The sequence below is a fragment of the Lissotriton helveticus genome, chromosome 9 (assembly GCF_964261635.1).
Source record: "Lissotriton helveticus chromosome 9, aLisHel1.1, whole genome shotgun sequence".
NCBI lineage: Eukaryota > Metazoa > Chordata > Amphibia > Caudata > Salamandridae > Lissotriton > Lissotriton helveticus.
Window position 1 is genome coordinate 975431405 of NC_136070.1, and position 144179 is coordinate 975575583.

General features: G+C 46.7%; 1 protein-coding gene across 4 annotated transcripts; it reads right to left on the reverse strand.

Annotated features, from left to right (window-relative positions):
- Window positions 1–9480: 9480 nt before the first annotated feature.
- LOC144782102 (hyaluronidase-2-like) lies at window positions 9481–91524 on the reverse strand. Of its 4 annotated transcripts, none has more exons than XR_013601105.1 (5): window positions 91323–91510; window positions 53591–54595; window positions 14513–14602; window positions 10877–12987; window positions 9481–10148 (listed from the first exon to the last, which is right to left on the reverse strand). XR_013601105.1 is itself a non-coding variant. In XM_078661268.1 (4 exons), the coding sequence occupies exons 2-4, from the start codon at window positions 54515–54517 to the stop codon at window positions 12595–12597; spliced, it is 1410 nt and encodes a 469-aa protein (XP_078517394.1). In that variant the 5' UTR covers window positions 54518–54595; window positions 91323–91524; the 3' UTR covers window positions 9481–12594. The 4 variants fall into 4 exon arrangements, 2 of the variants coding, with proteins under 2 accessions (XP_078517394.1, XP_078517393.1); XR_013601104.1 differs by lacking the exon at window positions 91323–91510 and adding an exon at window positions 65341–65774; XM_078661268.1 differs by having other exon boundaries at window positions 9481–12987; window positions 91323–91524.
- Between the last annotated feature and the right edge of the window lie 52655 nt (window positions 91525–144179).

Here is a 144179-nt window from a genome sequence, read left to right on the forward strand (position 1 = left end):
TGGGTGTTCGGGTAGGTCAGCCTACAAATGAACCACCACATAAATTATGGGTATTTATTTACCCCTTGGAGTTAGTTGTCCACCCTCAAACACACATAAATAAGCTCCTGTCAAATGCAGGGATAGGTGTAGTTTCAGTGAGGTAATGAGGAGAGAACACAGTGGGGGCAAGGCAGTTGCAGGGTTCTCCACATGGAGAAATATTTTTGTAAAGAATATTAAAAAAAGAAGGAAAATGTACACGTGTACAATTTTCCATACGTGGTGATTTTGTATTCATATCTATGCCCAAGTCAGGCATTTAGGGCTTCATTTTAAATTGAACCGGCAGACCCCATCAGCCTGCCAATGCAAAGCCTCTTACCTCACTTGGCTGGTGGAAGGCTGCCTGTTCAATCAAAAGAACCTAGCCATCTTGGCAGAGATAGTTTCGGCAAAATTATTCTAATGACATGGCATTTTTTACGATTCAGATACAAATCCCAAAAGTGAGGTGTTGTTTCTAAAAAAAAAACAGCTAAATTTAAAAAGCCTTGATGCACAAGGAGTTTTTTAGGTCTTGCCTAGGCAGCACATGAGCTGTCTCGAAGAGACAGGTTCTGTTCTATCTGTGGGCTTTAAAAGCTGCCCATCTCCTATCATTGGTGAACTTCAGTGTCACACTCATTTTCTTTGATGCCATTCATCATGGCATGCGGGCGTCATGCCCTCTTCTAGTGCCTGGCCATCACAGGTGGAAGGCTCCTGTGCAGGCCAGAGATCATGTGCAAGATGATCGTTGCATGCTGTGTGTTGCACAAGATATGCGTACGCAGCAATGCCCCATGGATACAGGTGCCAGATACACCGGATGATGATTTTGATGAGGCAGGTGGACCACATCCCACTGCAGCCGCAGCTGGAACAGCCCGCAAAAATACCATCATTGACAATTTCTTCTCATGTAAACGTCACATTGTGACAGTCCTTAGCAATCATGGGACAGTACGATGAATGACCGCAGGCACAGCCTGTGCAAATAAATGCATTCCAAGACACATTCCCTGCGTGTATGTCATTTAACTGTACAGCCACATCACTCAGACAAGCCTGAGTGCGACATGTTGTACTAGCAATTGTGAAATTTGTTAATGGATGGTGGGTGTGTCACCTCTGTGCAGAGAGGCTGTTTAGGGTATCACGTATTCGAACTGCCAGTTCTGTGTGTGACAGTTAGTACAATATCCCACTCTTCGGCGTTTCACATGTGTCCCAAATCATTCCATTTTGGCTGTCATTTGGGGCCTACAAGTGACAACAGGGATTCTTTTGGGCTCAGATATGTACCGCCATGATGCAGGGATGCACCCTGTGACTCAAGTCCCACGACATGGGCAACATGTACGTAAGGGGGAGTCACTGCCCCTACATTCGTCCATGCTTTCATAATTGTTTGATCATGGACATGGCACGTCTGTGTGCAGGTATTGATTGTCCCTCTACAATGTGAAGGGGTGATGCGATTTCACCGTGTTTCCGCATTGGCGCAGTTTACATACCGAATGCATGTCAATGTACATTGTGACTGTTTGTGAGGAGATGCGTATCTGATGCGGGAAATTGGTCATTTGTTCTACGTCACGGCTGTGGGGTTGTGCTCGTATATGGTCACCTCACTGTTTTTGTACTCTGCTTTTATGGAGCATTTTCCCGCATGACGCGTGGGAATTGCAGGCCTGTCGCTGGTTATCGCTGATGTTTGTATCGTGATTGGCCTCATCGCAACTTTTTTTGCGTTCGTGTTTTGCATTTTTGCAGCATCACGTTGACTTTATCGCGGACATTTGACGTGTTATCTTGGGCCTATCGCATGGTACCGCCGTGATGAAAATAAAACGTTAACCCTGCGCTATTTTCCCCCGATAGACTGCGATGTGAAGAGTTGTGTTAAGCTAATTTTACGATGTTTATCAGAAGTTCTTGAGAATATCCCCCTATGTCGATGGTTTGCCTCTACACAGCTGTGTAAAACAAACACAAATGACTACTTGGCTTAATTTTTGACCCTTTGATCCTAGGTGGGCACCCTAGTTTACAAACTAATCTTGCATCTATAGTAAGAATAAAAAGACACTTGTAAAAATTATTACTGTTGACCCTTCCATTCAAATAATGTATATGTCCAAAATACAGGTAATATGTCACTGCACACACACACAGTGCAGTTTAATCATTGTGAAATCAAGCCTTAACGCAAACCATGTACAACAATGTTTTTTCTTGTGGTCGCACATCATGCGGTTACCATCTTACTCTTGGGGTCCAATGAAATTCCTATACTCCTGGGCCTGAATAGGAACCAACTATGGCAGAGTAAATGAATTTACATTATTAAAATCAAAACATAAAATCAGCTTTCTGCAATTACTGTCACAACCATGCCGTATATTAACTGAAAGGTGCCTTCTCACCTAATAAATAGTTTGTATAAACATGAGCTGTTATTCTTATCTTTCTGTTGAGTCAATTTATTTCGACCTTGAAACCCGTCCCAGAATGCTTGTTTTCGAGTCCAGGGAGGACAAGGCCTGCCAGTTCGAGCTGGACTGTTCCCATGAGCAACAGGGTGAAGACTGATTTGCATATGGCTGGATCCATAGTTCTTGAAAACATGAATTTTTCTTACTGAGACGTTGTTTATAATTTTTTTTTCCTTTTAATGCCTACTACAGAATGACTCCTCTTTAGGAGCAGAGACACGAATAATAGCTCTGATAGCTGTTTTTAGGCCTACCAGTAGGTCCAACTCCTTTTTTGGGTCGAGCTTCTAGTAGCGTGCACGCGCTGTGTAGGAAATCGACCTCTTGGAATCACTTCAGCTTCAGTTAAAGCTTTTGCCTGTGGTCCTCACATGCGATTAGCCTTTGAGTCTGGCTTTAGTACACAATTGGCCAAAGGCGTGTGGAGGTCCCAGCTTCTTCTGAAATGTTCACTCCCAGAGAGTTTTGCTCTCGGGAGCCTGCAGCGGCGCGCAGGGGCCATGTTTTTTTAATTAGCGTGCCTGTGCTTGTCTCCCAGCAGTGTCTCTTCCCCCTCGTGCAGGCCGTGGTTCTCGGACTTTCACTTTCCCAGAAGTTCGTGTCTGGGGTCCCGGTCAGAAAGTTGGAGTTGTTGGGAAATAGGCTGACTTTGTAGTGGAAGCAATCGGTGATGACCTGGGTACTTTAGGTAAGTACTCGGAACAAATTTGTTTCGATGCATCTCGCCAAACTAAGTGTCAGCAAAAGCATGTGTCTTCAGTACCCAGTGTGCTTAACAATTATGACTCCTACCACCGACTGCAGCACTGACCTTTGTGCTCAAGAAGCCCCTTTCCAGCACCCCTGCCCCCTTTCGGATGCTGTAAACCTGCGAAGTGAATGCTGTATGGCTCAGTAAGATATTCAATTCATTATACAAAAACAATTGCAGCAACAAGAGCGCTAGAACAACATAACTAGCCGCAAGCACTTGTTACTTTACTGGCTGAGGAAACTCTCTGAAGCAACACCTACTGAGGCCTGGGTATTGTATCCATTTAAGATCATTAATTCATACTTTGAAATTATACATATACGTTTTTAAACCAATGTTACCCCAGCATGACTCAAACATGCATATCATCATTTTTTTACATCGACCTTTAATTGTGTTGCAGACATACTTTTGTATACTTTCTAAGAAACATCTAGCTTTAACCCCTTCCATGCTCATGATGAGCTGAGCTCGTCATGAGTTGCGACGCTCGCATGCTCATGAAGAGCTAGCTCGTCATGTAGCGCGGTATTTCAAAAAAAGCCGCACAGCGCAAAAATTACAGCCGCACGCATGCGGTTTAACACAATAAACTGGATTTGCATCTATTTATTGTGCTTCAAGCACGACAGTCCAGCAAGGACTCCGGCATGTAAAACCTCGGGCTCCAGAGCCTACGTGCACTGCACCGCTTGTGTTTTTTAGGTCTTGCCTGCGTTGCAGCGCATGCGCTGCTCGCTTGTGAGATCTATAGTCGTTGGTTTTCTGTCCGGTTTCTTTGGAATTGGGGTTGGTGACCTCCCTGTCTCCCTTAGGCTCCGCCGCTTAGGTCTCACCTGCGTTGAAGCGCATGCGCTGCTAACTTTTCTGTGCACCTTCTCCGTTTGCAACCTTGACAGGTTACTTTCAGAGTATTTTATGTTTAAGGCTTCCCTTCATCTTTTCTTCTGCTCACGGCTCCGTTTGTTTTGCACAGCTGGCAATTTCATTGGTGATACTACTGTGTGATTCATTGTCCCTCAGCTGCTGCGTGAGGAGCCTGGCCCTGGTCACTCAGTCCTGTCTCGGGGGTGCATGAGTTCCTTGTTATAGGCAGGCTTTCAGAAACAAAGCACTCAAAATGATGTTCTTTAATAAACAACTTAATCCAAAGTGCAAATTAATGAAACAACAACTACACCGTCCTCATTATTACCCAATGAAAGAAAACAACATCTATTGGGGAACCCCGGGCACCCAATCTTATAATAAATAAAGAGGGAGTGAAGCCTCAAGTGTACACTCACTAGAAGAGTGACGTCATCCAGCCGCTGTTTATTGGTCACAGCTCCTTTGGATGGGGTGGGTACCTAAGCCAGGGTTCTGCTGTCGAGGCACTTACGCACAGGTTCTGTTGTTGAGGCACTTAGGCCAGGTTTGTGTTGTCGAGAAACTTAGGCCAGGGTTCTGCTGTTAATGAGCTTAGGGCCGGGTTCTCCTGTCGAGACACTTAGGCCAGGGTTCTGCTGTTCAGAAACTTAGGGCCGGGTTCTGCTATTCAGGCACTTGGGGCCGGGTTCTGTTTTAAGGCACTTAGGGCCAGGTTCTGCTGTTGAGGCACTTAGGGCGGCCATCACGTCAGATGCAACCAAGCCGCGTCCTACAACCATGTAGCAAAGACCACCCAAATAACATGCACTATATGTTTTTGAAAACATACGCAAGTAGCTGACAAGTTTTTTCCCCATTGTGCGACTTTGCAATTTTTTCACTGTACTTAGGTGTGACATTTCAGTGCCTTTTTCGTGACACACTCGGGGAAACATCTTATTGCTGTAAAATGCAGCAGAATCAAAGTTATTACTACAGCCATTTGAATTACCACCGTTCGTGACACTTGTGAAGTGGAAAGACCCTAAAACAGCCCTTCCCTTGACATGCATCCCATTTCAAACATGGTTCTGTATAATTTTGTGGAATAACAACAAAGAAAGCATCTAAAAGCAGCATTTAAATGTGTCCTGAATCACTCATGCTATAACCCTTACCTGCAAATGTTGCTTTTCGCGCCGCTCAGAAAGGCTTTGGAGGGCTGGCCGGGCCCCACGGCGGCAGCCCGCTCTTCACAGCCTGGGTAAATACAACTCTGGGCACCGAATGTGGTCTTTTGACCACGGCTGTAGGACTCACCACTCAGGGGCAGAGGCCAGGCTGAGAAGCGCTGCCTTTGGGCATGGGGAGGTGAGAATTACATTTTTGGTACCTTTGTGTGTGCGTTTGTGTGGTGGCCCGAGGGAAAGAGAGAGCCAGTGTGTGTGCAGGTTTTTTTGATTTGTGTTATCTTTTTTATAGGACTGTTCTCAAATTTAAATCGTACAACCAATCGAAACATATACACAAGCATTTGCAATGCAATAGGTCTCGCATTTACACGAGTTTGAGCTAGTGGCATTGTAAATGACAATACCTTTTATTTATGTTTTTGTTTTTAAAACATAAATAAAAGGCATTGTCATTTACAATGCCAATAGCTCAAAGCTTGTGTAAATGCGAGACCTGTTGTATTGGCAAATGCTTGTTTCCTTCCCCCGTAATTAGCGTCTTTGATGTTTCCTGTCCTCAGCTTACTTCATCCCGCAACCCTGCCCAGCACCGCTCTGTCAGGCTAATAGGGCACATAAGATCACGGATGTTATGTGTTTAGAAATATCCATGGTTAAAGAGCTGCTGTCTGAGTTGGGAAGTTAATGGGTGGAAATAACACACTGATATATCTCCTCCGAATTCTAAAAACTGCATAGGTGCAGGTATTGATGAAAAACGTTCTGAAACTTGCCTAAGCATTTTGTTTCGCATTTTTAATTTGAGGCAGAGGTGCTAAAAGTAAGATACTCTGCAAAAGACATGCCCATGTATACTTAAACACAGACATGCATGGGAGAAGCATCGTGCCAGCTATATGAGCCCTGTATCTGTGCTCTCCTTAAGTAAAACTTTGAATACAGTGTGTGGGCTCCCAATAAAAACTGCAAACGCCATTTTATTGCATTTTTTAAAAACATATCACCTTTTTCTATTGTGAAAGGTTGAGACAGAATGAAAATGAGAAGTGAATGGTTTCAGAGTTATGACGTGTGGTGCGAACACTGGCATCTTTGCTGTTTTAGTTACTTAAAAGTGCGTTCCTTCAGAGGAGTGCCGGTCTCCTCACCCTTCGTTGCTTGGTATTGGATGCCTCGCCACTTTCCTCCTCCTCGAGGGCCTGGAATAGAACTGTGTGGGCTTGTGTACTGGGCCAACTCTAGGCGCTTCGTGGAGGGGTGATGCGCAAGGCTGCCTGGGTTGTGGTCTTAGGACAGAGGGTTTGAGTGTTTGCTGTTTTTTTCACTAATTTATTTACTTAGGAACCGTCAAGATGGATGCATTCTTTAAGGTAAAGCCCTACTGCTGTTTCTTACACACACTCACCCAGCACCATTTTCATGCACAAAAACTATTCACTCTTTCTTTCACACCCAGTGTGTAGTAATTGTATAGCTCTTCAATACCTGGTGGCACAGCACCCAGGTTAACGTGGTGCACGGCTAAACTCTTGTTAGGTCCCAAAAGCGAGACCTATTGGATATACCAATGCTTGTTTTTAGTTGTTACACATTTATATCTTACTTACGAATGTGGAGAACTCTCCCTTATGGCGGACTGTCCATCGTTATGTATTTTAGGATTATGGCAAGAAGCGGTGTGTTCCAAGAGAATGCGCATTTGCAAAAAGTGATCAATATCCACAAACATCTGAGTTTATGGGCATTCACAAGTTTTTGGAGCTGCTACCTACCCTGGACTAAAACCTCCTGTTAAGAGACGATATCTAGAGTGAGAAAGACCACTGTACAATCCCTTGCCGTAACCAAGAATGTTAAGTTTTGCAATGAAAATGAATTTGTCTATGTGATGCGAACGAGGAAGCTCCTGGCAGCAAATTCAAAGTTTGTGACAAGAATTATTTCCTCTGGTAAAAGCATGCAAATGACCTGTTATGGAAACTGTTCCCATGTAGACTTCAGGTGGCACCACAACAACCTTTCGTATGGTTTCAGATTTGCCCACCTTGCCTTCTACGGGCAAGAGGGATCCCATATTCCTCTACGGTCTTGCAGAAAAACAAGATCAACCCAATATGCCTTTCAGGCACCTGGGTAAACATGTATATGCAAAACAAACATTCACTACGGACTCATTTAGCAAAGGTATCACCTTCACCCGGGACTGGTGAAAGCTTTCTATGACAAAGATGGAATAATTGTCTGGCACCTTCGCCTTCCATCCTGGGACTGACGTTACCCAAATACAGCAGTGTTGAGGCAACATCCCAGGGCCCTTTGTTTATCATCGAGAGAGACATTCCCTTAGAATGTACAAAATTGGCTCTACATGAACCATTTGAATTTCGTATCCTCCAGTTTGGCCAGTAAATTGTGTTGAACACGGGATACTCTAAATCTTATTGAGTATCCATTTGGTACTAAGGCCACACATATGGCTTTGAAAAGTTCTTCCAGATTTGTTACTTTTGCTGCCTGCTTATCAAAATGGAGTGGCGCCAATACTTTGTAAGGAACATGCCTTCAGACGAAGAAGTGTTAGACAGAAAAGGTAAGACAGCAGATCTATTCTATCTATGCACCCAGAATCTCAACATCCCTGTATTCAGTAGGACCACCACAACACTAATCCAATGTAGGTAAAGGTTGAAGACTCACCTTTTTAAAGAGCACTGCACCAGAATTTATTAACCATACTCAACCCAGCCCTATCTCCTCTTACTCGTTGACTTTATGCTTGTCTTTGATCTTTTGGCTAGGTTTGTGCTGTAGAAATACCATATACATACAATCAAATTTTCACCAAGGCAAATTAACTACACGTGTAATTTCTACCTGGTGACCTACAGCCTCCTTCAACATACAACATAAATAAATATAAATGACGGCATCACCGAGTGATATATAAACTTCTTGATACATCTCTTATGAAGTTCCTCATGAGCATCTTATATCGATATTATTAAAATATAGGAGGGGCGGGGTTGGTAGAAGGATGGAGGGGTTACTGAAGGTGTGCAAATCAATTGACCCAATATTCAGCAATAACAGTGCCAGGAAAGGTATGACCACCTCACAATTTCAGAATCCTGAAGTCAACCTCTGCATTTTCCCAGGTGACCTATTATTTCTCCCACTTATTTTGAAACCATTGCTACACAAATTTAGGAAAGAGACAACTAAACTTTAGATCCTCAATGATAATGAAGATTGACATGGTATAGGTGCACACAATAGAAATGGGTTAAAAGGGAAATCATAAAGGAAGACACCGAACCATACCCACTCCCACTTATTCAGGGTGTAATCAAGCAGGCAAGGACTAGTGGTGGAGCAGAAGTCAGGTGATCAAACAAAGAACTAGGACTGTAGCAATTGTTAATGCAAAGTGGTCATACCCAGATCAATCAAGAAGATACACTTTTATACATCGAGGTTCCTCTTTTCACTTATATGAAGTCTGCTCCCATCTTGGATTCAGTTATTGCGACAACTCAAATTCATTCAAGTAGGTTATTGATGTGCACAGTGGCCATCTTGGATTGGGATCAGGAAAGAAGTGATTGGTCATGATCAGTTTGTATACACCGTCTGGTAGGCCATGTATTTGTAGAGTGGTCACAAATTCAAAGGTCTCCTGGAATGAACCTCATGAGATGAGTCCATGCTGTGCAGACATGCCCGCCATCATGGCCATTAGATCTGTCCACTTCTGTATCAGCAAAGAGACTGCCGCTATGGGAGTTGTGAATGTTGTAACTGTGAAAACTGAAAATTTGGGGGCCATGGTGAAAACGCATCAATCAAACATCCTACTGTGACATGTCATGTTCTTGGAGTGAGTTGCCACATGCATATTGAGGTACGATTGAGTAGTCTGTAAGCACTGCAACCACATAAACAATGAATAAACTTATTTTCCCCTCAGTGCTTAAGACAAATAAAAGTGGTTTCATTGTTTTTTACTACTATATGCTGTAAAAGACAGTACAGATCATGTAACCAGCAGGAATTCAGTAATGCTTCATTTTTTTTCCATATTTCAGTCATGTGTGGATTTTCAGAAGTTTACACATCAGCCTCTCTCCACACCTCAGAATTCAAGTAATCAAACGGAGGCAACAGATGTTATTAAGAAACTGTGATGCTTGTTGTTGTTTTAATTCAAATTGCTTTACAAAACGGAAAATTCAATACAATTCGTAAAAGCGCACCACCCACTAGAACTACACTGCACACCAGAACTAGGAAACGTGGAATGAGGTTTGGCGGTATAAATAAAGAATATTCACGGGTCATTCCTGTTTCTTCAGGTGGGGTCTCCATGGGCACGGAGGAGTTGTGGTTATGAGGGGTACCGATGGACTCCTACAAGTGGTTAATAACAAACTTTACTCCTCATCCCTAATCGTTATCCTGAGACCACCCCCTTGCTACCCTATGACCAGTTCTTTGTGCTTCTAACAATAACATTAAACCACAAAGCAAGATCCCCTCCAAGTCAATTCCCTTTTAAAAGTAATCCAAACATATGTCAATTCCTTTCTATTCATCCCAGCACTTCCAGCTGGGGTGGGATCACTCCATTTTCTTTTCACCCAGTTTACTCATGGAAAATAGAATCTATGAACTTTGATCAATGATGGCTCTTCTTCTTCCTAAAACAGAAGAACGTTGAACCACACCTATGGACTTCTCCAGTGCAGGCCAGTCTCCTCAATGCAGAATAAAAGCTTTCATACCACCTTTGTCTAATGAGAAGCAACCATGCCGACACCTGCAGGACAAACAGCCCTAATCCCAGTACGCGCAGGACAGCCCCCATTTCACTGCCGGCTAGAAAAAAAACACATTCCAATTTCGACAAGGTGCAATCCCCTATACCAATTCCTGCATGACAAAATCCACCATTGTCACATCTGCTGGACAAAAGTCCCCAATTGCATGAAAAAGCCACAAACCCAGCCTCAAGAATTATCTTGTTCACTCACATTCTGCTATCCCCACTTGCAATACGAGGAGAAATGTATTACTCCAGAGATGCAGAACAGGGATGTTGCCATGTTTCAACCCAAGACTCAAATTGGAATTTCCTTTGCAGCATCTCAGGGAAAAAGACACGATTTTTCAAGTCTGCCCATATAACAGTCCTCATTCATCTTCTAGTTTTTAATTGACTGAAGTTTGTGCGTGGAGGGGAGGCAAAGTCAGCTCCGGAGTAGCAACATGACCTACCTGATTTGACTTTCTAGCCAGCCTATGGATATTTAAAAATAAATACCCCCTACAGTATTCCTACAAAATCACACATGGCACTGTGACTGAATTCAGATGTTTGATGCTGATAGTCCCAAAATCCCCTTTGTAGCCAACAACTGTGGTGCATACAACTTCAATGTCAAATCAAACCTTAACCAGTCGGTACAAAGGTCAGCATCCTCCCCAAAAGTGGTCACATGCCCTCAGATCTTAATGGGAGACATACTGCAAAAACGTTCAGTGATGCACTGAAGGACAAACACCTATAATCCCAGATTTACAGAGGGAAAAATCACAATCCCTCTCTTCCATAAATGTGACACCATTCCAGCTTTCATTTGAAGGAAATGGGGCCAGGTCTCAGTCTTCACTGTAGGATAAGGGCTATACATCTTTCTGCCTTTCACCACAGGGTAAGGTGCAGGGATATTTGATTTATCTGTAGGGTATGACAGATGTATCCCCCAGCCTTATCCTGAAGGGAGAGGCACATGTATCCGGCAGACTTCCACTGGGCATTAATGTCCATGCTTCCTTCTGCTCTTGCCAGTAAGATGAAGTACACAAGATCCTCCTACCTTTCACACAACGGTAAAGGGCGCTGGCCCATGCACACTTCACTTGAGGGGCATTTTACTATTCGAGGCAAGGCAAACTGAAGATTGAGCTCATCGCTAGATTAGCACACTAGCAAACTCTAGATAACTGTACTCATTTGTAATTGTTATTCATCGTTCATAAAGTCTTAGCAGGAAACAGCTACAGATACATCTACACTTGTTCTGCTTTCTATGTATGTGGCCGCCTACTACGCTCTAGTCATTCTGATGAGTCTAGAGTGCGCTTCTATTCTACAGTGGGCAGCAGATTTTCTATTTAGGAAACATTCTCTGGAATATGATTCATTTGGACCTGCAATCCATACAAAATATACACTGTTTGTGGGAGGGAAAAAAACACAAAAAAAACCTTTCTGCTAATATTCGAGTCTCCGCTTCTGCCCCAGTTCCGAATTGACTCAGTGCCTGGATGCTAGCAAGGTCGTGGCACTATAGCAAAGTGTCACTCATTCATTAATTCATTCTACTATCAAGTTCTCAAGTTACAGGCCTGAGATTAAATGGCTTGCCACTCCACTAAGCTGTCCAATCCTTGATCTTAGGTACTCTATCTCAGGACCGCCACCTTAGAGACACCTTAGAGACATTCAGTAATAGACACTTCTAAAAGATCATGATATTGCTATGAAAATAAGGTTTCCTTTCTACTGCATTTCATAGTGGCTATTATTGCCTCCACCCCCACCATTTGATGTAGAAACAAGAACACTGAAATGGTTTGGTGTTCGCATTAGAGCTGAATCAGGCCCTGTGATACACAGCAGTTTTTTTACCCTTCTAGACAAATGGTGGCAGACTATCACAGACTCAAACCTCAGAGCTGTAAGTCTTAGAGGAATGAGGCTCTGTACTCTTCTGCCAATCGACTTAGCCAGCTAGACCTAGCAGCGGAAGACGCTGTGCCTCAGTGCCTACTCCGGCGCAGCCTGGCCCTAGAATTAGAAAGCTCTGTATACCTGTAGTGGAGATGAAGTCCAATGACCTCATGCCTAACTCGACTGACCAACTACCAGACTGTCCTAGAGGAGAGGGTCTCTGTAACCCTGTGCCCATCCAGGGGCATATTCATCGTCCCACATTCTTCAGCCACTATCAACCTTTGGAAACAGGAACAAGAAGGGAGGGCTTTGGCACAGAGAGGGTCCTGGCAGTGCTGATTGTGGAAGGTTCAGGACCACAGACTGAACATTTGGCTCCTTGGGGATAAAGTGAAACACACGGTTTCTTTACTAGGAGGATCTTGTCATCTCCACTTCCCCTGGGAATGCTGCCACTTGAATGCTTATTCCAAAGCCATGTTGACATCCTAGCAGCATTTGCCTGAACCAGGCGTCAAGTGCCCTCTTCCAGTTCCACTAGGGCTAGCAAAGGAATACCAAAAAAGTAATTGTCAACAGTGATATGACATTCAAAGTGCCCAATGTTACAGCTCCACCCTTAGCCCCAATCTTATTTTTACAGCTTTCTCCATGCCACCCAACGTAACACTGGCACTGAAACTGGGTCCAAAACTGATTAACATCAGCTGGCGAGGGCTCTCCCACAGCCTCCAGCTGTGCGCTCGCCCCTTGGCGCTCAATGCGGAAACTGGCGCTGTTGAGGTGAAGGTAGGCATTGGAGTGATTATTCTGGCGCAGGCAACGCCCATTGCCATTGCAGCGGACAGTACTACAGAGCTGTGCAGCCTTTGTGACGTTTACGATGTAGTGGCCCAGGTCTTGGTCCAGGTAATCTTTGAGGAGTCCACAGGTCTCCTAGAGTGGAAACAAAGAAGCAAAAAAATGAGCACCCAAGTAGCACACTGCCATACCAGAAATATATACAATTACAAATTTAGTGCAGTTGTCACTAGTAACATCCTGGATGCCAAATAATCATGTTTCTCAATGGTCTACTGAACTAGTACAACCCACAATGGGCATGCTTCACCTACACTCACTGATAAAATGTACTACATATCCACTTGAGAAAGCATACTAGCACTTATGCATGACCGCAGGGAAAGTTTCTACTGTATAATTTAAAAGAAGGCCAATAGATCTGGCGTTTATTGCCAGCCTTAGTGCTTTGTCAATGCTAGTTTTGTCATGGTTTTTGTAAAACTTTATTTTTGGGGAGCTCCTTGGTCCTGGCCTATATTCATTAAATAAAACTGCTAAAAGCAAAAATATATTTTGGATGTTAAAAAGCTCACATTACCATAGTAGTCTCTGCCACTAAAGGGAACTACTTTGTGGATGTGCTCCTTGTGAAAGAGCCTAACGCCATCACCAGTCACTCACAGTAAGATTCAATGGATGCAAGGAGCTAACCTACGGCCCCCTGATGAAGGGGGCAGAAGAAAAATGTGAATGACAACAATTAAACCAAAGGATGAAAAGAGCTAGCTGAAAGTCCCTACAAGTATATAATATATTTTTAGTAAAATCAAAAAGCCTTACCTAAAGCCAGATCTAAACAAGCACAGGCAAAGCTAATAGATTTCGCTTTTGGTTTGGCCAGTAACTTTTAGCCATGCTGTGCAGCATTACTAAATAAGAACAAAAAGCCTATTGTGTTATTTTGCAGGCATGTGTATAAGGCATGCACGCGCCTATAAAATGACGTGAACTTTTTCTTTGTTTTCTTTTTATTTGTTGGTCCAGCTTGGATCAGCAAATAAGATGGAAAAAAGTGTGAAAGTGTTTTTATGGTAAGTGGATGGGGAAGCAACCCGCAGGGGCACAGAAACAACATGGGGCAAAGCAGGTTGGGGAAGCAACTTGGGTGGGGTGCAAAATGGCGGGCATGGGGAGCAAATAGGTGAGAGGAAAAGTTAAGCAGGGCACGGAGCATGGGAAAAGGCAAACCTGTGTGTGAGAGAGAGAGGGGGCAGCATGGAGGAAGGAGATGAAGCACGAGGACAAGAAAGCAACGTGGGCAGGGGAGAACATAAATGTGAGCACATCACAGATGTGTCCAGTCAAGAACCACATGGGTGAGAGAGCAGCGCAGTGAGGGGAAGAGAAGCTCACTAAGGAAACAGCTAGAAAACACATGTACTCTCATGGAGTGCTTAAACAGAAGTAATTTTGCACCCCCAAAGTTACCGAGGCCCCTTGTTTCAGTTGCTCCAAAGGGTAAAAAAAAAATCTTTATTTCCCTTTACAATTACTGGGTAATTACATTCACTGTTAAATTTGCACGTTCAGTTCATGCCACAGAAAACCAATGTAAGAAAAAGACAACCTAGAGACCATTGCTAGGAGGCACATGTCCAGCTCTGTCTGTAGTACCCACCTTGCTCCGGGTGTAGTTTGCATCACCCCAAAAAATGGTGCCGGCGGCTCCCAGGGCTGCACTCTCCCCAATGGTGTAGATGAGGTCTTTCTGCAATAGATGAGAGTGACATGGTTTTGATCAGCAGTGTTTGAAGTTGCTGAAGTTCAGTACAAAACTATTTCTAGATTAACATTGAATAAACCAACTTGACACACAGCATTACCTCTACGTCCCTCGTCCACGACCCAGTCATAACTATATGAGGTAGTATCCAATCACAGATAGGAAACAAAACAGGAAACGCTTACGGACCGCACCCACTGTCCTACTAAGGCCTATAATAATCTAGCCTTACTTTAGCGCTACATTGCGGGTGCCATCACATCGTGGGGGCATTTACAACTCAGGGACGGTGGGACACGGCGAGGAACAGGTACGGTGAACTTTAGTGGAGGGGAGGGTTTTAGGGTTAGGGCTTAGGGTTAGGAGTGGAATATGAAGGGGGGTGTTTTAGGCTTTAGGGCTAGGGCTTAGGGTTAGGGGTCGAATATGGGGGTGTTTTAGACTTTAAGGTTAGAGGAAAGGGTTAATGTTACTATATGGGACTGTTTTGCCATTACCGTTTACAATTTAGGGTTGCAAGTGTATGGTACATTTTACTGTGTTTTGCGGGGCCGTAAGGGAGATTTTTGCAGTGTGCTTGAATGCGTGGTCGTAATATGCGATCAAAAAGTCATTTGCATGCGTGTGAATGCAGAGTCCGATGTAATGATTTGTGTGGTGAATCCGTGCGATGTAATGGTGTGTGCGATGTGAGGAATGCGATGTAATGGTGTGTGTTGTGCTTGTTTGCGTTGAATCGTCATACATCCCACAGATGACTGATAGGCTTTCATTTGTTGCAAGCATTTACCTCTGCTGGGCTTTGGGGCACCTGCAACCATCATGGGAGCCACAGGAGTCAGGCACATTATGGCCACCTTAGACTTAAGGTATGTGGAAAATAATTCTTGGGAATATGTTTTTTCATGCTCTTGGGCCATCGGGAGATCTACCTTCTGGTCTCGCATTGGTTCCGGTGTGGTATGTATAATTATTTTAGAAGCTTCACTCCGCTTTGTTTCTGTCGGCAAGCGTGTTTTATGAGCGTGGCGTGTAAGCTGCGCGAGCAGTGTACAGCAAGCTCCGGCTCAGCGGGTAATCAATAACCCCCACGAGGGGGCTATCCAAGAGGCTCAATGAGCACGGAGTGTAAGCAACGTGGGCAGTGTAAAACTAAAGGGAGTGAAAGCGGTATGAAAGCAGTGCGCGGAAGTGAACCTGAAAAGCAGCATGTGAAGGAACACGGCGTTGAAAGCCGCATATTCCAGGTACGGCTGCATTCAGCGCAGAAGCAGCGCGTACACTGAGTAAACAATGTGTAGTGTCCTGCTAGGACACAGTCTAGTTGTTATAGATGTAACCCTACACTAAACACCCACCCACCACAGACGTCACTGGGTCAGGTGACGCTGCCAATAAAAGAGCCAGAGCGCACGTGCTCGTGGCCAGATCTGCTATCCCCTAACTGGTGTCCGTGTGTCTCATTCCTCCACTATGTGGGCCTAAGGCCCAACACTACATTGGCGACGAGGCCGGTAGTGAGGCCACGCGTGCCACTGCCAAAACATCCTGAGAAAAGGGGGAGAGAGCTGCCCGCCTGCAGGGCACCCCCCCCCCGTAGCAGGGCGCAGCAGCGCCGAGAAGCCGGTGGGCACGTCGGAGCCCCGCAGCCTGCAGCGACCGTGAGGCCCACCGCACCTGCCTTCAAGGACGAGCCGACCGGAGCCCACCCGCGTCGGCCGCCACCATCCAGCGCCACCAGGAAACAGCGGACCGCCCAGAGCCCACCTGCGACGGCCGCGAGCCTGAAGACCCCACCGGAGAGGTGCACCGGCCGGACGGAGCCCACCCGCCACGACCGCAGCCCAGGACCTGGCCCGTCGGCCGAAGGTGAGCCGGGAGCGGGAGGTGATTCCCCCCGGAAGACTGTGCACCAAAGCGGAGCCCACCCGCATGGCCTGCGTGCAACGCGGCCGAAAATAAACTCAAAACACGGCAAGACTCGCGGAGCCCACCCGCGGCCTGCCTGCAGCGCCCCCCTCCCCGCCGCGTGTGTGAAGTGCGGCGGAGGGGTGAAAGACTGTGCCGAAGAGCGCCTAGACGGGCACAATGCTGCCGTAAATAAACTGACACTAAAGCAGAGCCAGCGGAGCCCACCCGCGGCCTGCCTGGGATGCCTCCTGCCCCCCGCTGCGAGGGTGAATGAGCATAATTCATGCAGGACTCGCGGAGCCCACCCGCGGCCTGCCTGTGGCATCCCCACGGAAGAAAGACTGCAGCGCCAGCGGAGCCCACCCGCGGCCTGCCTGTGGTGCCTCCTGTCCGCCGTTGCGAGGATGAATGAACATTAATCAAGCAGGACTCGCGGAGCCCACCCGCGGCCTGCCTGCAGCGCCCCCCTCCCCCGCCGCGTGTGTGAAGCTGCGGCGGCGGGGAGCGCGTGGAGAGCTGCCGAGTTTAAAAAAATACAAAAGCGGAGCCCACCCGCAGCTGCTGCACACAAACTGTCCCCCGCAGCCTATGAACTGGAGCTGCGGCAGCGGGGAGAGGACACAGCTTGCAGCCGTTCAAAAGCGGCAAGCACTCACTGAAGTCGGCTTTTCCTCCGCCCAGCGCAGCGTGTGAGCTGAGGCGCTGCGGCGGCAGGGCGGGGGTGAGCATGGAGACTACTACAGTGCAGGGAGGCACGTAGTCCAACGCCAGCTACAGTTGAACCCCCCAGCCATTTCCCCCCCCCCCACCGCGCAGCGAGTGAATGAAAGGCTGCTGCGGGCGGGGGCAACGAGGAGAGCCACAAGAGACTGCCTGCAGCCATCAGAGCACCCCCCCCTTCCTCAGCCCGCGACCTGAAGGGGCTTGCAGAGAGGGAAGGGGACAAGGGAAAGACTGCATGCGGCCAGCGCTGCCCAAAGAGTGTGGTGCCAAGCCCCCCTTTTCCCACCCAGCCCTGCCAAGTGTAGAGCCTACCTGCCATCCAGCCTGCAGCTCCATCGGGTCGTCCGCTGTCCTCCAGCATGCCAGTGGAGCCGGAGTGGCTACAGCACCAACTGCACCCACGGAGCCCAACACTGGCAGCTCAGCTCCACTTGTGAACACCGAGGAAAGCTCCACAAAAGCCCACAAAGAGGTGAACTGCTATCCAATCTATCCAGCACTGCCATCTAGTGGCCGGCTGTAAGAAGAGCACAGGAGGGAGCAGCAAACAAGCCTTGGGCCAACCACCTACAGACTGCAACCTAGAACAAGCCCGCAGCAACCCAGTGCCCACAGAGTGCAGTTCCATAAGCCGAAGGACTCCCGGCGAGACCGAAACAAGCATTGGTCAAAGCAAGTGCCATGTCAACAGGTGGCGCAAAACCACATCCACGTCTGTCAGTGGTGCTGCCGCCACCCCGAGATCGGAAGGAACTCCACACAACAGCACAGCACTGCGCAGCAACACGCAAGGAGTGAAGGAACTCCACGCACCAGATAGCACCGGCGCAAGCCTGCAACGACACAATGTGAGACTGAACTAACCGTGTGCAGGAACACTGCCATGCCCAAAGGACGCCACGCCAATACGCAACCTCCTGAAGACAAAAGGGAGACCGCGCAGAAACAAGCCAGCAACGCAGTAACACGCCACGAGGCGCAGGAACGCGCCAGAAACACAAAACTGGTACAGACCAAAGGACTCCTGGGGGCCCAGTGCAATCAGTGAATCTGCAAGCCACCTACTTACTGGGTCGGACCCCCACACTACAGGGTCACACGTCCCAGTGCCGGCATTTTCAATCAGCAGAGCCCTGCAGATCCTGGAAGACTGCCGAGGAGCCCCCCCCTGCTATTGGGTGGCCATCCAGCACCATCACACCTACACACACCAAAGGAACAAGCATTGCACAAACCCACGACGGGTCAGTAGCAGCAAGGGGCAAGGAACTGAGTAACGCCCCAAGGAACCAAGCAGCAAGTAAATGCGCAACGCAACACAACGCAACCACAACTGGAATCTACTACCACGCAGCAAGTAAGTGCGCAACCACGCAGAAGACACCCACACACACCAGCAAAGGGTCTGCAGATGCCACTTCCAGCGCGACGTGGAAAGAGGCACGAACGCCTCACCAAGCACTCAAGCACTAACAGAACGTCTGGAGGAAACGACTGCCAAGCACTGGAAGAACGTCCAGGGAAAACGAGTGCCGAGATCAAACGACGGAGAGAGCAGCGACGCCTTGTGGCCACAGGTGTTCACCGCAGCATCAACCACTCCCGCCAACGGTCCAAAGCAGCAAGTCCCTGACACCAGCCAAAGCAGCAAGTACCCAACGACTCGCAACAAGCGTCCAAGAATTCCACGCCCGCACGCCAGGACTGCGCAGCACTGCGCCGGAACGTGCCAGGAATCAAGGGCGCCAAAGTGACGCTACACAGCGACACGCCAATGCCACGGGACAGCACACAAAGGTCCCCAACAGAGACAGCCATGTCTTGCAGCAACCGGAGCGCCATCGTCAGCACGCATGGCAGCATGCACCAGAGTTGCACCAGGAGCGGTGACGCAACCCTCCTCCGCACAGACAAAGCGCGCCAACGCCAAAACACCGTGACGGTGAATAGCGACCACGAAGAAAATAGCACAGCATGACAACTCATGCCCAAGATGAAAACCGACCACCCAGTCTGGTCACCAAGGAAAGAAAAGCAACAACAGAGAAGATACGACGACAGGTCTAGTCACCAAGCCAAGTGAAGACAGTGTCCTACCACATGGACAAGACCACGGAGACGACATGTAGAGGGCCCGCTACATGGAGAATCCTGGTTAGCATGAGAAAGCAAGAAAGAAGACCGGACCGCGTCGAGGAAGTGAACGAAGAGGAAAAATGGAGAATCACATCACTCCACAGAGGAGGAGAGAGAACTACAGCACACAGGAACATCGGTGCTGTCCAAGGAGCATCGTAACAATCAGCACACAGGAACATCGGTGCTGTCCAAGGAACATCGCAACATCCGTGTGGATCCCGGTAATCCCTACAACCTGCATTCGAAGAGACCAACCACTGATGAACTGCATGGGTGCCCCGTGAACCTGAAGCTTACCGAAGCAGAGCATACCCGAGCACTAGACAATCCACCCTTGTGGACTACACAAGACTCGACTGTGGCCATGTCCGAAGTTCGGCAGCGACCCGTACAGCCCACGCGATCAAGTGGCGGTCCAGGGGACAAGGGCCTCGGCCGCATATCCTGTGAGAGAGGAATCCGGATGGGAGAGGTGCAGCAGCGGCAGCTCCACGACAGGCGACAGGAAGCATGAAGGCCCCAGGTAATCACCTGGCACCGAGAAACGGTCTGTTGAAGACACTGAACCCATGTCCTAACGGCAAGACCATCCTGGCGGATGACATCAACAACCCCGAGGACATCATGAGAGACTTGGCGGTGAGTCCGTTGGCAGTTCGGCAGCGACGCCTTTGCGCGGCTCATGCGAAGCCCGCACGGCCCACCCGGTCCCGTCGTGTCCTGCAAGAGGGTCCTCCCAGCGTCTCTAGTGAGAGAAGAGTCCAAGCAGGAGAGGCCAGTCTTCAAGGCTCCCGTGAGAGAGGAGTCCAGCAAGAAAGGCAAGTCGGAAGTTACCTGGCCGGACGGAGATGTGAAGGCATCAAGATCATCAAATCCAAAGAAAGACCTCTCGTGCCATGATCGTCTCCTACAACCAACAAGCGTGGTCATCCACTGGACTAGGAACACCTGCGAGACCCCTCAAGGGTCACACCCTTTCTGCTCCCAAAGTGAGAACACTGTACATAAGCGTCAATACAGCAAGACAAGGATGATCTGAAGTACACCGCCGAGGTGAAGCTCATCTGACTGACTTTGTAGTCCTGGAACTTTCAACATTCTCCCAGCTGATCGCCTGAAGAAGATCTGTTGAGGCTATCAACTGTTATTGTTCTGTTTTCTTACAGGTTGGACATTCGCTTTTCATTTCATTAAAGTTGGGGAGGAATGTAGTGTCCTGCTAGGACACAGTCTAGTTGTTATAGATGTAACCCTACACTAAACACCCACCCACCACAGACGTCACTGGGTCAGGTGACGCTGCCAATAAAAGAGCCAGAGCGCACGTGCTCGTGGCCAGATCTGCTATCCCCTAACTGGTGTCCGTGTGTCTCATTCCTCCACTATGTGGGCCTAAGGCCCAACACTACACAATGGGAGTGGAGACGGGTTGGAATAGGGTGCGCAGGCACGTTCCAGAGCCGGTCTCCACTTTTGCATACTGACCATGTGATGATTGACAGCATTCTTATGGTAATGCGCTGTCAATCACACGTGTTCAAGTAAAATGCAGTTTGAACTTTCTATGGGTATATATATATATATATGTATATATATATATATATATATATATATATATATATATATGGAGAATCCTTTGCAAGAAAAGATCAGAGGCCACAAGGGGGGTTTCGAGCAGAACACAACTTTATTCCATCAGACCCCAGCGGCGGCGGATGCATTTCGGCGTGGTAGCCTTCTTCAGCGCCCTTCGCTGTAAAGAACACACCCCATATTAACTCCTCTTGTGTTAAATACTCGTTTGCACCTGGGTCTCCTCCCCCTCCTGTGGTCAGCACACCAACTGTAGTTCGTGAAAGGATGAAACGAACTACGAATCCCAGCAGGCACTATGTTGGCAGCGTCGGGTTGGTGGTGTGGGGGAGTGAGTAACATCATTGGATGGGCGCAAATTGCAAATATATATATATATATATAAAAAAAACGTCAGCTTCTTCACAAGACACCGAAAGGACACAGCGGGGATTCAATGGAAGATCGTGTTTAATGTAAGTATGTTGGCATGATGCATTTCGACTCTGTCTTCTTCAGATGCCATCAACAGTCAGATTTGGGTTTCGCCCTTTCTTTAACCTCATTAGCTCCTCCCACTAGACAGAGTACAGCTGGCTCCCATTTGACACCTATAATGTCTTTCATTTTGTAGTCTGATGTAAGGGACTACCATTCCCAGAAGTCCACATGTTCGTTACCGACTTCGGTGGGGCCCTTGTTCCATAGTAGTACTGTTCTTGCCTTTGGGGGTTTGTGTTGGTAACCCACTTTTTCCGATACGATGTTGGAACAGGTCTCCCTCAGGTCCCCAAACACTCTGCCTCTTCACTGCTCCCAGCAGGGTCTTGGAACAGCAGAACAGTGCCAGTGTTCCCCCGTCAGATCCGGGTTGCTCCTGGCAAAAACCACAAGCTGGGTTGGTTTCCTGAGGCGGTCCGAGGTAACAACAGCCCTTCAGCAAACCACAACTTCGCCAGAAATTCCTCGGACTCCTGAGAGTGGGTCCTTTCGCACGCTCACTGGCTTATATATAGTTGTTTAGTCTGTTTGACATTCAGTTAGAATTATGGCGGACGGTGGATATACCTGTTGACTGCAATATGGGAAAACATGGTGGGAAGAGGAGGGATTGTTCCCCAAATTCATCATCCTCAATGAAAAGTCCTGTGCCAATGCTTCCACCTAAGAAAAAGAAGTTGAGGGAGGAGGAGAGGCTTAAGAGGCTGATTTTGGACACTTTATCTGCTTTAAACAAAAAGAAAGCAGGATCACAGTCTGGAGGTGGGCAGGAAATATATTCAGACATTTCCAGTTCTGATTCATCGGATGAGTCGTCTATGGGTTCAATGGAGCATAAGACGAAATATGTTTCTAAAGAAATGTTACCGGACATTCTAGCCCATTTTAGTGAAAACATGGGATTTCCGGATGAGGAAGTAGCCAGCACGTCTAAAGACAGCAAACAAAGCTAAAGAAAGCAGACAACTAAGGCCCTGCACATTCATCATTTCATGATGGACGTTCTTTAAAATGAGTGGAAGGATCCAGAACGTATTCTTATGCCTTGCTTCATGTCCAAGCTTTATCCATTGACAGACATGGAGGATAAGCTCCCATGTGGATTCTAATGTGACCAGTCGGTGGGGCGCCAGTTAATGGCAGAAGTCAATATTCTAAAAGAGGGGGGGCAGACAAAAAGATTGACTCCTCACTAAAAAATGCTTACGAGGGTTCTCATTTAGCCATTCAGACTGGTATATATGGGGTATATGTTGCGCAATCGTTATCAGACTTTAAAACTTTGTTCACCACGATGCAAGGGGGGGCGGTTCCAGAATTATAGGAATCCATAGAAAGACAGACTGAATTTCTTTCAGATATTGCTTTTGTTTCAGTAAGAGAATCTGCTCTGACTTGAGGAGCATTTAGTGCATACGTTTCATAATGTTTTCAAGGAGCTGAAACATTTGTTTTCCTTTTGAAAACAGCAACAAACAATCCTTCTTTTCCTTGGCGAAGTCATTTCATCAGCCTTCCCCTAGGAAAAGGAATACATTTAAAGATCAGAAATGTCAGCAGAAAGGTTTTCAAGGCAAGTTCTAGAAGAAACCTCACCAGGATCCAGGGATTTCTAATCAGCATTCCTGACTATGCCTCCACAGTGGTTCCAGTTGGCAGGATACCAGATGTCGGTTGGCGGCTTCATAATTTCCTGGAAAATTGGAGTTGCACGACTTCAAACAAGTGAATTCTGAGTTTTCTGGAAGGAGGTTACCAGATCGAGTTAGTGTCCTTTCCCCCCCATCATCAGGAACGGTTCAGATGCCTCTTCCAAGAGATCCACTCAGAAGGAATGCATTGATGGAAGGGATTTGATTCCCTCTCCTAAAGGAAGAAATTGTTGCAGTCCCAAAGTCAGAGAGGGGGCAAGGCACTTATTTGATTGTGTTCCTAATCCCGTAGAAAAAAGCTCGGGTTACAGGATCATGATAAACCTTAAGTCCATGAACAAATATGTTCGGAAAATCCCATTTAAAATTAAGACCCTGCAATGATCATTCCATTGATTCAGGCAGGTTTTGTGATGTCTACGCTGGCTTTCATGGATGCCTATCTCCATGTTTCTATGGCATGGAGGTTCCATCAGTTTCTGCGATTCTCTCTGAAGGGTCATCATTGACAGTATTGTGTACTACTGTTCAGTCTACGGTCCTCCCCCAGATTCTTCACCAAGGTGGGGGTGGCACCCCTGGTGGCTCACTTTCATCTTCAAGGAAGATCAGTGTTTCCCTACTTGGACGACTGGTTACTCCAGGGACCATCTGTTCAGGTGATGCAGCAACACCTGGACTTGACCACACTTACACTAAAGAGCCATGGTTTTCTCTTGAAGGTTCTGAAATGCAAGCTCCAGCCCTCAACAAGGAGAACATTCATAGGGCCAAAATTCGACTCAGCTCTGCGCAAAGTGTTCCTGCCACAGTCCAGGATCCACTGTCTACAATACCTGTTACCATCTCTGTTGTCTCAGATGCCTGCCACTTTGTTTCAGTGGATGGAAGTGCAAGGTCACATGGCGGCCTCTGTCTAGACAGTACTGTGGGCTAGGTTGCACCTACGGGCAACACTGTGGCACCCTCACCATTTTGTGAACTTTCCCATGCAGGATATGACCATGGAGGTTCCGGTGTCTCTAGACATTGTTCACAGCTTGCAGTGGCGGCTGGACTCGTCGAATCTCCCCAAGGGAATAAGGATGCATCTTTCTCGTCCAAAAGTGGTGACAACAGACACCAGTGCCCTGGGTTGGGGGGACAACATTGGTGCAGTGGTCCGCTCAGGCGCGATGGACAGATCGGACGCCATGCGATCATCCAATTTAAAAGGAACTGTCCGTGGTGGAGAGCGCACTCTGGTATTTCAAGCCACTCCTGTCCAACTGCAATGTCCTGGTTCAATCAGACAATATGGTGACTGTGGCATATGTCAACCATCAGGGCAGCACACACAACCAGTCACTTAATCAGGTTGCATGTGCTGTGGCGAGTTGGGCAGGACTTCATCTCCAAGTCATTTCTGCTCAATACTTCAGGAATATGAGCAATGTGGTAGCAGATGCTCTGAGCCATAAGTTTTCATCCTCTCAGGATCTGCATCTGTCCACCAGGGTGTGCCACCTGGTCTGCCGGAGGTTTGGATGTGCAGAGGTGGATCTTTTTGCTTCCAGAACTAATGCACTCCTACCAAACTTCTTCTACAGGGCACCGGAAGTGGGGACCTGGGGAGCGGATGCCTTGTTGATTCCAAGGTCTCCAATGATGCTGTATGCTTTTCCTCCCTTTACCCTCAATCAGGCTTTTCTTCTGAAGGTCCAGCTGGAAACAGCATTGGTGGCGACAAAATTGCCGTATTGGCAACGGACATCGTGGTTCCTGTTGTTGAAGAGTTTGGCCATGAGTCCTCCTTGAATCTTGCCACAAAGACTATTTCCTCTGAAGTCTCCCAGTACACCCCCCCGTTTCCCCTAACTATAGCGGTTTGGAGGTTCAACAGCGAACTCTAGCGAGGCAAGCTTTGCCAGCCCACATTATTTTGGTGGTCCAGGGTTCTCGTAGGCATTCTACTCTGTATTTAACATTGGACGGCTTTTGACACATGGTGCTCTCTTCATGATCTTTCTCCTACATCTTGTTCTAATTTTATTGTCCTATTCTTTTTGGATGAGTTTCAAAAAGGGTATGCATAATCTACTTTGAAAGGTCAGTGGAAAGCTATCCGGACATTCAGGGATTCCGTTTCCTTTTCCTTGAATGCTGCCCCTGTGGTTACCAGGTTGTTTCGTATTTTTTACCCTCACTTCAACTGCTGTCAAATCTTCTGTTCCATTGTGGGATCTTGCTCTGGTTCTTCATACTCTTCAAACCACTCCTTTTGAGGTTTTTGTGGATTTGAAGTTCCTTTCCTTTAAAGTGGCCTTCAAGTCAGCCAGGTGATTAGGTTAGCGTTCTGCTGTGAGATATTCTCCTCCATATTTGCGGTTGATGGAGGATGCTGTGCTGTTGAGATTGGATTCTGGGTTTCTCCCAAAAGTCCATTCTAAGTTTCCCACTTCTAAGGTACTGCTGTTACCTTCTCTTTGTCCTTCTGCTTCTTCTCCTACAGAACAGGTGTTGCACACTCTGGATGTAAAACATCCATTATCTGTTTATGTTGACGGATCTGCTGCATTTCGGACTTCTGACAGTCTTTTTGTGACTTTTGGTCCTGAAGGGCGCAGACAAGCAGCATCCAAGATGACCCTGATTCGTTGGAATAATGACACCATCTCCTTAGCTTATCAGGGCTCCGACTTGCCTTGTCCTTCCAATAGTCAGGAGACATCCACTAGTAGTATCAGCTTTGAGGAGTGGCCTTGGATGAGATATGTCAGGCAGGGTCTTAGGCCTCTGAGCACCCGTTTTTAGACATTATCGTTTGAACTGTGCACAACCCAATGGCTTGAATGTTGGCAGTGGTGTATTACAGGCTGTGGATCCTCCTGGTCCTGTTTAATTGGTTTTGGATATGGCATTAAATTTACTTGGGCGTGCCTTATATCTTGTGTTGTACTGTATTTCAGATGTCGGTATTACAAAAGCTTTCATTGTGTGGGGTATATACTTTGGTATACGTCATGTTGTTATGACTGGGTCGAAGATGATGGACGTAGAGGTAATGCCCCGATTACTTACTGGTAATCCTCATTACTCTCAGTCCTAATTGTCCTTGACCCAGTCATACTTCCCACCTACCCCTCCCAATGTTAGGCCTTTGTGTTTGATGCCTGCTATTTCAGGAAGTGCAGTGGTATGGCTAGATTGTTATAGCCGTTAACAGGAGGGTGGGTGGGGTCAGTAAGCGTTTCCTGTCTGCGATTGGATACTACATCTTGCTGTTATGTTATTTGCATATGGGTGGTTTCTGTCTGAAGTGGCACAATGAGTCTACTGCAGGAGGGCCATTTTACCATTTATTTAAATTTGATATAGATCTCAACTGAGGTCAACAAATATACAGACATAATTTTAAAACATTTATCATAGTGCCCGTAGCATCAGCTTTAAGCATTTATAATGCAAACACATTGTCATCATAGCTTTTAAATCAGCTTTGAGAAAAAACTTGTTTAAGAAATATACAGATAATAACAGATACATTCATCCAATGGTGATTTTTTCAGAGCTTACTTAGATCTTATAAAAAATGGCATTGTATCTGAGCTTTAAGTGTTTATAATTTTAAAACATTATCATCATAGACCTTAAAACAACTTTTAAAAACTTTTGAAAAATGTATACAGTTGATAACAGGCAAATTCATCCTGTGGTGATTTACAAAGCTCAATTAGAATTTGGGTATATGAGGCATTATATCTAATACTAATAGGCCTTAAATACCTCTGCCGGGCTTCTACTAGGGTTGGATTAGGGCAGACAGATAATACATGAATTAGATCTTGTATTCCTCCCTTACACACGTCATAGAGCCCTGTTGTGTTTTCAGAGTTATTCCACTTTGCTATGTAAACTTTCAAAGGGAGGATTTCCAACTTCATTAAAAGAATACAGTGCCATACCCTATGATCTAATGAAAAATAAGTGTATTTCTCAGGGGATTTATAGTATTTGGCTTTTGCATATTCTGTATAGTGTTTTAAATGGAGACAGCGCTCTAAGTCTAGGTTGAAGCTTAATCTTGGGGTCAGATTCTTTAAAAAGAGCTTTAAAAGTGCTGATGTCCAAGTTTGTAAAAGTGCTACTGTGCAGTGAGACAGGTTAAAAGCTGTATTAAGATGTATATTAAAAGTGTACCGCGACGACTCATCTCTGAAGGTTTCCAGTTTAAAAATGTTCCTTAAAGAACCAGAGTCAGCATGTAAAAGATGATATGCCCATCTTAATATATTCGAGCTAGTTCTTGCATATATACTAGCTAAGGAGAGTTTGATGGGTATTACTCGGGCCGGAACAGCTTGGTTTACTATTAGCAGTTTCCGTAGAGAATTCCCTTATCTCGTTTTTACAAATTGCCAAGTTTTTATGTGTATATACTCTAGACCATATGTTACAATGGGAGGGATTTTCAAACGATAGACCTCTAACAAAGGTTGGAAGAGTCTGTTTCAGGAGGAAGAGTATAGCCTCAACAGTGCTCCTACGTGGGCATCTGCCTTTCGACCTTTGTGATGTAGGTGGGAGGAGTTCTGTAAAGTTTGGGAAAAAATCTGACCTAAGTAAGTGTATTCTTTGATGGTCTCTAGTGGTCCCCCCCTTCCAATGCCGAATGAAAAGGTCGGAATCGATTTTTTCCCCCTGAAAGGTAACATTTTGGTTTTCTAGATGTTTGGGGCTAAAAAGTTGTCTTCTGTGTAGGCCAAGGGTTCCCATATATTTGCAGGACGACATCTGGGGGGGGGGGGGGGCATAAGATCCCAAAAAGCAAATAGTTGCGTTTGGCTCTGCACAGCATTCCCTCAGCGTTTAAGTTTCTTTGGAGTCCTATCGGTGTAAGATTTAATATCACAATGCCATCAGCGTACATTAAAATATGTATCTCAGTCAGCGCTAATTTCAGTGGAATTTTTTTTACTTGGGTGAAATACTCTGGTAGGTTGCTTAAATAAAGAGTATAACAAGGGGGCAAGGAGACAGCCTTGTTTTAGACCGTTGGTCTAGTTAAACCATTTTCTCCCCCCATTTGGGCTCTGCACAAGGTTTCTGTATGGAGGGATATAATTATTGTTAGCAGGTTTTGTGGATCCCTAGCCTCTCCAGTTTTTTCCAGAGCGTTGGCCTCTCCACCCTATCAAAAGCTGTGGTAAAATCAATAAAAGCACAGTATACTATTTGTAATTTTGACACAACATATTTGTCCAGTATTGTTTGTAAAATAGTGATCTTGTCTGTTACTGAGTGTTTTGGGCAGAATTCTGCCTGGGACATTGGAGTTGCTTCACTGGAAAAGGCCCACTGGAGGAGGGCCTCTTCTAGTCTCTCTCCTTGCCTGCGTCAGGCATGGCTGCTTTCAAGGCACTAGATCCGGAAATGGGAAGAAGCGCATATGGCGCAAGTTAGCGCGCTACCACAGAATACTTCAGCCTACAGGATCCGCAATCAGATAGCCGTCACCGGTAATGAGGTTCAAGTGCCTAGAAGTGATTCAGCTCCTAGCATAAGAAATTAATTTAAAAAAATCTTATTGCATTTGTATCTTTAGATTCTGTTAAACATAGTGACACCACTTGTTGGTGTTAGAGCTGAATTATATAAATATGAGTGCTAGAAAAACTCGCCCTGTAAAGTCCAGTCACATCGCACATGTGTACCACGCCCTAAAGCACCTGTGCCTTAGCAGAATACAAATTATACAATGCTTGCACACAATGTATTCTTATGATGATGCTACAGTGTTGTAATCATATGGTATTACTCGTGTTGAAATCGTACAACACAAACGTGAATTGGTACATTACAACATGTGTGCCCGTCATAACATAATTCTGGAATTGCGCACACGCTGCAGGTCAACTATCAAGCCCTCGATACCTACCCACATGCAGAATGTTTCAGGACACCACCCCTGCCGGAGGCAGTATGTGACTCTGGGGGCCGGGAAAAAAAGCGGCCTCGTGGTACACCCTGTGCGCGCGCCCTTTGTGCTCCAGTGCCTCGCGGTGAACAGGTGACCGCGCCCCAGAGCGGCCACACCCTGTGCGCGCGCCCTGGCTTTGCGCTCCAGTGCCTCGCGGTGAACAGGTGACCTCGCCCCAGAGCGGCCACACCCGGTGCACGCGCCCCTTGTGCTCTAGTGCGTCACCGGCCTCGTTCTGAGGAGGCCAAGATGAGCAGGTGACCGCGCCTCAGAGAGAGAACAGCTGCCTCGCCGCTCCCAGGGCAGGTGCAGGCTGCGGGTGCCTCGCCCCCGCTGGCCTGCAATCTGCGTCCACAGGCAGTGCCGGTCCTAGGCCTTCTGAGGCCCCGGGCGAAAGGGAAGATGTGAGGCCCCTCCAAGTGACATCACAGAAAGTGGCTTCGCAGGACTTTTGATCTTAGTTATTTGGCATCAGTGAAGCAAACTAATGTGGATATCAGTAACATGGAAATACCGAATCTTAACGATTCGGTAATTTTTACTGAATTATTAGCTACATAGCATTCTAATTTAAAATACCTGTAACCAACTGATAGTGCTTCGGATCAACAACTTAGTCTGCTTCAAAGTACTCATGTTTGGTGCACAGTGACCAATATGACGGTGTTCAGCCTCCACCCTCTATTTGAGGGATCGGACCACACCAACTGGAGTACCCCTCCCAATTCTGGATCAGACTTCCACCTGCCTGGCCAGTCAGCTAGTGGCACTTTACAAAGCACTTGAATGCATGATTGTTTATGTAGACACACATATTTCTAGGCTGTGTTACTTTCATGGTAGACCTGCAAAAGGTTGTGCCCAGAGGCAGAGGGCAGATCTCGTTTGTGCGGTTACTAGAGTGACCTCTCAGTTTCAAATACAGTCAAATACCGTCAACTCCGCGCATCGCCATTGATGGTCAAATTTTGACACAAGTAATCAGATTGAAAAATCAATGATGGGGAGAAAAACAGAAGTACCTGTAGCGGCCAAGGCACAGCCGAGGGAGACAAAGACATTCTGCATGGGGGAGCAAAAGGCTCACGTCAGGCCCCTGGACGCCCACCCCACCTCAAGACTCGGCACTTTGACCACGGGTTGCTTACTTCACTCCACGACTGCACATTTCACGACTGCACACTTTGGCCAAGGGTCAGCGAAGGACTGTGCACTTCATCCAGCAAGTGTTCACTGCGCCGTCTAAAGTGGGCACTTCAGTCCGGGAGTTGAGCTTAACCACACTCCAGTCAATGATTGTGCACCTCACCAGCCAGCTGCGCACTTCACCCCGTTACCGCATGCTTTACGACTGCTCTCTTCAGTCCACGCCTGCCTCCTTCATCCTACAGCTGCCCTGGACATCTTGTTCACTATAGGATTTATGACTTTAAGCAGTGGTGGAACTAGCTAGCATCAAAGGAGGAAAGGCCCAGTGCCCCATAAATCCACAGCCCGTCAGAGCTGCTCGATGCATGCCGGAGATTTACACATTGTTCTTCTCAGCATCGATCTTTAGACATTTTAACTTAAGTGTATAATAATATATAATACGATGGATTGAACTGAAGCAGGTCTCTTACCTTAACGTAGACTCAACACACAGACTCAACGAGGAGGAGGACGGGGCCCCGCGACGACGTCGTCCGACTCCTGCCTGCAGCCCTGCCTGGCCCCTGCCCACGCGGCCCGCCGCCCGATCCGAGTTAGTAAGTGACTGACTGCCAGTGCCAGGTCACGTATGGCGTGTGCGCATGCTGAGTGCGTCACACTGAGCGGGGGCCGGCCATAAAATCATGTCCAGGGCCGTCATTGGTAGCGCTTTCGCGCGCTACCAGATTGACGGCCCTGGGACCCACTGTCACCTGCATGAGGAAGATTCAAGGCCGGCAACGCCGGCGTCACGACACCACCAGGGCACGCACCACCACCATCAACCAAGCTAGGGGGTGGGGGGTGCGTGCAGGCGTCTTTGCGTGCGTGCGCAGACAGTGTTGTTCCCTGTATTGTGCAGGAGGTGCTGACTTAAAAGTAGCAGCAGGCTCTGCTCAAAGATGGGACGCAGAGACCCTAGGTGAAGTAAGAGAGAAGAGGGGGCCCAGGGGGCAGTGATGCCTAATGAATAATGGCTAAATGAATACAGAGCTCTTAGAAGTCTCCTCTCACACTTTCTTTGCAGCCAGCAGACACCACAGAAATGCCGATTGCAGGCACACCCGGGTCCCCCGGCCACGTGCAACAGAGTGTGGAGAATGAGGCCTGGTAACTGCAAAATAAACACACTCGATATTATTGGACGGAAGAATGCATTCATGTAGAAATAAATCTGAACCTTTGATACCAGAGCTGAAGCAGCCGGCCCTCTCTACCTTCAGCTCCAGCCATCGTTCATAAAGACTGGACTAGCCTGTCCTAGGGGCCTCGCATTCTATGCACCTATCTTTAATACCAGAGCTGGACACGCCTCCTAGCACCTCGGATCACTGTTCTCCGGTCCCACTGCCTTCATAACCAGAACATTGACTTCTCTCAGGGCTCCTTCCCTGCCTTAGTTAGTTACTGCCTGCGGGCCTGTGGCCCGGCCCCTGCGCGAGTGCTGTGCTCACTGCACTGGCAGCGCTTTTACCCATCATCATTTATTTATTCCCGCCACTGCGGGGCCGGCGGCGGGGCCCCCCTGAGCGCGAGGCCCTGGGCAGCTGCCCATACCGCCCATGGCTAGGACCGGCCCTGTCCACAGGGGATAGAAGCAAAGGCAGGCGACTTACTATTCTTCTGGATTTATCACCTGTACCAATGGTCAACAGGAACCTTAAGGCAGCATTTTGAAAAAGTAAATTGGTGCTGAGGTGCTGCTGAGTATTCATTACAAAGGTAAACATGAACGGAGCATGACAAGCACGTGAAGTGGGAAAAGGTAACGTCCGGGGTTCTTAGGCACCTGCGTTCATCTAGCGAAATCCGGAGAGCCCAGGGGGGAGGAACGCAGCAGAGAAGCGCTGAACTGGGGACGGAGGCCATCGGGCGGGGTGGTGCTGGGTGCCTAATGGCCGCCGCCGTCGTGTCGACGTTCCACCGCCAACTCGTATCACTGGCTTCAAGTTCACCTCGGAAAAGTGCTTTCAGTGAGCAGGTGCTCGTACGCCTGTACTTCTTTACTTTCCCAGATACATTTATTCTCAGGCAAGGAGTACCTACACTTTCTGCTGCCTCGGGTGTTACTCTAACAGTGAGCCTAGGCCTGTTGAAAAACGCCCTGTAGCTACCGGATGCACCTCGTCTATGAAGGCGAGGTAGGGCTGCTGGCGTAAGGTCATGCGTCATGTGACCCGTCGGTATGATGACTCACTTGTCCCTATAGACTGCCCTGAACGGGTTTTCAAAGAAGTCGGCCTGAAGGAATCTCGGCCTATCCTGTTTCTGGGTCCCGACCCAGAAACCGAGATGAAGGTCTTCTGTCCACACAGGTACACACACGCCCCCTCAAACTTGCTAGGTGAAATAAAAGAATCTCTCCACCAGTCAAATGGCAGAACGCAGCACAGTCACGACGCCATCAGATCCCATGGGCCCATGATACAGATATTTTGCCTCTGAGCAAAATAAGGCGGTGTTTTTTCTATTGTTGCTGCTCTACAAAACCAGCGGCATTGTGTCTTGATGGACGCACCTGATATTGGATATCAAATGACACACCTGTGGTTTAGCTGACGTATGTCTGTTTTTCCTGTTAAAGAGGTACAGGACACCCCGCCCGTTCTTATTCCATATTCTTCTTGCATATAATCTTTCATATTTCGAAGTCTAATCCAGTGAGTGTTACAGTGGCATCCTAATGGTAGAATGTGGGCAATAAAAATGCCAAATATCAACAATAACAAATGAAAGCACACAGAACCAGAAGACAGCATGAAAAGACTTCCTACAGATCCAAGACAAATGCATGATATGGTCCCAGGGGTTTCCAGGACAGTTCACCACACGCACGCACCACACTGCCAGCGATCCAAAGAATGTCATCAAATACCCATCTATACTCTGCATCTCTTTAGGATTAATGCGGGAGTGGCTTTAGGATTTGGTTCCCTTTGCTGTACCACCACCCGCCTACATGGGATACCACCGCCAAGCACTCTCCATAGCGCACTAACTAACATGGAAACATACATGTCAGTAAACTTTAATGTCTAGCATTTCTGTCACTAGACCCCAGGCCTTCTCAGATACCACTTTGGCAGCATGTGATTCCATCAAGCGAGGATGTATGCCAGACAACAAGTCAAAAACCCAGCGCAACTGTTCACTTTCCATCCGATGAGCATCCTCCCCCTAGTTCTTCATGTCAAGTTGGCTTGTGCACTTTTCATCTACAATTGAAAATGTGGTCCTGCCGAAACTAATGTGAACTCACACAACATACTGATACACTACCAGTATATTGTGATATAAACCCATAATTCAAATAAATCAATTAGCCGGTGTACACAATACCCCAATGCAGTCCATGCTTATCTGCACACCCACTCTGAAAATTAATGCCCTCAAAAAATTATAGTACTCATGCATACATTTTCACCTGGCAAACTGGTCCACAGTTTATCTGCCTTCTCAACATGCGAAGCAGATTCTTCACTGTGCCAGACTGATATTTACTCAGTTTGTACCTTTGATTGCCAGGACAACTTTAACTTTCCTTGAGAGCCTCCAAAGATTGGTCCAACAGTGCCCTTAACCCCTTCCCCGCTCATGACGAGCTGAGCTCGTCATGAGTTGTGCCGCTCGCACGCTCATGAGGAGCTGAGCTCGTCATGTAACGCAGCTTTTTAAAAAAAGCAGCGCAGTGCGAAAAAAGCAGCCGCACGCATGCGGTTAAACATCCCCTACCACAAGTGTCAAGCACTGCGTCGCTATGCCTTCAGTGACTGTCACCTGTCCCCATTGGCACTCATATCACAATCTGTTGCAGCATACGTTAAGTCAACTCTGCACAAACAATCACAGCACAGACATGCCCTGTAGTTAGCTGTCCACATTACTACAGCTTTCACTGCCCACCACCATATACCAGCTTTTACTGAGGCACAACCTTAACATACATCCAATACAGCCCCAATATGCAACAAGGCATCCAAAAGAACTTGGCACCACCAGCTGTGTAGAACACACTTGCAGGGCAGTAAGCACCCTTCAAGAAATCAGGAGCTACTTAAGCAATTTGGTTCAGTACTCCCATCGAACCTACTAAAAAATCCTATTAATCATTAAAACTGACATATTCAGCTTACTGACTGCACACCTCTACAAACCCAAATAGTACTCTGCAATGGGCATGATTGGAAAGCCATACCCTGGACAACCAGAAAACACTGCCAGGCCATACTAATGACCGATTACGTACTTATCAAGTGCTAATTACCAATAAAAAAATCAGACTCAATGGGAATACATGTGACAACTTCTAAGCCATCTCCTGCAACACACCCAACAGATGTGTGTCTTGGTGTGTCTGGGATCTTCATTTAACTGGTGAAAGTCTGAGCTTGTTAGCCAAAGCTGCCAGACTCTTTGGCTTTGCCATTGCTTGTTTTGCCATGGTCTCTGTAAAACTGTATTTTTTTGTAGGGGCTGGGGGCGGATTTGCAACATAAAAATAAACATTGGTAAAATCAAAAAATATTTTGGTCTAAAATTCAATCACTATCGCTGGCACTGAAGAGAACTACCTTGTTGTCGGTGGATGTGCTTGCTGCTTGTGAGCATAATACTGTTACAGTGATGTCAGCAAATGGATGAACTGGGCTGAGCCCCCCCCCCTGCTGTACTAGGTGGCAAAAAGTGAACTTTTTGGCACAGACTAACAGATGAAGAGGGCTCGCCAAAACCCCTTTAACAAGTGTATTGTTTATAGAATTTTAGTAAAAATCTAAAGGTCTTGTCTAACCCTAAAAATAGCATGCTGCCAAGATGCAACTTGACTTTTCTCGGTATCAGTTCAGTAGATATGCAAATACCTTTTTCCAGTATCAGTTCTTACTAGTTAACTGAAATTTCCACCAGACAAGGGTATACTGGTTTCTACAGCATTATAGAGGTGTAGTACTGGCGATAGGGATCTGATTGTTTGCTTGACAGCCTGCAGCCCATGTATCCGGATAAGGCCGGGTTAGACTGAAGATGGAGAGAAAGTGCCTTTATGAAGTTTAATGGGGTGTGCAGTGAGGTTGAGGTAGGGTTTGCGTGCTCCCGCGAAACTTCCTCCTGTTTGACTCACAGCATGCTCAGTCACAACAGAGTAATTCCATGGCACTGCTTCAGCGTGGATGTTGCTGTGTCAGAGGGAAGCCAGGGTTCTGTGATGAAGAGACAGCCTGTGTTGTGGGCCATGAAGTCATGGCTGGGTTGGATGCCAGATGCACCTCTGCCAGTGAATACAAGGGCGAGAGGACCTGGTGCCCGAGGTAACTCAGAGAGAATACAAAAGAGCGACTGTGCGAGGCACCGGTGCAGGCCAGCCACAAACACAAGTGGGGGTGCACTGCGTTCCACGGATACCTCTGTCACACAATGCAAAGCGTGCGTGGTCTCTGCGGAGATATGTGAGCTTTATATTAACTTGGCAAAGCTAAATATTTGCCTATTAATAATGAGTAAACTTTACAGCCATGTTATTGCAGCCCTACTTAAATAGGTTAGTATGGAAGCACAGAAGAAAGTGTTTTTAAAGAAAGTGTGCAAGAGGGATTTAAGCACATACATGCGTTATTTTGGTGTGGAAATACATGTTTTGAGAGACATTTTGATCTGACTGAGTGAGGGATTTGACAGCACGTCAGATGGGGACAGCACAGAATATAAAGCGACGCTGCAATGGTTACCAGGCAGAGCTCAGGTAGAGAACACAGAGCGACTTAGTACATCCACCAGAGGTGAGCACACCCCTCAATTCAATTCCACTTACCCTCCCTGCAGCACATACGGCTTGCCTACGGACCTACTGTGTTCTCTGCTGCATGTATGCCTGATACAGCCTTGCATAGCCTCCTCTGACAGATGTGTGCCCAATCAAGGTTTGCACTCTGCTTGTCCCTGACCCACCCTCCTCTGTCGCGGATGCTTTTACCATTTGTAATCTTTTCTAGAGGTGTGCTTATGTCAAGGAGTTTAGCTCAACCAGAGGAGCTCTACGCCCATCTCGTGAGAGGTGTGCTTAGTCCTACCGTACTTTGTGTTCTCCATCAGAGTATCAATCAAAGCAGTCACGTCTTGTGTTCTCTGTCACAGGTGCACTCAACACAATCATGCACTCTGTCAGAGGCACACCTGATTCAAACATGCTTCGTATTGTCCAGTGGTACACCTGCTGATACCAGCCCACTTTGTATTCTCCATCAGAGGATCACTTGATACAATTACGTCTAGTGTCAGAGGGCCTCTCTACACAATCATGCACTATCAGAGGTGCACTTGATACAATTCTGCTTTGTAGTCTCTGTTAATGGTGTACCTGATACACCTATGACAGAGCATACAAAACAGGATTCTATCAGGTACACCTCTGACAGAGACAACAAAGCATGATTGCATGAGGTACATCTCTGACAGAGAATAGAAAGCAGGATTGCATGAGGTACATCTCTGACAGAGAATAGAAAGCAGGATTGCATGAGGTACACCTCCGACAGAGTCTGCAAAGCATGATTGTATCAGGTACACCTCTGACAGAGAAAACAAAACAGGATTGTATCAGGTACACCTCTGACAGAGAAAACAAAACAGGATTGTATCAGGTACACCTCTGACAGAGAAAACAAAACAGGATTGTATCAGATACACCTCTGGCATAGACAACGCTTGATTGTATCAGATACACCTCTGACAAAGAACACAAAACAGGATTGTATCAGGTGCACCTCCGACAGAGACTGCAAAGCATGATTGTATTAGATACACCTCTGACGGATTGTATCAGATACACCTCTGGCATAGACAACGCATGATTGTATCAGATACACATCTGACAGCGAACACAAAACAGTATTGTATCAGATACACCTCTAACAGAAAACACAAAAGATTGTATCAGATACACCTCTGACAGAGAACACAAAACAGGATTGTATCAGATACACCTCTGACAGAAAACACAAAAGATTGTATCAGATACACCTCTGACAGAGAACACAAAACAGGATTGTATCTGATACAATCTTTTGTGTTTTCTGTCAGAGGTGTATCTGATACAATCCTGTTTTGTGTTCTCTGTCAGAGGTGTATCTGATACATTCTTTTGTGTTTTCTGTCAGAGGTGTATCTGATACAATCCTGTTTTGTGTTCGCTGTCAGAGGTGTATCTGATACAATCATGCGTTGTCTATGCCAGAGGTGTATCTGATACAATCCGTCAGAGGTGTATCTAATACAATCATGCTTTACAGTCTCTGTCGGAGGTGCACCTGATACAATCCTGTTTTGTGTTCTTTGTCAGAGGTGTATCTGATACAATCATGCGTTGTCTATGCCAGAGGTGTATCTGATACAATCCTGTTTTGTTTTCTCTGTCAGAGGTGTACCTGATACAATCCTGTTTTGTTTTCTCTGTCAGAGGTGTACCTGATACAATCCTGTTTTGTTTTCTCTGTCAGAGGTGTACCTGATACAATCATGCTTTGCAGACTCTGTCGGAGGTGTACCTCATGCAATCCTGCTTTCTATTCTCTGTCAGAGATGTACCTCATGCAATCATGCTTTGTTGTCTCTGTCAGAGGTGTACATGATAGAATCCTGTTTTGTATGCTCTGTCATAGGTGTATCTGATACAATCCTGTTTTGTGTTCTCTGTCAGAGGTGTATCTGATACAATCATGCGTTGTCTATGCCAGAGGTGTATCTGATACAATCCGTCAGAGGTGTATCTAATACAATCATGCTTTGCAGTCTCTGTCGGAGGTGCACCTGATAGAATCCTGTTTTGTATGCTCTGTCAAAGGAGTATCTGATACAATCATGTGATGACTTCTCTGCTTTCTTCAAACTAAAGACTGATATCATAAGGAGTGATCTTCGCAATGACGTAATCCTTTACTCCAACCCTCGCAACATAATACCCAATGAACCGAAAAACAAAGCTGCGTGGTCATCCTTTGACACCTACTCAGAAGAAACAATTCTAAAACTGCTCAACACATTAAAACCCTCTGATCATCTCACAGACCCTCTTCCTGCCAACGCTGTAAAAAACTTCATCCTACTACTCCTCCCACTCTGGACCAAAATTATTAACAGTTCACTTCAACAAGGACTCATCCCTGATTCACTCAAAATTGGACAAGTTACACCTATACTCAAGAAACCAACAGCGGACCCTACTGACCTAAACAATTACCGTCCTATTACCAATATTCCCACACTTTCAAAACTTTTGGAAAAATGCGTACAACTCCAATTAACAAATCACATTGATCAGTTTGACCTCCTCAACCCTCATCAATCAGGTTTCCAAGAAGGGCACAGTACTGAAACTGCTATGACACACATAATTGATGACGCACTCCAAATCCTAGATCAAAACAATACCTGCCTTCTCATCCTTCTTGATCTCTCCTCAGCATTTGACACTGACAAACACGAGAACTTACTCGAGCTGTTAAACACCAGAATAGGCCTATCTGGGACTGTTCTCAAATGGTTCACCTCCTTTCTACATAACAGGACTCAGAAATTCAAGAGCAACAACTTGATGTCCTCACCAGTGCCTGTAACTTTAGGCGTCCCACAAGGATCTTCTTTATCCCCTACATTGTTCAATCTGGTCATGGAACCTCTCACCACCTTGTTACAAGCATCTAATGTGCACTTTCACATGTACGCCGACGACACCCAACTTTATCTCAAATTACAATCCCCCAAAGACATCAAACTTCTTAACTCAACGCTCAGAAACACCCAATCATGGCTTGCCGATAATCACCTCAAACTCAATGCTCTGAAAACTGAGTTCCTTCTGATCTCACCTCTCGCGAAAATCTCCACCACCCAAACCTGGCTTAAACACCTATCTGCACTCAATGTCCAACCTACCATCGTGGACTCAGCGAAATCCTTAGGCATTACACTTGACACCAATCTCAACATGCAGCAGCATATCAGCAAAGCAACTAAGGGAGCTAATTTCCAAATTAATACCCTGAGGAAACTTAAACCCTTCCTCCCAGCCAAAGACTTCCAAACTGCTGTACAAGCCCTAGTAATTCCTCGCTTAAGACTACGGTAGCGTCGCCCTTCGCGGACTCCCTCTTTCTACAACTGCACCCATGAGAGCCTCTTTGAACACTGCAGCAAGACTCATCACTGGATCAAAAAAACACTCGCATATTTCCCCTGACTTAAAATCCCTGAACTGGCTGCCTTTTGAAGCCAGAATACATCTGAAAATTGCCTGCATGACGCACAGAGCTATACACCACAACTCACCCGGCTACCTCACTCAGAAACTGGCAATATCTGGTGGCTCAAGAACCACTAGAAGCACAAAGAATCTTCTCCTGAAACCTCGTAGATTCCGGAAGGAAAAAACATTTAAACGCTCTTTCTCAGGAATGGCACCCAGGATCTGGAACTCACTCCCGCCCGAAACCAGACTTATCTCCTCCTCTGCATTCTTTAAAAAAGAAGTAAAAGCTATCCTCATGACTAAATTCACTTGAACTCTTACTCTTGCTCTATTTGAAGTTATACACCTATCTGCACTATTGTTTGTTCGATTGTCGATGTGTATAATTGGTTTTAGTCAATTATTATGCTACCCCATGTACCCACCCTATTTTGCCTTTCATTTTTTACCTACAAGTATTGTATGCTCAAAAGACTGTTGATCTCTCCCATGTTTCTTGTTTCCTACCTATTTGTAAAGCGCTCTGATATCTGCAAAGATCTTGTTCGCGCTATATAAAACTTTCAAATAAAATAATAAAATAAATCATGCTTTGTAGTCTCTGTCAGAGGTGTATCTGATACAATCCTGTTTTGTGTTCTCTGTCAGATGTGTACCTGATACAATCCTGTTTTCTATTCTCTGTCAGAGGTGTATCTGATACAACCATGCTTTGTAGTCTCTGTCAGAGGTGTACCTGATACAATCCTGCTTTCTATTCTCTGTCAGAGGTGTACCTGATAGAATCCTGTTTTCTATTCTCTGTCAGAGGTGTATCTGATACAATCCTGTTTTGTGTTCTCTGTCAGGTGTATCTGATACAATCCTGTTTTATGTTCTCTGTCAGAGGTGTATCTGATACTATCCTGTTTTGTGTTCTCTGTCAGAGGTGTATCTGATACTATCCTGTTTTGTGTTCTCTGTCAGAGGTGTATCTGATACAATCATGTTTTATGTTCTCTGTCAGAGGTGTATCTGATACAATCCTGTTTTGTGTTCTCTGTCAGGTGTATCTGATACAGTCCTGTTTTGTGTTCTCTGTCAGAGGTGTATTTGATACAATCATGCTTTGTAGTCTCTGTCAGAGGTGTATCTGATACAATCATGCTTTGTAGTCTCTGTCAGAGGTGTATCTGATACAATCCTGTTTTGTGTTCTCTGTCGGAGGTGAACCTGATACACGCCTCTTTGTATTCTCTGTCAGGTGTGCCGCTGATACAATCATGCTTTGTGTTCTCTATCAGGAGCAAACTGGATACATCTTGTTTTGTAATCTCTGTCAGAAGTGCACCTGCTACCATCTAGCTTTGAAGTCTTTTTTAAGGTACTGTTACATTCTTCATTGCGAAGTCAGTTTGGCTATTTACAATCTTGCAGGGTATATATCCCGGCCATTCAAACTATATTCTTTGCGAACAAGAAATTACTATAATCCAAGCACATATTTTCTACTGGACGTCCATCCACAGCCCATTCAAAATGTTGCCGGATTTAGGCATCGGGAGCACACCAGGCGGACACATCAAATGTTTAATGGAATAGAAGGGGCTATAACTGAAGCAAGTAATAAAGGGTGTATTAGGAGAAGATCCATGTGTACTGGTCAGAGAGGAAAGAACTATGACTGCAGTGTGTGCTAGGCACACTCAAAGCAGGGAATAGACAACTGCATTGGGTGCCCGGAGGTCCTCCAGACAAAGGAGAATAGACCGGCTGAATGCATAGGGAAGAGGTAATCGGAGTGTCTATACAGAGAACCAGAGGCCTTTGAAGTGGTATAAAATGAAGTCTTCTAGTGTGGAATCTACACAATTCAGGCTTTTTTGGATGAGGATAAGAATTAAGTGAAAAGGAAGCGAAGGAACAAAATGCAAATTTAATCAACCGCCACCGCAGGTGATGACTTGTACATGATAGATAAGCTAAATGTCCAGGTAGGAGTCATTCACAACAACCACTTTATATTTATCAGTGTCACATGAGTGATCCCACAAATCAATAGAGTGACCCGAGGGTTTATATCAAAAATATATTCACTTTATTTTTGATTATGCAATTTAGATTTTTTTCCAAAAACTGGCAACAGACAGACTAACATAACATGTAAACTAAATGCTAGTCTACATACACCTACAGCAAAATGTGTGGCTACGTGCTCTAAACCACAACAAAGTAAGTAATTACACATAGAAATTCACAAATCAATTTGCACAGTGAATTATACAGTGTATTGCATGTCAGGTGTTAAGCGTCGACGTTTCGGTCCATGCTGGTCAAGTAGATCCGTCGGACCATCTTCAGGACAAAGACGTTGCACAGCAATGTCTAGTATAAACACAACAATAACAATAATAAACCCTGAGGCACATGGAGACCAATATCCAGCTTAGCACAGACCAACACAAAAAACCAACAAAGTGAAGCCCAATAGCATGTTAACTACTAAAAAACTACTAAAAACCACACCAACTAGAACATGCAGCCAGTGAGCATGCGGGTTCAGTACTACAAGAGGTGGTATAATTGTGTGACTAATATTCCACATCTCGCCAAATGCATGTAATCTTCAGTGAAAAACACACCAGGTGAAAGAATAAAAGGGGGTATCTATAACTGTAAACTAAATCACGGGCATCTTAGTATCCCGAGGTCTGAGTAATACTCACGAGAAATAAAACGCCACTCAGGTCGTTCTATATATGAATTAAAAACAAAATATAATATAAAACATTAATCCCAAATAGTGCCTGTAATAGCGTAATCAACTGCCACTGTAATCATGTACCAGTACGCCAAGTAACAGAAGTCAACTTACATGTCAAAATGTCGCCACGTAATCTATAAACAAATGACATGGGGAAGCGTTAGCGTGTGCGCCTGCATAATCAGGCATATCAAAATACGAAACACGGAACGGGCTCCAAAAACGGAGCAGACGTGTAAAACTTACTTAATCAGCAGCTATGCGCCGGCTCTTCGAAGTCCGTGCTCGTTCACCGGTAACTACTCGGGACGCCCAGACATCAGAACCATCACGTGGTTAAGTAAACTGGTGACGCCAACGCGGCCCGTTAAGGCGGCGGCCATCTTAGCCTAATCACAGGCCATGGGATAAAGTGTAGTTCTTAAACATATAACAACAGTAAAGTGCAGAACAACCGGCTATAGCCATCATCGTGTAACATTATATAAAAAATTACATAAAAAACGTGTACATATCGGAAAATTCAGAAAGATCAGCCAACACGGGCTAGTAATTCCTACACAGATGGATGGAGAGGAGGGCAGAAATATCCATGAGTGAGCAGTAAGGTATAAATAATCAGATAGCATTTACATCCATATAAACAATATAAACAGGCGCACAAGCAGTCAGGTCAAAGTGGCCAAATTGTGCCATTCAATAAAACTGTTAAGCCCATTTTCGACTGTGTCACACAACCAAATCAGTTTGTTTTCCCTTTGTGTCAGTAGTTTTTCGACATTGGGTCTTCTCCTTGTGCCTCTTACACATTCTATTACATACCATTTCATATCAGTAGGAGCATGCGACAGTTTAGTAAAGTGCTCAACTAGTGGTGCTGTCATAACTTTACATCTGATACGAGATTGATGCTGGGTAATCCGTTTTCTTATTTCCTGCGATGTTTTGCCTATGTAATAGAGGTCACACGGGCATTGAATGCAGTAAACCACATTTTTGGTCAGGCAGTTAGAATGATGTTTGAATACAAATGTTTTTTCGTTAATACAGCAACTTTTTTTGGCCTGAGTGGTGGCACAAGCAGTGCAGCTACCACAAGGGAAGTGTCCCACAATGGGGGCCAATCCCCAAATGTTTGGGAGGGTATTTGGTTTAGCCTCAGTGTAGGCTCTAACCAAGTGATCCCTTAGGTTTCTTCCCCTTTTGAACGCAAATCTTGGCATAGCCAATTGGGGTTCAACTTTTTTAATCAGATGCCAATTGCTTCTGATAATTTTGGTTATTGCTGTCGATTCTGTACCAAAAGTCAAGACACAAGTAGTTTGTTCAGTGTTGGAATCTGGAGTTCTTGACTGCTTTTTCTGCAGTAGGGCCTGTCGGTCATAAAACCAGGCACGCTTCATTGCGTGTTTTACCAGCCGATAGGGATATGCACGCATCACCAGTTTCTCTTGTAATACTTTGGCCTCCCGAAAGTAATCCTCCCTTCTGGTACAGTTCCTCCGGATCCGGAGAAACTGGCCAAAAGGGAGGTTATCTCGCAGACTGCGGGGATGGTGGCTGCTGTATTTTAAGAGGGTGTTTCGAGCCGTCGGTTTGGTGTATAAGCTGACGGCAAGAGTCCCATCCACATGCATGATAGTTAAATCCAGAAAACTGATGCTGTTAGCATCACTTTCTAGGGTGAACTGTAAGTTTTTGTCTTTAGTATTCAGCCAACGATGAAAATCTTTTAATTCAGATTGTGTGCCTTCCCAAATTATACAAACATCGTCGATGTACCTTAAATAGTTTGCCAGATGTATTAGGAAGGGGTTATTCTCAAAAACCACTCGTTCCTCAAAGTTTGCAACAAACAAATTCGCTATTGTGGGGGCAAAAACCGCCCCCATGGCCACGCCCTTCAGTTGTACAAAAAAATCATTGTTAAAAAGAAAATAATTTTCGTATAGTGCAATCCTAGCACACTCGGTAATGAACCAGGTAGGTACTTGGTGGGGACGTGTACGGGTCTCTAAGATGTTACGGATCATTTCTACTGCCTCTGCCTGTTGTATGTTGGTGTATAGACTCTCGATGTCCATTGTAGCCAGGATGTTAAGTTCTGGGCTATAATGGACACCTTCGAGTTTGACAATCACGTCCCTACTGTCTTGAGTAAATGATCTTGTATTAGGGACAAAAGGTTTCAAAAAATGGTCAACGTATTCTGCCAGCGGCTGCAACACCGACTGGCAGCCAGCCACTATAGGTCTTCCAGGTGGTTGTTGGCTGTTCTTGTGGATCTTAGGCAGCGTATAAAACGCTGGAATACTGAAATCATCTTTATTTAAGTATTCGAATTCCTTTTTGCTGATCCACAATCCCTCATAGCCCTTAGTTGTCAGGGTCAGAATAAGTTTTCTAATTCTGGTAGTAGGGTCACAGGAGAGCTTTTTATAATGTTCAGGGTTGGCAAGTTGTCTTAAAGCCTCTTGATCATATGAGATTTTATCTTGTAAAATGATCCCACCGCCCTTATCGGCCGGTTTGACCACAAGGTCATCTCGTTCCGCCAATGTTTTAATGGTAGACATATCATCTTTGGACAAATTGAACTTCACAAACTTTCTGTTTTGGAAGAGCTGCTCTATTTCTGTCAAGACCACATTCTCGAAAGTGATTATTTCTTTAGGAATCAAATTATTTGCCGGGAAGAATGTTGAAGGGCACTTCAAACCACTGATGTTTATAGGTGTAATAGTGGTATTATTATGAAAAAAGTTTTTTAATCTTAAGGTTCTGAAAAATCTATGTGTCTCAACCAAAATAGAAAAGAGATCATTACGATTCGTAGGTACAAAAGAAAGACCATGGCTCAACACTTCAACTTCTCTAGTACTTAATTGGTACGAGGACAAATTAAAAATGGGAACAATCTCCGTATTAGAGTGGTTTGTCATGATGGTATTTGTCATTGTATTGGATGTCGTGCTTACCACTCGTAATAATTGTTCCGGGTTTGTCTGAACCCTGGAGTATACTGGTTGCGAAACCAGCCTCGTCTGCGGTTCCGAGCCCGTCCCCTGTGTGGCGTCTGACCTCTTCCTAAAAAAGGAGTAGAATTATTGCCTCTATTTGACCTGAAAGAGGAGGTAGATCTGTTCAGATTATCCTCAGAATTAGAGGAGCCTGAATCCGAAAAGGTGGTGTGTTTAGGTCCTTGGTACCCTTGGTTGTTAGTATGCTGAAAAAAGTCTTTTTTTAGGTACGGATAAGTGCGTTCCCGACTATAATTTCTCAAATCTCTTTGTAATTTTTCAGTTTTCTTAAGGATATTGGTCCGTTGAAATTCAGCTATAGTGGTATCAAGTTTGCTCAAAAAATCATTCGTATCAGTAATTGCAGGGTCTTCGCGTATTTGTTTTTCCAAGTCAGCGATTTCGGTCTTAAGTTTCTCAATAAGTCGTGTGGCTGTCTCTATGCTCAGCACCATCCAACTTATGGAACATTTATTAGAAACAAAGCTGAAGCCGGTCTTGTATTCCTCGTCTTCTACAAAAATGCAAGGAATGTTCCTTACTTGTAGGCCTATAGGGATGATATTATTCGCAAGGCAGTCTCTTAGGAATTTGGCGTGCAATTCTGTGCGAATTAGTTTCTTGTGCAATCTTTCTAAGTTATTACGTAGTGTACTTTGTGCAGAGCTAGGGCCAACGGTATTAAGTTGAGGACCTAGAAGTGACGGTCCACCTGCAATAGTTTTGATGTAATCATCTGTGTAGGTGATGGTTTCAAGTTCCGACATTTAAATAATGACACCCCAATTTAGTGCATTAAACAAAACAATATGTATACTTTACAATACAACATGTAACAAACAATTATATGTAAGCTGACATATATACTCCAACATAAACAACAAACCACTTGACTTGTACATGAAGCACCATAACATTTAGAAGCATCATGCACCAACCATGTTGATTCTGCACATTTCCCGCTGGTAAATTTGTTTGAGAAGCTGGTCACTTTCGACTAGAGAATTAGGCCACAGCGATATGATCTGGGTTTTGACCAGCGTGCCTCCGGTATATCATCAGAATACAGAATAGGACATTTTGATGTGACTGAGCGAGGGATTTGACAGCACATCAGATGGGGACAGCACGGAATGCAAAGTGCAGCTGAAATGTTTACCAGACGTATCTCAGGCAGAGAACATATAGCAACTTAGTACATCCACCAGAGGTGAGCACACCTCTCAATTAAATTCCTCTTTGTGCTCTCTGCTGCACGTAAGACTAGCCGAAGGACTCACTGTGTTCTCTGCAGCACGTAATGCCAAATTGCAGGCCTCTGAGGTGGTACTTCTAAGCTGCAATAACATAATAGGAAGGTTAACGGAACAGTAACAAAGGCTGCCCACAGATCGAAGAGTGGTGGGAAATGTAACATGTTTGGCGAGCCACTTATTATCTCTGTGATCTTAAAAGGAGCCACAGTGAACATCACAGTCCGTGGTAGCCAAGATCAACCCAAAGGAGCTGGGGGTCTACTACATACTATAATAATGAGGAATCACTGGAAGAGGAGATACAACATGAGAATAATCAGACAAGTATGGATCAATGAAGGGCTTGTAGACTGATTCACTCATAGTCCCTTTGGCAGGGCCAGCTTTAGAACAGTACAACTGGTGCAAACACACCTGTGCTGAGCTCAAGGAGGGCGCAGTGTTTAGAAATAACTTATGGATTTATAAGCATCTGCTGCAGACTTCCTTGTGTGTCCAGCAGTTTTCAGGCAACAATAAAAACGCCGCGATAGCTCTGGCGATTAATGTTCCTGCTGGGGAGATATCTTTTGTCTAGTGGCAGTTTTGACTCATCATAAAGTAGTGCAGAGGGTTAATAGGCCTGCTGCAAAGAACATGTACCATGCAGATCAAAGAACTGTATTTTATATGAATAGCTCAGTGGGTTACTGCTTTTGTCACAAAGTTCATAAGATACAATCCTAATATAGCACAGTGACCGATGAACAGTCATCAATGAGCTGCATGCAAATGGCACGATATAGGTTAGAACGTTATATTTTTCCCCAGTCGTTCATTATTTAAGCCTTAACCACTTTTCACACCACCAAATGCAACTACCCCAATGAAAGTCTTAGGTGTGAGATTGAGCAATCACCTTTTTTTTCACACCAATCCTTTGAGGCGAAGATTTCAGATTTTGGCTTCAGTGGTTTAAGTATGGTGATGCATCCTTCCTGATGTAGACTTAATTTGCTGGATCTGTATCTTTAAACCCCAAATGGCACTACTTCAAATCCCGGGTGAGTAGATTGTTAACAGAGGTTAGATAGGTGATAAAGGCGGGTGATGATCCTGAATGCATTGTTTGCAGAGCCTTAGGAGTGGGGCACTGTTACTGGGGTAGATTGTCATGGGATGGAAGGCAGTGCCTCCACTAGGAGTCCTACTTTGACAGTTTAAAGAAGGTTTGTGAAGTCCTTTTACAATGAGCAATTTATAGTGGGGAGGGTTATTATATTAGGGGATTGGAAGACAGGGGGCATGAAATTCGACTACCAGCCAATATTACCAGTGTTGGTGAGTTGCTGAGGTATGTTTAGCACAATGGGTATGGATTGTATTTGTGATGGGTTCGGCTTAACCTTTTATCCCTTGAAAGTTGAAAACCTTGGATCCACCGAGCAGTGTAACATTAACATTAACTGTTTATAGTGCTGCAGCAAGCCCTGTATAAGAGTAGCGCAATAAAACAAATTAAATGCTTGCGAGAGAGGGGCTATAGAAAGATGAGGGACACTGCTGGAGGGTGGTAGTGAGGGGATTTCTGGAGGAGGTGGTAATTGGGGGCGGGAACACCAAACAAAGATTGTCGCACCAAGTGCCACCAGCGCTAAAGCCAGTCCTGTCCTTTGGAAGGTACAGGGGAGGCTTTTCAGCCAGAGCAGTTGTAAGTACAGGGCGAATAGAATTGCAGATTCTCACTTGCACCCTTATTTTGAAGGTGGCAGGTTTGTCCTATCACAGTTCTCATTCTCCTTGGTTTTTTTCGCTTTGCTTTCCTATTGTTCAGACACAAGATAGGATACTTAATCTGACATCAAAACACGATATATTGGTCGGTAATCTGGTGTGCTGAATTTTTTACCTGGTGAAGTTATTCATTAGAGTCATTTATTTAGAATTTTTTCCAAAGACTATGTTTAGTTTTTTGTTAATTCTCTCTTAAGTAAAGTGTGACCAATGGTTAGATTATATGGGGTAGAATGGTGCTCGCCATGAGAAAACCGGTTAAAAGGCTTCATGACATCATCGGAGCAGCCTAAAGCTGATCAAACTGGACATCCAAAGGAATGGAGGCCTAGGGGAAGCCTTTTTTCCAGGGTAAAATCAGGAGGTCAACTTTAAGCATTAGCGAAGGCCCTCCAAGAAGACGGAGCTTTATCTGCCCGCTCAAGCAAAATTGCCTTGAAAGTTCAAGAGGTGTTTCCACACATCTTTTGAGTTCTTCTGCAATTTTTGCCTTACAAAATGGGCAGGCGTTCTTTGTGTGACCAAAGCAAAACCAAAGGGGATGATGGACAGAGCGTTGAACATTGCAAACACTCACCCCCAGGCAACTGATCTGGGTTTAACCCATCATCTTTCTTTAGCTCACTCTGCCACCCCAGTTCAGACATGGCCATATGCAAATCAGTCTGACCCTGTGCCTCATGGAACAGTCCAGCTCGAACTGCCAAGCCATGTCTTTCCTGGACCGGAAACAAGCATCCTGGGACCGGTTTCTGGCTAATCAGCCATCATCAGCCAGGCTAGCTTGAATCCAGTGGCAAAGTGAGCAAGGGACCAACGTCTGGGCATACCCTGCCAATTTAGGGCAAACAAAGCAAAACCAAAGGGGATGATGGACGGGGTGTTGAACATTGCAAGCACTCACCCTCAGTCAACTGATATGGGTTTAATCCATCATCATTCTTTAGCTCACTCCGCCACCCCACTTCAGACATGGCCATATGCAAATCCGTCTGACCCTGTGCCTCATGGGAACAGTCCAGCCCGAATTGCCAAGACATGTCTCCCCTGGACCGGAAACAAGCATCCATTCTTTGTGTGACCTCTTCTGTACCATCAACTGAGAGTTTGCACATTCTTATCACTAATTCAATGGTTTGCAGGCATGGCTCCATACAAATGATGGATTCCTGTTAAAAGTGAGGAGATGTGTCATCAGGGAGGGGGGTGTAGTCACATATTACTCCCCAAATTAACAGGTCCTTGGCTAGCCAGGGATAAATAGTCTTATATAATGGTCCAAGGCATCCTCATCCCTAAGGGGGGCTGTGAAAACAAGTCAGACCCAGCAGCAGTGCTGTGCACTCACCTTATTTCAGGAAGGATTGCAGAGGGTAATAAAACATGGACTTACTTGGACAGAGTGAGTCAATCACTGCTCTAAAGAGAGAGCATGCATGTCTAAATAAGTGTGTTTTTTCTTGACTAAGCAAATCCGGTTGCAGGGGAGTGTCTTCTGATTTTGAAGATGCCTTTGCAGAACCCTTGACGTTGCACAGAACTTGCGCAAGTGGGAATCGGAGTAAGGTTGTTTCAGCAGTGGCAACCGAAATGTTACTATTTCCTTGTTTTGAGAGGCATCTTTAGAAGAGAAATAAAGGTGGTACAGAAAGTGCTACAGGCTCTTTCTAACAATGAGCAAGGTGCTGTTCTGGTCCCAATTAGAAGATTGCTTTCCATTTTGGTAAGCCTAAGAAAAAGCATATTAAAAATTTAACAAAAATTCAGAGGCAAGTCACTATATTAAAGGGATGGAAGAATTTAGTTCAGTAGTTTATTCAGTAGGAACGTGGTTCCTGTGATGAAGGAGTGGGGATTTGATTACCTCGTATAATAAAATTAAATAACTAATAACAAGACATTGCAAAGACAATGGAGATAAAGCAGGGTCCTCTGCTATGGTCAGTAAAAAAAAGCCTGATTGCTGTAACAGCAAAAATATTTTAACTGAGAAAAACCTATATAATATGAACTATAGCCTTGGTCTCCATCATTCACGGTGCTTGCGACAACGGCCAAAGTCTGCTCTCGCGGGTTTTGGCCTGGATGCTGACAAGTGTAAGTAAGCTGAACTCTGGAGACCCTGAGTTGGCTTTCATCTGTAGGAACCTAGCAAGATGTATTAATAGCGATTATTGTGGGCTAAACAATCTACCGATTTTGCTTACATACAGACCGGATTACAATTACGCAAGGAGATTGAAAAGGTCATCTTCATTTGCCAACACAGTGCTTGCAATCAGCCTGGTGCCACAGACCTTTAAGGATTTCCTAGAAGCAAAACAAGGAACTTCTGACCAAGCCGATTGAACAGGAAGTAGCTTTTCTATCCAGTGCAATGAGAACTTCTCTTATACAGGGCTTGCTGCAGCACTATAAACAGTTAATGTTAATGTTACACTGCTCGGTGGATCCAAGGTTTTCAACTTTCAAGGGATAAAAGGTTAAGCCGAACCCATCACAAATACAATCCATACCCATTGTGCTAAACATACCTCAGCAACTCACCAACACTGGTAATATTGGCTGGTAGTCGAATTTCATGCCCCCTGTCTTCCAATCCCCTAATATAATAACCCTCCCCACTATAAATTGCTCATTGTAAAAGGACTTCACAAACCTTCTTTAAACTGTCAAAGTAGGACTCCTAGTGGAGGCACTGCCTTCCATCCCATGACAATCTACCCCAGTAACAGTGCCCCACTCCTAAGGCTCTGCAAACAATGCATTCAGGATCATCACCCGCCTTTATCACCTATCTAACCTCTGTTAACAATCTACTCACCCGGGATTTGAAGTAGTGCCCTTTGGGGTTTAAAGATACAGATCCAGCAAATTAAGTCTACATCAGGAAGGATGCATCACCATACTTAAACCACTGAAGCCAAAATCTGAAATCTTCGCCTCAAAGGATTGGTGTGAAAAAAAAGGTGATTGCTCAATCTCACACCTAAGACTTTCATTGGGGTAGTTGCATTTGGTGGTGTGAAAAGTGGTTAAGGCTTAAATCATAAATTGCTTTAGGAAACTGTTTACTTCCTAAAACCGGACGCTCGCACTGCCCCTCCAGGAACACTCAACAAACCCTGCAATATAAAAGGTTATAAAGACACAAAATTTGACACCCTACCCAGATCTTGCTCGGATTATTAATGCGGTGCCCAATCTATCTGCTGGAAGGTTTATTTCAAAACCAACCACCTGAACACCCTCTCTCTCCTGTTCCTCTTCACAGGCCGCTGGACGGAGCATGAGGCTATCACCACAGCAACAGGTCTCAATCGAATACACAGCACTTTAACCATGCCACGCCATCACTTGACACACTCCAGTCTGAATTCAGTCCGATTCACTTCACCACAACTGTGCTCTCTCTTGTCTCCAACTGTATGACTACAGCCCATCAAAACTATCTTTAAGCCATGCCTACTTTTCTAGATCTATCAGTAGCCTTTGATACACTGGACAGCTTAATGGCTCCCAATCAATAACAGAAGGACTGTCACTAAAGCCCTTGTCACCAGCAGGCTGGACTATGGTAACACTCTTTACATAGGAATCACTGCATGTCTCCTGAAGAGACTACAGACAATACAAAGCGCAGCGGCAAGACTCATCCGTGACCTTTCCATAGGACTCACATCACCCAGCACTTCAAAAAGCTACACTGGCTCCCAATCCAGAAGAGATGCAAGTCAAATATGCTGACCCACGCATACAAAGCCCTGCATGAAGCAGTGCCAGCAGGCCTTCCACCAATCAAAGGAATGACCTTCCCCAACCAATCAGACTCCTGTGCGATCAGCCTCCCTTTTCAGCACAGACACCCCCTGGATCCACCAATCCAACAATGAAGGGCGAACTTTCTCTCACCTAGTGGCTACAGCCTAGAAAGACCTTCCACTGCGCCTCAGGAGCATTGCATCGCTCCAGGAATGTACAGTTTTGACTTGAACGTATTTACATTTTGTTGTGTGATACGAACCAATGACTTTATACAGCCTTTCCTTTCACACTTTATGTACCCCAACAAGATTGTCACATAATTCAGTTAACTTTTCTTTCTCTGAGAGCAAAGTGAGAGGAGTATTTAAAACACCAGTCTTCATGTTCAAAAACACATTAGCAGCAGAAGCCATAGGCTGACATTTGACCTCTGCCTTTGAAGCGCTGCAAATGTGACAAGATAAATAAGGCATTTAAAGGCATTTTTACTTATTGCTGTAACTATCGACCCACAAAAAAAAATCGGCTCGGTCGCAGAGTAGAGACTTGTCTTAACACATTCGAACTTCCTTCAGCTGGAAGTCACTCAGAGTTAGGAGCCTATGCCTTGTGCGCCGGATAAAGAACACCTTGAACTTGTACCTAATAAGTCTTCTGCTTACATGATGAAGTCTGGGGTCACTTAGAAACCATGCGGGACTGAGGAGGAGCCCCTCATATTCATTGGCTTAGGCTGAATTAAGGACCCTTGAAGGATGCCCCCACCCCATCCCCTTTTTAACTGTACCGGCTGCAATGGCATGGGTTACGCCCCTGCAGCATTACATTTAATCAAAGAGGTAAGGCTGAATTGTCCTTACAAGGATTCAATCACATGTTCTGTAAATTAAGACAGCTTTCAAATCTTCTATGAATTAGAGACATACAGAAAATCTACAGCCCCTTAGGTTACTTCCATACAACACTAAACACTCAACCACCAGATCTACACTGTTTGATTACAAACTTACAGCAGAGGTAAAAGGTCAAGGACTGCTCAGCAGAATTCCAAGATGCTAATTATTTTTTAAAAAACACACGGCCATTTGTCAAACCCACATTATCCAGACCAACAGCAGACATACAGCAGCACTCTGGTCAACACCCATAGATACCACACCTACAACAAACCACCAGCCCCAACAACATCACCCATTCAGCCCAAGCATACAGCAATCCGCCACCCCCCCAACTCCCAATCGACAACTACAGGAGAAAAACATAACCCGGTCCCACATCAATAAAAATCATGCAAGAAAAACAAACAAAGCCCTCGGCCTGCACCTACTGAATATGCAACGGTACAAACCACATACTACCAGCACCCAGTCACCTTTTAGTTTGTTTTCACATTATTTAAAGTATTTGTAGTGCTGTGTGCTGTTGTGCCTTGCCTTGATGTACACTGTAACAGAACATGCAAAGTCAAATGAGCACTACCAATGTCCTGCCATCGAATCCTAATCAAACCAGGGCCTTGTGCCTCCTTACCTCACTCAGCAGTTCTAGTTCACGGTTGTAGGTGGGACGCGTATACACAAACACAGGAAGGGAGTAGTCCTGGTGGTGCTTCTTGGCGATTCTCATGGCCTCATTTACACGGGCACGCACAAATTTGCGCCCATTCTCTGAGGAGGCCAAGCTTCGCTCAAGGTAGATGGAGGGGTAAAGGGCTGTGCTCTCCCTCCACAGCCAGGCTAGCTTGTCATTTCTACTCTCCTCCACGTCAGGGCATCGCCCCGTGTAGCTCTCAGCGTTATTACTGTAGTCGTGATTGTAACAGTCTGGAAAGAGGTAGTAGCCCCACAGTTGCCGAGGGCGGTAGTTTTTGGCCTTCCTCAGAGTATTTACCATGAATTCCTGAGCTGCTGTCTCAAATTCATATATGGCCTGCTTTTCCACCTGCTCATCTCTCCAGGAAGGGTTCCGCTCACGCACTAGCTGGCGTGAGGCCTTACGATATATATCTTTGGTCTGCCAGTTGCGTACCCAGTTGGGCCGCCAATCCTCCCAGTCGATGACGGCCAACCCTTCTTTGTCCAAGGAGCGGATGTACTGGTCAATGCCATTCTGGAGTTCGTCGAGGTGCTCCATGAGACTGCTGTTCTGAGGCACACCACCGTTAATGGGCTCCAGCTGCGCAGAGTAGTATGGGTAGCGGCCCAGCCGCTCCCGGTAGAAGATGGTGAGGTTCTGGTCCACAAAGCCCTCATTGGGGGAGGCCTGCAAGTCAAAAAGGCTAAAGTCCAGCTGCACCTTGAAACGTGGCCGACAGTCCTGGGTGGGGGCATTCCAAGCCACAATGAACGGCCGGCGGGTGAAAATTGGGCGGGCTGTAGGCTTCTCATCCTCCATCTGGCCACTGGCAAGAGCAAACAGGAGGAACCATGGTAGCACCAGAGTTGGCCCGCCGGGCATTCTCTGTCTCTCCAGTCTGAGCAGGTAAGTGCAGGTGTAGAGCAAGACAGACCTCAGGTCATTGATGGAGATCAGGAGCTGTGGGATAAAGGAAACCAAATGGTTACAAAATGACAATCAATGTAATTGCGTCCCCATCTTCTTCAGGTCTAGGCACAAGTCAGACGCACTGTCTAGATCGACACTGGTGGTATCGAACAAGAAAGACAAATGAACCATTCATCAACTTGACCCTTTTAATTGTATCCACAGGGTAGGCATCCTTCATTTCCCCCACTAGTCGTTCTACCTAACCATACATGCCTTCCCTTCCACTTATCGTAGGACTCAGCTCTCTTGTCAGACACTTCCCACTCTATTTCTCTTCAGGATGGTCAAACACCATCCCACCAACCACGTCTGCTAAGGGTTGCCTCACAGGTCAGATATCATTCCCTTCCAAGATCTATTTCTCAGAGTCATCTTACAGCTCATGTGTCACACCGTTCCATTTCAGTCTTAGCATTTCCTCACAGGTCTGGTGGTCTCACACTATCATAGGCACCATAGACCTCTCAGAGTTTCTCTATAATTGCCAAGTCTTAGGTCAGACTCCAATACATCTCCTTAAGTTTTCCTTCACCATATGCACACCTCCCTTGTCCACAACCCCTTAGGTTCTAAATTATATGACTCCAACTCAATGAGTGAAACTCTGTACCTGTTCACCAATAGCTTCAGTCTATATGGCTTCAAGAGTTGTTGGGGTGAGAAGGTTCAAATCCCTTACTCGCCAATGACATGAGCTTTAGGTTTCTTCTTGTGATCTTGCCCTAGACAGGGGGGTGCAACCCCTAACCCCCTAAAGTGAGTAAGAAGCAAATAGTTTTTGCTAGGGCAGGATGTATTTTTAATTGATATCTCCTGGAAAAAAATCCAATAATTCACATGAGGTGTTTAGGTATTTATTCGCACTCTGGTAATCAGAGTGAGTGAGATGAGTGAACAGCCAACACGTGTTTCACCCCTACATGGCCACCCGGCGTAATGCCCGGCTGGAAAATCCGTTCTTGTGTCTTCTCCGCGGAGAAGACACAAGAACGGATTTTCCAGCCGGGCATTACGCCGAGATTCTAGATTGAATTAGACACCCGATATCTAGACGACGCTGACGGAATTGCATTATTTTCCATAACGCCCTGAGGAAGCCCCAGGCCCGATGGCCATGTAGGGGTGAAACACGTGTTGGCTGGTCACTCATCTCACTCACTCTGATTACCAGAGTGCGAATAAATGTCTAAACACCTCATGTGAATTATTGGAATTTTTTCCAGGAGATATCAATTAAAAATACATCCTGCCCTATCAAAAACTATTAGCTTCAGTATATATGTTTGATGGTTGTCTTTAAGGTCAGGAACCAACAACTGACAGGTCAGAATCCACCAATCCCCCACAAACCTTTCTCGCAGTTCAGGTCCCCCAAATCAAACAGACATCCAAGATTTTAAACCCTCCTACCCCTCTAGAGGGCTGCCGATCTGATCAGACCCCTTGACTTTTCCATCTCAAGCCTTTTGCCATTTGTACACCCAACACTAACAGGCCTCCACATTTCTCTCATAGGTTCTTTCACCTTCCCGTTTGGAGGCTTATTCTCTTCTAGTGCTCAATGCTTCCCCTCACCTTCTGCTAGGGGGTAATTTAAATCTGCATGTAATGTGGAAGAACTGCTGGGTTTCCGCACATGGTTTCTGCTTCACAGCATTACACGAGTTACAAAAATTACTGGTGGGTGTGCAACTGTAATATTACGCAAATCCCAGTAACTTTGTTAAATGTCGCCATAAACTTTCTATTTCCAAAATAAAGGTGCATAAATGACTAGCAGTAATAAGTTTACCACCTGAGATGTATTTTTCCAAACAGTTTCCGAATATGGCAGTAAGGGCTACCAGTAATGCTACTTCCACTGCATCAAATTTTAACCTTCTTGGGGGCCCTCGTTGTGTAATTAGAATGACTTTTGTGGCTACATTCTATGCGTTTACATTTACTAGCCAACCTAGTTTCTCACAGTACTTTATAGTACCAACTAAGTATGGAACTACTGCAACTTCCTGTCTGTACACATCTCTTTTTTGGCCTGTGCTGATGAGACCACCACTTCCACACAAGGTGCAGAGTCCTACCTTTTAAAAGTTAGGTTTGCATCTTTGCTGTCTGCTTAAAACGTACAGCCCTTCTCAATGCTGGGCCGACTAACCGCCATATGTATCATCAAACTATTTTGCATTTCCTAAATAGCAAATTTTAAGGAATCGCTATTTAGGAAATGCAAAATGGTATGTATGTACAAAATCGCTTTTCAATAGCGATTCCTTAGCATTCCTAATTTGCGATTAGCAATTTGCTAATCGCAAATTGCCCATTCATTTCCATGGGCCAGGAGGCCCATAGGAATGAAAGTGCAATTTGCATTAGCAATTAGCTAATCGCAAATTAGGAATTTTTTCAATGGTGCAGGGGTGTCTCAAGAACACCCTGCTGCACCCCTGAAAAAGACATTTGGGGGCATATGGCGCACATACATGCCCTAAGGGCATGTATGGGCGTCATATGGCACCTGTGTTTTTTTGTAAAAAAGCTTTTTGAAAAGAATTCGCAAATTACCACCAACTAGAAGTTGGTGGTAATTTGAGAATCCTCAATGGCATTTTTTGCATATTTTTTGTTTGATACATTGCATTTAAGGAATCGCAAAATTTGCAATTCCTTAAGTGCAATCGCAAAATAAGGAATAGCAAATTTTGCTATTCCTTATTTTGCATCAAACTTGTTTGATACATACCATTTGTCTAATTAGCATTCGCAAAGGCCGAAATTCGCAGAATTTCGGCCTTTGCGAATGCTAATTAGCTTGATACATATGGCCCTTAATCCAGTAAGACAGCACTACCTCTTTTCCCTACTATTTGAGGACAGCCTCATAACATTGCCCCCAGTGCAGCATTGCTCAGTGGGTCGTGTTGAAAAGTGAAATCTCCAGTTGGGACAATTTCTGAATGTCCCTTAGACATCCATAGGAGGAATTCATGATTTTTAAAGAAACCCGTAAAAAAATAGAAAAGCTCCATTTAAAATAGGGCGAGTTGGGAAGTTTGCTTTGTCTTCCCTGCCTTTCGGACTGTGATGTACCTTTTTCAACTGCACAACAACTGCAAGACTGAAAGTTCAAACATTTTCCCTATTTGTGGCTACTCCATGGTGTACATGAATGACATGCTTTGCTGTCTTTCCCTGTGTGCCTTGGTATTACCATCAACCACAAATAAGGCTTTCTCAGAATCTATCTGGGCCTGCCAAGATCTTTAGATTCACTACACCTTTACCTCATACTTCAGTCTGTGGTTCTGTGGGTCTATCCTTTCTTTATGGTCTGCTTCTCTAGATCTACCATAGCTTTCCCTTTTCTCCTTATGCGTTTTGCCTGCATTTTGGTTTCTGTGCCATGGCTTTCCCTTGCTTTATTGAATGTGCCATGCTCGCCCCACCCGGATTCTGAGTGGGTGTCCTACGTCTTTCCATATTTTGATTTTGGTTTTGAAAGTCTTTGTCCATAAGTCTGGGTGTTCAACATATTTCCTATTTCTGTGGGTGTTGCATCTTTCGTCTTGTTTGTAGCTTTGCTCCCCTGTAGCTGCGCTGCATGTGAAACTGCTCTTAGATTTTTACAACTGACTATTGGATAATTATCACCAGTCCTTAATGTTTTCCCTACTGCAGAGTGAGAAAAGATTTGCGATAACTCCAATAATTTTGTCTAATGAGATGAAGATGCGGGATAAGCATGCTGCCTAAAATCTGGAACCAGTTACGATGAGCAATAGCATGAAAAAAAAATTACTTATTTTCAATTGGAAGATGAGTAGGCTGGTTTTGAATTCCCATCAACAGTATAAAGTAATATTCCCAAGAGGCACCCGCTGCAAACCCAAACCTTCTACACATTCCAAAAATCTGCTGCAACATCAAAGGAGAAGGAAATTTTGCAGTCCAGGACTTTCCACTGTGGGACACTCCTCCTTGTAACTTACAAGCAAAATACTGCCACCGGACTGTCATAAGGAAATTAAAAACACCTGTTCTAAGCCCTCCGCAAAGCCTTCTATCTAAACCAGGGAGCTCCTAGACGCTAATCACCTCATGGCGCTCTGTAGCTAGATGATCATCTCACTGAAACTGCCCACGTCTGCTGGACCGTGAAGCATGCCATCTGACCAGCTACCCATCTCCTGGATCCCGACTATAAACCATTCTAGAGTGGACACAAACTTGCAGAGGTTCCTCTATTATTTTCTCAAAGGCCTTTACATTTTGTGTAAATACCCGAACTTGCAGATAAACAGCAACCATAGCACAGTTTTTAAAGAAATGGTCTAGTGGTAAAAGTGACCATGGTACCAAGAAGCCTGGGATCCGATCCCAGCTTGACAATACCAATTGTGTGATTCTGGGCGTATTATACATCACCTTAGTGTCCCAAACTGTAAATATTTAATGTGTAGTGACCTCATTTCAAGTTAATCCATTTGTGCCCCACTGTGGCGTCCTAGTTTCTGCAAGGCGATCGGTCTCTCACACGTCATCATCCACCACACTGCTAAGCGCTGCGTCCCATAACAGGATAACAGCACCGTGGTGGTGGCATCTCCCACGGCATAGAAACACTTCCCACATAGGATCAAATCAAAGACAACGTCCTTCCAATCACACAATCCTACACAGTGTAGCATGCTACCCAGATAGGCAAGCGCTTCAGCGCCCCACATAGCGGTAGTAAGCGCTATATAAATGTTTCAATACAATACAACCTAGAACAGATCCCAGAAAAGACCATAAAGCTAAATGCAAATGGCTTCCGTGAAATACACCACTTCTAGCTTCTTAAAAGCCCACAAGTACAAAAAAATAAAAAATACAGGAGCGACTGAGGTCCGAAAGGTATTGGTTATGTTAGTTTTGTCATAAAACCCTGCCTGCCATGGCTTGCTTGAAAACATTAGCTGTAGGTCAGCTCGCTGGTGCTACATTTCGCTGGGCGCTGACAGCAACAGCTGTGAAAGACGAGAAGGCCTGGCGAGGGCCGCGGCGATAAAAGATCTACCTTGGTCACATTGCAGCCTACTGGAAACTAGGCTACTCTTGGGAGGGACCTGTTAATGCAATTTGAATGAAAAAATGCAATGTGTCAGCAGAAAACAGGGCAAACCGAATTCTCAATAGCGCGTGACCGTGAGAGGGTGAAAACAAGTCGAAATACCCCATCTGTAGCCTACTGGGATAGTGTGACACTGTACTTAGTAGTTATGTAATATAGTCAATGCTGCTGGAATTATGCGGCACGGAAGGGCCAAATTATGCGGCAGGGTTGACTAAATTTTACTGCAAGAAAAGGCAAATAATGCGACCTAATGCGGCACATTTTGTGATGGTATTACCTCATAATGTTGTCAATGTTTTCCTCATCTCAACAAGTGCGCAAATTTTTCACCTCATTAGTACCAGTTATGATACAAACACAGTAATAAGCAACTAAAAGATGATCAGTCAACCTTTGCATAGGGCGTTGCACTGCTCAGCAACTCCAGACTCCGCACTTTTCATACATTTTGATCCATTTGCGCTAGAACCAAAAAATGTTTTGTATAAATCTGACGAATACCGAGCAGACGATGATTTATGTGCCAAATGTGGCAAATCTATATATATGCGGAAAACATCGCAGCCACAGAGTTGTATAATTTCAGTGACCCTGAATATCGCCCTGGACTTTTATCCATCCACTGGGTGCTGGGACTTGTAGTCCCCTCACTGCATTTATTAAAAGTAAAATCACAAGTCACACAACCCAAAACATTGATGATTTTAAAATCCAGTCTTGACCTTTTAGTAGAGTTGGGAGAGCAGAACCAGAGTTCTGGCTTGGCTCTAAGAGCCAGGGCAGGAGCCGATACAGCAAAACCATTGTCACATTGCGACACGCCAGTGAGTGGTATAGTCCTTCTGTGAGAAGGAGGTGCGGGGGTGCAGCAGCTGATTAACCCATTGGTAGATATGAGCATGCTGTGACAGACTGGCACCCTTGATAGGCCACTGTGCAGCTAATCAGTGTCATCTTACAATATTGCATTGTGTCCAGCTCTAGTTGCATTTCATAGCAGCCTGTAGCAGTCTTACCCCTCTTCCATGGCATGGCTATAATCCCCCTGTCCTTTTCCTCCACCTTCCAATTTTAGTCCACTTTCTATCTCCTATTTTGTGTCCTTTCTCCCTCACGTGACCGTCACCCCCTCTGTCCTCCTCTTTCGAACCCTTATCCATCATCTGCTACTTTGTCTCACCTCTTTGCCGCTACATGTGCTTTGAAGTCAGTCACTGGCCCACTGTCCATATTTGGCACACAGCTTCTAGGGGACTCGAGTGGAGCCAGACAGAGCCAATCAGCAAGCTCGACCCTCCAGGGGCTTGCCCACACCTACGTTTTGGCCAACACCACTTTTTAATTTCATGTAACGCTCTTCCCAGGGGTCGAGTTGGCATCTAACCTCTCCAATTAGAGAAAATGCAAATACAACTTTAAAGCGGATATTAAAAAATATACAGACAACTCGACTGGGCAACCGATGGAGAGTGCAGCATCGCGATGTGCCGACGCCAACACTAAATTTACTGCAAATACCTCAACTCCCTACAGGAAGCCGTAGAAAGTATCACACTAGCTCAGGAGAAAAGTTTAACAGCCAAATGTGTTCCAGACCTCCAGCAAAAAATACACAGAAGGGGGCAAACGAGAAAACAGATCCAGGTTTGGAATTCATTAGTTTGTGGCTAAAATGCAGGGCTCTGGCAGAAGTCCTCTGCAGAGACCCACCGTGTCCTTTTGCTTTCATTAAGTATAAAGAGCCATCTGCAACGAAAATCAACCAAAAATAGATTTTCAGGCGGCATAAGCCCATTGGACGTTTGAGATGGAGGGAGCAGATACAAGTTACGAGGCATAAGTCCATAAGGTCGATTTAGGCAGCTTACAGTGGCTTCTGTAGAATGCCTTCTCTTCCATCCAGTTACCAGAAGAGGTGCCATGCACGAGGCATGGCTTACAAGTTCATAATAACAGAGCATAACAGCAGACCCTAGAAGTCAACTGACTTCAAGAGGGCACTGTGGTGTGTAACATTTAACTGTAGTTTGTATTTACTTATCAGAGTGAATCATTTTCTCCATTTGCTTTTACCCACCATACACTGAGAAGTATGTTAGAATACATTTCAATAGAGCACTACAGCCATAAGAGCAATTTCCTCTTGATACACTACATTCAGCTGTATGATGGTAATTCCTGTAGCAAGAATGTTACCCATATATGGCGCCTACCTCCCTCCAGTTCATTGCAGACACTGGTTTCAGGCCTGAACTGTCAAGTCCTAACTTAATGCATCCAGGATGTTGAGGCTACTTTTGCTTGCATTAAACTAACTGACAAAAATACAAGAAAAACATATTTGTAGATAAAAAAGTTAATGACAGAGATGGTGTCTATAATGGCCTGGGGGAGATGGTCAACCTACCCATATAAGAAAATCCTTCCACAGCTCGAGCATCTGTAGTACTCTTGTTATCCAACATCCTTTCAAGTCTTCTTATGTGAGCATCTCTACCAAGGCCCCCAGAGTCCACTCAAATCAAGTTATAAGACCTTGCTCAAGGGTGGTCATCCCTCCACAGCCTCCGTAACCACACAAGTCATGTTGTAAGACTACAGTCAAAGCACAAAGTGTCTCAGTGGTCTCAGGTTCCACAGAAATCCTATGATAATTCTTTCCAGAGCTGAAGTATATACAAAAGTCATACAATTGAATTTCCCTCTAAAGGGCTAACATCTTTCGAGTCATTTTATGAGACCACAGACAAGATATGAATATCCCTCTACAGCAGTGTCTGTTATGAGAAGACCTCTACAAAGCCATACTGCTTAAACAAGGCTTATAATTAGACGATCTCTCCATAGGTCCTTAATCTCTACAAGTCCTTTATAAGATCATAGATATTGTACAACATCTCTAATCTTTAGAAGACCTTTTTATAATTCTCTTCACAGCCCAAGAGGTTGCAGGAGTTCATCCATCTCCACATCTATGATCTAGATATTGCACAGCCCAAGAAGGCACATTACAAGAGCATAGCCAACATATTAACATCCCTAGAGATGATGTGTATGGAAGACTTTTTGTGGAACCATCTCTTACACTGCCAGAGTATATGGAAAACCTCTCATACAGACCTGGCAGGGTACGAACATCTCTTTAAAGTGTCTACAAATGACCTTTTACAAGGCCATAACCAAAGCTTCAGTAAACTCCTTTTTAGTCCAGAAAACCGAAATACCTTCTAAAAAAAGAGCGAGGAAGCCAAAGGCTTTCACAGATTAAATTGTACCTAAAACATAATTTTCAGATTTAACAACTCGCAACTATTCATAAACTGGCATATAAAAGTTGTTTTTAATGATTTCATATCTCTCCCGAGTTCTTCCTACCATTCCCAGGTTTTGACTCACAACTTCCAATTTCATAAAAATGTAGATCCTCATAACTTTGCCGGGCATATCTCCCACCTATGGATATCCATTTGGTTTTAGAGGTGGAATGCAGCAGGTTCAACGCCTTAGGCATGGAAGTATTTAGTGAACCAAAAAACGGAATGACTTCCAATATTTAAGTATGTCATTTCAAGACTTTCTTTTCAAGAAAAGTCAACAGAGAGTCTAACCATATACAAAGAACATCTCAACATAGCCCCAAGCACAGACTGTTTGATTGTTCTTACAAACTCAGTGCATTTAGATAATATCTTAATAAACAGACTCTGCTAATTTTAAGTACTTTACTGTATACTTAGTTTACCAAAAACTGGGCCCTGGCCCAAAGGCCTACTGACAGTCTCTATAAGTCCACATATACTCGCCGAAAAGACGATTCAACGCCTCGTCAGGGGTAGTAAGCGCTATATAAATGCAATTACAATACAATATATAGAATGCAAGATTCTACAACTCTGTTACACATATGGAAGGCCACTGGAATTCTGCAGCGTTTTCTACATAATTACGAATTTGCTACATTTGTCACATAATCCATCTCCTTTTGCATAATTTGCAGTTTTTAACCAAAAAACATTTTCTAGCTCAAACATATCAAAAATTAATGAAAAGGCTACCACACATTGGAGCCCAGTGACAGGCCTTTTGTCACACACATCACTTTTCACCTGCTGATTGCTGTATTTAGGTGTTACACTGATACTAATAAACTGGCACACTTGCCCATACAGGATTAGCCTGTACAACTACCAAAATAGTGAATAGTGCTTCAAAATTAGCTACATTATGCCGCCTAATTTGCGTTTTCTTGCAGCCCATTTTAGCAGCGTCAGAGCTGGTAGCGCCTGGTGCGCCAATCTTTTTTGGCACCGCCCAGTGACCTTTTCCTTCACAAACTCCCTCATTACCACCCTCCAACAGTGCCTCTCATCTCTCCATAGCCCCTCTCTGACATACATTTAACTTTTTATAGCGCTACTCATATTTCACTTACGGTTCTTTGATCTGCATGGTACACGTTCTTTATTTGGAGCAGGCACCTCAACCCTCTGCACTACTTTATGATGAATCAAAACTGCCACTAGACAAAAGATCTCTCCCCAGCAGGAACATTAACCACCAGAGTTATCCTGACATTTTTATTGATACCCGAAAACTGCTCTACACACAAAGAGCTCTGCAGAGCATCCTTTTAAACCCATAGGTTAATTTAAAAACAAATGCAACCCCCACTCAAGGAAGGCCAGTGCCAGGTGCGGCTGCACCGGTCGCACCGCCCGAAAGCCGGCTCCGACCAGTGGCCCTCTATCTAGCCAATTACCATGGTAGGACGTTTCATTTGGCAAGAACATATGTCCATGCCCCAGTGCATGCTGTCTTTTGGAATTCACTGGTTGAAGAAGAAGTGTGTACTCTTCTTTTGAATCATGCGAGCTGCGGGAAGTTTAGCGAGAAGAACACATTTCACAGCACTGAGCTCCTGCAGGCAAGTAAGTGAAGAAGGGAAGCACCACTACACGGCATGGCAAGGCCAAGGACACAGCCTGCTTCTGCCTGCTCTCCACTACGACAAAAACATGCCTTTTCATAACCAACATTCTTCCACTAGCAAAACAAATGGATTACAAAAGCAGCTTTGCCAGGAGATGTGCTGTTTAGTGTTGAGACCTAGCCTGGAAATCGCGCTGCTCAGCCCCTTTAGACCAACACGGACATTTAAGGAAACCCAGGAGGTCTAAGGACTTGGGGGGGGGGGGGGTTGGTTGGGGGCTGGTGGGGGCGGAGAACGAAACCAGGATTGAGGTACTGAGAGTTTGAGATGGTGTTTCACAAGCACTTGAGCCTCCTTGAACGTGGCTGAAATACCCACAAAGAGACCTGGAGCAAGGCTGGTGCTTCCTCGCTAAATTCATATGCATGGAATATTTCTCTGCCTGTCGACACATGCTAGGGAATAAGGGAGTGTTGTTTCCCAGCACTGCATCTTTCCAGGATTAATGCTGAGAATAATCTGCTGCCCGTGACCTGTTGAAGGAGAGTGCTTCGCTGCTCTCGTCCATACCAATGTACCTTTAACACTGCTCACCTCACACTCACTGCTCTCCTGTCTTAAAGGCTGACTGCCCTCGCCGGATGAACATTGCACAAGGTACGTAACTTACCCGACCTGCCTGGGACTCACCTGGCTTGGGGCTCATCCTCATACCCACGGTGCCCGGTGCGGGCAGCCAGCAGAGGCGCCAGGCTCCTCCAAGGGTGAAACACACGCTGCCAAGCCAGCTCCTGCCCGCCTGGCTGCTCCTTTAAAGCAAACTCCGCGGCTGGCTGGGCGCAGGCACCTGTGGAGAAGGGGGGGTGACGATCCTCTTTTGTCAGGGAAAACCCTATTCTTCACGAACCACTGAGGCCTCATCAGCTGCTTCCACTCCCAAGGGTTGCAGGCAGAGTGAGTCCTGAAATGTACGCGACAGCTCGGACGCAGAATGACGAGATTGAAGGCGGCAGAACGCCGCCTCCCCCCTACAAAGGACGTACTTGGTACAGCCCGCGGTGACTTTTAAGCAATCTCTGCCCGCGGTTTAAAGGGACACGCACTCTCCTCTGCGCGGACTGACGGGAGCAGCGGCGGGCAGTGTGTGAAATCAGGAAGAACAAAAGAAATCTGGGAGAGGGGGACAGGCGCTGGGAGGGAGAGCTGAGAGAGGAAGGGGCTGGGAGAATGGGGGAGGGAGAGCGGGAGCACGAGCTGAGGCTTGGCCTGGGAGTAAACCACTCGGCCCCTGCCCCTCCCACCCGCCTCTGTCTTGCATATGACTGTACAGACTGGTACGGGACCGGAGCCCGGCCCGGCTGGCTGTTCAGGGCCTTGCTTGGGAGAATTCTCATACACTAGAATTATAGACATCCAGACCGGAGAGGGTTGTGTTAGCCTGGCCTCCTGACCGGGCGCTTGCTTCAGCGTGGTGCACAAAGCCCCTAACTTTTGGAGGATGTTTTTAGTACTCACATTGTGGTGCATTAGTGCTTGGTCTAGTGAGATGCTAGTTTTGAGGAGGAGCGCCCCAGCACCATGTTTTCCTCTATCTGGCTCCATCTTTCCAGCCCCGTTGCCCCATCTGCACTGTGAGGCAACCTTAGCGTAAGAATTCATTTAAACTATAGGCCAAATGCAAAATCGAATCGACATGATCTCTCAGTATAGAAACTCAACTTTCATATACTTCAGTTGTGCATACAATTATATTCTCATGCGTTTTTAAGAATTAGCAATAGCCTATTAAAAGGCATGTTTTATCAACTTTGCGCCACTCTTGTTATACTCAATTTAAAATGCAGCAAAAAAACTTTCCATTGTACTCGTTACATGAAAGTCTGGTGGTTTTTAAACCGGGATTATTCTACTGTTCAAGCTTTGAGTCTGGGCATCCAGGTTGTTGGGACACGTAGAAAATAGCTGCATCAATTTTCAACCCGCTTCTGCGTGCTCTGGAGGCGCGCGCTCTTAGGATAGCTGAAGTTCCACTTCACTATATTGTTGGGTCCAATAGCAATTCAAATGTCTTGGGTACATGTTTTGCCGCAGTCTCAGGAGCTGAGTAGGTAGGTTAGCTGGTGCTTGTCCACCGTTAGGGCCAGGGGACACGACTCATGCTCAAAATGCTTACTCCCTTCTAACTACCAGGAATAGGTGGATTTTGGGGTCTTTCTAAGAGTGTACAACTTCGCCTCACATTGACCTTGTTTGCTCTTTCACTTCCTTCCTCCTTCATCAGATGTATTTGTACAGAAGTAGGAAGTATCCCGGCCTTTGAAAAAGAAGCTACTGCTCATGTCACCAGCACCCATTATTCCCCATTTCATTATTTTACTCATTGGACAGCTTCTCTGCCTTGCCCATATTGCCATTTGGATCACTGGGCCTCCTCTGATTTTCCACTTTTTTGAGGTGCACGCAGACACCACCACACCGCCTCTTGGGCAAGGCTGGATCTGTTTATGGTACCGGCCCATGTGTTTTTGTCCTAACTTTAATTATATTTGCCTCGTCTCTCTCTCATCTCCTCACTTACACGGTTAGGTGCACCCACCAACAAAATAGCACATCTTTTGGCACTCACACACCTCCTCGCCTCTTCATCCACAGGCTTATAAAAAAAACAACACTATGCCTTTCGAGACGCCCCCAACGATGGAGGGTGCTGGAGCTACCCACCCAAAAGTGTGGTCCATAACCCACATTCGGGTATGAAGCGCTGTATAAAAGCTGCAGCACAACTGGATGACATGCACATTTTTTTGTACATTTTGAGACAGCGAAAGGAATGGGAGAACAGGGCTTTAATTGGATGAAAAAACTGGGGGGTCTCTCAAAGGGGCATGGTTAATGTAATTAAGGGTGTGGCTTAAAACCACATAAGCTAAAAATCTGTGCTTAGCATAGTGTGCCGCCCGATTGGTATTTTGCTGTTTCTGTCATTGCATCCAGATATATTATACAACAAGTGACATCATACCTTTAATAAGTCAGGACTATTGGCATTGTCAATGGTTGTTAGTTGCATAAGATAAATAAGCAGCAAATGTGGCTTGTATATAATAATGAAAAAGCTTCCACTTAAATCCCTGGTGACAGCACCACAATGTTGCTGCTCCTGAGTTTCAAAAAGAGAAGGGAAATCCAGAGAGAAAATGACTCTATAAAGGATTTAAAGGAGACCCGGCCCACTTAAAGCCCTGTGTGAAAATATAGCCACCTGTATTTGGCTGTGGAAATCGCAGGCCAGATATGAGCGCCTGTCTTCAATGAAATTAGCCATTCAGGATATCTGCAAACTTCCCTTAAGGTGGTCGGTAGCAGGTCCTATGTTGGCGCGCGCGGCGGCTGGGCGCCAAGGCCCTGTCTGTTTTCATTCCCCCAGCTCCGAGTTAACAAGAGGCGGGGGCCCGGCTCTCAGTGCCCGTAGCCGTGGCAATGGCATTTTCTCAGGGCAGGAATGCAATCGCCTGCCGGGGTCGCTGACCTCGGCGCCCCTGCCAAGGCGTTCCCAAGCGGTGGCGCGCCGCAGCCACCCGCCGCCTGGCCGCCGTCCAGCCCTCAGAGAGGCCCGCTCATAAGAAAGCCATCGGCGCTCTGCGCCTTTCAGGGGACAAGTGTCTGCGTCTGGGGGCCTCTCAACTGAACGCGTCTGTGAATTTAAGAGTCCTGGGCAGGGCCGGATTGTCCTCTTCGTCAATCTGTCGTTTCCCCTGAAAGCTGCAGGTTGGGAGGCTTCTTTTAAAACAGGGTGGACTGTAACAGCAACCCCACGGTCCCATGGGCTGTAACAACAGCCACCCTACGGTCCCATGGGCTGTAACAGCCACCCCACGGTCCCATGGGCTGTAACAGCCACCCCACGGTCCCATGGCTGTAACAACAGCCACCCTACGGTCCCATGGGCTGTAACAGCCACCCCACGGAGCCACCCCACGGTCCCATGGCTGTAACAACAGCCACCAGCGGTCCCATGGGCTGTAACAGCCACCCCACGGTCCCATGGCTGTAACAACAGCCACCCTACGGTCCCATGGGATGTAACAGCCACCCCACGGTCCCATGGGCTGTAACAGCCACTCCACGGTCCCATGGCTGTAAAAACAGCCACCCCACGATCCCATGGCTGTAACAACAGCCACCTGCGGTCCCATGGGATGTAACAGCCACCCCACGGTCCCATGGGCTGTAACAGCCACTACACGGTCCCGTCGCTGTAACAGCCACCCCACGGTCCAATGGCTGTAACAACAGCCACCTGCGGTCCCATGGGCTGTAACAGCCACCCCACGGTCCCATGGCTGTAACAACAGCCACCCTACGGTCCCATGGGATGTAACAGCCACCCCACGGTCCCATGGGCTGTAACAGCCACTCCACGGTCCCATGGCTGTAACAACAGCCACCTGCGGTCCCATGGGCTGTAACAGCCACCCCACGATCCTATGGCTGTAACAACAGCCACCTGCGGTAACAGCCACCCCACGGTCCCATGGCTGTAACAACAGCCACCTGCGGTCCCATGGTATGTAACAGCCACCCCAAGGTCCCATGGGCTGTAACAAGTCACGGTCCCATGGGCTGCAACAAGCCATCCACGGTCCCATGGAATGTAATAGCCACCCCAAGGGCCGTAACAACAGCCACCCCACAGTCCCATGGGCTGTAACAGCCACCCCACGGTCCCATGGGCTGTAACAGCTACCCCACGGTCCCATGGGCTGTAACAGCCACCCCACGGTCCCATGGCTGTAACAACAGCCACCTGCGGTCCCATGGGCTGTAACAGCCACCCCACGGTCCCATGGCTGTAACAACAGCCACCCCACGGTCCCGTGAGATGTAACAGCCACCCCACGGTCCCATGGGCTGTAACAGCCACTCCACGTTCCCATGGCTGTAACAACAGCCACCTGCGGTCCCATGGGATGTAACAGCCACCCCACGGTCCCATGGGCTGTAACAGCCACTCCACGGTCCCATGGCTGTAACAACAGCCACCTGCGGTCCCATGGGCTGTAACAGCCACCCCACGGTCCCATGGCTGTAACAACAGCCACCTGCGGTCCCATGGGATGTAACAGCCACCCCAAGGTCCCATGGGCTGTAACAGCCACTCCACGTTCCCATGGCTGTAACAACAGCCACCTGCGGTCCCATGGGCTGTAACAGCCACCCCACCGTCCCATGGCTGTAACAACAGCCACCCCACGGTCCCGTGAGATGTAACAGCCACCCCACGGTCCCGTGGGCTGTAACAGCCACCCCACGGTCCCATGGGCTGTAACAGCCACCCCACGGTCCCATGTCTGTAACAGCCACCCCGCGGTCCCATGGGCCGTAACAACAGCCACCCCACGGTCCCATGAGCTGTAACATCCACCCGCCGTCCCATGAGCTGTACCAACAGCCACCCCACGGTCCCATGGGATGTTACAGCCACCCGCGGTCCCATGGGCTGTAACAGCCACCCGCGGTCCAAAGGGCCGTAACAACAGCCACCCCACAGTCCCATGGGCTGGAACAAGTCACGGTCCCATGGGCTGCAACAAGCCATCCACGGTCCCATGGAATGTAATAGCCACCCCAAGGGCCGTAACAACAGCCACCCCACGGTCCCGTGGGCTGTAACAGCCACCCCACGGTCCCATGGGCTGTAACAGCCACCCCACGGTCCCATGTCTGTAACAGCCACCCCGCGGTCCCATGGGCCGTAACAACAGCCACCCCACGGTCCCATGAGCTGTAACATCCACCCGCCGTCCCATGAGCTGTAACAACAGCCACCCCACGGTCCCATGGGATGTTACAGCCACCCGCGGTCCCATGGGCTGTAACAGCCACCCGCGGTCCAAAGGGCCGTAACAACAGCCACCCCACAGTCCCATGGGCTGGAACAAGTCACGGTCCCATGGGCTGCAACAAGCCATCCACGGTCCCATGGAATGTAATAGCCACCCCAAGGGCCGTAACAACAGCCACCCCACAGTCCCATGGGCTGTAACAGCCACCCCACAGTCCCATGGGCTGCAACAAGCCACCCACGGTCCCATGGGCTGTAACAGCCACCCCAAGGGCCGTAACAACAGCCACCCCACGGTCCCAAGGGATGTAACAGCCACCCCACAGTCCCATGGGCTGCAACAAGCCACCCACGGTCCCATGGGCAGTAACAGCCACCCCACGGTCCCATGGGCTGTAACAGCCACCCCACGGTCCCATGGGCTGTAACAGCCACCCCACAGTCCCATGGGCTGCAACAAGCCACCCACGGTCCCATGGGCTGTAACAGCCACCCCAAGGGCCGTAACAACAGCCACCCCACGGTCCCAAGGGATGTAACAGCCACCCCACAGTCCCATGGGCTGCAACAAGCCACCCACGGTCCCATGGGCAGTAACAGCCACCCCACGGTCCCATGGGCTGTAACAGCCACCCCACGGTCCCATGGGCTGTAACAGCCACCCCACAGTCCCATGGGCTGCAACAAGCCACCCACGGTCCCATGGGCTATAACAGCCACCCCACGGTCCCATGAGATGTAACAGCCACCCCACAGTCCCATGGGCTGTAAAAGCCACCCCACAGTCCCATGGGCTGCAACAAGCCACCCACGGTCCCATGGGCTATAACAACAGCCTCCCCACGGTCCCATGGGCTGTAACAGCCACCCCACAGTCCCATGGGCTGCAACAAGCCACCCACGGTCCCATGGGCTATAACAACAGCCTCCCCACGGTCCCATGGGCTGCAACAAGCCACCCACGGTCCCATGGGCTGTAACAGCCACCCCACAGTCCCATGGGCTGTAACAGCCACCCCACAGTCCCATGGGCTGCAACAAGCCACCCACGGTCCCATGAGATGTAACAGCCACCCCACGGTCCCATGGGCTATAACAACAGCCTCCCCACGGTCCCATGGGCTGTAACAGCCACCCCACAGTCACATGTGCTGCAACAAGCCACCCACGGTCCCATGGGCTGTAACAGCCACCCCAAGGGCCGTAACAACAGCCACCCCACGGTCCCATGGGCTGTAACAGCCACCCCAAGGGCCGTAACAACAGCCACCCCACGGTCCCATGAGCTGTAACAGCCACCCCACGGTCCCATGGTCTGTAACAGCCACCCCACGGTCCCATGGGCTGTAACAGCTACCCCACGGTCCCATGGGCTGCAACAAGCCACCCACGGTCCCATGGGCTGTAACAAGCCACCCACGGTCCCATGGGCTGTATCAGCTACCCCACGGTCCCATGGGCTGCAACAAGCCACCCACGGTCCCATGGGCTGCAACAAGCCACCCACGGTCCCATGGGCTGTAACAAGCCACCCACGGTCCCATGGGCTGTATCAGCTACCCCACGGTCCCATGGGCTGCAACAAGCCACCCACGGTCCCATGGGCTGTAACAAGCCACCCACGGTCCCATGGGCTGCAACAAGCCACCCACGGTCCCATGGGCTGTAACAAGCCACCCACGGTCCCATGGGCTGTATCAGCTACCCCACGGTCCCATGGGCTGCAACAAGCCACCCACGGTCCCATGGGCTGTATCAGCTACCCCACGGTCCCATGGGCTGCAACAAGCCACCCACGGTCCCATGGGCTGTAACAAGCCACCCACGGTCCCATGGGCTGTATCAGCTACCCCACGGTCCCATGGGCTGCAACAAGCCACCCACGGTCCCATGGGCTGTAACAAGCCACCCACGGTCCCATGGGCTGTAACAGCCACCCCACGGTCCCATGGGCTGTAACAGCTACCCCACGGTCCCATGGGCTGCAACAAGCCACCCACGGTCCCATGGGCTGTAACAAGCCACCCACGGTCCCATGGGCTGTATCAGCTACCCCACGGTCCCATGGGCTGCAACAAGCCACCCACGGTCCCATGGGCTGTAACAAGCCACCCACGGTCCCATGGGCTGTAACAAGCCACCCACGGTCCCATGGGCTGTAACAAGCCACCCACGGTCCCATGGGCTGTAACAAGCCACCCACGGTCCCATGGGCTGTAACAGCCACCCCACGGTCCCATGGGCTGTAACAGCCACCCCACGGTCCCATGGGCTGTAACAGCCACCCCACGGTCCCATGGGCTGTAACAGCCACCCCACGGTCCAGTTCTAGCCGTGGGCTCGTGCAGTTAAGAGCTGGCTTCAACATTTTTGTTTCCAGCTCGACCACGGACTTGGGACACAAAAGTGACTAATTATACGTCGAGAGAACAAGCTGGAGGCTACGGACAGTCACTTTGTGTCAATCGAGGTTCAGAAGAGGCGGCTGCGCGAGGCCCGTGGTCCTCTTTGAGGCCTGCGACGGGAACTCGGAAGTCCTAATGGGAGGTAACTGGTCCTTTTGTGAAGCGCTCTTACACATCCGGGGAAACGCATGAAATAAAATAAAATAAATAAATCTGTGGATGTACTGATGCACCTATGCCCTTTTGTGCAGGACCACCGAATTCCATAGAACCTCACCTCAGAAACCCGACCTGCACCTCTCATACAGACTTCAAAAACTCGCTTATTTCCTACCGACCCCTGTGCTCAGAGGCCACTGAACACCGATGACGTCATCTGCTTACTATGCAACCAGTGGCCAGGAGGCCTGTATCGCCAGCGTGGGCTGAGGCCCCAGGGCACACTTGGCTGCCCTTGGGCAGCACTGACCCTGCAGGCGCTGGCTTCGCTCTGCAGTGATGGGTCCCTCCTCCCCTCTCTTGGCCTGTCACCCTGCAGTGGAGTGTCATGGGTTCCTTCCCTGTGGCCTCACGCGGAGCTCTGGGTTCTCTCTGACTGACTCCCACGTCACCGGCCTCACACTCCGGAGCGGGGTCTCACCCAGGGCCATCACTGAACTATGTGCATAAGTGAAGACGAATGTTGCCAGGTGACCACCTGTACCCCCTGACTTCCCTCAAAGTGCGCAGGTAGCGCGTCACAACCTATGCCCTTATAGAATGCCCCGTGATGGCCCGCGGCACCAGTTGAAGGTCAATTCAATTCAATTCAATTCAAGGGTGCCTCCTGCAATCACCAGAAATATAGTCTGGGCATCAGCAGATGACATGCCTTTGGATTTTGGAGTATAAGAATATTTATTCATCTTGAGATAACAGTATGTGAAATAAGTTACATTACAGCATACTGCTTGGCGGAAAGCGTGGAACGTATGGGGGTAACGCGGGTACGTAGCTTTCAATGGTGGAACAGGTGCAGTTGCACCGGGGCCCATAGGCACGAGGAGCCCATTGAACCCTGTTTATTGCTGTATTTCAGCCTTCAAACAGCAGTGTGTGTGTGAGGGTGTGTGTGTGGGGGGGGCATGGACTGAATGTGGCGCCACAGGAAGGCAAAGTTACCCCACAGGTAATCTTGGAAGCGCCAATGCTCTGAAATGCGCTCCATGCAGACAAACCGCTAAATCACGGGTAAACATAAAGTGTAGACTCGTGGGTGGAGTCAGCCGATGTATCTTTAGGGATAACGAACAAGGAAAAACGGATTGTGTACACAAGGTAAATAATCAGCGTGCCCCTTGTCTGAAGACAAAAGGACGTGACTATAACCGATATTATCTCCCCACATTGTGCTCCCGTGCTGCTGTCCCTGGAACCAGACAACTGAACTAAAGTGGGCGAGCCAACACGTTTACAGGGGGAGTCGAGCCAAGGGTCTGGCGTGGCTCCCTGCAGCAGCCGAGCCCTATGTAAATCGAGCAATAATCATCACGTAAAAATAGGATAAAATCTCTATTTAAAAAATAAAAAAAGTGTTTCTTTAACATGTAGAAGTGTTCCATTTTAGTACAAGTGATAGTTTGTACACATGACACATTCCTGCCTCCTCCACCGCCCTGACTACCCCGTTAGAGGAAAGTGGCAAGTGAATTACCCTGCGCTCCCTTATGTTATGTGTTAATTAATACATGGAGCAGCATTAGTCTTTTAAATCAAACACAAGATGATTTTGTGCAGCGCACATCCCAAATTCACTTATTTGAAGGTGCTCTCATATCTGAAAATAAATATAAAAGAGGCTTCTTGGTGAAATAAAATATTTGCCTAGGGTCCCACAATTTGATTAAACATGGAGGCCAAGATTTATTCCAGGTTTTCTGGTTTCGCTTTGTATATAATGCAGTCACTAAAGCAGGTATCTTTTTCTCTCCCCTTTCCACATCAATTGCTAATGCGAATTGGCACATGAAGTTGGAGTGCGGGCGATAGCCAGAAGCCACATGAAAGGTTTGGCCCGTTTTGGGGTGGAGATTCCAAGAGGGCCTCGAGCCAGCCATCGGGGAAACATGTACCAAGTTTTCTAACACTCATTCCACTTCCTTATTAATAAACGCAGGGACTCCTAGAAGGCCTTATGGGCCGGAAGATTAAGCCAGTAGCGAGCTAAGCATAGCAGATATGCACTCAAAGGGTGCAGAGACCCAGAGCATGTTTCCAGTGGTCCAGCCCAAGAGGCAGCAAACAAAGAGGGAACTGGTCAGAAGTGTGGTTGAGGGCAGGAAATGCTGCAAAAGATGTGAAGGGTGCCAAACTTCGGCACAGCTATTGGACCACAGTCTTTAAACTGGCCTATCAGGGCTGCACCATGGCCTGAAGCCGTACCTGCAAACACAACAATGATGGACAGAATGTGGATCAATGTCACACATTCACCCCAGTCCAAAGATCTGGGCCCAAATCCATCGTTTTTCCACTCCACACCACCCTGGGTTAGACAATGGCGATATGCAAATCAGCGCTGACCCTGTGCCCCATGGGAACAGTCCAGTCCGAACTACAAAAGCCATGTCCTTCCCAGAACGGAAACAAGCATCCGAGGACCGGCCCGGTTTCGAGGTAACACCAAAACCATGACCATGGCCTGAAGCCAGCAAAGAGGAAAGAAAGAAAGAAAGAAAGAAAGAAAGAAAGAAAGAAAGAAAGAAAGAAAGAAAGAAAAGACGAGAAAAAAGAAAGCAAGAGAAAGGCAAGAAGGAAAGTAAGTAGCAGGCAAGACAGAAAGTGGAAGACAAGAAAGAAAGTAAAGAAGGAAAGGAAGAATGAGGAAGGCAAGAAAGAAAGAAGAGAAGGAACGAAAGAAGGAATGAGTGAGAGGGTTGTAAAGAAAGAGCACCGCAAGAGCGCCCTATGAGCTTATACTCAGAGTTCATGTGAGCTGCTAGTATGGTGTGAAAAAACAGCAGTCAGATAAACAAGCCAATTAAAATGAATTTACAACAGCACTGGCAGGAGAGGGGAGCTGATAAAGCTGGAAGGTGCCCAGTACTGGGAACTTCTGGTAGAGATCATCATGCTATCACATCAGTCTCTATGAACAAATGCAACACTAAAGTAACAATAAAGTAAAATTAAAAACACTGGCACTGAAGGAAACTACCTTGTGTGCGGATGTGCTTCTTGTGTAAGGGCTAAATGCAGTCACTCCAAATGATGTCGGCCAGTGGCTGAAGTAGGCTCACCTATTGGCTGTATCCTGTGTTGCGCGGAAGCAAAATGTGAATGACATACCAACAGACCAATGGATAATGAGAGGTGGTTGGAAGCCCCTTTAAGTAAGTGTATTATACATACAAAATTAGTAAAATCAAAAGCTCTTTGCTAACACCAGACCTGAAAAGAGAGAAGAGTAGAGGATAAATGAAGAATGCGGGAATCCCACAATCAGAAGTAAGATTAAGGCATTCCTTCGGTCTGAAGAAAGGGGTCCAGAGGGTTTGGGGGATGGTTCACAAGAAGGGTTCTTGGGATGACTACTGGCAGGGCCAGCCAGCACTGAAAATAGACGGGGGTTACTCTCAGACACGCATGTGCATTTGAAGCTTGACTGGGAGCCAGAGAATAACTACAGGCAAAGTTAAGCCTACACTTCAATCAAGGTGTGGTACGCAGTGGCGTAGCGTGGTGGTGGGGGGGCACAGGTGCAGTTGCCCCAGGCGCAAATTTCTTAGGGGCATTTTTAGGGGCGCAAAATTTTAAAGCAAAAAGTAGAAGGATACTTGACTTGCCTCGGGCACTGGCAACCCACGCTACGCCTCTGTTGGTACGTCCAGAGACTGAACTCTCCAAAAAGACTTAGTGCTCCGTAGGAGTGAAGAATCATCACTAAATGTTAATACTCTGGCTAAATACTGAATTAGACATAAATATAAACAGTCTTTTGCCCTGCCTTCCATAGGGCCCTGTTTTGGTTAAATGTCAATAAACAGTTCATAAATGCAAGAGGAAGATTGTTGGACGATCTGGTTGCGAGGCCCCAATGCTGAGGTTAAAGCACCCGTAGATTTCCTGTGACTTTTTCCTGACAGTGGTAAATGCCACTGAGAGATGCCACTATCTGGCCAAGAACTCTTCACTGACTTGGCGGAGAAGGAGAAATGTGCTGGATTTCTCTCATCCGCTGAGGTGGCGGAGGTAACTTCCCTCCAACGGAGGAAGGAACTTCTTTCAGTCAAACTCTAAATCAGGTCATTGGTGCTTTCTAGACATTCTTTGGAGATGAGCAATAGATGAATGGCAGTTCCACTATAGAGGGCCGACTGGCCTTTTATCCCACCAGTCATTTCCCCCCGTGGGTTGGAGCCCTTGAATGCCGGCCGTACCAGAGGCAAGGGGGGGCTTCAAGACAGAGAGAGGGAGCAAGAGGTAGTCTGAAAAGGATCAGAGAGAGAGAGGGGAAGGAGAGAAAGAAAATGGATGGATTGAAAAAGAGAGAGATAGCACAGAAAGGGGAAGAGAGCGGGGCTGTTTTGAGTATCTTCGCCTGTGCTGCTTTTGGTTGCCCAGTCTAGTCTTGCTACTATCCCGGCTTATTATACTTACAATAACATTTTTTATCATACTATGTTAGCAGGACTTTTTACTAATCTTCCTCTTCTGCCTGAGACAGTTGGTGAGAAAATATAATGGCTTTGTGACTTATTTACAAAAGCATTCTGTAATTTCCAGTAGTATTTTTGTACGTACTTTTACATTCCTGTGTGAAGTGGCCCTGAAACCCCCAACTCCCTATTACTAATAGTGAAAAGAGGACACAGTACTTTCTATTTATGCTAATTGTATATGAACATTTCATTAATAGTCCCGTTTTCTCCAATTATAGATATTTTGAACCATTTCACAAAGAGATGTTCAAGTACTTAAATGACATCTTCAGGAGAATTACTCTTCGCATACTCTAAAATGTCTGACAAGGCCCCATAATCTTAAGTTTGAGGGTGAGTCCTTTGGTATAAGAAGTCCTATGGCAGTCAGAGTGAATGAACATGTAATGTATGACTGACTCAGCCTTTCATACATCTGACATTGAGCAAATTTGTAAAAATGAGTGCTTGGCCTTCTTGGACAGTTCAGTCACCAATAAATACAGGGGTAGCAGCAGCGCATAGGCTGAGAGAGCATATCGGGTGGATGACGTCCCTTAAAATGGTGCATTCAGGCTCCTACAAATGCCCTGCGTTGTTATCACCCCGGCCTGCCAGCCTGGATGATTTACTTTGTAGTGAATGCATCAAGTCTCAAGGCCTTCGCTCTCCAATGTGTCACCATCACTGGCGTGACCGTCAGCAAACATTTTGTTTTAGCCTATAATCTCCTTCCGGTCCCTGCTCCAGTTCTCCCTTCTAGAGGCCGATTATTTTCAGGACTTACTTCCAAAATTCCAATTCTCCAAAAATGTAGGCCTCGACTAGACCCAGGCTTCTCATCCTTGGGCCTGTGGCCCAGTCACAGGCGACGCTGCTGTCTTTCAGAGGCACAGACCTGCTTGCAAATAGTGAGCGAACAGGCAGACTACTAACCCTGCACCCTACCAGGCTCTTAGGGGCATATTATTAAGGACCAGTGTTAAAATTATCGCTGTTTTATCTGCAGTTTCCTGCCGATAAAACGGCGATAATGGGCTTGATAATACACCCTTGTTAATTCCCGTAGAAGCCCATGTTAACACCAGAACATGGGCTTCTATGGGAATTAGCAAGGGGGTATTATCAAGCCCATTATCGCTGTTTTATAGGCAGTTTCCTGCCGATAAAACAGCGATATTTTAACACTGGTCCTTGATAATATGCCCTTTATTGCTTGTTGGGGACAGGCCCGGCTCTAGGAATCTAGCTCAGGGGGGCCATGAACAGGATTGGGTCCACGTTAACAAGAATGGGCAGTGGTAACAAATATTGCAGAGATCTGATATTTTAAGTACATTGTCGACCTTTGACATAAACACCATAACAACCAACCAACAAGGTACCTTCTTTGCTTTCCCTACTGGATTTCCGCCTTTCTTGAAAGGGAGAGGTGCAGCACGCAGGTGAACTGCACCCTGCTCTTGGTCATGTGCAGAAATATTCCTGCTGCCACATATCTCTTAGCAACTATATTATATATATATTGAGTAATGGAACTTTCCATAAAATAAGTGAAGTAGTGGTATTAGGTGGTGTTGTAAAGAGAAAACAATAATATTATCATGTGTAAGGCACAGTCCTTTTAAAAAAAAGTTTCTAGATACTTTTAACACATTGAAAAGTATTATACCACTATACATTACAAAATGGCTACCATGGTTTTACCCTGTGTTGATACTATCTGAACTGTGATGAACATTGTCCTCTTTCTAGGACCATGTTTTTAATCAAGAAATGTATGTATTTAAAACAAAGCTTTATGTGTGGCCCAACATCGTGAACAAGGCAGTCAGGAAATGCCCGAAATGCATGGATGTTATCGCACTTGCAATAAAGATAAGCCTCATTTCCCTGAAGTTTACCATGAGATTCAGCAAACCTTATATATCCGATTAGCTTCCTTGATGTTTTTGCTCACCCTAAGGGCATGAGGTGTACTGTCACTGCCAGACAGCTGAAGCTCCTGCCCACCCTCAATCCTCGCAGTGGGCATTGGGAGTGAACACATGCCTCAGGGGCATTGCTCAGTTCAGGTCCATGTGCCTTGAGCTTACTCTCAGGGTCTTGAGGTTTATGCTCACCCCAAGTTGCCCGAAATCCTGCTCACTCCAAGGTTCTCAAGGCTCCTGATAGTCCCCATCTCTCCTTCTCACCATGGGGGTGCTAAGGCTCCTGCTCAGTGTCATTTACTTGTGGCTCCTGGCACCGCTCAAGTGCCCAGAGGATCCTTCTCAGGGACACTAACCATTGGAGCTCTGGTCCACCTTAGGCCCCTGGGGCACAGGTCATCTTCTTGTTGCTGCATCTTCTTCTCAATTTCACATAGCAGAAGGTATTGTTTCCCATCAGATCACTGACTTTCCTGGTCACCCTGAGGTCTTCTGATTCTTTTCCCACCCTTAACCACATCGCTGCGGCGGCTATTCCGCCGCAGCACTAAGGGGGCGGGGCGGCCGCATGCCGGTGACGGAACCGCTCCGTCATCAGCCGCGGTTGGGCTGTGCTCATGACGGAGCGGTTCCGTCATGGCCCCGCCCGCTCAATAGAACGCGCCGCGCAGGCGCGAAATCAGGGCCGCGCAGGCGCGGCGGCCGGGCCATGACGGAACCGCTCCGTCATCAGCACAGCGCCACCGCAGCTGATGACGGAGCCATTCCGTCATCAGCATAGAAAGGGTTAATAAGTCAGCAAACTGACTGCTAATCTACAAGCTTCAGTGGCTGCACACATCCAAGTCTTTCATGGACCTTTTTGATTGCCACACAGAAATCTCTCCGAGTGTGATGTCTAAGGGGGTGTAACACAGCTTGGTACTTGGTGACATTTATACTGTTGGGAAGAGATATGATCTGACTCTGCTTGACATGCTGGAGGAAATCACTTCAACAACAGTCGTTTGTTTCTTTTTCTATGTACTACCTGTGCCCTTGCTCTCTCTTTTGCTCCCCCACACATATGAACAGCCCTTTACTGCTCCTTCTAGTTGTTATCCCTGTCTTCCCTTTTTTTTAATCTCTCATTTCAGCAGAACTCTCATGTTATCACCCACCACATCTATTGGGTTTTCTATGTTTAGGTATGTTTGTCCATATGTTGTATGAACTTTTCATTCTGTCTCTCTCCCTCTCTTTCTCTCATTCTACAAACCCCTCTATCGATTTTAATCCCCTCCTATATCATTCTCCCTCCCATTATTCTGCCTCTCTTGTTTTCCATCTTATTTCTCTCTCTCGCCGTTGTAGCCCTGATTTTCCCGATTTCCATCGCCCCAGCACTATTTCCCTCCCTCTCCCTTAGTCGACAAACTCCCCCTCTTTCAAACTCCTCTGCCGCGCATATGAACTCTATCCTTCGTTCTTTTTCTACCTCATACAAGAATTGACCAGCACTCAAGAAAAGTGTACAATAAATAGATGTTTCCAACTAAATTTTCTTGTTCTACAAGTCACTTTATTTTGATTTCTTTTTCCTTCAACAACTCCACAGTAGCCAATGCGTTTCGTCCTGCTTGAGGACTTCTTCAGGGCTCAAAGTTTACGTCTTCTCAAAAGAGTACTTCCTGGCGCACTGCAAGATCCAGTCCAACTATTATTTCGAAACCCTTAATATGTTGGCAGTATATAATTCAAAAAGTGCCGTATCAATAGGTCCCAATTTAACAGAAAGGATTGTAACGTCCTCCGTCAGTCTGATAAAGCCATGGTAGGCTTCGTTTCGTGGGACAAGACATCTGCACTCCCGAATGTATCGCGGAGAGTTCTTTTTCTACCTCCCATGTTCTTATTCCCCACTCTCTCAATTTTTACTGCCTCTTTGATTTTTACTTCATTTCTTATTCCTGCCCTAAAAATTCTCCCTTTCTTCAATTGTGCCTTCTCGTGTCTGTCACCCTAACGTCTCTCTAGCACTTGAACTTGTTTGTGTCCTACACCTAATGTTATATTTCATTGTGTCCCATTTACTGAATTGCTGCTGTCAGTAACTACCTGCTTTAGCCACCCATGACATTTGCAGAAGACCATTCTCTGAGGACAATAGATAGATTCCTGTCTCTGTGAGAGCTTTCCGGTCTGCAGCTCCCAAATGTTATTCAGGAAAGTGGAGGGCTTGCTCTACTTTTAGTCGATATCAGACCACAAGTATGTTTTATTGTTGAGTAGTAAGCGAAAATCCACCTATTTCCGGTGGAATTGTTAGAAACAGGGGAGAATTCACAGTTGAATTTTGGATTGGATTGCATTTGAGACTTGTTAAGCGCTCGATTACCCGAAGGTGTCTTGACGCTAATGTCCAGCTGATGAAAAGAAAACCACGATTGCTTTGTTAATGTATAATTTCTTCTATTTATTGAATAGCCATGTTTTTAGCTGTTTCCTAAATTCGAGTAGTGATTTGCAGTTTTTTAGGTGTAGCGGCAGGGAGTTCCAGATTATCGTTGCCCCTAATATGAAACTCCTGCCTCCCCAACGGACCTGCCTGTGTCTGGGAGTGCTCAGTAGAAGTGCCTGGTAGGATCTCAAGTTTCTGGCAGGGGTGTATTTTTTTAGTTGGGCTCTCAAATAGAGGGGACCTATTCCCTGTCCTGCTTTGAATGCTAGACACTGGGACTTAAACGCTATCCTCTTGTCCACAGAGAGCCAGTGGAGTTCCTTCAGCCGATGTGATACTGATTGATGTTTTGGTATATTGAGGATCAGTTACGGCTGCGTTCTGCATCCTCTGGAGCTTAGTCAGCAGCTAGGATTGTATGCCGACATATAAGGCATTGCCGTAATCGAGTCGTGAAAGGGCCAAAGCTGTGCCAGCTGTTTTCACGGAATTGGGTGGAATAAAACGCTGAATTTTTTTGATCATTTTGAGGATGCCCCATTGGCATTCCTTTGACCATACTATGGCTTTCTTGTGGTTTACTCAATATATGGAACTTCCTCTAGGTATCACCAACCTCTAAATCAAGCTGTGGACTGATGGAACGTCAGAACTAAGAAGTGTGTGTGAGGCTGTTTCCCTCTCTCTCTGTTTCCCTTCCTCAGTGTGCTTATCTATAATTATTTCCCTCTCTTCTAGTATCTTTCCTCTCCCCCTCTTTTTGTCTCTACTCCCCACTCCGTCTCTTATGTTCTGTTGCCTCAGTCTCTCTCTTTAACTCTGCACCTCTCCTTTTGCCCCAACATAGAGGGTGCATTATTGTTTCACTGGATCTTTGTCACTTTTGCAACTTTGTCAACATCGAATTTTCCCCTTTTACCCATTTCCATTTCTAGTCATAGTTAACGTCATTTCAGTCCTTATTGTTATATTTCTGAAGTTCCATCACTCTTCGTTGAGCACAGAATGAAACTTCCAATCTGCATCTGGTATGATATCACTACACAGTTTTTAAACCAAGAAAGACCCCCACCCCCTAGCGTTACTATCTGATCAGTGTGACCTGCTGCGAGCCAACGCACCCCCCCTCCCCCCACCTAAGACTTATTAATTGTGCTGCTTGAAAGCATCAGCCGCTCCCCAAGGACTCAAAGTCCTCTCCAGAGGCCTGGGATGGGAGGAGATGCACCATGCTGTGCCGCCCCTGCAAAAAGAACAGTTGATGGACAGAATGCAGAACAATGTCATACATTCACCTCAGTACAGAGATCTGGGCCTAAATCCATTGTTTTTTTGCTCACCATGCCATTCCAGTTTGGACCCAGCCATATGCAAATCAGTCTTGACCCTGTGCCTCATGGGAACAGTCCAGCCCGAACTGCCAGGCCAGGTCCTCCCTGGACTGGAATCAAGCATGCTAGGACCAGTTTCGAGCGTTCAGCCCTCATCAGCCAGGATAGCTTGACTCCAGTGGCATGGAGAGCACACGACCCAGGTCTGGGCATACCCGTCCCACTCGAGGTGACAAATGCAAAAACAACAGTTGATGGACAGAATGCAGAACAATGTCATACATTCACCCCAGTACAGAGATCTGTGCCTAAATCCATCATTTTTTTGCTCACCATGCCATTCCAGTTTGAACCCAGCCATATGCAAATCAGCCTTGACCCTGTGCCCCTGCCAGGCATTGTCATCCTGCACATGAGAAAGGACCAGCTGGCTCTGTGGCTTGCAGAGACTACACTGGAGCTGTAGCAGCCTTTCGGTTTGTGCGGCCCAGGTATGTTCACTGCTTTTCCATTTCTCCGGGTGGCCTTGGGTGGGCCAGGATCTTCCTTGGGTGGGCCTGGCCCACCCTCTAGAACCGGGCCTGGTTGGGATGACTGGCGTTGTAGCTCTGTGCTGCCCACTTCTAAGCGGAAGACGGATTTTTGATAGAATTCGAGGCTGACACTTGATTGGCCCGTGAATCCCAATAATGCATGCCAGGTGGGTGAGAGGCCTCCAGTTCTATCTGCCTCTGACCCAGCCCTGCTTTCTGTGGGAGGAGCAGTCTTTTGAAAATGTGAATTGTTCTCGAGTGAGCACCTCCACTGTCCATTGCCCCTTCCCTCCCGCTGTCCACCTGCCCCCACCCTCCTCCTCTCTCGTGCTGCGTGACCCCATCCACTCTGCAGCGCGGGCAGTTGTACAACATGGCTTAAAGTTAAGAAAACGCTATGACGCTGCCAATGCTGGGCGCTTCATGGCGCAATTTTAATTATTATTTTTGTACTTTAAGCCATGCTGCACAACATGAAAAAAACGTTGGCAAAAACAATAGATCGCGCATAGGCGAAACCTGTTTGCTTTGCCAACGCTTGTTCTACCTTCTGCAAACAGCCCAAACTCGGAATGAAACTCGGCGGTGGAAGGGGAGGCGTGGGTAGGTTGAATTACTAGTGGATTTATTTATTTATTTATTTTGAAAGTTTTATAGAGCGCGAACTAGATCCTCGCAGATATCAGAGCGCTTTAAGCACATAGCGGTCATACAGACAACATAAATCATTTAACATAACATTTTGTGCAAAGAAGGCCTTTGTATCAAACCTGAAATTACAGATTCCCCCGACAATCCCTCATTTCTCAGAGGTTCACCTATACTCCCTAAAAAGTCGCCCTTATAGTTTAGTTACCAATTGCTCGGCTCTCGGTAACTCTGGGTGGAGGGGGGAGTGAACAGGGCCGAATCCAGGCCAATTACCACGAAGGCCTAAAAGGCGGAACGATTGGAAAAGCAGACCCAGCCCCTGAAAAGCCGCGCTCACTTATTTTACCAAATATCCCCTCCATCAACGTCATCCCTTCCCATGCTGCCCTGCAGGAGCGGGGTCTGAGACACGAGAACACAGAGGCAGGGGGGAGATACATTTCCTTGTCAAAACGAGGATTTAATGGAGCAATCTTCAAAGCGCCGAAGGCATCCGAAGCAGTCTTGTCAAGATGAAGAGACTTCAGGGCCTCAGGAAACAGATGGAGGAAAAGATACAAGGAGATGCCGTTTCAACATGTGCCTGCCCCCCCCTGTCTGATCAACTGCCCACCCACAGCCTCAACTCGTCTGTCTGTCTTTCCTTCTACCCTCGCCTTAGTTTCTACCCTCACTAGATACTCTATAGCACACACATTTGTTCTTTTTCACCTCAGGCTCTTTCTACCTTCTCCTGACTCTCTGCCCAACAACTCCGACCTCTATTAACCCCTCCCTTTCCTCCTTCTGTTCTGTCCACTCTACCCCTCCCCTTTTATCTCCTCCCTCTTCAATTTCTACTCCACACTCCTTTCTTTCCTTCTACCACTGCCCTCTCAGCCCGATCCAATCTTTTCTGCCTGCCGACCTCTGCCCTTTGCACCTATCGGCTTTCTTCCCTCCTCTCTCTGCCCTTCATTTCTACCCTTGCACCACTGCTCTTGCTACCCCCTTCTCTGCCTTAATAACTCTGCCCTTTCTAAATCCCTCCATTTTGTGTATATATCTTTCATGGAACCCCTTTGCTTTCTCCCTCCTACCTCTGCTCTTTCCACCCCTCAATCTCTGCTTACCACTGACCTTTCCACCACACTTACCTCTTCTTCTCCCCTCTCATCTTTCTAGTCTCCCACCTTTCTGCTTCTCCCCTTTATTCCAGTGCATGTGTCCTTCGCACCCCTTTCCGTTGTTCCCTCCCTCCTCCGCCAAGCCACGACTTCATTTTCTTCCTCTCACCTTTCTTCCTGCCTCCTTTCTACCCCCCCTCACTTCTCTCTCCATCTTTCTTGACACTGCCCCCCTTTTTTTCGTTTCCTCTCTGTCTCTGCAGTTTTCTTCCATATGAGCGCTGTCCTTTCTACCCTCTCTTTTCTTGACTCTCCGTTTTCTCCCCCCATCTCTGCCGGTATCCGAATTCGTTCTCTCATCTCTGCCCTCTCTGCGATATTTCTTTCTTATATCCTCACTGTTTCCTCACAGCAGTATGAAGTCCCTGCCAAGAGTCCAAACATTGAATGAGCATTGATTTACTACCTATTCATCCACTGGAGCACCATCTAATGATTAATGTGGTGCCTTCTAAGCACTTTGACTGCTCAAGTAAACATCAAGACGGTCTAGGACTGTGGCACTAAATGAACGCGCTTTGAGTGCCTCTGTAAACTTTAGGCCCAGAGGAGGAGAGCCACAGAGTTGCCTATAAGGGGACTCACCATTTAGAAACCGATTCCTCTTTTCGGTAGTGGGTTGAGGTAAAGGTAGCTTTAATCCAATTAAGCTGGACCAGCAATACAACTCCCAGAATTCATTGCTGTTGAATGAATGCCAGTGATTAGATTATAACACGGCATCCCCATTGACATGGGGTCATACACTCAAATTTCTTTCATATTTCACTATACTAATTCAACACTAATCCTTTATGGGTCCTGGAGTAGCGTGCTACTCGCCGAAAAAGAGCTTTGACGCCTCGTCGGGGATAGTAAGCGCTATATAAATGCAATTACAACACAATAAAATATGGTAACCTCAGCAGAGAGACAGACTACTCTGTGTCTTGAAAGACTCCATATTCAAGTCCAATTTTTCATTTACAACCCGTTGCTCAGTGAAGTAATACTCTGTGGGTCAGAGTAGTGGACAAGAACCACAGCGCGCCCCGAAACCCCTTTTTATATGACAATGGCATCTAGGGAGCTAAAAGACAACTTGTACAATGGAATTGGCAATTATATAAAATTGCTTCCAGGGAAATTTGTGTAGAATTACTCACTCACCCTTTTACGTAGCGAGTGAGCCTGGGCCACACCCAGAACAAATAGAATGATGTGATAGGGCAGGGCAAAGTTTTGCAACAACGTTGACCAAATTATGTGGCAAGAAAGGCAAATTATATGGCCTACACATTGTGTAACAGTATTGCTTCTTAATTTTGTCATTTGTACACTTTAACATGATCTGGGCAAAAGCTTCACCCCATTAATACCAGTTTAACACCCAAATACAGCAATAAGCAAATAAAAGGTGACCGGTCAACCTTTGCGAAGAGCCCTCCAATGTACTCTTGACTTGGGGTGAATGTTTGATTTGTTCTGCATTCCATCTATCATTTGTGTGTCTTTTGCTTTATCGCCCTAAGTGTGCCAGGTATGCCCAGACGTGGGTCCCGGGCTCACTGTGCCACTGGATTCAAGCTAGCCTGGCTGATAAGGGGTGTTACCCCAAACCTGGTGCCAGGATGCTTGTTTCTGGTCCAGGGAGGACCTGGCTTGGCAGTTTGGGCTGGAATGTATCCATGAGGAGCAGGGTCAAGACTGATTTGCATATGGCTGGGTTTAAACTGGGGTGGCTAAGTGAGCTAAAGAACGATGGATTTAACCCAGATCTCTTGCCTGGGGGTGAATAGTTGATTTGTTCTGAATTCTGTCCATCATTTGTGTGTCTTTTAAATGCATACCTATGCAAGAACGTCCAGGGCCCTCGCCACGTAATATTGTTCAATTTTTACAGTGCTCTATTTCACTCTAAGGTCGCCTCAAAGTGCTAATGGAACAATGAACAGGACTCAGAGAGATGCAAAAGACATGTAAAATCCTTGCCAAGGATTTTTTGAAACCTTAGGTACATGGCATCTTTGCCCTGTTTACAGTATCCTTGAGCTGCAACAGCAGCATACTGGCTATGCAATCCCTGCACCCAAAATGATTGGTAAACAAGCCCTCTTTGTGCTTTACCTCTGGCCTGCAAAAACATCCTGGCTGGAGATGCTTCTTCACCTACCGGTAGCTTCAACACAAGTTAAACACTCTTTGCCACACATGAACCACGCCAAAACACATCCCACATTGGCCACACTGCTCTCATAGGCTTTCTGTCCATCCATACACCACCATGTAATGTTGAAGAGTCCTATAGCTCCTTTTGGTTCAAATTCAGGCGTGTGCACAGCATAGGCGGTATTTACAGGTCACCAGGGGTCACAGCTGCGACCTCTGCCAATGCATTTGAAACGCCTCGCCTCAGAGGTTTGCAAAATCAGTGCCTGGAACACAGGAGCAGCTGGTCCTCATGGCGATCGGTTTGGGAACCAATCTCCTTGTTTTTTGTCAATGTTCTTATCACACTAATACTGAATAGCCATATATTGCTCGGTATTAGTGAAATAAAAAATGGAGTACAATTCGTTAGAATATGATCGCCCTGGCAGCAGAGGTAAGTAAAAAAGGCTTTTATATGTATGTTGTGCGCATGCGTTCAGGTGAGTTTGTTAATGTGTGAGAGAGGGATGTACGACATTACAACGCATGCTTTTACCACGGATGTACGACATTACAACGCATGCTTTAACATCGCATGCTTTTACAACGCGAGTTTTACAACGCATACCATTATAATGCATAGTGCTTTGGGGCGCTGGATAGTGAATTATTTAATTTACTATTCCAACTCCAGTCCCCGTGGATAGTAGGGAAGGTGTTGGATAGTAAATTAAATATATTCCCTATCCTAGAGTGCCCCCCAGCGCAATGCGTTGTAATGGTTTGCGTTGTAAAAGCTGCGATGTAAAAGCATTGCGTGGTAAAAGTTGCGTTGTAAGTGATGTTTCCCTTTTACCACGCATGCTTTTACATCACGGTTTTTACAACGCATACCATTACAACGCATAGCGCTTTTGGGTGCTCGATAGTGAATAGTTTAATTTACTATTCCAACTCCAGTCCCCGTGGACACTAGGGAAGGTTATTGGATAGTAAATTAACCTATTCCCTATCCTAGAACGCCCCCCATCGCAATGCGTTGTAATGGTATGCGTTGTAAAAGCTGCGATGTAAAAGCATTGCGTGGTAAAAGTTGCGTTGTAAGTGATGTTTCCCGTGAGAGAGAGTGTGTGTATGTCGGATTGTATGTGTGTATGTGTAAGCATGTATCTGTGAGTGAACGTAAAGGTCAAATGACGCGTGATGTCACTTCCGCTACCCCTAGCATTTTGGTGAATTGACAATCATGAGGCACAGTGGGAAAAAAAGACAAGAGTTCAACTCTGGTCCTCACACTCACCAAAACACTATCCATATAGGTCATATGACACAAACTCTTCATCCATAGCACTCACACAGAGTAGCATGCAGCCCATCAACAAATGCACTTCAACTCCTACACAGCATTTGACTAGTGACTATATATAAAAAACTACAATACAACATCAGCACAGTAAATCCCAATATTGATTGCCAAAACTCACCAGCTCTGTCTTTCTCCCTATTTAGATATCTTCTCTGCCATCTCTCTGTCTCACATTCACCCCTAAGTCATGAACGTTTCCATCTCTGCTTTACTATTCCTCATCTCCTCAATTAATTTCAAATAATTTGGGGGTGTACTGGGAGAGGGGAATCTCTAACTGCAGAAAGCACCCTTCCTCCCCCTTTAATGCAAAGTTTTGGAATTAAAACAGAGTAGCTAATGGGGAAGGGAGAAAAATATGAAAATGAGTCGCTGTGCTTAAAGCCATAGCTTCTGTGCACCGTGCATGAAACAGGTGTGCTGCACAACTGAAAGAAATAGGATTAATCGAAAATGTGATAAGTGAACCTTGAATATTGAAAATGTCAGATGCTTCATCTATCAAAGAGCATGAAGGGTCAGGTGTAGAGCGGTCAGGCAATTGATGTGTTGGCTTAAAGTGAGGTGGTTCTTTGCCGACTCGCAGTGGGATCTCGGAAAACTCACTTGGTAGATGAATGTTAAATTTGTTTAGTCAGCCAATAGGAGCAGGGTAACCTAAGCAATAATCGTATTCTGTAAAGCCTCAAACTGTCAGGTGCTAGTACCCTGAAATATGGTTCTTCTGACTGAGGCCTAAGCATGTGAAACAGCTGTGTTGTCTGAGGCCTGATCTTTTAAGTTGATTAAAAACTGATCGGTAGCTCTGCTGTCTGAACTGACTCTGTACATCCTTTGTTGCCTAAGTCCTCCCTCTGCTGTCTATTGCGAGAGTCTGCGCTTTCTATTTCACTAGAGAGATAAGTCTCTTGTCTTTATTTATTTATTTATAAAGTTTTATATAGCGCGAACAAGATCCCGAAGGATATCAGAGCGCTTTACAAAAGGATGGAAGGACAAATGCAATATCGACATCAAGCAAGAATAAAAAACAGAAATAATCGCATAATTACAGGACAACTGGTTTAACCCCTTCAGTGCTGATGACAAAGCCAGCTCGTCATGGGCGTTACCTGCGCTACGCGGATGACGAGCTGGCTTTGTCATAAACAAGCCACTTTTTTTTTCAGCGCACAGCGGGAAAACGCGGTAGCGCGGTAGGGGTTAAGGAGAGTAATACAATAAACAGGTACATAGCGGTCTATAAAGGAGGGCACACAATGAGGTAAAGAAGATCAGCATCAAATGATGGTACAATGGGTGTAGGATCAATGACTTCGAGCAGGTGAGCCTAGCCCAGTTAAGGTAAGAATTTGTTTATTAGGAATCGTTTGGCTTCCAGTTTGAAAGCAGTCGTTGAGGACTTCCGGTGGAAGAGAGTTCCATATCTTAGGGGCAGCACTGGAGAAGGCTCGGTGACAAGTTCTCTTTTTGCTAAGGACGAGTGGTTTCAGGAAGAAAGTGTTATATTGTACAGAAGAATAAGATACTTACCTTTGGTAACGCCTTGTCCAAAGCAAAAACCGATATATTGTTATAACCTGTAAGGTAACTCTGCTCCAGATCCAAAGCCTGCGGTTCTGTGTCACTTAAAAAACCGATCTTGATTGTGCAGTCTGAACCTGTAATGCTTCTGAAACCTGATGTGCATCAGTGCTAACAACTTGTGATATCTGTGTAACTTGAGGGTTAGTGCTGCTGGCTAACATTAACGCCCGGGTGATCTCTGCCTCCTGAAAGCCAGCTGTGCTGTATGGTAAGCAGGCCTATTACGTCGGTGTTTCCTCTGGAGGAGTGGTGCTTTTGTTTTGTTCCTGGGCTGATTCTGCTGTGTGAAGCCTCAGCCTGTGAAGTCTGTTTGAGATAGGTAGCATTACCTTGAAAGTTTGGACTCTCAACAATACAAATCCTTTGACATTAGAAAAGTTTTGGCATGGATTAACAAATATAGTCCGTTTTATAGAATGAAAGGCATTCCTATCTTGTTCGCTCTAATTCCTTTTCTCAGTTTCCTCTACGTCGACCCCCTTCTTCTTTCCTACAACAATACACCCAAGCCCTACTTCTCTCACACACAATATTCTCAACTCTCCCATTCTTTCAACGCCTCTTCAGGGGTAGTAAGCGCTACATAAATAAATACAAGTAAGCGCTACCTCTGGTGGCGTCCTCGGTTGGGTCGGTCGGTGCTCCGGTGCCTGTTAACAGGTCACGAGGCCTGTGCTCCTCCGCTCTGATGGAGTCGCGGTTGGTAAGGCAGGTTGAGGCCCAGTGCAGCGCCTCTCTGCGCGGTAAGGCTGTCTCCGGGTGAGCAGGCCGTGGTATGCGTCGCAGGGTTCCCGGCAGGTCGCAGGGACGGCTCTTATCACGGCCGGTCTCAACCTGTCGCGGCGTCACCGCTCCCACCCTCTTCCTTCCCGCCGGATTCCGCGCAGCAGCTCTCATTTCCTGACAGGGAATGGAAAAGGGAAGCGCTGCGCCCTCCCTCGCCCAGCAACCGGCTCTGGAAGCGTCCCCCACGAAGACTATCGGCGGAACCCGGGGTCAGAGTGCCGAGTCAGGGCGTCGGGAGCGTCAGCACTTTTCCCCGTCCCCTCCGAGGGCTTTTGTTTGTCTCCTCAGTCCCACCTTGTGACACAGTGACTGCTGCCGTCAGCGGACATTCCCGCTAAACTGCTAGATTGAGTAAGGGAGAGTGAGGACACTACCCTGAACACGTTGTACATACTCACCCAGCCAAAATGAGGCTGTGATGCTAGTGCTTAATTTGTACCGGTGGGGACAGGTGGGGCCGGGTACTGTCTGGCGTTCGTAGTTGGCGTCTGGAACTTATTTATCATCATTAGACTTTGCCCCAGGTCAAGAGGGAGAGAAAGACAGGAAAGTAGGAAAGAGAAGGATAGAAAGACAATGGCAGAGGGAGAAAGCAGGAATGAAAAAGAACACGCTAGAGTGAGTTTCTGTCACTCTCTTAGGCTCTCTGAACAACTGGAGCGCTGATATTCCCCCAGACATACTTGGTTTGTCACTGGAATCTAAAAGGAGTGTGTTGCTTTTGGCTTGCGATGTAGTAGCATTTGTTTACATCTCTGAAGAAAAGTGAGAATTCACAAGAAAATAGCATAATATATCACAAAGCAAAACCATAACACAATCTGTTTCCTGTTGTGCAAACTTCAATAGATTATTTTGGAGTCTTTTTCAAAACCAATTGGGCAGATTTACAAGAAAGTGATGCATCTGTAGGGATGCGTCCCTTTCCCTGCGCCACCCTGAGAAACCCTTGCGCCACCATGGATGCTTCGTATTTACAATACGGCGCACCATGGCACAAGGATTGACGGATGCGCGAGAAATTCTGACACATCTGTTGGGGAAAAAGTCACACACGACGCAACTCCAGAAATGAAATTTGAGGCCTATTCCCACTACACTGCGTCACTCCTTTCGCCTGCTTCAAGCAGGCATAATGTTTTGATGCAGTGGCATCCTAGAAGTGACGCAGTGAAATCTTGTAGATTTCACTGCATCACTTTTATGAGGAGTTCCTGCGTGGGAATGCCCACCCTGCATACATTATACCTGACGCAGGTATAATGTGACGCAGGGCTTTACAAGAGGACGCATCGCCCTAGATGCGCCACTTTGTAATTTGGCTGCATTTTTTATGCCGCTGCTGCGTCACAAAAGTGACACAACAGAGGCGCTAAAGTGTTGCAAGGGGCTTGTAAATCTGCCCCCATGTCTTTTTGGCGAAAGTCATCGAAAAGGCCGTCAACAAACAACTGACCAGCTTCCTCTAAGAGAACAACATCCTGGACCCGTCCCAGTCCGGGTTCCGCCACAATAACAGCATCGAAACTGCCCTCATCGCCGCCACCGACGACATCAGGATCATGCTCGACAACGGAGAAACCGTGGCCCTCATCCTCCTGGACCTGTCAGCCGCTTTCGTCACAGTCTGCCACCGCACACTAAGAGCACGCCTCCACAACGCCGGAATCCAAGAGAAGGCCCTGAACTGGACCACCTCCTTCCTCTCCAGGAGACCCCACAGCGTCCGCCTCCCCCCTTCCGCTCTGAAGCCACCAAGATCATCTGCGGCGTACTCCAAGGCTCATCTCTCAGCCCAACGCTGTTCAAAGTCTACATGGCACCACTCGCGCACGTCGCCCGACAGCACGGCCTAAACATCCTCTCCCACGCCACACAGTTGTTCCTCTCGCTCACCAAGGACCCCTACACCCCCAAAACCAACCTCCACGAAGGAATGAAGGCTGTCGCCGACTGGATGAGGAACAGCCGACTGAAGCTGAACTCGGACAAGACGGAGGTCCACATCCTCGGCACCACCTCCTCGGCCTGGGACGACTCCTGGTGGCCGACGGCACTAAGAGCACCCCCTACACCCACCAACCACGCACGAAACCTAGGGGTCATCCTCGAATACACACTCTACATGACAAAGCAGGTCAACGCCTTATCCTCCTCCTGCTTCAACACCCTCTGCATGCTTTGCAGGATCTTTAAGTGGATCCCCACCAAAACTAGAAGGACGGTCACTCAGGCCGTCATCAGCAGTCAACGTATCCAGAGCGCCTCAGCACGCCTGATCCTCGACATCCCCCGCCGCAGCCATATCACACCCCACCTGAAAGACCTGCACTGGCTCCCCATCAACAAGAGGATAACCTTCAAGCTCCTCACCCAGGCACACAAGGCACTCCACGACACCGGACCAGCGTACCTCAACAGACGACTCGGCCTCTACACCCCCGCCAGCCAGCTCCGCTCCGCAGACCACGCCCTCGCCACCGTCCCCCGCATCCAAAGAGTGACCACCGGCGGCAGATTTTTCTCCCACCTCGACGTCAAGACGTTGAACACCCTCCCCAGCCGCCTACAGCAGACCGAAGACCTTCTAACCTTCAGGAGACTCCTCAAGACCTGGCTCTTCGAACAGTAGCAGCATTCCCCCCCGCCCTAGTGCCTTGAGACCCTCACGGGTATGTAGTGCGCTTTACAAATGCTATGATTGTTTGATTGATTGATTGAACTCTAGTGTACATTTATTTGTGGCAGCTATATGTTGCTGGGCTTGATTTATTGTACCTTGGGGAATTAATCCATCTTGTCTTCCACTAGTTCACCCAGTGCCTAATTTGAGCCATAGTTTCCATGCTCAGCACCCACACTTAATTGTCAACAACGAAACTTGTGACAGTCTGCCACAATGTTGCGCTGTATGGCTAATTTAGAGATGATCACAACAACAATTAATTATTCATTCAAGATACAATAAAAGTTACTATTACCCTCAGCCCAAGCCATTCATACAGCTTTGGGGGCCTGAAATAGTCTGAATTGTCACACTTGAAGGAGTGTGATGGTCAGTAGTTGTGTTGTTACTATCATTGGCAAAAAACACAGTTGATGGACAGAATGTAGAACAATGTCATACATTTATCCCAGTACAGGGATCTGGGCCTAAATCCATCGTTTTTTTGCACTCCACACCACCCTGGGTGAGGCACTGGCTATATGCAAATCAGCTCTGACCCTGTGCCTCATGGGAACAGTCCAGTCCGAACTACCAAGCCATGTCTTTCCCAGACCGGAATCAAGCATCCAAGGACCGGTTTCTGGCTATCAGCCTTCATCAGCCTGGATAGCTTGACTCCAGTGGTGTGGAGAGCCTGGGACTCACGTCTGAGCATACCCAGCCCACTCGGGGTGAAAATAGCAAAAAACACAGTTGATGGACAGAATGTAGAACAATGTCATACATTCATCCCAGTACAAGGATCTGGGCCTAAATCCATCGTTTTTTTGCACTCCATACCACCCTGGGTTAGACACTGGCTATATGCAAATCAGCTCTGACCCCGTGCCTCATGGGAACAGTCCAGTCCGAACTACCAAGCCATGTCTTTCCCAGAATGGAATCAAGCATCCAAGGACCGGTTTCTGGCTATCAGCCTTCATCAGCCTGGATAGCTTGACTCCAGTGGTGTGGAGAGCCTGGGACTCACGTCTGAGCATACTCAGCCCACTCGGGGTGAAAATTGCAAAAAACACAGTTGATGGACAGGCACAGGGTCAGAGCTGATTTGCATATAGCCAGTGTCTAACCCAGGGTGGCGTGGAGTGCAAATAAACGATGGATTTAGGCCCAGATCCTTGTACTGGGGTGAATGTATGACATTGTTCTACATTCTGTCCATCAACTGTGTTTTTTGCAATTTTCACCCCGAGTGGGCTGGGTATGCTCAGACGTGAGTCCCAGGCTCTCCAAACCACTGAAGTCAAGCTATCCAGGCTGATGAAGGCTGATAGCCAGAAACAGGTCCTTGAATGCTTGATTCCGGTCTGGGAAAGACATGGCTTGGTAGTTCGGACTGGACTGTTCCCATGAGGCACAGGGTCAGAGCTGATTTGCATATAGCCAGTGTCTAACCCAGGGTGGCGTGGAGTGCAAAAAAATGATGGATTTAGGCCCAGATCCTAGTACTGGGGTGAATGTATGACATTGTTCTACATTCTGTCCATCAACTGTGTTTTTTGCAATTTTCACCCCGAGTGGGCTGGGTATGCTCAGACGTGAGTCCCAGGCTCTCCACACCACTGGAGTCAAGCTATCCAGGCTGATGAAGGCTGATAGCCAGAAACCGGTCCTTGGATGCTTGAGTCCGGTCTGGGAAAGACATGGCTTGGTAGTTCGGACTGGACTGTTCTCATGAGGCACAGGGTCAGAGCTGATTTGCATATAGCCAGTGTCTAACCCAGGGTGGTGTGGAGTGCAAAAAACGATGGATTTAGGCCCAGATCCTTGTACTGGGGTGAATGTATGACATTGGTCTACATTCTGTCCATCAACTGTGTTTTTTGCAAGTTACTATCATTGGCAGCATGGCAGGGGCAATGTGTGGTGCAGGCTGCCGTATGCTCCAGAAGAGAGCCCTGGCACTTATTTTTTCATAAATTAAGCACTGACTTTTTTTTTTTTTCTTTTTTTTCCAAAACCTTTATTTGAGCAAGCATAGAAAATTACAAGAATGGGCCCACAACCTCACGGGCTGGCCGCTAATAATAAGGCACAAGGCATGAATTAGACATATACGCCCGTGGTCAGGCACAAATCCAGCACAAAGCATTACTCCCAACATATCACAGAGCATATTGAATTTTAATTTTATACAAAAAGAAAAAACAAACACTAAAAAGGCGAATGCACGGTAATCAAGGTCAGCCCAAAGAACGGAGGGGATGGTCTACAATCAGGAGAGCATACCAGGAGCCCTAAGGCTCTAACAAGGTCGGGGGGGGGGGGGAGCAGCGGGGAGAATCAGAAATTCAAAAAACAGTACGAGAGGGTTCCGTGAACGCTCGCCTAGGGAGATAGGACAACATCAGTAGTGCCTACAAGGGGAGGGGTACAAATATCCCCACGATATTCATTCCACTGGCCCCAAATCTTCGTCCACGCCCTGGGTCTGCCCCTGGCTACATAAACAGTCTTTTCACGAAACATGGACCAGTCCATGTTGTCCTCCCATTTCGAGACCTCAGGGGGCCTGGATGCGCCCCAGAGTTGCGCAACATCCCGTTTCGCAATCATGTAACCCAAGGTAGCCCATCTGGTCTGGGCCACAGAGTAGTCAGTGGGCTCCCACACATTCAGCAGACATCGTCGAGGCTCTGGCCATAGGGCTACACCAGTCACAGCAGTCATCACCTCAAGCACAGCAGTCCAGTAAGCCGCCACAACCGGGCACTCCCAAAGAATGTGTAAAAAGGTAGCACTCGACCCGCAACCACACTTACATAACCCATCCAAGGAAAAGCCCTTCGTCATCAGACGCGGACTAGAGACATCTACTCGATGGAGGATTTTAAGTTGAACCAAACGGAGACGGGCAGGAATGGCTACCTCCTTGGGAGAAGAGAGTGCGGATTGCCAATCCTCGTCGTCCAGTTCCAACCCATCGCCGACCCAAGCCTCCCGAAGTCGGACCAATAAGTCCGCCCGATTATTGATCAACTTCTTATAGATCAGGGAAATAGTGCTATCAGGCAGGTGCCCATCAAGGACACGATCTTCGAGGGGGGAAGACTCGGGCAGGGCCTCATCAGGAGTCAAGACTGAGGCGAGGGCGTGCCGGACCTGCAGATAACGAAAAAATTCCCTACCATTCAAACCATATTCAGCCTGGAGGGCCTGGAACGACTTCACACTACCTTTCGAACATACATCACCCACCTTACATATCCCAATCATATCCCAGCGGTCGAAGCCCTTAGTAGACCAGAGACACCCCAGACGGTCCGAGGCATAAAGCGGCGTCGCCAGCGTCACTCGATCCTCCCATCCCAAACTCACATTCGCGGCTCGCCACACAGTTACTGCAATCCTGGACGGGCCCACAAGATGGCGCCCGGCTGATCGAGAATAAAGCGCTCTATTAAAGTCCCCACCCGGCAGTTGGAGTTTATCCATCTCGAAAGCAGGATTTCGACCCGGTGAAAACATCACGTGATTAATAGCAGACAACTGGGAAGCCCAATAATATCGCTTGATATCGGGGAGCGCCATGCCCCCGTCGTACCAAGGGATGGTGAGTTTCGCGAGGGCAATACGTGGACGCCCGTCCCAAATCAATTGCCTTTGAAGACTCTCGATCTCTCGGAAATAGGTCTTGGGGATAGCGTCATAGGAGTTCTGGAGCGCGTAGAGGAACCGCGGCAAGGACATCATTTTAAACAGGGCCGCCCTGCCCAGAGGAGACAAAGGAAGCTTACGCCAACGGGCCACGTCCAGTCGCAATCTAAGCAACGGGGGGAGGAGATTACGCTCAAATCGGAGCGAGGAGTCTAACGTAATAAAAATCCCCAAATATTTGAAGCCAGACTGGACCACCTGGATAGGAAGTCTGCTCGGCAATGGGGGTAAAACACCCGAAAGAACATACACGCAGGACTTGGCCCAGTTAATAACGAGGCCTGAGTTGGCGCCAAAGGAAGCAAGCACGTCAAATAAAACAGACAGAGATTTACGCGGGGAGGTGAGATATAAAAGAATGTCGTCCGCGTAAAGCGAAACGCGGTCCTCAAAGTCCGGAGACCAGCGAATCCCCTTGAGCGAAGGTTCCCACCGAAGCCAAGCAGCCAATGGTTCCAAGGCGAGTGCAAAAAGCAACGGAGACAAGGGGCATCCCTGACGGGTACCCCTACCAAGGGTGAAAGGGGCCGAAACTCTACCATTTACCACTACTTGTGCCAGAGGTTCCGCATATAATAACTTGATCCAACCAATAAACTCAGGCCCGAAACCAAATTTCTCAAGAGCCGCCCAAAGATAAGGCCACTCCACAGTGTCAAAAGCCATCGAGGCATCCAACGATGCCAAAATGGCCGGCTCCGTCAGAAGCCCCGCCCTCGCAATCGCGCCGTGAAGACGACGTAGGTTCAGAGCCGTGTTGCGATGTGGGATAGATCCGGATTGATCTGGATGGACCAAGCCACTAATGACCGTCAGGAGGCGGGACGCCAGGAGTTTCGCCAATACCTTGGGTTCAACATTTAGCAGGGATATGGGCCTATAGGATGAACAAAGGTCCCGCGGTTTACCATCCTTGGGGATGACAACTATCGTGGCCAGTCGCTGATCATAAGGGAGAACACCCCGTTCCCGGGACTCCAGAAACATGGCGCGAAGATACGGCGCCACCCTGTCGGGACGCAACTTGTACAGTTCAATTGGCAACCCGTTCGGGCCCAATGCTTTGCCCGAACGGAGTGAACGGATGGCAGTAGCTATCTCATCAACAGTAAAGGGGGAATCCAACGCTACACGATCCAAATCGGAAACACTGGGCAGAGCTATATCACGCAATAGAAGGCGAGAGTCAGCCACATCTCTCACAGACACAGGGGTATACACAACACGGAAGTACTCAGCAAAACGGTCAACTATCCCAATCGGGTCCGTCACATTCTCACCATTCGAAGACTGAATCACGGGTACCACACGATTAACTCTCTCCTTCTTATCCAGCCACGCCAGCAATTTACCCGCTTTGTCACCCACATCATACAGACGACCCTGTTGCTCCCGAAACATCACTTTAGCAGCATCTGTGACCATGGATTTATAGGCAAATTTTTTCAGACCCAGGGCGTGGAGTTTCGCAGACGTGACACCAGAGTCCAAAGCCTCCTCCAATGCAGAAATCTCTCCCTCAAGGTCCACCACCTCCCTATTCCTCGCCCTTTTAGCTTCAACAATAAGGGAGAGGGCCTGCCCACGAATCACCGTCTTAAAGGCCTCCCATAGGGACACAGCTGAGGAAACCGACCCCTCGTTATCCAGAAAATATGCGTCCAAAGACTTAAGCAAAAGGCTGCGGGTCTCGGGGGAGGTAAGGTACCACGGATTGATGGGAGCCACCCGGCCCACTGCCTCCACTCCAACCTCAAAACGAAGCCAGAGCGGAGAGTGGTCAGAGATACCCCTGGGTAGGTGTATAATCTCACGCACCGCTGGCGACTGAGCCGCAGGCATCAGGAAATAATCCAGCCTAGACAGACTACCATGGGCCCCAGAATGAAAGGTGTATTGAAGCTGAGTAGGATGCAAAAGCCTCCAGCAATCCACCAAGCCAAAGGTATCCAAAAATCCACCCAACCACTGTTGGGCCGCAGGAGTATCTCTAGGGGGGTGGCGATCATGTAAACCGGAGAACACAGAATTAAAATCACCAGCCAGAAATAAAGTACTATCAGGGAGGTCCAACAAGACACGGCCCAAATCCGAAAAGGTAGAAGTCTGCAAGCCGGGGGGCACATAAACAGTAAATAAGGAGAGGGCACGACCCTCATAGCGACCCACGAGGACAGCATATCGCCCCCGATCATCCTGAACCACATCATCAATAGCTAGGGGGAGGGAAGCCCGAACAAGGATACCCACGCCCCTAGAACCCGAGGTAAACCCCGAGTGTGCTACGAGGCGATAGCCCCACCTATTCATTGCATGACAAACATTGCCTACCAGATGAGTCTCCTGCAGGAAAACAATATCAGGAGATAAACGTCGTATACATTTCAACACCACACTTCGCTTGATACGATCTCCCAGACCATTAACGTTCCACGAAACAAATCTCAACCCGCTACCCCCCATCCCACCCAACAAAGCCAAACCCCACCACCAATGAGCATGACACCAGAAACATCTTCAAATACAGGATAAAGTCGCCTTGAAAACAGAACACACAAACAACGAACTTCCCAACCACCCACCCCCCGAATAACAAGAAAACGCCCCCCACCCTGCACCCCTGCAAAAAGCTAAAAAGCCACCCCAACCTGCAGTGTGCCTGTCGCCCAAGAACCCCTATTCTACACAAAGACCCCGGAGGAGGAAAGGCTCCGTCCCACCCGCCACCCCGATCAAGACCAATGACGAGAAAAAGAACATACATCAAATCACCTAAACAGTAGAGGAACATAGGCATACACTCCTGGAAGAGTTATTCAAAAACAAGGCACCAGGCATAGACGAAATGTTCAGCTCTCTACACCACCTTCAGCACCGCCCGGGTGGGCATCGGACTCAGTCTCAGGAGGTCGGTTCGGCAAGGAGTCCAGCCAGTCATTCACAGCATCCGGCCGATCAAAGAAGAAAGTTCGGTCATTATACTCAACCCGCAGCCTGGTCGGAAAGAGCATAGCGTAACGCATCCCCATGTCCCTAAGACGCTTCTTGGCACCACGAAACCCCATCCGCTGCTTCTGGACCTGTTGGGAAAAGTCCGGATAAAAGTTCACCGTGGCATTCTCAAAGGCCACCGGGCCCTTCACCCGCGACGCCTGCAGGATAGCGTCCCGATCTCTATAGTGGAAAAGTTTTGCAACAATAGGTCTCGGCGGGGCGCCTGGCTTACCCTGGCCCCCCGGAACACGATGTGCATGCTCCACTGTGAAAAACTTACTAAGGCCAGATGGAGAAAGGTGGTTCTGGATCAGGTCTTCAACCAGGAGATCAACCGAGTGGGGTTCTGGGTTCTCCGGCACACCAACCACGCGAACATTACAGCGACGTGCCCTGTTCTCAAAATCTTCCAAGCGCCGGGTCATGAAATCGTTCACCCTACGGAGATTGCCAATCTCAGTCTGTATCTCAGAGACGTCCGCCGTGAGGCCGGATGATTTGATATCCAACGACTTCACCTTTTCGTTCGTTTTGGAGAGATCGGCTCGAATTAGATTCACCTCGATTGCCACGGTGTCAATTTTGTGGGCCAAGGTTTCGTACTGTTGGCCTATTGACTCTCTCATGCCAGAAATGGCGCCCATGATGTCCTGCAAGGAAGGCTCCGTCGACGCATCCACGACGTGGTCAGACGCACTGGGACCGGGCAGAGCAGCTCCAGGGGACCCCTTAGAGTGGGTATAACGGTCCATAACATTAGATTGGACCGGACCCCCGCGCAGAGGTGTCTTCGTCTTGCGCGTCTCTCGGTCCCCTCTGCCCGCCATTTTGGAGATGCGTCACAAGGAGATTCACCAGGGTCAACGGACCGGGCACCAGAAATGGAGGCCTCGGGACCAAAGGACCGCGACAAGGATATCACTAGGATAGGGGTAGCCAAATAGGAGAACAGTCCAGCCAAAGGCCCGACAGCCGACGCGTGTCCTGGAACCAGCTCTGGCCCAACCCTCTCAGCGATGTCCCAGTCAGAGGCAGAATCGAAACCGAAACTTAAGAGGGGGACCCACAAGTCCAATCCCCCTGCCGTTGTTGTTCAACTCCAAGACGGCCACCGAGCCCCACCCAGTCCCGGGCGTACCTCAAGGGCGGAGCCCAAAAGTTCAATGCACCATAACTCAGGCACCCGGTGTCAAAATAAATCTCTGAAAGGTCAAGGTAGATCAGCCCAACGTCCTCTATACAAATCCTCGCGAAAAATCAGGATTCATGCAGGATATTATGCCGGGAGCGGCGGGGGTCCGGGGAGCGCTGTGCTCACGCGGCCATCTCGGATGCCCGCCAAGCTCCTCCTCCAAGCACTGACTTAATATCATGCCTTCTTGACCTCGGTGTGGTTGTGGAAGGGACAGTATTCTAGGTAAGAGGTAATTGGCTGGCAGATAGCATGGGGAGTGAACGCTGTGAACACATGTCACCGCAGTGTGATGTGCGGGTTCCACACAGATGACCTAGGCGCCCCCCATTTCCAGTGGCAAACAAAGCGGATGGGTTCTTTTTGATTTGAGCCAGTACCAGCATGAGAGTTGCCATTTACCCCCAGTGAGGGTCCTAAGCTGACTTCAATGAAGGTTTATTGTGTCACAAACTTGTGACCTATTGCGGTGCCAGTTTGGTCACCTGGTCCACAAACTGTTGCCATTTGGTTAAAGTCCACTAATAGCCACAGCAAAGCAATACTCATGACAGTTTAATAGGGGCTGTAATCCTTATAGCTGGTGAAATTAGTGCACCAAACATTCAGTGAAGGGGATCTGTGGTAGGTGGCTAGTGTGATGCTCAGCTGGAGACGCAGTCTCTTACTGACACTAAACCCTTGCATTTCTGTGTATGTAATAATGAAGTGCACTGCCCCCAGTGGTGTACAGTATTGCAGTTAAGACTGAGACCTTCTTAATCCTATTGTCTTTTCTTACATCTTTGCTGGCACTGCTGTATTATTCATGCCTGTTCATTATGTCTGTAATTTATTGTGTTGTCAGGGAGTTGTTTATACCCAGCCCTACTAATACTCACCAGGCCTCATTCCTATTTGACAGGGATAGCTCAGCAAGTGAGAAAGCAATACTTTCGAACAGTATGTGCTAGAGATTTCTCTTTTTCACTACTATTCCTTTTTAACTGTGTTACTCATATATATTAAAGAAAACCTTTTGAAGCATTTCTCACTGCCTGTGATTGACACAGCTACCACTCGAAAGTCAAGGAAATTAAATGAGTCTTGGGTCACACAGGGAGTCTTGGAAGCCAAAATCCCAAGCCAGTAGGAAGAAGAAACAGAATTACCCCTAATGACATGTAAGCGGCTCCCTACAATCAACAAGCTGTGGATTAAAAGCCAGGAACACGTCCTCTCCCATGAATCTCCAAAACTGTCAATTCACATGGTCCCATCATATGTCACTCAATATCAGCTCCCTTCACAGATTCACTAGTTTGAGAGCCAATATCACACATGGGTGGAGATATTGTGATAATGTGAGATGGAAACGCTTCCAAAGACTGGGTTTCCAGCTCGTGTGAGGACGGTTTGCATGGCTGATGTTCACTAGCTGTTTACAATTTCCAAGAACATCTGCAGCAGCCCCAGAAGCTTCAGGTTTCTTTGTGGTTTGGGTCAGGGGTCTGGGCTGGGAGGGAGTGAGGAAGTAGAAGTGACTATGCAGTGCTTCCCAAACTTTTTAGAACCACAACTCCATTTTTAGAATGTCAAACGTTCGCGAACCACCTAGCCTCAAAGCACATGAGGCGAGGGCGCATTTTTAATTTAGAAGTAGACATGCTTTCAAAATGCTGTACATTATCAAAATAACATACTATTTACAACTTTTGTGTTCCTCTCCAATAGCAATTGTTTGTAAATGTTACAACCATGACCACTCCCTTTGATATGGCTTTGACACACTGTAGCCACGATACTGATCTGCCCATAAAAGTGAACTGCACAGGAGCTAGAACACATTTCAGAGTGGAGTTCTGGCATTGATTCCAGTGATTTTAGGAAGTATGAAAAACCCAGTCTGCAGCAAATTATGAGAAAGGCCTCATATTCATTTTTGTGTTAAACACAGCCCAGTGGGGCATTTGGACTCCTTATATGTATTTATATTTCAGTTTTATTTAGCACAAACACTGTTCAAGGGCATTGTAGCACTTTGCATGAGCACCAGATTACATTACAGAAGGTAAAAGTCATTTTATTGTAAGCACAGGAGATTAGGTGTTTTGCCCAGAGTCAACGTCGGGACTCAAACCTGAATTCCCAGTGTAAGAAATTGGGTTATTGGTTGAGGGCAATATAAACCCTACTCAGGCAGGCAATAACCACATTCCTTGTCAGGGTAAACTGCAAAAGTCACTAAATTAACCTCAGCTTAACCCTCTGGTAGCTTGGCACAAAGCAGCCAGGCTTAAATCAGAAGCAACATATTTATGCAGCACAAAACAGTAATAAAGTGAAAACACAAGTTAAGAAAAATCCCAAACCAATTAGAAAAAATAAAGTACATTTTAATAAATAAAATGAGACTAGAACGACACAAATCCAATCAGTAGAACCGGAGATATTGATTCCAAATCCTTAGGTAAAGATAGTGCCTTAAAGCACAAAGCACCACTCGCAGTCATCTGGTGTTTCTAGACAGGGTGAAAGTCACAAGTTCAGGCCGACCACGATGGAGCATGGGCCGGATACAGAGACCAGGTTAGTCCAGCTGTAAAAGTTACCATCTCAAAGTCCAGCACAAAGTGTTCAGTGCACAGTGGAAGAGGCCACAAGGAGCAGGGAGAGCGGCGTGGGTGGTTGTCACTATATCACGAAGATCAGGCCCGGCTTTGTGGACAGTCATTGCTGTAGTGCGAAGATCTGGTAGGGCATTGCAGACTGTCGGCTCTGGAGATTCGCTTTGTGGTCACCACAGGCTGTCGTTGCTGTAGCGTGAAGTGCAGATTGGGTGTTGACACTTGCGGCTAGCAGTTGCTGTAGCACGGCAAGTCGGATTTACCGGAGCTTTGCATTGCATGTTGTGAGTCCTGGGAGGCACCTTTTGAAGATTAGGGACTCACTTTAGCTCTGGCCAGCATTGCTCAGGCAGGCCCAGTTGGAGGTCCAGGTAGGTCCAGTTGCAGCACATCTCTGGAGTTTATTGTGACCCTATAGTTTAGAATAGGAGGTCATCAACTGACCCTTGGAATGACTCAGGTTAGTCTGGGATAAAGGGAGATGGTCCAGTCTTCTTTCTCAGAGTGCAGAGCAGGTCTCATGCAGCAGGACAGGCATCTGGGGAATAAAGCAGACCTCAAGCAGGTTTAGCGGAAGTGGTACAATGGGGTCATTGCCTCGCAGACAGTGATTTTATCTCTCTTTGACACTTTATGTTCAAAGAGATCTTCAAAATTATGAAAGACAAAGCTTCACTCTTTAGGAATTTTCAATATCCAGTGGAGCGATTTGTCCTTGATTTAACTACAGACTCATCCATGTCGATGGCACAGCTTAAAGCATTTGTTAAGCAGGCCACTTCTGGGTTAAGTTTCCATTTGGATCTGGAATTTTATAAGAACAAGACAAACTCTGTTTTAATAATAACATCTTTTATTATGAACAAATCACAGCAGTATGTGGCACGGTACATGGCTCATGGGGTTAGACTCCTCTGGGCACCAATCATTTAAACATTCTTCCATTAAATGTCGTAACATCGAAATGGCACGATATATCAAGCACATGTCACTTTTGTGAGCATGGATGTCAGGATTTCAAACATGTTTTATTTATATGTCCTTCCTTTTTATATCATCATAAGTGGCTGAGACCCGTCTTTATGGGATTTTCAGCACATGCGACTGCTGAGGCTTCGTATTTATTGCTTAACCTACCAAATGAAATGTTTTGTATTCATGTTTTTAACTTTTTAATGTGTTTTTTGCCTTTGTAATGAATTAAGTTAATGCTGTTTTGAGGGCGCGTTCCTTTAAAAAAAAATGTCTTTTGCTCACCTGTGTATTGTCCTTCTCTGCGAAACGTGGATCTCCTAGGAGTTATGATTGCAACTCTTAATAAAATGTTTCTTGACGGAGTTTTTTACTATATTAAAGGTTAAATTTGTGTTGAATTTTTGGATATAATTTGATACTCTTAAATCATAAAACTGTCTGTACCATGGTGGGTTATTTATTTTATCAAGTTACTACTCATGGCACTATTGATTTTCTGATGTTACCACTCATCGTATTATCTTTGTGTCCGATTATGTATGTGCAGTATTTTCTTCATGTGGACCTCATTGGAATTCCAAATCATGAATAAATAAACTTTTGAACTTCGAAGAACTTACTGGGGGTCCACACCCCAGCCAAGCACTACACCAGTCTGTGGTCTCCATACATAGGCGGAGACTGAACTGTACAAATATAAATGCACAAAGACAGGCTACCACCACCTGTAGCCCTCAAAGACTTTCAAGCCTTGTACAAATTTAATTGACTGGGGGCTCCATACTTAGTCAAGTTTCCCCTAGACAGACAATACAGCAAAATGCACCAGCAAACGGTGGACAACTGCAAGGCCATACAACTGAAGGCCTCTTACGTTTGCAATGTGGCCACCCGAAAAATTTGAATAACAACCATAGACTAGCCATATCATACCACACCATACCATACCAACGACCATACCCTAGCTTGAGAGCTGCATGATATTAGAGGATGTATGACATTACAACGCATGCTTTTACCACGCATGCCTTTACAACGCTGTTTTTACAACGCATGCCTTTACAACACATAGTGCTTTGGGGCGCTGGATAGTGAATAGTTTAATTTACTATTCCAACTCCAGTCCCCGTGGATAGTAGGGAAGGTGTTGGATAGTAAATTAAACCTATTCCCTATCCTACAGCGCCCCCCAGCGCAATGCGTTGTAATGGTTTGCGTTGAAAAAGTTGCGTCGTAAAGGCACTGCATGGTAAAAGTTGCGTTGTAAAGGATGTTTCCCGATATTAGCACATGGAACAACTGCACACTGATCACAATTGCATACACCTCTTGAAACAAAATACGTCAAATTTGCTCAATAACAAAAGTGTTCCCTGATATGTAGAACAGAAGGTGAGCCTAGAGGCAGAGCAAGCCTTGTCCCTTCAGCACACACTCACATGACCCGAGTGCCGGGCCTCCCATAAAGACAATATTATGCGCTTGAGCAAGCTGCTGCCACTCACTGACAACTCTGTTCCTGTTTGGTCTGTGACAACTGGTCAAGAAAACACTGATAGTGTCTGTGAAAAACACAGATACTGGTGTTTAGTTTGGCTCTTTTGAAAACACAATAATAATTCAAAAACGGTTTCCATTGTACACTGCCTGAACTCGCCTGTGAGCTTCAGGCCCAAATACATGCAGTAGATCCAACCTTGGAACATAGTGCTAACCCATCAACCTTCATCAGCATGGTGCAGGAAAAGCTACAACTTTGCCACACGCCAGCTGCAGACAAATCTAAAATACTCTGCCCTTCAAAGGCAGTCACTGCAGACTAAGGGCCTGATTTAGATTTTGGCACGACGCTCTCCCTACTCCATCAAAACAGTGACAGATATCCTGTCCCCTGAAATATAAATGCCATATGATATAATGGGGTTTATATTTCGGTGGATGGTATATCCATTATCGTTACAGAGTAACCCGTCCACCAAGATCTAAATCAGGCTCTTAATGTGTTTTGTCCTTTGCCACCCATAATGGGGTTTGGTCTCAGCAGCAGCTGATGTGCCGAGGAAGGCACCCTGGATAAATCTGGGAGTAGAAAGAAAATTCAACATTGTACTTCACAACAGCACTTGCCTAATGTTGAAACAGAGACTAGCAGCACCCTCCTCTTCTTAGTTTATGCTTGTAGGAACGGATTGATTAAATACCTCTTTTCCTCCTCTCCGTCTCTCTGCTGAAATGCCCTGACAATGGCTGCTGTCCTACTTTCTTCATAAGACTGCAAGAACAAAAGCCTCACTAGATGCCCTCTCTTGATATACAGGGGCAGATTTACAAGAAAGTGACGCATCTGTAAAGATGCGTCACTTTTCCAGTGCCACCCTGAGAAACACTTGCGCCACTATGAATGCGCCGGATTTACAATACAGCGCACCATGGAGCAAGGATTGACAGATGCGTCAGAAATTCTGACGCTTCTGTTGACGCAAAAGTCACGTATTGTTGGGGTCGTGTTGCAAGCACGATGAAACTCCAGCAATGCAGGGGAGGCCTATCCTCATTGTGCTGAGTCACTCCTTACGCCTGCTTCAAGCAGGCAAAAAGAATTTGACGCAGTGGCGTCCTAGAAGTGGCGCAGTGAAATCTTGTAGATTTCACTGCGTCACTTCTACGAGGCTTTTTTGCGTTGGAACACCCACCCTGCATACATTATACCTGACGCAGGTATAATGTGACGCAGGGCTTTACAACGTGACACATCTCCATAGATGCATCACGTTTTAAATGGGCAGCATTTTTACGCAGCTGCTGCATCACAAAAAGTGACGCAACTGCGGTGCAAAAATTACGCAAGGGGCTTGTAAATCTGCCCTACAATCTGCAAACACTGTCTCTCTCGGACTGTCAGATGTTGTTGTGGTAGAAGTCAGATCTCCCTTTCTGCTCTCTTCTCCCTTTAGTGCATTTATGTAACAATTATCAGTTTAATTGAAACTCCAAAAGCTCTTTAGGTTTCAAACTCCATCAATCAGGGTTCTTATAAAGCGCGACTAATCACCTGCAAGGGTCTCACAGTACTCGGGGGGCACGGTTCTGCAGTTTAGTCGAAGAGCCAGGTCTTGAGGTCCTTCCTTAAACTGGGTCCCTTCCTCAATTGAGGCAGGCACGGTGATTGTCTGAGGTGTAGAGGTAGGGCGTCCAAGGGAGAAGCCCAGGGGGACTTCCAGTCTGTATTTAATTTTAAATACAGAAAATAGGCCTTCTTTGGATGATTTTTTCTACTGCCACTCATGAGTGCCAGGTCCGTAGGTGTACAGATTTAGAGGTATGAAAGATGAAAAAAGAGAGATTTCCTAATTAAGCTTCATTAAGTACAAATCTACAGTTATTTATGATAGTCTACAGTGCAAGTGTTTTCAAATAACGCTATTGCACTGTATATTGCTGACACCTTTTGGACATTCAGATGCAAGTATTCATTCATCAGTTAAATAAATGTGGAAAAATACCCATTGCAGCTTAATTTATGCAGAAAACGCAAAATAAAAATGGATAAATACAGAAAAAATGCGGGAAAAATAAATATGGATAAATACAGACGGTCATGTCGAAAAAATAAATACCATTAAACTGGGAGCTTTAGTTATAATTGCTCCTATATTGACTCTGACTACAAAGATTTAGTCTGTGGGTTTTTGCTATGCTGGGCTTAGTAACTTCTCCTATACTGCCGTAGGATGCATAGCCTGGGAGCTTTTGCTGTGCTTTTTGTGCTGTCATAACAAGGGACGTACATTCCATTGGCAGGGGCGTAGCTTGGTAAGTAAGATTGGAGGTGATATAAGCTACAAATTTCACAACAATCACGCTGGATATAGCTTGATAAAATACATTATGAGAAGCAGGACACGAGGGAGGCTTAAGAGGCAGTGGAAAGAGAGAGGAGTGCAGATTGTTAGGAGTGCTTAAAACACAATTGTTTTCAAACTAACCAAGTTTTAAGGCAGAGAAGAGAGAGAGAGAGAGAGAGAGAGAGAGAGAGAGAGAGAGAGAGAGAGAAAGTGTGTGCGTGTGTGTATTTTTGTGTCTCTGTGTGCATATAAAACTCCAGGGTGAAATATGACCTATACCTCACCATACCCAACTGAAAGCATGTACCCGACTATTTCATACAAAATATATATTTTTAGGGGGTTGTAATACCCCAACCCCACCCCACCCCTAAAAGCTATGCCCCTGTCCATTGGTGCAGCAGGTGCAGTGCACTAGGGCCCAGGGGACTGAGGGGACCACTCAACCCAGATTACTGCTGTATTTTTATAATTCAACCAGCAGCCAGGGGAGGGCATTTCCTTCCTTACACTAGTGCCCAGGGCACACTGGCTTCACTACTGGTCGTAACATGACCAATAAAACACTGGGAGTCTTTGGTGTGCCTTGAAACTGCCTTTATGCTACTGTGCCATGTGCAACTACCACATCCAAGCTCTCTATGCTCTTGTTGAGTTATTATTGCTCCTAATGTTTTTGTCCAAAGACAGACATAGCATCTTCTTGGGTACTAAAATATAATAATAAAAGGGATGCATGGGCTCTTAACACCCATGGATCCTGGTGTCACGCCACCTGTTGCACTAATGATTGTTAAACCCTGACCATTAAGGTAGAAACTGCACCCATCGCCCAAGGGATGAATCAATGTGATGTCACTGTCCCTATGCTGTTATACCATGCACCGATGCTGCTGTCTGGCTTTGAAGATATGTCACCCCTCCTAGAATACCATGCTGCTGGTACAAGGAGTTTAATCTATGGCATAGATAGATTTCCTATTGGCTCCATGAACACTGTTCCTTCTGTCTTCCAGGGTTGGTGGCATCACTGAAGTTTCAGATCTATCATTAGCTGGGAGGCAGACTGGGCGTTCTCATGTAGAAGAGGGGAGCATTTACACTTGAATGCAGGGCAGCCTGGCCTGGGAGCCAGGAGGCAGCCCAGCATCCCAGGACTTTTTCTCAGGCCTCCCCTGACAGCTATCAATGGAAGACTCATCTCTCTGCCACAATGGGCTGCAGGACCCCCAGTCAGACTATCAGAGGACGCGCTTTTACCCTTTTTAAAAAATAATTTATTTCAACAGAAATTAATAAACAAAAACAACTGCAAGACGGGTCATGCAATGAAGTCACAGAAACAAAATACATTCTCAGATTAATATGCCTATATTTTATATGGCCCTTAATGACTGTAAATCGTAATCTTTAGAGTTATTGTAGGAGTCTGAAGAGAAATGAAAAAAGTAAATGCCCTCATACGTGTTGAAGACGCAGTAGCTGCACCGATTTAGGCGAAAGACCGCTGCTTTTTTCCCTCACTTCTATAGTGTACCAATGTAGGGACTTATTTGGATTTTAACGGGCTGTATAACCCGCCTCCACCCCCACCCACCGATCTGCAAAGGGATGTACTACACTGCCCGCCCTGACGTAGGACAGACCGACATATTGAGATACCTCGCCAGGCAAGCGGAAATCTCTGTGCCCTCAGCAGAGCTGGCGGTGCGGCGGCTCCACTGGAGCTTTGCTCTGTGGGTGCCATGTTCGGCGTATCAAGTGTGCCCGCACCGCTCCTGAACTCTCCAGCATATCAAACCCTTCCTTTTCCATACCAGCATTTGTTAGTGACTGTGAGGGTTGGCTGGCGTAAGCTATGCTGACGCTTTTCCACCTATCCATTCCCTCTACACAAGTACTGCCCCTAGACATGTGGGCTGGCATCAGTGGTCATTTTGATTTCCTCAAATTGATCATAAAATTTGAGAGTAGTTGCGGTGGCGGAGAATCCTTGGTGGGCTGAAAAGCTTGCTTGTGCTCGTCCCAGCCAAACAATGACTTCAGCAAATCTCACAGAAAGAGGATGAGAGAACCGAGTCTGTATAAATCTACCGCAGTTGACAGTGATGCTTATAAAAGAGTAGACCTCCAAAACCAAAGTAGGGGCAGAAGCAATTTTATATCATGAAGCTTAGAACGGTCCAAGATCTTCATCCGAAAATCAGTAGACAACAATGCCAATACTCTGATTCAGAAATTCAAACATTTTGCATTAAAAGTTGAGACCACAGTCTTTGAGACATCAAAGAATGTCTCACAGCCAGGTTTTGTGCTCTTGAATAATGGGGTCTCAGTGACAAGTTGCGAGAGGTGACGAGGCCTATAGCAGAAGGTGCACAAACTGATTATTTAATATTACGTTTATCGGTACACTAGTGTCTAGAAGTGCTGTGTAATTGATTAACTTCTTGCTATAAATGATATGTGGTAGCTGAGTAAAGCGATACCAAAGGGGATGATGGATGGAGCGTTTGAGCAAATCAAACACTCACCCCCAGTCAACTGATCTGGGTTTAATCCATCATCATTCTTTAGCTCACTCCACAACCCCAGTTCAGACATGGCCATATGCAAATCAGTCTGACCCTGTGTCTCGTGGGAACAGTCCAGCCCGAACTGCCAAGCCATGTCTTCCCTGGACCGGAAACAAGCATCCTGGCACCGGTTTCCGGTTCATAACCCTCATCAGCCAGGCTATCTTGAATCCAGTGGCAAAGTGAGCAAGGGACCCACGTCTGGGCATACCCTGCCAACTTAGTGCGAACAAAGCAATACCAAAGGGGATGATGGAGCTGAGTAGGCGTGCACAGCTCTTTTGGTGTTAAATAATGCATCGTTTTGTTTTGACTTGTGTTCAATGTTCAAGATTTGGAATGTCTGCTAGGATACCGTTAGAGTTGATTAAGCTGCTGTGATCCGAGCTGGTAGGACATGCTGTGTCATGGGCTTCATGTACAGAAATAAACCTGCCTTAAACATATCTTTGTTTCCTGTGCATCCATTTTATGCTCTCATCAGATTGACCTAGATGGTGACCTTGTATTTGGGGGGGGGGGGGGGAATCTTTTGGTGATGAATGCACATGTGAACAGTGCCTTTAATGACGTCATCATCATCGTTATCCATCTCCTCTGATGCTGGAGGTAGTTCATCAGAGGCCTCTGCCCATGCCTGGCCCTTGGCAGCAGTCACAATAGCACAAGGACGGCCTGTGGCACTGGAGAAATACATCTTGCCAAAGTGGTTTACCTTCCCACAATTTGAACACTTTTTGAATTTTCTGGACATTCTGCGTTGTGAGGGCATACCGGCCTTTGGCTTTCAGATACTTTGGCTAGTGAATGGCACATCGTTTTCCCTATTGTTTCCCTGTGCTTTAAACTTTTTGGTGATGCTAGCAAGCGCAAAGAAATGTTCAGGTCTTGTAGAGTTTGTGCAAGAAGACTAGCATGCTACATAAGCATATTGAGGAAACACCTATCAGGCTCTCTCAAGATAAGGCAGCACAGTTTGGCAGACCATCAACCTTGGATGACTTGTATACTTGTTCCATCGCATTCATGATGAGGTATGAAGGTGTGGCCAGTTCCTTAAGGTGGCGTTGAACTTGTCAATTGCCTTGCTTGGCCTGGTGGAGGATGAAACGCTCATAGTCTGGATTTGAGAGGGTTAATGGAGTGACCCTCTAACACAACCTGTGGCTACAGCCCAGTCAAAAAGATGCTGGGAAACACATATCCGAACCCAGACTTCACCGGTATATCGAGCCCTGATACACCCCATAATGACACTCAAACAATTACGAAAGGGGGTGATGGATGGAGCCTTTGAGCCAATCAAACACTCACCCCCAGTCAACTGATCTGGGTTTAATCCATCACCATTCTTTAGCCCACTCAGCCACCCCATTTCAGACATGGCTATATGCAAATCAGTCTGACCCTGTGCCTCATGGGCACAGTCCAGCCCGAACTGCCAAGCCATGTCTTCCATGGACCGGAAACAAGCATCCTGGGACCGGTTTCGGATTCATAATCCTCATCAGCCAGGCTATCTTGAATCCAGTGGCCAAGTGAGCAAGGGACTCACATCTCAGCATACCCTGCCACACTTAGGGCAAACAATTAAACCAGCATTTAAGGACGTAGACGCCCCCCCTAGCAGCCAAAAGCATACATACCTTGAAAACTAGTTCAAGCTCCCCTGCCCTAAAGCAGCCTACTTTAGTCAGTAATATCGAACCCCCTTTACACGTTACTCCAGTGCTCCCCCCCGAGTGTAAAAATACTTTCCTAGAACACAGCGGGACTAACATCTAAGCTGGAGAGCCTGTACTAGGGATTATTTGTTGGAGGCAATGAAATCTGTAAGTTCCGAGAAACATGGGCTAGGGACGAACTGATTAGAATGGGTTACGCGGTCTTTAGTATTCCAGCCATTCATGCGGGGGGAGGTAGACCCTCGGGGGGACTGTCCACTTGGGTTGGAGTCCATTTAGGTTGCGAGGCTAAACTTATTGAATGCCCCTCTCGTGATATCATTTTGTGTCCTTTTAACTTTCCAGTAAAAACTAAGTATTCTCTTAATAAACCTATATTCACGTCCGACGCCTCGAGCCAAGAGTCTACGACTCTTGACCAACTTAATACTCTTCTCCCAACCATTCTACCAAACTGTGGGCTAATCATTGGTGGCGACTTTAACTGCCAATTTGAACCCGTGAATGGTCTGGCTACAGGTATAATGGATGAGGAGGATCAATATTGGTCAATCCCTGAGCCTAACATTCCCCCAGTGAGGGCTTGGACCCCGCTAGCTCTCCAGATACATACTTTAACATTAAACTTTTCATTGAGAGCATGCAATAAACGCACTACATCTGCTAGCCCGGGGAACCGCACTTTTAATAGACCTGGCCATACTTCAATGATTGATTACATTATGCTAGAGTCTAAGCCTTGGCATAGGGTGATAGATTTTAAAATTAGTCCCCGCCACAATAGCGACCACGATGCTCTCATTTTAGAAATAGTATTGCCAAGTATCACGAAGGAACAGGACAAACCCCCAACTCCAGCCCAAAGTATGATCCTGACCAACGGCGGGAGGAGAGTCCGCTGGGCTGAAATCTCCCAATCGCAGGACAAACTGGCCAAACTTTACCACCAAGCAATTCCATATCTCTTAACCACATCTCAAATAATGGAGAGCAAAGGAGCCCCTAACCTCTTCTTAAGGATTTCTAAAAATCACCAAGATCTGGATGCCTCTCTGGCTGCCTTTTTTTTATCAAAATAAAAAGCAGAGAGCGCCCAACAAGATCAAGCACCAATGGTTTAACGCTAGTTGCAGAGCAACCAAATCTGACCAAATCGCCGCCATTAAAAGTAATGTTAAAGCAACAATTAAAGAAGGAAGAGCTGCTTATAAGGGCGCCATGACTAAAGTCAAACAATTCTGGGAAGCACAAAAATGGGAGGACACTAGAAATGCATTAATCTCACATGACCTAAGGTCCTCCTGGAACATCATAAACATTGGCACTCAGGCTGGTTGACCGGCTAATGAACTCAACATAGATGAAGGAGTCTGGAAGGCACACTACGAAACCCTTTACACAAAGGATAAGGATGGGGAAGCAAGTATGGCAAAAGTGCTGCTGCATTCGGGCTCAAGCCCAGAAGATGTTCCCCTAATCTCGCTAAGAGAAGTCGACGATGCCCGAGGGAAGATAACACATGCAAAAGTGGCAGGTTTGGACAAGATCCCTGGCGACCTCTACCGCTCTGAACCTACCATCTGGGCCCCCTACCTGGCCACTCTGTATAACGTCATACTACAAGGCATGGCAATCCCCAGCACTTGGGCAGGGGCCGAAATAATACCAATATATAAAAAGGGTTCGCTGCTCTTGCCTGTCAATTATCGCCTGATTAGCCTCATTGATGTTGGCCAGAAAATATTTGCCCGAGTCTTACTGGGGCGCCTCCAAGCTTGGATGGAGGAACATAATATTCTAACCACCTTACAAGCCGGGTTTAGAGCTAGAACATCAACGATCAACCAAATATTTAGGTTACAGCTGATATATTGGAAATCTGTCTACATCAAGGGGGGCAGCGTCTATCTATCTTTGTAGACTTAAAATTTGCTTTCGACCTGGTACCGAGGGACAAACTATGGGAAATTTTAACAGATATGGGAGTACCAGAATATCTGTGCCAGCAGCTAAAACGTCTTCATGAGGGTAATTTTGCTTGAATCAGATATGGCAAGAACGGCGAACTCTCAGGCCCTTTGCCCGTAGAGAGAGGTATCCGCCAGGGCTGTGTCCTGGCACCCACATTTTTTCCCTCTACATTAACGGCTTAATAGACTTCTTGATTGCAGGAAAGAACATCGATGCCCCCAGGTTGGCACAGCGTAAGATTTCAGCCCTGATGTTAGCAGATGATACGCTCCTGCTCGCAAAATCCCCTATAGGAATTCAGAGGACACTTGACAACTTCAGTGCCTTCTGCAAATATCGGGGTCTGGAGATCAACCTGCAAAAAACTAAGTACATGACATTTAATGTAGGCAACTCCACCCGCCCTAATCCTTGCTTGGACGGCAGAACTCTGGAGAGAGAAACCATCTTTGAGTACCTGGGATTGAAGCTGACCCAAAAAATGAACTGGGCCGCCCAAATTAATAAAGCAGGGTTGAAATTAACTCAAACAATGGGGGGTATCCTAAAACTACACAGGAGTTGCACTGAAAAATCGGTTAGCCCAGTGGTAGGAATTTACAAAGTGCAGGCCAGGACTGCTGCTCTTTACAGAGCAGAGCTTCTGATAGATACATCTGCCGTGTGGATTCCTCACCTTGTGAATACCCCTTGCGTCAGCAACATTCGGAAATTCTTTTTTCGTAGCCTCGCGCCGACGTGGACTCCTGACGTCATAGAGACACGACCTCGCTCGCGACTCCGCTGACGTCACCGACGCCTATAATAGGCCCACGCCGGCGTGATGACATCAGTTCCCTTTTTTCCGCGTCGTCGACGCTAACGGTTTCGGGATACTCTGTAGCCTTAGTACATTGTTACTTCGTTTCTTCGTTTTCTCCAATTCTCAGATATTGTCATGTCGACAAAGAAGACCGGTTTTAAGCCTTGCAGAGAATGCGGGAAGATGATGTCCGTTACGGACCCTCATCAAGACTGTATCTGGTGTTTAAGCTCGGATCATGACGTCGATGATTGTTCATCTTGTCAAAAGATGAATCCGAAGGCTCTTCGTGAGAGGGAATCTAAACTTCTTGTTGCCAAACTTAAAGCAAGTAAGGTTAAAAGATCCTCAAAGCATCCGAAGAAGTCGAGGTCGAGATCCAGGTCAAGGTCTCGAGAGGCGTCGACCTCGAAGTCATCATCCGGTCATGCTTCCGGTTCCCGCAAGAAGCATAAGAAGAGGAGACACGGATCACGTCATCATTCCAGATCAAAGTCTCCCAAAAGGATGAAGTTGAAAGTGATTCCTCCTCATGAGTCGGTAGGTGAGGCTTCACCTTCGGAGTCGGTGGTCCATTCTCCGACTCCAGTTCCAGATCCGACGCCGACTCCGTCTCCGGCTCCGTCTCCGGATCCATCTCCGGCTCCATCTCCGGCTCCATCTCCGGCTCCGGAAGACACCGATGGAGTTCCTGTTGAGGAAGGGGCTTCGAATCCTGTTGAGGAAACAGATTCTAATGTACCTCGAGGTCAGCCTGAGCATCCGCCATTTCCGACTCCAGGTCAGGACCCTTCTGCGTTTTTAAACGCGATGTATGGTGTTTTCTCGAGGTCGTGGTACCCCTCTGGAGCACCTTCGGGTCCCATGGGTCCAATGGCTTTCAATTTGGGTGTTCCACACTCATATGCTCCGGCACCCTTCATGCCGTATATGCCGGCTCCGACTCCGTTGTGGCAGTACCAAGCTCCACCGCGGTCGACGCCGGTGTCGACGCCGGCTCGGCCGAAGTCGGCGACTCCGGTCCCGGCGTCATCGACTCCCTTGGATTCTATGGGGCAGCCTTCCAAGCCCTCGGATTCAATTCCGAAGTCGGCTCCGGCGCCGTCGAATTCGGCGTTGGATTCGGCTGCACTTCGAGTCAAAATGAGATCTCGTAGAGAGGCTCAACGGCTTCGGGAGGAGCAGAGAGTTAATGATTCATCTTCTGAGGTGGAGGAAGGTGAACTGGAAGGGGATTGTTTCGAAGACCTGGCGGATGCTAGTGGTCTTGAGTTTTCTCCGGAGTGGTCTTTGCCTTCTGGACCTGATGCTCCCTCCAGAGATGTTCAACCTTATCATGTTGTCATGAAGAAGGCAGCAGGACTTTTAGGTCTGACTTTGCCCTCTGTCGAGTTTAAATCGAATTTGTTGACAGAGGTTCTCCATTCTCCTAGTTCTTCAGTGGAACCTTTGCTCCCATTTAACGATGCCTTAAAGGATCCTATAATGGAAGTTTGGAAAAAGCCTTTTTCTGCTCCTGCGGTTGCAAAAAGTGTGGCTAGGAGGTATAGAGTGGCTCCTGAGGATCCTGATTTCTTATCTTCGCATCCTTCCCCTGAAAGTTTGGTGATTCAGGCTGCTTGCTCAAAGAAGTCTGTTGGGGCTTTTCCGCAGGTGCCTGGTGACAAAGAAGCCAAGAAACAAGATCAGATTGCGAAGAAGATTTTTTCTTCGTCCAGCATGGCTTTGAAGTCTTCTAACGCCACTTGCCTCATGGGAAGATACATCCATGCTCTTATGGACTCTATAAGTTCTTTGGTCCCTAAGGTTCCTGAGGCTAGTAGAAAGGACTTTGAAGAGGCTTTATCTGACACTCAGGCAGCGGCTCGTCAGGTCATCCAAAGTGGACTTGATACAACAGATTCTGTGGCAAGGATCATGGGCACGGCGGTTGCCACGAGGCGTTCAGCCTGGTTGAAGTCATCTGACTTTTCGGCTGATGTGCAGTCTGCATTATTGGATTTGCCTTTCGATGGCGAGGGGCTTTTTGGGAAGAAGGCAGACACGGCCTTGGAGAGATTCAAGGACAGCAGGGCAACTGCTAGATCTCTTGGCCTTCAGGTCAGGGGTTCTACGACCAGAAAGTTTAGAGGGTTTGGTCGCTCTTCCTTTCGGTTGTATAGACCCGCTCAGCAGCAGCAGCAACAACAGCAGCAGCAGAATACCTTGTATAGGTCTTACAGAGGGAAACAGAGGTCACGTCCTCGAGGTCATCAGGTCTCTTCCTCCTCCACCTCCTCCAACCCCCCAGCCACAGAAAAGCAGCCCTAGATCCGCCATTCAGGATAATGTGGGTCCAGTGGGGGGTCGGCTTACCTACTTTCTACGAGATTGGGAATCGGTTACATCAGATCTTTGGGTTCTCAATCTCGTAGAAAATGGGTATGCCCTTCCCTTTCGGGAATTCCCTCCCAATTACCCTCCTTGCCAGGGATATTGCTCAGAGGAACATCTGTTACTCCTACAGGAGGAAGTCCAAACACTTTTGAGAAAAGGTGCGATAGAGGTGGTTCCAGAGCAGGAAAGGGGTCAGGGATGCTACTCCCGGTATTTCCTGATTCCCAAGAAGGATGGCAGGCTTCGTCCGATCCTGGATCTCAGGATCTTGAATTTTTATCTGAAGCAGGAGAAATTCAAGATGCTCACCCTTGCTCAGGTTCTTCAGGCTCTGCTGGAAGAAGACTGGATGGTGTCACTCGACTTGCAGGATGCGTACTTTCACATCCCAATCCTGAAGTCGCACAGGAGGTATCACCGTTTTACGGTAGGATCACAACACTACCAGTTTGCGGTCCTTCCGTTTGGACTTACTACTGCACCTCGGGTCTTCACCAAGGTGATGGCAGTGGTGGCGGCGCATCTCAGAAGATCGGGGATTCCGGTATTCCCGTATCTGGACGATTGGCTGATCAAAGCGGAGTCGTCAGAGGTTGTGCTTCATCATCTGCAGGAGACAACCCAGTTGTTGTACAGGTTGGGTTTTTCAATAAATGTACCCAAGTCTCACCTGGTGCCCTCCCAGCGCAACCTGTTCATAGGTGCAGTACTGGACACAACCGTATGTCGTGCATTCCCTCCCCCTCAAAGGATTCGCGACATACGGGAGATGATTCCTTTATTTTACAATGGAGCGGTTGTTCCAGTCCTGAAGGTCCTTCGCCTGCTCGGTCTGATGGCTTCATGCATTCTGTTGGTCAACCATGCACGCTGGCACATGAGGGCGCTCCAGTGGTGCCTCCGCAAGCAGTGGTATCAGCACAACGGAGATCTCAGGGAGTCAGTGAGGATCTCCAGAGAAGCTGCGGCGGATCTGTCTTGGTGGGGCGTGGAAGGCAATCTGTCCCAAGGAAAGCCTTTTCAACTTCCCCCATCGTTGGCCACGGTGATATCGGATGCATCCACTCTCGGGTGGGGTGCTCATCTGGGGGATCTGGAGGTCAAGGGCCTTTGGTCTCCAGAGGAAAGGTTGCTTCACATCAACCTTCTAGAATTGCGGGCGATACGTTTGGCGCTCAAGGCCTTCCTCCCTTCCCTTCGCGGTCGGTCGGTTCAAGTCCTGACGGACAACACGACCGCGATGTGGTACATCAACAAGCAGGGAGGAGTAGGGTCGCAGTGTCTCTGCAGAGAGGCTCTGCGTCTCTGGTCCTGGGCTAAGGACCATCAGATTTGTCTGATGGCAAATCATCTGGCCGGGGTGTTGAACGTTCGTGCAGACAGTCTCAGTCGGCAGTTCTCTGCCGATCACGAGTGGAGGCTTCACCCGGAGGTTGTTCACGACATCTTTCAGATGTGGGGGACTCCTCGGGTGGACCTGTTCGCCACTCACGAGAATGCGCACTGCCTGTCTTTCTGCAGTCTCCAGTATCCGATGCAAGGAGCCTTGGGGGACGCGTTTCAGTTGAGTTGGAAAGGTCAACTCCTTTACGCGTTTCCCCCCATACCTTTGATTCCTCGGGTTCTGAGGAAGATTCGCCAAGACCGGGCCCAAGTCATATTGGTCGCCCCGGATTGGCCAAGAAGGGTGTGGTATACAGATCTACTCCACCTCTCCTCTCACCCGCCGCTCCGTCTCCCTCACAGGGCAGACCTCCTCTCTCAGATGGAGGGGCAGGTTCTACACCCCCACCTCCAGACATTGCACCTTCATGCCTGGAGATTGAGCGGGGCAACCTGATTTCCTTTTCCCTCCCGCCTGACGTTGTGGATGTTACCTTGTCAGCCAGGCGTGACTCCACTAAGTCCATCTATTCTTATAGATGGTCGAAATTTGTCACGTGGTGTGGGGAAAGGTCTGTTGATCCTTTGAAGGCCCATTTGTCTAATGTTCTCCAGTTTGCCCTTTCTCTGGCGCAGCAGGGTCTTGCCGTTGCTACAGTGAAGGGCTATCTTTCTGCGCTGTCAGCTTTTCTCTGTTTGCCTGACCAGCCTTCTCTTTTTAAGTCACCTGTGGTTTTAAGGTTTTTAAAGGGCCTTATTAATAAGTTTCCTCCTGTCCCTTTTATTGTGCCTCAGTGGGACTTGAATCTGGTCTTGACCTTTTTGATGGGTGCTCCTTTCGAGCCTCTCAACAATTGTCCCTTGAGGCTTCTTACCCTTAAGACGGTCTTCCTCGTGGCAATAACCTCGGCAAGAAGGGTAAGTGAGCTTCAAGCTCTTTGTCACAAGCCCCCTTTCTTGTCCATACATGCTGATCGAATGGTTCTCAGGACCAGGGCTGCTTTTCTGCCTAAGGTGGTAACTCCCTTTCACCTAGGACAGTCCAGATCCTGCATGTACTCTTTTGTTACTTTTGGACTTGTATTGTTATTGAGTGCATGTCCAAAAATAACTCTCCTTCATCCCACTCGTATGTCCCCCTGCCCTCCATTATTTTTTGCCTAAACCCCATTCTTTCGCTCCCCAATGTGTGGATCCCCCCTCACCCCCCAAACAAACCAGCGCTGGGCAACAAGGCTTAAAGAAAAAAATTGCTGTGACACGGTAAGCGCTGGCCATGTCATAGAGCTTTTTTTTAAACTTAAAGCCATGTTGTACAACAACTCATGCTGCTTTCTAGTGTGAAACACTGACAAAGCCAACAGATTTCGCATAGGCAAAGCCTACTGGTTTTGCCAATGCTTGTTAATACATTTCTCCATGGCAAGGAGCAAAGAAAAGGCAGATGGGGATAAGGGTGTTCTGTAATGCAAAACTACAAGGCCAGAACGCGGGATGGGTAGCCTTAAGGTGGTCTGCATGAGCTCTGCGACTGCCCAGGTGTTTGGACAGGTCGACCCAAAGAATCTGTACTTATTACTAGACTGTCACTTGCTGTCAAAGTCTCAGCTCCTGGTTGTTCAAACCCAAATTTAGATGGGCTAAGTTCAATGATCTCAGTCAGATGCCAAATGTGTAGTGCTTACCAAACTCCACACACTGCTATGTACAGCAAAACAATAAAACAAACTATTGTCTACAGTTGAATTTTTGGTTATAGTAATTTTATGAAAAACAGATTTAAATTACACTCTTTAGAAAGTAGTGCAGTGAGACAGCAAATATTAGGTGACTGCAAGTCCCCATGTTTATTGTAAGTAAATAATATAAACTGAGTCGGGCTGGCCATTATGCCATCTGGGGTATGACTGATAGGCTGGATGGTATGGGGTTGATTTCAGAGCAGGGTGGGCTGCCATGACCCAGCCAAGTTCCAGTGACCCTTTTCTAGTTGTGGTCTCCTGCAGTGTAGGCTGGTTTGAACATTTTTGCCAGGGCTGATTTTGGTTTAAAGTCCAGCTATTAATAAAAAACTCATATCCGAACACTAACAAAGTTACATTACCACATTTATAAACACGTTTTTACAACTCACATAGAAGAATGGACGGCTCAGTGAGATGATGTGTGTCAGGCTGAGTCCAGCTCGTGTTAGCCCTTCAAGAGTCTGCACCATCCTTTTAACTCTTCCTAAAATTTGCAGGTATCACCACTGGCTAATGTTCATGTTGCTAAAACACTGATGGCTAGGCCCATATTGGTGTAGAATTATAATAATAACCCTGTATTTGTAAATTGCACAGCTACCCGTAGGTTTCTCGGCGCTGGGGGCCGTCGGGAAGATTAAGCAAGTTATTGCCCAGAGTCACATGGTGCTGGGCAGACCCCTGCCACCGGTGCCAGGGATCAAACTGTGATCCCCAGCGTCAGTCGCCCTGGCCGCTGCGCCACACCTCTTCCACAAACACTGCAATTTTAGGATTAGGTTTGCTTGGTCTCTTCATGCGGTCAGTACACAATGAATAAGGTACACTCTATGAGTGGTATTCTTCATTTGAATTAGAACCCAATTTTGATATTTTAATATTTGATATTTTGATATATATTTTTTATAAAGTATGATGTATGCCTGAAGGCGTCTTGGCACTAGCATCTTTACCAGAGAGGATCATCTGCTTTTAGAAAATGTTGTATCTCGATAGAAAGAGGGAATAGCTGTTTCCAAAATATCAGCGGGTTCTACTGGCTTCTTAGGTGCCAGGGGAGCAGGTTCTAGAGTTTGCAAGTTGAATGTAAGAAACTTCTGCCACACCACAGGGCAATATGAATTCTTTATATAGATTCATATTTTAGAGGTGTTCTTAAGGTATTCTGGGCCATATTATCAAGAAAGGGCGATACATTATTGCCGCTTTTATCGGCAGGAAACTGCCGCTAAAGCGGCGATAATGGGCATGATAATATGCCCTTGTGAATTCCTATAGAAGCCCAGGTTAACACCAGAACCTGGGCTTCTATAGGAATTCACAAGGGCATATAATCAAGCCCATTATCGCCGCATTAGCGGCAGTTTCCTACCGATAAAAGCGGCGATAATGTATCGCCCTTTCTTGATAATATGGCTCAGTGGCCCGAAGCCATAGAGTGCTTTGTGTGCCTGGCACAGTGCCTTAAAGCTCACTCTTTTATTTAACCGGAGCCAGTGCAGCTCCTCCAGTACCTTTGAGACTGGGTCAGATTTTTTGACGTCTTTAATCAGCCTGCAGCTGCATTCTGAAATCTCTACAAGTTCTTGAGAGAGCCCTGCTGTATGCAGTAGTCTAGTCTTGATAGGACCAGAGAAATGACCACAGTCGTTTTGTAAGTCTTTTAGAATAAAGGGCAAGATTTTCTTGAGGGTTTTTAACTGCTGAAAACAGATAGACGTGAGTTTATTTGATTGATCCATAAACGAGAGTTTGGAATCAAAAGTGATTCCAAGATTTCTCACTTTAGGAACTGGAGTCGGGAGAGGTCCCAGCGTCAGTGGCCATCAAGTATCACTCCAGAAGGAGGCATCCCTCCCAAAGAGAAGTGCTTCGTTTTTTTCCAAATTCAGCTTGAGGCAGTGGTTACTTATCTAGCTAACCACTCCTTGTATACAGCTGTTGAACCGTTGTGCCGACTCCCCAATATTGCTCATGATGGACAACACAATTTGTGTGTCTTCAGCGTAGGGATTGTTGAGAAGCTGAAAGATTCAATGAGTTTGGCAAGGGGGCCACATAGATATTAAATTGGGTGGGACTAAGTGACGACCCTAGTGGTACTCTGCATGGCAAGGAGAAGGGAGTGGAAACAAAAGCTCCTAGAAGACTGTTTGGTCTCTAAGCGCAATGAAGGAGTGCAAGAGATCATGGGCTGGCCTGTCAATTCCTATCTCCGTTAGCCTTTGCAACAGGACAGAATGGCTCACAGTATCAAAAGCCTTGGATAGGTCCAATAGGACCACTGCAGCTTTACCTCCATTATCCATGATGTCCCTACTTTTTTCTGTGGCCACTATGAGAGCCGATTCGGTACTGTGTGCCTTTCTGAAGCCTATTTGAGCTCGATTCAAAATCTTGTTTTTGTTGAGATATTCAGATATGGTGATGTTGATGTGCTTTTATAAGATTTTTGCGGGGAAAGGAAGGTATGATATGGAGCAGTAGTTATTTTCCTCTTTGAGGATCCAATGCGTGTTTCTTAAGCAGAGGCATGATGGAGGCTTTTGTCCACTCAGTTGGAAAGCAGCTTGTGATAATGATGATTTAATAGTGTAGTGAGATGGGAGGGGGGGTGGAAACTGCGCTTGCAAACTCATGGAATATTTTGGGGAGGGCAGGGGGCAGATGGGGCACCTGATTTGGTTGGTTTGACCAGGTCCAATACTCTCTCAATGGAGAGAGGAGGCAAACTAAGTAGCTTTGGATGATTAAGTTACTCTGACTTATTTACTTCACAAGGAGTGCTAGTATTAGTAATAATGTTGAAGTCCTATAGACGGTCTCAACTTTGTTTTTAATTCCGCCAGGTTATTGCAGATATTTTGGCTAGGTACTAACATATGGCTTGGGGATGGCTAGGTCAGTCTTGAACCATCTTAAATAGTTCTTGACTTGATTTCTTTCCCCCGTTAAACCTTTCTAGGTAGAATGCAGTTTTTCTTCATTAATCTTATTTTTGTAGACCTGAGTTAGTTGTTTATATTTTACTTTCTCGTCAATGGAGTAATTACTCCTCCTGACTCCATCCTGCTTTCTACAATTCCTTTACAATTTCCTAAAATTGAGTGAAAACCAGGGTGCAGTTGTACGCAATCTGAAACATTTAATGGATTTGGCTGGAGCCAATTTATTGGCTTCTAGATTGATCCATTCTTTGTAGCCCGCAGCAGCTATATTGGAGTCGCCCAACAGCATTAGTTGGGAGGAGTATAAAACTGTAATCATATCTTCCCTATTGATTTTATTCCAAGCCCGCATTGGCTTTCCCGGCCTAAGTTTTTGGTGGCTGTGTTTTTCTGAGCGTGAGTAGATGCTAAATCCAACCACTATATGGTCTGACCATGTGAGGGGAAGGATGGTGGAGGTCTAGTGGTAATCTACCATTAGCAGCTCAACCTTGTTAGAGAACCATCCAATATAAAGGGCTGTGAAGCACTTTCCTTTAAATGTAAAGTGGACAAAAGCTCCATGTTTCATGAGCTACAAATTTATAGACCTCCAGGCTCCAAAAAGTAATTCCTGAAGGCTCTCAATGAATTCCTTGAATCGAGCACCCAATTTGTGAAATACTTCATTATAGGAGATTTTAATTTCCACTTGGAAGATCGGGACAATAAAAGCTTTAATAGAAAATTTGACCGGTTTCAATATATCCTAATTGGTCATTATGGCTTTGCACGTTGCCGGACATACTTAGGATGGCATCTTCACTAATCATGCCACTGCTGTGTATGTAGGCCCATTGCAACACAAGATCTTATCACTGTATCCGGGGTATTTTGATCTGTAGTAGTTTATCACTGGTAGTGCCTTTGGCCTCATTTGTACATGAATAACTATTCAAGTGTCTGTGGTCTTGTGGCATTCAAGAGCTTATCGCTGTATCCATGGTCTCCTCGAGGTTGAAATTGATCACAGGTCTTATTGTCCACGGGAGTTTATCTGTGTGTCCATGGTAAGATTAGTTGTGAGAGATTATTACTGTTTCCATGGTCTCATTCTAAGTGACGTTTTTCACTCTTCTCGTGATCTCACTGCAGTTATGGGGCATTACTATGTCCAAAGGTTCAATGAATGTGTGAGATCTGGCCCCTTAGTCAATGAAATTGAGGTACTGAATCAGTGGTCGCTAAGTCGATGATGGCTGGTGTGCCACATCAGGAATTTGCTTGGGTTATTTCTATAATATTTTGGTCCATAGGAACCACATAAATAATTGTATCACTGTGTCGATATCTGTTCCACCTGAAAATATCTGTTAATCCTGCAGGTATCGTATTCTCATTACCTGTCACCAACTTCAAATGCACTTTGGTTTTCTCTCTCATTGAGCCCACATTCTTGTGGGTATATTCCAGTATTTTAAGGCATCTATTCTTTTTATTCCTTGTTTAACCCCTTCCTTGCGCCGCGAATTCCACCGGTACGCGATGGGGCTAGGGGGTGAGCGCAGCGCTTCAGTGCTCATGACGGCTCCACGCCATCATGAGTCACGGGCGGTGTGTGCTCATGACGGCGTGGTTCCGTCATGATCCCGCCCGCTCATTAATTCGCCCGCAGAGGCGGGAAATTAGTGCCGCGTGGGCGGAGCGGCAGCGGCATGACGGTACCACACCGTCATGAGCACACACCGCCCGTGACTCATGACGGCATGGTTCCATCATAAGCACCAAAGGAGTTAACAAATCCAAAATCCCCAAAACAACTGGTTGGTTGCCACTGCGTGGGATGATTCTTTGTAGTTCCAAAACCGAGACTGAAATGGCAATATACTTTGCATGGGCTTCAATGATTTTACCCTGCACTATTCCAGTAGGGAAGGGTTAAGCTGCAGTGAAGGATAATTGATAAGCGTGAGAGAGGGAAGTGGGATGTGCATTTTGCAAGCATGTGAATAAAACAAGTAATCAGGAAAGACAAAGGCGATTTGACAAAACAGAAGGACAGGAAATATCTCTCACCGCGACCCCATCACCGTTCAGTCACCTCTCGTCAGCATAATAGACAAGATGAGGATGTGTTTGAAAGATGGCCAATGGCTGTGCTCCAAGTTCTAAAGCACAGTAGTTCAGAGCCGGATACTAATGACAGGAGGCGGGAAGTGGTGTCATGATTTCGTGACAGTAAGAGGGTAGCCCAGTACAGATTTGTGCGTCAGCGTAAGCACTCTGGCCTGTGACTCCACAAACTGTAACGTATTACATTGCTACATTCACAAACTTTTTTAAAGTCTGGGAACTAGCCTGTTGCGGTGGCGTAGTAAGGGGGGGTCTGCCCCGGGTGGCACAGTTTTAGGGGTGGCAGCCGCCCCCCCTTATCTGTAGCCGTCACGGGTGAAAATGCAAGAATCGCCATCCCTTCTCTTACTTGCGGCCGCCGCGGGGCGGCAAACACAGGGTCTGCCATGGGCGGCAAATGGTCTAGCTATGCCACTGGCCTGTTTTCATTAGGCCTGGGTGTAGTTTACGGAGTTACGCTATTCGGAACTTTGAGAAGTGAGAAAAAAACTCAGCGGAGTTCCACAAGCGGCTAGGTGTGGCTCGAACTGCCATTCACGCTGACCTTCCTGCCGCTCGGGCAGTAATTCTACCCGAGCGGCAGCTTTTGCTCACCAACTTACCGTTGGCGAGGGCGGGCAGGGAAAAAACTCTGCTGAGCTATGTGGAGCGGAGTTTTCTGCAGTCTGCGAGCTCTGCGGTGCATAGAGTGAAGAAAACTCTGCAAACTCCGCGAACGGAGCGGAGTTCACCGCTCAGGCCCAGTTTTTATGGGCTTGTTGAATTGGCCATTACTAGCCTCCCTTCGGCTGTCCACCGGCCAGCTATGATAAATATTGTGTTAACTTACACTCGCGTGAAAGAAACAACATTTGAATGGGGTTAGACGCCCATAAGTATTTTTATATTGATTGGAGGAAATTTTACACTTAACGGTATTATTATTATTATGATTATTATTATTATTAACACATTGCTTTTATATAGCGCTTCATACTGTACTTCTGCGGTTTCTAAATGCTGTAAATAATAAAACTTTTATCCACTAATGACACCAGTCATGTCCATACTAATAAATAACTGATAGAAACATGACTATCAACAGACATACCTTTATTTATTTTTTCAATTAAGGATGAGGGTGGCATGTTCATCCCTCCTTCCTCAGAGAGTGGGGGCGACTAAATCTCAGGTTTATGTTAATATATAGTCACCACCTATTGCTGAATCAGATAGCGGGATACAGTGTCCACTGCCACTCCTTCCTTTAACTAGTTTAGGATCTCTTACACCAGACAGACACAGGTACTCCCTGCCTACAAATACTATTAATCCATCCAGGTGACAAGCTGGGCGGCTCCATAATTGACAGGAACCACCGTACATTTTACTACTTTGATCCCCAATTTCCTTATCAAAATGAGAATTATATTTTTTCCTGAATGCATTAATGTGGGAAATGTTTCTCTTGATTCTTAAGTTGGGACCAATTTTCTTGAATCTCAGTTTTTTTCAAAATGAATGACTGAGCTATTAAAAAGTTCTTGTGAATGTTTAATCTCCAAAAACCAATCTGAGGTTTGCAACCAGGTATCTTCTGATTTAAAGTTGAGGAATGAAACAGGGTTTCTCTTTGTTCCCTCTCTTACTTGCCTTGTCTGATAAACATTTTCATCATCCTCTCTATTAAAGGGACATTCATGCAAAGCAGGAAGCCAAGCATTGCCTTGTTTGCAGATAGCACATTATGGGCCTGATTTAGATCTTGGGGGACAGGGTTCTCCGCCACAACAGTGACAATAACCCGTCCACCGAAATATAAATCCCATAGGATATAATGGGATTTATATTTCGACGGACGGGATATCCGTTATCCTTGTGACAGAGTAACCCGGACGCCAAGATCTAAATCAGGCTCTTTGTTTATTGAGGGAACCTCTTTACCAGTATTTTTATAATGACACCCTACGGTTCCTGCATTTCTTGGGTTTCTAAAAGGTTGTACGGCATTACAACGCGGGCTTTTACCCCGCATGCCATTACAACGCAGTTTTAACAACGCAAGTCGTTACAACGACTTGTGTTGGGGGGCGCTGGATAGTGGAATAGTTTCATTTTCTATTCCAACTCCAGCCCACGTTGACAGTAGGGAAGGTGTTGGATAGAAAATTAAACTTTTCCCTATCCTACAGCGCCCTCCAGCGCAAGTCGTTGTAACGACTTGCGTTGTAATAGCAGCGTTGTAATAGCAGTGCGGGGTAATGCCCGCATGGTTATGGATGTTTCCCTTTTAAAATAACCATGATAAATATAGTGTACAAAACGTCTCCATCAACTGACCACTGCCATGATTGCGTCTTGTCTCCATTCACAGGTCCGTTTCCATCTATTTGCCCGTGGAGGGTTTGCTTTTACGTTGAAGCACACTCACCTTATGCAAAAAGAAAAATTGATGGTCAGAATGTTGAACAACGTCAAATATTCACCCCGGTACAGAGATATGGGCCTAAATCTATTGTTTCTTTGCTCTCTATTCAAAGCCAACATGAGGTTGGGGAACCTAGCACAAACTCCCTTGGAGGTATTTATTGTGGCCCATATGCCTTTCTATCCCTGACTCTTGTCACCTCACCGCTCCTTCACTTCCTTTGTTTCTTAAAGAGCTTTCCTGCCAAGTACCAACTCCTTGACACACATGTTTGCTGTTCTTGCGCAATATGGGCATCTTATCCCTTCTATATGGGACAGTCCTGTGCTCATAGGATTTATTTCAGCTGAGTGAGTGCAGGTAAGGAACATTCTTCCATTCATCGGATTTGAAACTGTGCCATTATTTTTACCACTACAATACACACCTAGGAAGGCACAGATCCGCACATAGCGTTGGCACAGATCTGCACATAGCGTTGGCCCATTTATTAGAACCCATCGGCTCATTTATCAAGAGGTGCTCCGCAGTACCTAAAGAAATTCCATACATTTTGGTATATGTGGTATACCCCCACTATATTGTATGCTTTAAAATATTGCTTCCACTATATCTGAAATGCAGCTAAGTATATGTTGAGATGAGAATATTAGTTATATAATTACCTGGACAATGGAGCAGTTGCTGATGAGGTGGAGGCAATATTTTGTAGGTTGACATTATCAACCTCGATTTGGTGTCATACCGATGTTATATCTAACTATCTATCTATCTTATCTATCTATCTATCTATCTATCTATCTATCTATCTATCTATCTATCTATCTATCTATCTATCTATATATATATATATATATATATATATATATATATATATATATATATAAAACTCCATAACAATCTGGAAAAATCTTTTTGGGGTCAAATATGATTAGAAGAACTGAGCATTCATAATTCTAGCTGTCCTAGTAGAGCTGCTGTCAGAACGTATTTATTGAATGTTATAATTAAAGGGAACATACAGTTTCTTTTACAAATATGAAGTACAGTATACCTCTTTTTTAACCACTGACAACATTGTTTCCAACTATCTTATTTCAAGTTCTATCAGACCCTTTGATTTTATACACACAGAGGAGCAGTGGTTTAATCCTCTTCAACCATTGCTTGCTGCAAGTGTCTTTCATATTTTGTATCAGCCCTCATCACAGAATTATGTGTTGGACAAGCCAGTCATGACACATGGCCTTTCCATTCTTTGTTTGTAGACATTCACGAAGCATGGGTCTTTTACAAAATTAGCCTGCTGCATCTGCTGTGCTCTGGGCATGTACTGCAGCATCGTTTTGAGGTGGATATCACAATGCTCTCGAATCTGTCATCTTGGGTTTTATAGTGTGGTGAACATACAAATCTTTAGCTGTTGTGTTATTGACCTTCTGATGCAGTCACCATGTCAGTCTGTATTGCCCCATGAAATGCCTTGTACATTTTCTGGTCGCAAGTGTTTTTCTATTTGTTTGTGGTGTGTCGTAGCAGCCAAGAAGGCCAACTATCTCGCCAGTATACCAAGGCCTGTGCTTTGTAAGAACATTAAGTGACAGGCAGATGCACTGTTTTGCATACACACTTGCCTCGACCAAGACAATGACATCTCTGCTGACACACAGAAGTCTATCTGGGGATTTCGGTTGCAACAGGTCCCAGGCTAGACCACACATCCCTTTCATAACCACCCCAACCTGTTATGGCCCTGAAACCCGCTAAATACACAAACCCTCACCTCATTGCCCTGTTATAGCTGTGACACAGAGCACCGACACAAACATCCCCAAAACAGTCCCGTTATACACTGAGTGGACTTGTCTCTCAAAATCACAGACCCTACATTCCCCTCTTTTGGCCTTGTCTCCCTGGATCACAGATGTGTTATCATTTGCTGAGCTGCAGCTTGCATCGATGGTGTGTCAGGTGGAGTGGCACCAGAGTTCGGTGGCCTAATGGGTCCAATGAACCCTAATTATTGCTTTATTGTACTCCCCAACGAGTTGTCTGGCCCGTTTTCTGTACTTGCACTAGAGACTGTGGCACTGTAGCTACTACAGTGGATGTAGGGGGCTTCGGAGAGTGGTTCAAATTGCTACTTTATATGAAATAAAAAATACTATGAAACAAAATAGCTGGTGTTCCATAGTGACAATTTGTATGTCTACACTTTCACTTGTGTTTTTTGATTCAAATGTGAACCCCCGCACCCCCAATAAAGCACTATCAAGAGTAGGGTGATGCATTTTATCAGAAATTATATTTTTCTAGCGCAATCGCTCTCCGGCAGGTTTAAAAGAAAGGACTAAAAATATCAGATTAAAAGGTACAGTTGTAGAATTATTCACCACTGCTTGATGAGTCATTTAAGACTGACAGAGACACCTTTAGCCTTATGACACTGATGGAGCAAGGTGGAAACAAATTTTTTGTATACCCCTTGTGAAAGCAACTTTCCATAACAATAATATGTACTAAAAGTGTGGTTTTGAAATTCACCAACATAGAATAGAATGCACACACACAAATACATGTGGGATATTAATTTGCATGAATTGCCAAGCATAATTTACTAATTTGTCGTATATTGTGTCATAAAGGGTACACATTTGTCGTAATCTAATTGAAAATTGCATGAATGTGCTTTTTGTCTGTTTATTTGTGGCATAAATCATGAAGATTGGTAAGTAAATTCACACATATGTGTTGCTTAAAGCTAGGTAAATACTAACTAGGATACTATTAGAAGGGGGGAGGTAAACAGAAAGGCTTTATTTAATAAATTTATGTTTATTTGTGTTTGTTTCTGTAATAGTTCCTAAATTGAGGCCTATGTGACTTAAAGAAAATGGAAGCTGACTGTGACTCCGAGGTAGCGGTCTAAGTACGCATGCGCCAACTGGAAGCGTGAGCTGCCTGTGCCTGAGCAGTATGGGTCAAGGACAGCGTGGCCTGCTACATGGAGTACATGCCAAGTTTGTTGAAGCCAGCAAGTTGACTCGTGAGAATGGGGCACCGAATAACAATTTAAAGGGCGCTTCGAAGGAAGTAAAATTTGAACAATAGCACCACTTTTTTTTGTTATAATGATGACTCCGCATAAATTGAACAGTAAAGCAACGAGGTGATGCTCATCCAACTCTAAATTGACAAATCACGGACATTTAAATGCACGTTTATAGAAATCAAACAATGGTGCAATAATACAGTAGTTCAAAATACGTGTGTGTGCAGTTCCTAAGGGTAAAAGTCGTGGTCAGGTCTCTGGAATAATCTCCAAATGGAGGAAGTGCTCTCACACACCCCGAGAGGTGTCATGCTTCATCCTTGGGCCTGCTCCTCATTGGGCCGATGCGGCAATTCCCGACGGGCACCCGCAAAGGGGTTCTTTGGCAGAGTTCTTTTGATAAAGCTGTTTGGTGAGTGAGGGTAAGTGAGCTGGGGTGTGCAGTGTAGATGGTTTTCGAAGACCAGTCAGTTTTTGGGGTATTTGGTTTTTCTGCAAAGAATGCTTGCAGTCGTATTTTGCGGAAGAAATTGAGCAATTCACAATTCGTTCTGAACTCATCTTGTTTGGAACAAAACCCAGTCCTCTGCCTAAAACCTTCTTTTCTACTTCACTAATAGTTCTGGTTGAGAGATTAACTATTCGTTTTTCTACCCCATGTGGCTTCTGAGCTCCATATGTTGGGGCAGTGGCTGGTCCTGCCATTGGACATGTTTTTGTTGGTTTTGTACTCCCCTTCTTCTTTCTCTCCCTCTGCCTAAAAAAGGGGGTTGTTGTTGGAAGGGAGCGAAGGGCTGTTGGGGACCATGTGGGAATCCTGGGTACTGCCCCATCGGGTGCCCCTGAAAGGGTGGCATCCCATATCCATACATTGTTGGAGGTAATTCTCTTCTGCTATGTGCAGGCCCCCAGTTTTCTGAGCTGGAGTTGCTACTGTTAGAAGAGTATCGTTTTCTAGAGGACTGGCTCTCATCAGAAGAATTGTCTTCATGGGCGGGCTCATGGTTGATAACATAGACCCCCTAGCTGGATTTATGACAGTTACCACCCATCTAACTAGACCAGGACAGCAATCTAATAGGTTCTTCTTAGTTACCACTCATCTAACCAGCCCTGAAAAGCATCTTAGTGAGTCCCCTGGTATGCCTTATTTAACCGATTGTCTTCCCATTGGGCACACGTCTGTTGATACTAGCCAGGGCACATGAGTCCCATTTATGCACAATCAGCTGGACCACCCCATTTGTATGACAACTAAATACAGAATAAAATAACGGGTGTTATCTCCTTTTGTGTGACTTAGTGATAGAACACTGCCACCGCTATTTACAAGGCTAAAAACTCTATTCCCCTGACTTTGCACCTCCCTCCTAAGATGGCCCCCAAGGTCGTAGGTCTAGCCTTTCCAGATGCAACGACAGAAACACGCTTTATCAGTCCGTTTCCAGCACGTCGTATCATGGGAGACAGAGCCCGGGTAGGCGAAAGGCTTCTCACCTCGCCACTTCTAGTGAGTATGCAAGTCCACTACACGGACAGTGGCAAGACTGGTAAGCGGAAGCCTCTTCTTTTTAAAACTTGTTTGCCTATTCCTCAAGTCTAGATTGAGCGAGAGCGAAGCGCTCTGAAAAAACTTGTTAAACCTTGACCCACGCAACACGGGGTGAGTGAAGGGTGTGGCTGATAATTTGGTATGTCTCAGATGACTATAAGATAACAATATATTTAATCACGCTATTGAGAATCATACCTAGAAACAATCATGAATAGAATTTTTTTATTTTTGAGTTTGTATTCTAACCTCGCCGCATCTGTCCTTGTTACACTTGTAAAGTCACTACGTTTTAACAGCAATATCGCCACGCACAAATCACGTGCGATTTGCATGCCACCATTAATTGTGATGCCAATCATGCATGTGTGGTTAATTTTTGCTACAAGTCACCTTTTGCTACTATGTCTCTAAGAATAGTATACTATAATATGAATGCATGCTGATCAGGATGCTAGCAATATATTTTTATCCCACTTTTATCTCTTTCAGGTCTTGAAACAACAGAAGGTGCCATACAACTTTGTGCCACATAGCACCGCTGGCGACTTAATTAATCTGCCAAGTGTATATACCAGCCTTGCAATAGTGTAAGAGTTTTAGGAAATGATCCTTTGTATGGTCCTGATAAATTGCCAATAGACCCTTTAGGGGCTGGTTATGCAAGAACCATGTTGACCAAAAAAACTAAATAGCACTTATGCTCTATAGGATCATCGTCTCTCATGTGAGCTACATTGTTTTTATTTAGATTAGCGAGCCTGCATTAATAAAATGTATTTAATAAGAGTTTCCCTAAATCTATTTTAATCTTTCATCGACTACACTTCACACTCCAGCTCACTTACCCTCACTCACCAAACAGCTTTATCAAAAGAACTCTGCAAAAGAGCTCCTTCGCGGGTGCCTGTCGTGATTTGCAGCACCGGCTCGACGAGGAGCATGCCCAAGGATGGCGCATGACACCTCTCGGGGTGTGTGAGGGCACTTCCTCCATTTAGAGGTTATTAAAGAGACCTGACCACCACTTTTATCCTTCGGAACTGCACACCCACGTATTTTGAACTAATACTACTAGGGAGTACGTGTGCTGGGCATGACCAAAACACTCCTGGTTCCTCTTTTTTGAGTTGCAATAATACAGTAAACAGGGTTTGGGCCACTGAAGGGAGGAACTCAAGCTGGACAGCCTAAAACAAATAAAGCTTGCATATAGAAAGCAGGAGAATGTGAGTTACAAACCACAAAGCCAATGGGTAGCAACTGGCAGAATATATTCCCAGGGAAGCTTTCCTAATGTTTCCAAGATGTCATTAGAAAATCTAGGCTTCAAACTAAAATGGGATTGATCCTTTTGGAGGGTGGTGATAGCTCATTGCTCTTTACTGGTAATTGTATGTGCCCATAGCACTCAGTTTAAACAGAGTGGGGCAACTGTACCCATGCGGTGACAGCAGTAAACAGCTTACAAACACATTCTAGCCCTAATAACACACGATGAAAGAGATAGTTGGTTAATGCACATCATCTCATTCCTTTCGCTTTCCCATCCCTAATAGGTACACCGACCACAAAGTTACTCTTAAGGCCACTTTGCTGTCTTCCCTTTGTTTATAGCAGTTAATTCAGGAATATTCAACCCTTCGGTTGTGAGATGTATCTTGAGCCATGATTGGCGTCGGCGTTAGGGTCCTCTGGTCTTCATATCTTCTCCAACACCATTTAGTCGTGTCCTCTTGAGGCTCACAGGAAATCTTGCAAAAACCTTTTTTTTCACCCAACGGAAAAATAAAGTGAAAGGGTGTTTGAATGTTCATATACATGAATTATATAGAAAACTGCGGTTTATTGTATGCACTACACTGTGGAAGATCCTCTGGGGGAGACCAATGGATTTTGATGCAGTGGACCATGTGTGATATATGTGTATGCTTGAATGAATGAGTATGAGTTGGTCTTGAGTATGTGTGTTGTGCCTGGGTTTGTTAGATTGTATATTGTACATTACAGAATATGTATTAAATGTACATTAATGATGTCTTATGTATTTTGAGAACTGTCCTAATCAATGTGATATATTTGTTCTTATATTTTTGTCTCAGGTCTTTAGTGCCTTTACTAATTTTTGCCTTTTGGCTTTGAGCACACTGTACTTCCTCTTTGGGGGGATGTGACCGCTGTTTTTGTGTCTTATCCTTGACGCATAGCTTTTCTTTATAAATACCTTCAGGCAGTGGGTTTTTCCTTTCTGATTGAGCCATGATTGGGTCAAGCAAACTTTGACTTATCAAATTCTGTTGACCTTGTTATAAACATGGCTGCCACTCCGGATATGGTCAATCCCAGCGCACAGTTTACAAAAAGCAGTGCTTGGATTTGGGAGGCAAGCCCAACATTTATTTCCACTAGCTGGTGCAAGATTATGGAACAAACGTATAAGGAGGGATGAATGGTACTCTTGGTTGGCTTGTTCAAGAGAAATAGAAATAGGCAAGAACTGTAACTTGAATAGGAGGTAAGGGCAGTGGCCATTTAGAACGGAATGTTTATTCACTCCTGATGCCTTTTGTCATAGTTTCCGTCACAGCTCCAGACACAGTGAGAGGTACAGAGCAGACACAGGCTTCCAGTTACATGGGAGAGCAGATCCCTGGCAGACAGGAGCTCACTTAACTGCAGTTGGATGTCTGTGACCGCCGACCCCCACACAGCATCAGACTCATGGTATTATCATTGTCAGGTGTGCTGCTCTTGTCAGACACTACTGTGGCTGAGTAGACGGGCAGCACCTCCTACAGCCTGACCTGGCCCAGCATGCTGCTTTATCACAATGCTGTAGAAGTGCACATTGAAGACACTGTGGCCCAGATTCACAAAGGTTTAGCGTCAGGTTAGCGTAACTTTTGTGATACTAACCCACAGCTAAACCTATGTGGGGATTAACAAACCAACTCTAATTAGTATTTGTGTTGCATGAAACGTTGCTTTGCATTATTTTGCGTCAAGGGGGCTTTACATGGGTGGTACATGTGCGTTCCCAGGCAAACGTCCATGCTTTTTGATGCCAAACCCGATCTACTAACATTAGGAGACATTCGTTTAGCGTCAAAAACTCAACGACGTCCTAAAGCAGGTGTTAAAAGGAAAACGCTTTTCATTTCTCCTTTATTTTCTGACTTCGCATGCATGCTGCACTGTGCAGCACACATACAAAGTAGGAAAAGCTTTGAAGTGTGTCTAGGCATAGTATTTTGTAGAGAGAGGATACCATCCCGATACGAAACCTATGCTAGAGTCAGGCACACACCCTCGCACTATGGCGCTGGGAGAGGGGAGTAGAGAGCCATAAATCTGTGAATATGGCGCTCTCCTGCTCTCTCCCTGTCGCGCAATATGGCGCATCCTCATTGGGGGCCGCGCAGCGTTCCACAACAGTTTCAGAATCTCGGCCTGTAGATCCAGCCAGTCCACGCTCTGGGGACCAGTGGGTGATAATAGAAGATTGATGCTACTGCGGCAGACTCATTTGCCTCAAGGACTCTTATAGTAAAAAAGAGAAACTCCCTATGACATGATTGACAGTTAAATTTAAAAAATGCTTTTGTGAGAGTTCATACAGATGGCGAATGGCACTCCCAGCAAGTAATGACTGAGGTCGTTTGGCCCCTTTGTGTTGGTGCAGCGCGGCTCAAAAAATTCTTCTTAAACCATCACCTTAACCCACGGAGCTATTCAATAATTTCTCACAAATGGGCCCATAACTTTTACCATTCATTCATTAATTCACACATTTATTCTGCTCTGAGGATTCAGTGAAGACTAAAAGGAGAGCCGCGGGGCTATAGCGGAGTGCCTAAACTTAAAATGTATACACTATTTACACCTGCAGATTGAATTTTAATACCATGGTTTTCTCTAAAGGAAAGATTTAAAACACCCCACTATTCATTTTTGATGGATAAAGACCTGCTTAATTCTCCATTTATTTATTTTTATTTAGAGATTAAATCTCCTAGCATGATCTCTACGTTCTATTTGAAAGAATGCTTCAGTTATATATTAATAATCCTGAAAGAAAAGTTAAATTCAAAATCATTCATTAGCATGACAGTTTTCGGAAAATAAGTTAAAGGTATATTACCTAAATGTAGAGACGCAGACATCAGCACAAAAAACAAAATAGTTCCCAAAGAACCACCTCTCTATCTCTCTCGATGTTCCCTTCTCATAGGATTTCGGACCCATTCAAAAGTTAAAGTTCAGAAAAATGTCAAAGTCCCTACGCCATAAGAAAAATTGCGCTGGCCGGCAGCATTTCGGGGTGCAAAGATGAGGTCGAAAATCTTGTTCCTTTCTTGTCACATTTCCTGTGCATTCAAAGACAGAGGCTCTGTCTTCCAGGGAGCTTGGTGTTTACTTTTCTTTCTCTGACTTCAAATGGAGAGGATATATGTGACAATCATGCTGGCTACTAAGGGTGTGTTGAAGGAAGACTGTGAAGCGTGGCGGGAAAAAATATTTAAACGCGAAAAAAACAAATCAATACACTGGGTGATGACATTTCTACACATTATTGTGTGCGGCCTGTATACTTTTATCAGTACACTGTATGTCTGTGCAATTGAAGATGTGTTGTCTGTCATGACAGTGCGCTACCACACCATGCATATTCCACTTTACCTCACTCTACTTTGCACCAATACATGCCACTGCACTCTACTCTGTACAACTCCACTTTATGCCACTATACTCTACACTTCTCTACCCTGCACCACTGCAGTCTATACCACTGCACTCTACGCCAGTCCACTCTACTCTGTACCACTCCACTCTACTCCAGTGCACTATGCGCCAATCCACTCTATGCCACTCTATTCTACTCTGCATCACTGCACTCTACACTACTCCTCTCCACCCCACTATCCTCCACTGCACTCTATTCCACTGCACCCTACCCTGCACCACTCCACTCTACCGTGCACCACTCCTCTCTGTAACACTTTACTCTACTCTAAAACACACTACTCTGCGCCACTACAATCAGTGTCACTCCACTCTACGCCAGTACAATCTATGCTGCACTTCTCCACTCTGCGCCCTGTGTCTCTGCTCTGCACCACTTTACTCTATACCACTGCTCTCTACCACTCTACTCTGCACCACTCTACTTTATGCCAATGCACTCTATACCACTCTACTATACACCACTGCACTCTATGCTACACTAATGCACTCTATGACACTCCACTCTATGCTTCTCTACTCTGCATCACTTTACTCTATGCCACTGCACTCTACGCTGCACCACTCCACTCTAGGCTGCACCACTAGACTCTACGCCATTTCAACTCCTCAACAATGCACTGTCTGCCACCTAACTCTAAGGCACTCTATTCTGCATCACTGCAGTCTGTGCCACTGTGCTCTACTCCACTCTACTTCTTTCTATGCCAATGCACTGTACGCCACTGCACTCTACGCCACTCTACCCTGCATCGTTCCACTCTATGCCACTGAACTCCATGCTAATCCACTCTAAGTCACTCTTATCTACTCTACACCACTGTGCTTTAGAACACTACTCTTTGTGACACTCAACTCTATGCCACTGCACTCTGCGTGACTTCACTCTACTCTGAAGCAATCTACTCTATGCCGCCACTGCACTTTATGCCACTCTATTCCACTCTGCAACATTCCACTCTATGCCAATGTAATCTACCCTGCACCACTCCACTCTATACCACTCTGCTCTACATTACTGCACTCTACACCACTCTGTTCTAGGCAACTGCACTATATACCACTGCAAACTACGCCAATGCACTCTACACCACTTTACTCAAAACCCATACACTTTACGCACTGCACTCAATGCCAATCTACTCTGCACCACTACACTGTACCCCTCTATTATCTACTCTGCAACACTCTACTCTATGCCACTGTACTCTATGCCACTGCATTCTATGCCATTGCACTCTATGTTACTGAACTCTATGCCACTCTATTCTACTTTGCACCGCTGTACTCTACACCGCTGATCTCTCTAAGCCACTTTACCCTCAACACCTCTACTTCACACCACTGCACTCTGCAACACCCTACTCTGCAATACTGCACTACACACCCCTCTACTCTGCACCACTGTACTCTGCCCCACCCTACTCTGCACCACTCTCCTGCACTGTATGCCACAGCACTCTACACCACTGAACTCTATGCCAATCCACTCTACACCACTCTAATCTATTGTGCACAACTGCAATCTGCACAGCACTCTATGCCTCTCCTCTCTACGCAACAACAATCTACCCTGCACCGCTCCACTCCACTCTGCACCAATTTGGTCTACGCCACTGCACTCTACGTCACTCTATTCTATGCTGCTGTACTCTATGCCACTGCACTCTATACCACTGCCCTCTACATCACTTTACTCAAAACCAATAGTCTACACCACTGCACTCTATGCCAGTCTACTTGGTACCACTGCACTGTATGCCACTATACTCTACTCTATGCCTCCGCACTCTGTGCCACTGCACTTTATGCCACTGCGCTCTATGTCAATGCACACTACTTCACTGAACTCAATGCCACTCTAGTCTACTCTGCAACACTGTAATCCCCACCACTGCACTCTCCAACACTGCACTCTCTAGCACTGAACTATACGCCACTCTACTCTATGTCACTCTACTCTGCGCCACTCTACTCTGCATCATTACACTCTATGGCATTTCACACTACTCTGCACCACACTACTCTACACCACTCTACTGCACTCAACGCTACTACACTCTATGCTTTGCACTCTATTCTAATCTACTTTGCACCACTGCACTGTTTGCCACTATACTCTACGCTGCAACACTCTACTCTATGCCACTGGACTCTGTGCCACTGCACTCAGTGCCATTGCCCTCTACATCACAAAACTCTACGGCACTCTATTCTACTCTGCACTACTTTACTCGACACCAATGATCTCTCTACACCACTATATTCTCCACCAATCTACTTCACACCACTGCACTCTATGACACCCTACTCTGCAACTGTATGCTACACCGATGGACTCTATGCCACTACACTCTACACCTCTCTACTCTGCACCACGCCACTGTATGTCACAGCAATCTACCCTGCACCACTCCACTCTACACCACTCTGGCCTACGCCACTGCACTCTAAAGCACTCTGTTCTACGGTGCTGCACCCTATGCCACTGCACTCTACACCACTTTACTCAAAACCAATACACTCTATGCCAATTTACTCTGCGCCACTGCAATCTATGCCATTGCACTCTATGTCACTGAACTCTATGCCACTCTATTCTACTCTCCACTACTGTACTCTATGCTACTGCTCTCTACGCCACTTTACTCTGCACCAGTCTAATCCACACCACTGCACTCTATGGTACTCTACTCTGCACTCTCTGCCATTGTACTATACACCATTCTACTCTATGCCAAGCTACTCTGCGCCACTGCACTCTACTCTGCACCACGCTTCTCTATGCCACTGTACTGCACTCTATGCTACTACACTCTACACCACTGCACTCTACCGCATTCTAATCTACCCCTAACCCTCCTGGTAGGTCGCTCCCCCTCCACGCAGCTCCGACTGTGTGCCCCTGCTGTCGCTGCCATCTCGCTGGTAAGTGTCCTCTGGCTTCTGGGCCACTGCTCCTCCTCTCTGTGATCCATTTTTGTGCTCTGTGCCACTCGTTCCCCCCCCTCTTTATCACCCCTTTTGCCTGTGCCCCGTTTTGTGCTCTGTGCCACTCGTTTTTTCTCCCCCTTTTCTGCCCCTCTAAGTCCCCCGTTTTTGTGCTCTGTGCCACTTGTTTCACCCCCCCTTTAGTGCCCCTTTTGCCTTCTATAGCACTCTTTTGTCCCCTCGTGTGCCCCATTTTGCTTCTGTTCCACTGCTTCCCCGCCGCTGTGACCCCTGCGGCCCGCCCCCTGACCACTCGCTTGCTCCCGCCTCCCAGCTGCTCCTCCCTCCCACCTCCCCATATATGCCGGACGCTGTACGGATGCGCAGTGGCACGCCGCGGGCGTGCCACGGGCACGCCGAAGGCGCTCCTAAGGCAAGCCCGTCTGCGACCGTCCACGCTTGGACCGCGCCCAGTCCCAGAACCCCTGGACCCCGCGAACGCCGCAACACCAGACTCTGCTGCGACGCCAGCACCCTCCACGCACTCAACACCGGCCGAAACCACACCTGCTTCCAGGCCACCCCTAAACGGACCCACGGACCCTTCTCCTGCCGCACCTGCAGCTTCACATGCAACAGAGCCACCAAACCTCCAAGGACTGGACCCAACCACCTACGCTGCATACTCCTCAACACCTGCTCCGCTCGCAAACACGCCGTTGAGCTCTGGGATCTGCTCGACACCTCCGCCCCAGACGTAGCCTTCCGTACCGAGACCACACGCTCGACCCAGTCTTCTCCACAGGCACCCACGTCGCCTTCGACCAACCACCGAACTCCACTGGACCGACGACCGCTGCATCCATTTCACCTTCAAGAAACCAACCACGCACCACCGCACCCAACAGCTGCCTCGCCGCTGCTGGAGCAAAGTCACCGAAGACCAGCTGATCACCACCCTCGCCCAGAACCCACCCACCGACCCCACCAACCCAGACGCCGCAGCCCGCAACCTCAAACAGTGGATCGACGACAACACCCTCGCCCCGCTCAAGAAACCCTCCAACAAACACGCCAGCAAGAGAGCCACCTGGTTCACCAACGAGCTCCAGACCTCCAAACGCGTATGCCGGAAACTGGAGAAGAAATGGCTCCACGAACGCACACCGGACAACCTCGCATCCCACAAGGACGCCACCCTCAGACATCACCACCTCTTCAGAATAGCCAAGTCATCCTCCGTCAAAGACCGCCTGGACAACAACACACATGACAGCAAAGAGCTCTTCAGTATCGTAAAGGAACACTCCAACCCCAGCACCAACGCCAACGACATCCTGCCCTCACAAGAACTGTGCGACTCGCTAGCCACCTTCTTCCACCGCAAGATCGCTGACATCCACGACAGCTTCAACACCACAACCGCCCCGACTACACCAGACTGCACCTCCCCCGCGAACACCACCAGCACCAACCGCCTGACCTCCTGGTCCAACGTCAATGATGACGAGACACGCAAGGTCATGAACTCCATCCACTCAGGATCTCCGTCAGACCCGTGCCCACACCACGTATTCAACAAAGCAGACGCAGCAATCGCCCCCCAACTACGGAAGGTCATCAACATCTCCTTCGAAACAGCGACATTCCCAGAAAGCTGGAAGCACGCCGAAATCAACGCCCTCCTCAAGAAGCCCAAGGCGGACCCCAAGGACCTCAAGAATTTCTGGCCCATCTCACTGCTCTCATTCCCGGTGAAGGTCATCGAGAAAATCTTCAACGTACAATTGGCCCGCCACCTCGAAGACAACAATATCTTGGACCCGTCCCAGTCCGGATTCAGACGAAACCACAGAACCCAGACAGCCCTCATCGCCGCCACAGACGACATCAGGCGCCAACTAGACAACGGCAGAACATCAGCCCTCATCCTCCTGGACTTGTCAGCCGCCTTCAACGCGGTCTCCCATCACACCCTAAAGACACGCCTCCAAGAAGCCGGAATCCAAGAGAAGGCCCTCGACTGGACCACGCCCTTCCTCTCCCGCAGAACTCAGAGCGTCCGCCTCCCACCCTTCCGATCCGAAGCCACTGACATCATCTGCGGCGTCCCCCAGGGCTCATCCCTCAGCCCGACGCTGTTCAACATCTACATGGCCCCCCTCGCACAAGTGGCCCGCCAACACGACCTCAACATCATCTCCTACGCCAACGACACCCAGCTCATCCTCTCCCTCACCAAGGACCCACACACCCCCAAAACCAACCTCCACGAGGGAATGAAGGCCGTCACCGACTGGATGAGGAGCAGCCGCCTGAAGCTGAACTCCGACAAGACGGAGGTCCTCATCCTCGGACCCACCCCCTCAGCCTGGGACGACTCCTGGTGGCCGACCACA

What these genes read in the sequence shown, in the direction of transcription:
- LOC144782102 (XM_078661268.1), bottom strand. Translation starts at nt 54,517, where the DNA reads ATGCCCGGCGGGCCAACTCTGGTGCTACCATGGTTCCTCCTGTTTGCT. An exon ending in AACTAGAACTGCTGAGTGAG is followed by an intron (nt 14,603 to 53,590) that starts GTAAGGAGGCAC and finishes CATCTATTGCAG; the next exon opens with AAAGACCTCATCTACACCAT. An exon ending in CAAACTACACCCGGAGCAAG is followed by an intron (nt 12,988 to 14,512) that starts GTGGGTACTACA and finishes TTTCCACTCTAG; the next exon opens with GAGACCTGTGGACTCCTCAA.